The following is a 139,545-nucleotide window of genomic DNA, read 5'->3' on the forward strand; positions in this document are numbered from 1 at the left end:
ATGTCAAGGTTGTGGCGGTGCAGGAAACCATACTGAACGACCACACCTCAGTACGTTGTGATGGTTACAACGTAATAAGGAAGGATCGCACCAGATGTGGAGGTGGGGGATTAGCTTTCCGTTTGCACCAGTCTGTTCAATACAGACCTATCTCGCTTGAGCCTGCCTCTAATGACCCGTACATGGAATGTATGAAAGTAGCAGTCAGATGTGGAACTGCCGAGATAGAGTTGCTGAACGTATACATCCCGCCGAGAAATAGCTGTATCTCAGATTATAAGCCTGACATTAGCCCGCTTTTGGAAGGTCATAATCGTCTGGTCCTGGGGGACTTTAATGCGCATCATAAGATGTGGCATTCGGACCTCGGAAACGACCAGAGAGGTACAGCGCTGTCTGAGCAGATTGACAGCTCTACGTTTTGCTCGGTCAATGAGGACGCCCCTACCAGAATTAGAGGAGCGTGTCACAGTTCACCAGACATAACCATCGTGTCACCTGGTCTGACAAATGACGTCACTTGGCAACCCGTCATTTCCCTTGGATCAGACCATCTCCCCCCCATAATTGTCTCCATCAGCAGACCACCCGATTTCATCACCTCTGAACGCCACACATTCGTCAATCATGGGAAAGCTGATTGGCCGAGTTTCAGAGAGTTCACAGTTCGCCAGACATAACCATCGTGTCAGCTGGTCTGACAAATGACGTCACCTGGCAACCCGTCATTTCCCTTGGATCAGACCATCTCCCCATAATTGTCTCCATCAGCAGACCACCCGATTTCATCACCTCTGAACGCCACACATTCGTCAATCATGGGAAAGCTGATTGACCGAGTTTCAGAGAGTTCACCAATCACCGCTTCAGAGAATTGCCCAATCCTTCTAAGGTTGGGGTAGCGGAAAGGACGTTCCGAGACATCATCAATGCTGCAGCCGCTCGCCATATACCTGCTGGTCGAATACCCGAAGTAAGACCAAATTTCCCAGCAGAGGCGACGGGATTAGCAAATGAGCGTGATGAGCTTCGTCGAACCAACCCCGACGACCCCAGAGTCAGGGAGCTGACACTGGAAGTTAACAGGCAGGTCGGCGAGCATAAGCGGAACAAGTGGTTAAATCATCTGAAGAGTTGCATCATTGGAGCCGGTATAGGTGAATTGTGGGCAACGGTTAAGTCACTCTCGAACCCTGGAAGAAGGGAAGATAGGACCTCAGTCACGTTTGACGACGTTACGATGACTGATCCGAAGAGGTGCGCAAGTTATTTCAATCGACAGTTTGTTGAGCACCCCGAGAGTGACAGGGCGAAGAGAAGAGTATTACGTCGCATCAGATCTCTTCCTGCCGAGGAAGAACCACCACAGTTTACAATGGATGATGTTGCCAATGCCATCAGGAACGCTAAATTATCCAAAGCGTTGGGCCCTGATGAAATCTCCATGGTAATGCTGAAGCAGCTGGATGAGCCGGGAGTGGAGTATCTCACTAAAGTTCTCAACTTGTCGCTATCCACACTCATTGTTCCCGAAGTCTGGAAAATGGACAGGGTGGTCCCACTACGGAAGCCCGGCAAGGATGCCAGCAAAAGTGAATCGTACAGGCCGATTTGGCTTTTGTCGCCCGTAGCAAAGACCCTTGAGGCCTTTGTCCTCCCCAGTATCAGAAATAGCTATCAAGTTGCCGATCATCAGCATGGATTTCGTAATCAGCACAGCACGACAACTGCGCTGCACGCCATTACCACACATATTTGTCAAGGACTCAACCAGAGACGGCCGTGCGATAGAACAGTGATGGTGGCGCTTGACTTATCAAAAGCGTTTGTTACAGTCAGGCTCTCCACGCTGTTTGAGGACATTGAGCAGACAACCCTCCGGCCAAGCTTGAAACGTTGGATAGTCAATTATATGTGTGGACGCCAGTCGTACGTGGAATTCAGTAACAAGAAATCCAAGCCCCGTAGAGTGAAACAGGGAGTTACCCAAGGTGAGGTGATATCTCTGTTTAACCTCTACCTCTCCTGTATACCGCCCCCTCAAGACGGCATCGAGATCGTACGTATGCGGATGATTGCACGATCCTGGCGTCGGGTACCTATCCTGATGACATCTGTGAGAGACTGAAAAACTATTTAACCGATCTTACCACCTTTGACACGCAGTGGGATAAGATTCAAATTTGTCAGAACGCCGCCCTGAGAACAGCAACAGGGTACCTCCTCAAAGCTACAGTGGACCCTCTACACGAGGAGGCAAAGATTCTTCCAGTACGACAACATAATGAGATGCTATCGTTGCAGTACTTGCTCGGGTGTTGCCGTGACAGCCATCCCAATCACCATCTGCTGGCCACCGATACACCCAGGCATATCAAGAAGGATATTCATGCTCTAGAGACAATATAGTAGAGAACCCCTAGATCAACTGGCATATCATGCAGGTTTGAACAGCATTCACACGGACACAGTTGCTAAGACCATAAGCAATTATTGTGGGAATGCAGTCATCGCAGCACATCCCCCATCTATCGCAGCTGATGGCAAAGTCCAGGAATTGTCTTGGTCCCCGTGGTGTCACCCGTTAAAGGTAGTGAGCTAAAATGTGCCGCGCGTTCACCCATAAAAACGTTAAAAACTTGGGTTTGGGCGCAGGGTTAGTAACCCTACCCTAGAAAAAGCAGCCTACTATGAAAAAACAAAAGAAAAGAAAAACAAATCCCTCTAAAATTGACGACCCCCGTAAACGTTTTAAGGACCATGATCTGCGAATCTGCACATGGAATGCTCGTACTCTTTATAGAGAAGGTGCAGTTTACGCATTGGCAGATGTACTGGAAAAGTACAAGGCCGACATTACTGCCATACAGGAAATACGATGGGATGGGAAAGGCGTCACAACAACACCTAAAGGTGACGCAGTGTATTATAGCTGCCATGACATAAAGCATGAGTTTGGTTGCAGATTTGTAGTTGGTCGGAGGTTAAAACACCTGGTCTCCAGCTTCACACCATTGAATGAAAGACTTGCTACAATTCGAATAAAAGCAAAATTCCTCAACATCAGCTTTATTTGCGCTCATTCACCCACTGAAGACAAGGACAAGCTGGCCAAATATATATTTTATGAGCGCTTAGAAGAAACATATGACCGTTGTCCTGCCCATGACATTAAAATTATTCTAGGCGATTTTAATGCCAAAATTGGAAAGGAAAATATCTTTGGCCCAACAGTCGGGAAATTCGGTCTCCACAGTGAAACATCTGACAATGGTATGAGGCTGATAGACTTCGCAGCGGCAAAAAACATGGTAGTTAGCAGCACCAGATTTAAACATCTCGACATCCATAAGGGCACCTGGCTGTCTCCAGATCAGAAAACAAGAAATCAAATTGATCACGTTGTGATAGATGGAAGACATTCATCGAGCGTGTTGGATGTGCGCTCGTTCCGAGGAGCAAACATAGACTCGAACGACTACCTTGTTGCAGCAAAGGTACGCACCCGCTTAAACGTAGCAAACAAAGTACGAACAGACACAACACGAAAGTTAAGCTACAATCACAACAAATATCCACAGCATATTCCACTCAACTAGCCCAATTGCTTTATCAAAGCACTCCTCATCCCGATAACATATCAGCGCAATGACAAAGTATTGCCCACCCCATGCAAACAGCCGAAAAATCAATTTTTGGGTACCAGAGACCTCCACCAAGGAATCCCTGGTATGACCATGAGTGTCGTGCTGCTACCGAAGAGAAAAATGCGGCATATAGGGCTACTTTACAATCCGTAGCAGGATATCGGGAGAAAAGGAGAGAGGAGAAATAAATGTCTTTTCCGCAGGAAAAAGAGAGAGATGGAAAAGCGGGAGTGTGAAAAAAATCGAGATGTACAGGAGACATAATGAAGTCCGAAAATTCTACCAAAGAGTCAAGCATTTGGTACAGGCACATCCTCCTGTGGAGACCAGCAAGGTAATTTGGTAACTGATACACATAGTGTGCTCAGGATATGGAAAGAACATTTTTCAAAACTGTTGGTATCCAATAGCAGCGAAGACGACGAAGATACCACAGACCCAATCCCAGAAGATGGTATTGAATGTATACCGCCCAGCCAAGATGAGGTAAAGACAGCAATAAATCGGCTGAAGAATAATAAGGCAGCAGGAGGCTTACTAGCCGAGCTGTTCAAAACCGGAGGCGACACGCTGATAAGGTGTATTCATCAGCTAGTTAGCACCATCAGGCAGGAAGAACGAGTACCCGACGATTGGAACCTGAGTATCCTGTGCGCAGTCCAAGAAGGGCGATAAGACTGTATGCTCTAACTATGGGGGCATAAGTCTACTCCCTATTGCCTACAAGATAGTGTCAGGGATATTGTGTGAACGACTAAAGCCTATGATCAACGAGATAATTGGACCATAACAATGCGGCTTTAGACCTGGCAAGTCCACCATTGACCAGATATTTACCCTGCGGTAAATCCTGGAGAAGAGCCAAGAGATGCAGATCGACACCTATAACCTTTTTGTCGATTATAAAGCAGCCTTCGACAGCCCGCTGCGTTCAAAGGTATTCCAAGCCATGTCTGAATTTGGTATCCCCGCAAAGATCATCCGGCTTTGTAAAATGACTTTAACTGACACGAGGTCCTCTGTTAAAATAGGAAAGAACCTCTCCGAAGAGTTTTGTACCAAAAGAGGTTTCCGACAAGGAGACAGCCTTTCGTGCGATCTCCTCAACATCCTGCTGGAAAAGGTTATACGAGAGGCAAACGTCAAAATAAGTGGCACAATCTACACCAATAGCCACATGTTACTTGTTTATGCTGATGATATAGACATCATGGGAGATCAATAAAAGGAGTAACTGATACCTTTATGAAGGTCGAAGGAGAATCTGCTAAAGTGGGTCTGGCGGTAAACGACGAGAAGACCAAGTTGATGGCGTCGACGCGTAATGCGTCCATTGAGATCGGACCAACTGTTGAATTTGGTTCCTATAATTTTGAGGTAGTACAAGACTTCGTATACCTAGGCACCGCCGTAAACACAACAAACGACATCAGAATTGTATTGGCCAACAGATGCTCTTTTGGCACATCAAAAACAAAGCCACAACTCGTCAAACAAAAATAACGCTTTAAAACACTGATACTACCCGTGCTGATGTTTGGCTCCGAAGCCTGGGTACTTGCGCAAGCAGACATGGCAGTGATTGGCGTGTTTGAGAGACAAATTCTTCGTTGACAGTGAATATCGACGTCGCATGAACCACGAGCTGTATCTGCTATACAACGACATCAATATAGTTAAACGTATCGAGATGCAGCGATTGCGTTGGCTGGGCCATATAAAAAGAATGAGCAAAGATGAACCCGCCAAAAAGGCGTATAAATACGGACCGCTTGGCGGTGCACGCAGAATTGGCAGGCCAAGGAATAGATGGCGCAAACAAGTGGATGAAGAGATGAAAAGGCGCGGTATTCTAGAGTGCGAAGCAACAAATAGTGAGAAATGGAGATCTTTTCTTAGTTCGGCCTATGGAACAAATGTTCTGTAAAGGGCCAGCTTAATAAGTAAGTAGGCAAATATGGATTATGTTGGTAATTCCTTCAGGTACCTACTTTGCTAGGGGAAGCCAATACTATCTGAGATATGGGCCCCGAAATATCCCAATATTTAGGGTCACTCCTTAATAAACTTCTTGTACATAAGCAATGTTTACCCGAATTTTCAAATTTCAAATCATACAATAAAATTGTTCTTATTTTTTCGTTAATCTTGGTCACAAAAATATTTTGTCCTAAATTCCTTCGCACATTCCTCTTAAAAGGTCACGCTTTTTTTATCTGTTGGGGCTTTCTAAAATGTTTCATCAAAATTCAAAAGATTCACGCTACTTAGGCCTAATGGCCCACAAAATATTATTAAAAATCACAAATATATTCTTTAAAATACAATTGTATGGTCCTTTAAAAATATTTCTAAAAATCCACGTCTGTTTAGTCTTATAGTCCCTCGAAATATATCCTTAAAAAGTCACTCTTAAAATATATTCTTAAAATGTTACGCTGCTGCAAACAAACCCGATGGTACAAGGGAGACTTTCTCATAGCAATGACTACACCCCGATTTATATTAGTTTAATGTGATGAGACATCTTTTGATAGCTGCGTCCAAAAGACGTACTTAACGACGTAGAATAGTAGAAATGTTTTACACGACTGAAATAGGCAGAAAAGTTCGCCTAGATTACGCTAAGAAAATGTGATGTTGTCTGATCTGAGAATTGCACCGCGGTGCAATTATTCACCACAATAATGAAGAAATAAACAAGTAAATAAAAAACTCGACCCCCACTACTGGTTGGGGAATGTTAATTTTCGTCTTAAGTAATAAATAACAATCTTGTAGGTCGTGTATCTAATAATCGCACCTTAACCTACATAGTGTTATGCTCATTATGTACTCTAATTTTTTTATGTAAATGACCCTTCCTAATCTAGCATGCATGGTCCAAGATTATTTACAGTATGCAAAGTTCATATTCGTACACCCATAAAAAATTAATAAAATCGTTATTAATTCCATATTTTATGTGCAAATATGAAATAATTGATAGGAATTACCATAACGAATAAAGATTTTATAATAACAAAACAAATTTTTAATTTATTCCGTCATTTAGGTATAGATGGCGCCTGTGTGGGTGGCAAAGTTCGTATTCGTACACCTATAAGCATAAAATGATAAAATGATAAAATAAAATGATTTTCGAAACCCTATTCTAAAACTTCAAAACATTTAATGTCAAATATAAAACGAAACTTGCGATTTTCACCAAGTAAAAACCAAAAGTGTGTTTACTTTACCTAAGCCCGGATTACGTTTCTTTGCATTTCCAAACGCTGACAACATTTATTTTCATATTAGACCTCGAATATTATTACAGAAGGACTGCTATTAGCTATTTTCGTCCAAAATTCTAGAATAAATTGCAATAGTTACTCATATCTAGCACATTTTTCTTAAGTATTTCAAATATTCGTCCGACTTTTTATTCATGCAAAATTTTTAATAAAATTGCCGTTATTTTTACATATTTTTATAGCAGAGGCATTCCAAAAGAAGAAAAGAACAAAAAATTGCGAAATTTTGCTTTGAAAATCCTTAAAAACTCCAAATATATAGTGCTTATAGGTGTACGAATACGAACTTTGCCACCCACACAGGCGCCATCTATACCTAAATGACGGAATAAATTAAAAATTTGTTTTGTTATTCTTAAATCTTTCTTCGTTTTGGTAATTCCTATCAATTATTTCATATTTGCACATAAAATATGGAATTAATAACGATTTTATTAATTTTTTAGGTGTGTACGAATATGAACTTTGCATACTGTATTTTAAAAACACCCAGTTTTTACACCATTCTCATTAAAAAATGACAAAGCAACATTAATTACATTCTTCGTTGAAGAGGTTCATTAAGGATCATATGTGTCATAAAACCCACCTGCATGAAAATTTATATGACTACATTTTAGGTGTAATTAACTGCTAGGGATAGGTGACAGTGCATTGTAAATTCACCCACCAAAAAATAACCATCCAAAAATTTCACGAATTGACCTCACGCAACAGTTTGGTAGTCATTTTCCCTTAGTCACGTCACGCCAACACCAGACCACTATTTTTCGTTTAGAGGGCGTTGAAACATCACACATCGCCATGACTTCATGACACAGCAGAAAATTTATTATATTTTGACATTGATGCCAGTATTTTTAATTATGGCACAGACATAGATTAAGTAGAATAAATGTTTCTCTTTTTTTGTGGCTTCTAAGATAATAATTTAGAATAGTTGTGTCACCGCGACACTAGCCCAAAATTTACATGATTCAGAGTAGTATTTTTAATTGGTGTGTACAAATAAATTATAATTAAAATAGATGATTATATAAGTTATAGAAGGAACATTTAGTGGAAGGGTATTCATTATGTAAAGGATGAAATTATAATTATTTACCGAGACATATAATTTTGTATGCTTATCCATCAATTATGGCAGAGAATTCGTACCTGAAAAAAAATAATTTGTAATTAAAATCAAAATAAAAAACAAGTAAGAAAGTATCAGTCAGCCGTGCTGGCGAAGATATATCCACTGATCAAAAGAAAACAACAACAAAACCAAACCAAACACAATAATTATGCCGTATATAAAATATATATATATATGGCAAGTTAAGTCGAAGAAGTTGATATTTGTATGTGGTGCCTTAAAAACGAAAAAAAGATCCGCAAAGCATTCGTAGTTTATGAGTAAAATTATAAAAAAAGAACAAGTGAAGCCAATGTGAAGTAAAACTTTCATGTACGGGAAGATCGAATGTATTTAGGGTCTCTTCAGAATTTTGTGGCACTTTTTGAACATTTGAACTTGCCGACAAAAATGTTAAACTTTTGTGGGGGAGGTACCCCAGAAGTTGGAAGTTAAACTAAATTTTGACAAAATATTAGGAGAACCAAAGTTTGGACCAAATTGGTTGACCAATTCAAGTGGTATCGTCCTAGCATTTTAGTGACATTTTATTGAAGGAGAAGTACCGGAAGTTGTGGTCCGGTATTGCCCAATGAAACTATGTTTGGATAAAATATAACGAAGACCATATGTTGGGCCAAATCGGTTGAACAGTTCCAGAGTTATCGTGGCATAGGGTTTTTACACCTTTCGGGCTGTTTTCCCAAGAAATATGGCCTTGCCCCTGAAATTACTTTTACCGTCGTAATGGATGTAGCGAATGCGAATCGCTTGAACAAAAATCAAAGTGATTCAAGAGCAGGTCTTAAAGTGAACTTATCCGAAATTTTGTGTGGGAGGTACCAGAAGGAGTAGACAAATATATTCCATATTTGAACCTGATCTATGTTTGGTAGATAAAATAGGATGTGCAGAGTATGGATTACGTCGGTCACTTCCTTCAAGAGTTATCGTGCGCAAAATTTTTCCGAGCATTTTTGAATTTTTGTGAGGGAGGTACCTGAAGGAGTGGACCGATATAACCCATCTTTGAACTTAAACTAAGTTTGGGCAAAATATTACGAAAACCAAATTTTGGACGGAATCGGTTGATCCATTTGAGAGTTAACGTGCGCACCAGACAGACAGACAGACGGACGGACATTGCTAAATCAACTCCAAATTGGCTGAAACACATTTATATGGGAGCACGTTTATATGGGAGCTATACCGAAACGTGGACCTATATTGAACATTCTTTGGAAGGAGGTATATTGTTCCCTCAGAACTTAAAATGCAAAATTACAGTCCAATCGGTTGGAAAATTTGGCTAAAATCGTCAAAATACCGAATATCGGGAGATACGTTTATTTGAGAGCAATACCTAATCTTGGGTCTATAATGAACATTTTTTGCACGCGCGTATGATCTTCCCTCCGAAGTCAAAATACAAAATTACAGCCAACTCGGTTAGAAAATGTGGCTAAAATCGTCAAAATATCGAATATAGGGAGGTACGTTTATATGGGAGCTATACCTAAACGTACACCCATATTGAACATTTCTTGCAAGGTGGTATGTTGTTCCCTCGGAAGACAAAATGCAAAATTACAGCCAAATCGACTGGAAAATTTGGCTAAAATCGTCAAAATATAAAAAATTGGGGGGTACCTTTATATGGGGGCTACACCCAAATGTAGACCTACATCCATTAAATTTGTTTTCTCCCTTTTGGGCTCGTTATAAAACTATGTTTAATTTCGAGGCGTTAACTCGATTAGAACTATTTTTGGCACTCCTTTCCATACAAGTGGGACCACTGTGCGGTAGAACAACCTACTGAAAAAAGAATCAAAACGATGCGAGAGGAGCTCTTAAACTTCACTTTTTCCGAATTTTGTGTGGGAGGTACCCGAAGGAGTGGACCGATATAGTCCATATTCCAACCTGACACATGACTGGATGAAATAATACGATGTGCAAAGTCTGTAAAAATCGGAAACTCACTGCGAGAATTATCTTGCGGATTTGCCATTTTGGTTGGTGCCATAAGGGTTTCTTGGAGCTTTTAGGCCAATATCTCAGGACGTATGGGCTTGCGCAAGAAAAAGATTGTACCGTCGTAAAGGGAGCCGAAAGGACATCCTACTGAAACAAATGTCAAAACGATCCGAGAAGAGCTCTTAAACTTCACCTTATTCGAATTTTGTGTGGGATGTATCCGAAGGAGTGGACCAATATAATTCATATTCGAACCAGATCTATATATGGAAGAAATAATACAATGTGCAAAATTCGGACCAAATTGATTGCTACCTTCGAGGGTTATCGTTCACACCATTTTAATTTTTAACTTTTGTGGGGGAGTTCCGCGAAGGACCGAAGGACCGATATGGCCCATCTTCGAACTTAAACTAAGTTTGAACAAAACATTCAAGAGTTATCGTGCGCACCATCCAGGCAAACAGACAGACGGACGGACATGGTTTAATCGACTCCAAATTGTCAGAAACGAAGTTCGTCCAAACATACCGTTATTTCGATGAGGCACATTTTTGGTCGTATCAAAGTGTATAACCTTTATAGCGTGATGGCTGAGGGTATAATTAAAATTAAAATATTGAATAAATATTTTATATTCTATATTTTATATTTCCTAGTTTCTATTTTATATCTTATATTTTAGTTTTTATATTTTATATTCTATATTTAAAATTGTATGTTTTATATTTTATATTGAAGCAATCAATATTTTATTAGTTACAGTTTAACGCCATCTACATTTCAATAGTAACACTTTTAAGCGTTTGTACTTTTTCTTTGTGATTTTTACCTCTTCATAGTTCTTTAAATTTTTAAAGTTAACAGCTAAAAATACACCTCTGTAAATGTACTTTAAGCAACTAAGTACTACTAAATTTTATCATCCATGACTAGACGACTTTGTCGCTTCTCAAAAGTGAAGCTAAGTAGAATAAAATTCAATAAATTCGTTTATTCCTCTTGAGCAACTTGAACTCTGTACATCAACCTCAGTGCTTCGTTAAGTAGTTGAAACTGATAGCAGATCATCATCCGCAATACAGAGAGTGAATCAACCAAACAATCTACGAAAATCGTGTTTTCTTTATTGGCGCCCAACTCAGTGGCCATGTAACATGACCACTTTCTACCATGCCGAGGACTACAACAACAAAAGGCTCGTAATTTGTGAAAGCACAGAGTCTTCGCAATCGTCTTGTTTCACAGAAGACCTATACAGATGGCCATATAAGACGACGGGTTATTCCTGTAGAACAATTTGAATACTAAATATCAACTTGAATGCTTCCAGAAGTACATGAAACCGATAATAGTGCATCATCACGAAATTTGAACACTGTACATCAACCTCAATACTTCCTTATGTACAAGAAACTGATGAACTGAGGAGTGTATCATCACGCAAATTGGACACAACACATCAACTTCAATGCTTCTGAAGTACATGAAACCGATAATAGTGCATCATCAGTACCTACAGAGTGTGGATAAACATAATTTCTGGATCCACCAAATCATGCCGTTCACTTCAACAGCAATGCAGTTTTACTCCAGGGGGTGGTTCCGTAGAAAGTCTATGGTTTCAGCATCCACTAAGACTAGTTCAACACAATCTTTCTACCATCATTACAGTTTTAGCAGATTCAACAAACTGTTACCTCAGCAAAATTCAAGAACCCATTATCCGGATACAGTTTACTTAGCAGATCTAACAATCAATTAGCCCACATGCAGTTTATGTAACAGATTCAACAATCCAATTCCAGATACAGTTTGCCATAGCAGTTCCCAAAATCATTTATTTCTGATGCTTCATCGGGACGTTTTCAGCATCAGAGGGGGAGACTGAAGCAATCAATATTTTATTAGTTACAGTTAACGCCATCTACATTTCAATAGTAACACTTTTAAGCTTTTGTACTTTTTCATTGTGATTTTTACCTCTTCATATTTCCTATTGTGATTGATCTTTAAATTTTTAAAGTTAACAGCTAAAAATACACCTCTGCAATTATATTTAATACTAATACTTTAAGCAACTATGTACTACTAAATTTTATCATACATGACTAAACGACTTTGTCGCTTCTCAAAAGTGAAGCTAAGTAGAATAAAATTTAATAAATTCGTTCATTCCTCTTGAGCAACTTGAACTCTGTACATCAACCTCAGTGCTTCCTTAAGTAGTTGAAACTGATAGCAGAGCATCGTCCGCAATACAGAGAGTGAATCAACCAAACAATCTACGAAAATCTTGTTTTCTTTATTGGCGCCCAACTCAGTGGCCATGTAACACGACCACTTTCTACCATCAACAGCCGAGGACTACAACAACTAAAGGCTGGTAATTTTTGAAAGCACAGAGTCTTCGCAATCGTCTTGTTTCACAGAAGACCTATACAGATGACCATATAAGACGACGGGTTATTCCTGTAGAACAATTTGAATACTACATATCAACTTGAATGCTTCCAGAATTACATGAAACCGATAATTGTGCATCATTACGCAATTTGAACACTGTACATCAACCTCAATGCTTCCTTAAGTACATGAAACTGATTAACTGAGCAGTGTATCATCACGCAAATTGGACACAACACATCAACTTCAATGCTTCTGAAGTACATGAAACCGATAATAGTGCATCATCAGTACCTACAGAGTGTGGATAAACATAATTTCTGGATCCACCAAATCATGCCGTTCACTTCAACAACAATGCAGTTTTACTCCAGGGAGAGGTTCCGTAGAAAGTCTATGGTTTCAGCATCCACCAAGACTAGTTCAACACAATCTTTCTACCATCATTACAGTTTTAGCAGATTCAACAAACTGATACCTCAGCAAAATTCAAGAACTCATTATCCTAATACAGTTTACTTAGCAGATCTAACAATCAATTAGCCCGCATGCAGTTTATTGTAACAGATTCAACAATCCAATTCATGGTATAGTTTGCCATAGCAGATCCCACAATCATTTATTCCTGATGCTTCATCGGGACGCTTTCAGCATCAGAGGGGGAGACTGAAGCAATCAATATTTTAATAATTACAGTTTAACGCCATCTACATTTCATTAGTAACACTTTTAAGCTTTTGTACTTTTTCATTGTAATTTTTACCTCTTCATATTTCCTATTGTGATTGATCTTTAAATTTTTAAAGTTAACAGCTAAAAATACACCTCTGTAAATATATTTAATACTACTACTTTAAGCAACTATGTACTACTACATTTTATCATACATGACTAAACGGCTTTGTCGCTTCTCAAAAGTGAAGCTATGTAGAATAAAATTCAATAAATTCGTTCATTCCTCTTGAGCAACTTGAACTCTGTACATCAACCTCAGTGCTTCCTTAGGTAGTTGAAACTGATAGCAGAGCATCATCCGCAATACAGAGAGTGAATCAACCAAACAATCTACGAAAATCGTGTTTTCTTTAATATCTTATATTTTATACTTTATATTTTCTATTTCCTTTTTCCATTTTCTACTATCTATTTTCTGTTTTATATAATATATTTAAAATTTTATATTTTATGTTTTATAGTTCATATTTTATATTTCACATTTTATACTAGCAGACCCTGGTCATCGTTGCTGGCCCGTCGTAATGAGTTTTAATGAAAATTTTTTATGGACTTTATGCTTGACAATTTGGTATGTTCTACCTCACTTTTTAGCTCCATTGTCAAACCCTGGAGGATTTTAAATGTATCTACAGATTTTGTATGTAAACTTTCTATTCTCATACGGACTTTGTCGAATTTTTTCGCCCATTTATGTTGTTTAGGATTTATTATCGTCTATGTCCCCCGTCATTTTACTAAAGCGATCTAATCATAAAAGTTAAAAAAAATGGTTAAGTCGAATTCTCCCACTTATGGAGACTTATATGTTTTAGTTTTTCATGGCTGATGGACCGTTGAACCTCATCATTTAAGGACATTTAAAAATATATCGTTTTTCTTGATCGGAGGCGCAACCACCGTTGTCTCGAAAATTAATTTGCAAGCCGATGAACTCATAAGTTTAGCCAATATAGCGATTATAAAACAATAGGCTCCCGAAATTCGTCTACAAATATATAGCATTTTGGACAACGGGACATTCCTGAACATTTTCTGAAAATTGCATGAAATTAGGTTTGGTAGTTTGGGAAAAATAATGTATTGAAAAGGGTGAGCGTTGCCATCAGTTTTCAAGATATAACATATTTAAAACAAGTAAAAAAGTATCAGTCGGCTTTGTCGACAGAGATATACCCTCAGCCTGCGTGGACTGAAATACTTTTTTTCCAAAAAAAAAAAAAACAAGTAAAAAAGTATCAGTCGGCTTTGCCGACAGAAATATACCCTCAGCCTGTATATATTGAAACAACTTTTTTTTCAAAAAAAGTATGTATTTAGGGGTTTTTATAAATTTTGGGAATTTGAACCGACAAAAATTTTCATTAGGATTATGGATCAAAAGTTTTGCGGAGTAGATACTAAAAGGAATGGATCTCACGGTGTGCCTTAACAAATTTAAATGGAAGGTGCTTACACCTCGGAAGTTTTTGCTGATTCTGAAACTACAATGCTCATAGATGAGAAATATCAAGAAACAAAAAAAAAATCGCCGGAGGGATTTTAAAATAAATCGCGATTTAAGTTCACATTTTTAGGGGTTCTTTAGGTTTTCACGATTTAGCTTGGAAACCGCGAGTTCTATGTAAATGGGTCTAAAGAAAATGTTGTAGCAGAGAAAATTCTCCACAAAATTGACCTTTATGATATTTTCGTAGGTTTTACCGTTTTTGAGATATAGAATTTCAAATTGAGACAATGCACTGACTGTATCGCCTCCTTATAAAACAATGTCATTACTGCAATTTCCCAAATTACACTTATATATCTTGAAAATGATACAACCTAGAACAAAATAAATCATCCAATCTTGTAGAGAATTTTCACAGCTTCACTATTTTCTTTAGTCCCATTTTGATATGACTTACGGTTTCCAAGCAAAATCTTGAAGACTTAAGATAAAAACCTAAAGATTTGAACTGAACCTCTATATCTCAAAAATTGTAAAACCTACGAAAAAACCTAAAGGCCAGTCTTATAGAGAATTTTCACAGCTACAACATTTTCTTCAGACTTGCGGTTTCCAAGCAAAATCGTGAAAACCTAAAAAATCCCTAAAATTGTGAATTTTGATCGCGTTTTTTTCAGTATTTTTTATTTTTTCTATCTATGAACATTGCTTTTTCAGAATCCGAAAAAAACATCCCATGTGTAAGCGGTTTCCATTAAAAGTTAGTTAAGGGGTACTGCGCATAATATTGTTTTATAAGGGGACGATACAGTCAGTGCATTGTCCCAATTTGAACTTCCATATCTCAAAAACGGTAAAACCTACAAAAATATCATACAAGCCAATCTTGTGGAGAATTTTCTCTGCTACAACATTTTCTTTAGACTCATTTACATAGAGCTCGCGGTTTCCAAGCTAAATCGTGAAAACCTAAAGAATCCCTAAAAATGTGAACTTAAATCGCGATTTATTTTAAAATCCCTCCGGCGTTTTTTTTTTGTTTCTTGATATTTCTCATCTATGAGCATTGTAGTTTCAGAATCAGCAATAACTTCCGAGGTGTAAGCACCTTCCATTTAAATTTGTTAAGGCACACCGTGATCTACATTGTCCATTATGGAAGTGGATCTTCAGCCACTACATATGGTGTCATATGGGGGATTTACACACTTCGGGATGTTTACTCAAGAAGTATGGACTTGCCCCTGAAAAAACGTTTATCATCGTAATTGAAAAAGCGAATGCAAGTTGCTTCAACAAAAATCAAAGTGATTCGATAGCAGGTCTTAAAGTGAACTTATCCGAAATTTTGTGTGGGAGGTACCGGATGGATTGGACAAATATAGTCCATATTTGAACCTGATCTATATCTAGTAGATATATTAGAATGTGTAAAGTATGGACCAATTCGGCCACTCCCTTTAAAAGTTGCCGTATGAACAAATTTTCCGAAAATTTTTGAACTTTTGTGGGGGAGGTACATGAGGGAGTGGACCGATATGGCTTATCTTCAAATTTAGACTATGTTTGGACAAAATATTGGGAAGGCCAAATTTTGGACCGAATCGGCAGATCTATTCTAGAGTTATCCTGCGCTCCAACCACCTCACACGGTGTCATAGGGGTTTTTTACAACTTTCAGGCTATTTTCTCAGGAAGTATGGACTTGCCCCTAATGAAACTTGTACCGTCGTATGGAGGGCAGTGAATACAAGTTGCTAAAACAAAAATCACAGTGATTCGAAAGACGGCACTAAACTGAACTTTTCCGAGATTTTGTGTGGGAGGTACTCGAAGGAGTGGGCCGATTGAGACCATATTGGAACCTCATCTTCCTCTTGTAGAATGTTTACGATATGCAAAGTATGGACCAAATCGGTTACTCCCTTCAAGAGTTATTGTGCGGACAATTTTTCCGAACATTTTTGAACTTCTGTGGGGGAGGTACCTGAAGGAGTGGACCTATATGGCCCATCTTCGAACTTAAAATATTTCGATACCCAAAATTTGAATCGAATCGATTGATCCGTTCGAGATTTATCGTGCGCACCAGCCAGACAGACAGACGGTCGGACATTGCTAGATCTACTCAAAATTGTCTGAAACGGATATCGTACAAACATACTTGGGGTCTAAAACCATTATTTCGATGAGGCACATTTTTGGTCGTATCAAAGTGTAAATACCCTCTTTAGCCTAAAGGCTGAGGGTATAAAAATAACTGTTCGTGGTGCACATGTGCACTGCACATTTAAGTTCTTAAGCAACCCTTAATATTCGTGTGCGTGGCACAGTGTGTCTTTGGCTAGCAATCAGAGGGTTCGTGGGTTCAATTCGGTCAGACAGCGAAATAAAATAAAGTCAAATAAAATAAGAAGTGTGATGAAATTAAAAACAAATTCTCTACATCAACTATTCTAAAAATAGAATTTTGTTTACCTTACTTTTCAACTTCTAGTGTCCACAGAATAACTAGTGGTCATAAAATAACTAGAAACTGAGTGCGACATGCCCTTGTAAAAATAATGGGGAAGAAAGGGGGTTTGTGAGTAGTTACGGCTGCCAAAAAACCCTTACAAAACCCATGATTGTTGTTGTTGTAACAGTGTTTGTTATTATGTTTGTATGTTCGTTCTTTTGTTCAATCTGGCTCTGGGTCTATCTCCAGTTCCAGGAAAGTAGCTGCTTCGATGGGATGTAACCACAGATCCACTGGAGTTAGATGTGTAGGGTTGGCTGGGCAGTTGACAAGGTGTTTTGTGTCGTGCGGGCCCATGCCACATACTGGGCAGATGTCTTGCACGGCGCGGTCAATTTCCGCCCAATAAGAATTTAGGCGACTGCAATATCCCGAGCGCAGTTGAGCCAAAACTACTCTAGTTTGTCGTGGCAGCGGACGCTCCTCAGCTGCAATAGATGGGGGATGTATTTCGAGGACTTTATTCACACTATAACTGCTTAAGGCCTTCGCAACTGCATCCGTGTGAATACTATTAAAACCTGATTGATACGCTTGTTGATCTAGGGGTTCTCTCCTGTATCGTTGGACCTCTCCCTCTAGAGCATGGAAATCCTTCCTGATCTGCCTGTATGTGCCGGGCCTACCCACAAGATGGTGATTGGGATGGCTCACACGGTAACATCCAAGCAGGTACTGCAACGAAAGCATCTCATTGTGTTGCTTTACTGGAAGAATCTTTGCCTCCTCATGTAGATGGTCCACTGAAGATTTGAGGAGGCACGCTGTTGCTGTTCTCAGGGCGGCATTCTGGCAAGTTTGAATCTTTTTCCAATTCGTATCACATAATCTCGGGGACCAGACTGGCGCCGCATAGCTTACCACAGACCGACCCAACGCGTTATATGTGGTCAACAAGGTTTCTTTATCTGCACCCCAAGTGCTGCCGGCTAGGGACTTGAGGACCTTGTTCCTACTTTTCAGTTTGTCGCAAATAGCTGTGGCGTGCGCACACGAATTGAAAGTAGTGTCGAATGTGACCCCTAAAATGTTGGGCCAGTTTGTGGTCGGAATTCTGCTACCGTAGCAATCCCACGGCAGCGGGTTCTTTTGTACCGGATTGACCCGGAACAACACAAAATCATCGTTCCGGCCAGCGGCTGCCACCTCAGTGTACACGTGTTTGTATTTGTTACGTTTTTCTGTGTTGGGAGCAGCATATCCCGGAATGCCTGCTCCGAATTCTTTTGGTCCGTGCCGGGACGGAGAAAAACCCAGGACCAATATATCTGTGCTCAGTTTGTCGCATCCGCATCTTCACCCACATCCCATGATTGTGGGAGAACTTTTTTTGCTGGGCAATGCTATAAAATCTGTTATAAGTTAATTCTATTATAAAATGACTAATATTAATTTAATTTATTACTTTTAAATTTGTATATTCTCCCTCCAAAACAAATTTTCCGCGTCTCGTTTTTTTTTTAATTTTCCCCTTTTGGCCCAAATTATTGTTTTATTTATGGCCATCATTTGATTTTCACATGTTGCTTTCTGGCTGCTAATATAACCAAAGTTAATGGTTTGTTAGAATAGCTAAAATAAATAAATAATAAACATACATATATACAACCATACCCACACTTTATACATTTTGCATCATCATAAAAACAACAAAAGCGCATCGTTTACGAACCAAAATTTCGTGTTACAAAAACAAAGCACACACACTTGTTGTGTTAGAATATCTAAAATAAATATGTTTTGAATAAATAATCGGCTAGCCAACAAATTCAATCATACTCGGTTTGGGACTTTGTGTAGACTTCGTCGTCATCATCGGCATCGGCATCACCACCAAATCACATAGCCAATAATATAGGCCATACATAAATAATGGCCTAAAAACGTAGTAGAAGAAGTATTTGGAAACACAACATTCCTCCTCCTCCATTCCCCACTCCTTCACATCTATTAAAAAGTGAAGCTAAAAACATAACAAAAACACATGGTGCGTGAAGGCTAACGCAAAAAATGTTGAGAATACCACAATTAAAGAATGAATGAACAACAACAACAAAAACAACAACAGTCATCATATAAACAATACTTTAAAGATGTATAACGTCAAAAAAAAAAAAAACACTCGAGAAGAAACGAGTACAAATTGTAATAAGTTCAGCCGAGCGATGATTTCATGGGAGAGACTTGAGGGATTTAGGACCGATATCATGATCACGAGCCATTTTATTTGGCCTCCGTAGGATTTGACAGAAAATTGTTTTGTCATTACAGAAGTTTTCATAATCTTCTAAGTGTTTTAATGAATATTTCTTGTTTCAATCGGATTTGATTTTTTCTCATTAGAATGTGAGTGGGTGCATTTTTCCAAACAGGCCGCCGTACTTTTGCTTCACCGAATTAAACCCAAATAGGCAAATGATTTTTATTTTATCGAATTTCACATCAGGCTTACGTCATACCATATGAAATTGTGGCTGGCATTTGTGAAGTATATTAAGTGTTTCTCTCAAATAATATTTTCTATATGGTATGGATGATCATTAGAAAGAATGTTATAAGCTTAAGTGCCACTGGAAATATGAACATGTGGTCAGTCGTTCACATACGAGTATCATGATTTTGATGATGTTATGCGTAGTCTCCACAGATTTCCAAAAAAAAAAAAAAATAAATAAAAATATTTTGCCATGTCCTTTTTTTTAATTTCAATCAATGCAATGTTGAAACTGTTTTTACTGTAACAATCTCTCGCTTTCATTCTTTGTCTTTCATTGTCGGCAATTGGTGTCCTTGATATTTATTATGGCTATAATGTACTTCAGTTACTGCTACTGCATTACTGGTGACAAAAGACAGATCCGCCACACGTAAGGACACTATGAATGACAAGGAAACCATAAATACTGACTGGCGTCTTTTTAGATTGCAGCAACAAAGAATTGAAACGGCCACAAAAACAGGGTATTTTTGATTGACACAGATACTGTAGTGGTAGTAAAGCATACTTTTAGGTAGGTCTCTTTACAAAAACTCTTTGTTTTTGCGGTAGAAAATGCGGATGTGTCTTCTTTTCATCTTTTTTCGACATTGAATAGAAAGTAAAGCAACCTGGGGGAAACATTTATTTTGTAAATTGTCAGTTGTTTTTTCAATGCAGCTGTGTGACAGACAAACCGCAAAAAATCAATTTCCTAAAAGTAGGCAATGTTTAATTTCAATGGTCGGTCACTTGAATGGTCTTGAAATTGATGCCTAGTTAAAAGTTTTTCTTTTTTTTCTTCTTTTTATTTTTAGAGCAATTTTCCAAAGTATTAAAACACCGAGCAAATTGCAGAGGAGGAGGAGCACCAGCAGTTGGCAAAATAATTGAATGCCATTAAAAGTACTCAGGCATAACGTGAGAACAAGAAAACAATTGTGCAGAAAATAAAAAAAGAATCAGTGGAGTGTATAAAGTTTCCATAAAGAAAAATAATATAATGCCAATTATTGGCGAGGAGGGAAAAATACATAAAATGTAAAGTGTTGTTTTATTGTTGTTGCAAAATTTTAATGTAAAGAATTAAGAATTGTGAAGAAGCATAACCAATAAGTTGTTGATTTTTTATGGCATACATTTAGGCGATGTAATACAATGTAGACTTGGGCAAACTTATTTGCAAAAAAAAATCACATAAATTGAAATAAAAAATAAAGATTGAGGAGACATCTTCTCAAAATAATTAATTTTGCAATTTATGAAAAAAATTAGTAAGGCAGCCCAAAAAACCAACAATTTTTTTTTTTTTTTTTTTTTTTTTTTTTGAACCAACACAACATTCCTCCTCCTCCATTCCCCACTCCTTCACATCTATTAAAAAGTGAAGCTAAAAACATAACAAAAACACATGGTGCGTGAAGGCTAACGCAAAAAATGTTGAGAATACCACAATTAAAGAATGAATGAACAACAACAACAAAAACAACAACAGTCATCATATAAACAATACTTTAAAGATGTATAACGTCAAAAAAAAAAAAAAAACACTCGAGAAGAAACGAGTACAAATTGTAATAAGTTCAGCCGAGCGATGATTTCATGGGAGAGACTTGAGGGATTTAGGACCGATATCATGATCACGAGCCATTTTATTTGGCCTCCGTAGGATTTGACAGAAAATTGTTTTGTCATTACAGAAGTTTTCATAATCTTCTAAGTGTTTTAATGAATATTTCTTGTTTCAATCGGATTTGATTTTTTCTCATTAGAATGTGAGTGGGTGCATTTTTCCAAACAGGCCGCCGTACTTTTGCTTCACCGAATTAAACCCAAATAGGCAAATGATTTTTATTTTATCGAATTTCACATCAGGCTTACGTCATACCATATGAAATTGTGGCTGGCATTTGTGAAGTATATTAAGTGTTTCTCTCAAATAATATTTTCTATATGGTATGGATGATCATTAGAAAGAATGTTATAAGCTTAAGTGCCACTGGAAATATGAACATGTGGTCAGTCGTTCACATACGAGTATCATGATTTTGATGATGTTATGCGTAGTCTCCACAGATTTCCAAAAAAAAAAAAAAATAAATAAAAATATTTTGCCATGTCCTTTTTTTTAATTTCAATCAATGCAATGTTGAAACTGTTTTTACTGTAACAATCTCTCGCTTTCATTCTTTGTCTTTCATTGTCGGCAATTGGTGTCCTTGATATTTATTATGGCTATAATGTACTTCAGTTACTGCTACTGCATTACTGGTGACAAAAGACAGATCCGCCACACGTAAGGACACTATGAATGACAAGGAAACCATAAATACTGACTGGCGTCTTTTTAGATTGCAGCAACAAAGAATTGAAACGGCCACAAAAACAGGGTATTTTTGATTGACACAGATACTGTAGTGGTAGTAAAGCATACTTTTAGGTAGGTCTCTTTACAAAAACTCTTTGTTTTTGCGGTAGAAAATGCGGATGTGTCTTCTTTTCATCTTTTTTCGACATTGAATAGAAAGTAAAGCAACCTGGGGGAAACATTTATTTTGTAAATTGTCAGTTGTTTTTTCAATGCAGCTGTGTGACAGACAAACCGCAAAAAATCAATTTCCTAAAAGTAGGCAATGTTTAATTTCAATGGTCGGTCACTTGAATGGTCTTGAAATTGATGCCTAGTTAAAAGTTTTTCTTTTTTTTCTTCTTTTTATTTTTAGAGCAATTTTCCAAAGTATTAAAACACCGAGCAAATTGCAGAGGAGGAGGAGCACCAGCAGTTGGCAAAATAATTGAATGCCATTAAAAGTACTCAGGCATAACGTGAGAACAAGAAAACAATTGTGCAGAAAATAAAAAAAGAATCAGTGGAGTGTATAAAGTTTCCATAAAGAAAAATAATATAATGCCAATTATTGGCGAGGAGGGAAAAATACATAAAATGTAAAGTGTTGTTTTATTGTTGTTGCAAAATTTTAATGTAAAGAATTAAGAATTGTGAAGAAGCATAACCAATAAGTTGTTGATTTTTTATGGCATACATTTAGGCGATGTAATACAATGTAGACTTGGGCAAACTTATTTGCAAAAAAAAATCACATAAATTGAAATAAAAAATAAAGATTGAGGAGACATCTTCTCAAAATAATTAATTTTGCAATTTATGAAAAAAATTAGTAAGGCAGCCCAAAAAACCAACAATTTTTTTTTTTTTTTTTTTTTTTTTTTTGAACCAAAAACCCTATATATGAAACTTCATGGCGTTCGGTTAATGTTAACCCGTGCCACCGGAGGGACCTTTGTTTCCATAGTAATTTGTATGGAAACGAAGTTGCATTTTCACGAAAATTCTCTAAAATCCACATTTATGGTTCAATCGATAAAAATTGTGGAAATCGGATTTTGATTACATAAAAAATTAAAAATAAAACATTTTGTTCTATCAAAACGTATTTTTGTCAACATCCGTTGCTTTTGGTTCATTGAAAATCATTATGCAGTTGCGGCGAAATGTTTCACAGCTTAGTCACTTCAACAGAAGCTTGAATTGATAAGCGTGCTTTTTTGTTTCTATTTCTAGACCATGAACAAATGACGTAATATTTTGTTTTTAATTTAAAGCAACGATTACCAGCAAAAGATAAACTCGTATAATTTACATAAATCTAAATAGAAAACAAGTTTTTTGAAATGGGTTAAGTTATTCACGTCTAAAGTTCAACAAACTGTGTAAGATAATGACCCGGTGCGGACAACTATAGTTTAAACACATATATATTTATTAAAAATATACAACAACAACTTATCAAGAATACAATACAAAACAAAAGGAATACATTTATTATTATTGTCACACTTTTAGAATGAAATAAGAGTAAACCTAGCTTTGGTGTATATTGTTAACATATTTTACAAAAACAGTTTGACATTTTTACAAACGGTATCTTAAAGTATTCATAACTTTGTAACTGTTTTTTTTTTAATTTGCATTTGGACCCCAATTATGGTTAAACGAAATCCTTTCCGAACATTTTTAGTCAATTTAGCCCTGTCTATCCGTCTGCCTAGCTGGTAGGTGCACACGAACGGATCAATCGATTTGATTTAAACATTGTTTTTCGTAATACTTACTTAGCTGACCCATTACAGAACATTTGTTCCATAGACCGAACTAAGAAAAGATCTCCAACTCTCTCAGTTTACTGCTTCGCTTTCTGGAATACCGCGCCTTATCTCTTCATCCACTTGTTTGCGCCATCTATTCTTTGGCCTGCCAATTCTGCGTGCACCGCCATGCGGCTCGAATTTATACGCCTTTTTAGCGGGTTCATCATCGCTCATTCTTATGATATGGCCTAGCCAACGCAATCGCTGCATCTTGATACGTTTATCTATACTGATGTCGTTGTATAGCAGATACAGATCGTGGTTCATGCGACGCACAGTGTTGCCGTTTCCATACAAAAGTGGACAAAAATAGGACTTGACCTAGGTTGATGAATTTTTGCACAAGTACTTGTAAGGGCATAGGAATGAAAAATTTCAACTTTGGTCCATATCGGTTCAGATTTGGATATAGCCCCCAAATATATCTTTCTCCGATTTTGCTATAACTCGGTCAATTTTGATCGAATAACCTTCAAATTTAATATGTAATATTTTCTTAGGCCCCTGAGTAGCTCTATCGATTTTCACAAAAATCGGTTCAGATTTGGATATAGCCCCCGTATATATCTTTCCCCGATTTTGCTATAACTCGGTAAATTGACGGAGTTAAGCAAAATCGGGGAAAGATATATATGGGGGCTATTGTTAAACGTATCGAGATGCAGCGATTGCGTTGGCTAGGCCATATCATAAGAATGAGCGATGATGACCCCGCTAAAAAGGTGTATAAACACGGACCGCTTGGCGGTGCACGCAGAATTGGCAGGCCAAGGAATAGATGGCGCAAACAAGTGGCTGATGAGATGAAAAGGCGCGGTATTCCAGAAAGCGAAGCAACAAATAGAGTGAATTGGAGATCTTTTCTTAGTTCGGCCTATAGAACAAATGTTCTGTAATGGGCCAGCTAAGTAAGTAGTATATGGGGGCTATATAAAATCTGAACCGATATATCTCAGAAGGTTGCAAGGATGGGCAGAATGTTTTTACACATTTTGATTTGGAAGATATGTCCAATTAACGGTAAACAGGAGCCAAGGTGGCAATAGGTGGCAATCAAAAGATCTGCTCTAATAAATAATAAGAATTTTGAATATTTTTATCAAATTTAAATTTTGATTTCTTGATAACGGTACATTACCCATGTGGAGTTAATGTCAACTTTTTGTACTAAAACGTTATATTTATAGCCCACTCATCAAATCCCCATCCAAAACTTTTAGTATTATCAACAAATTTTTCAGAAAATGTTATTTTAAATGTCGGCTTATTTTCATATGATTATCGCCTTAGATTACCTGGGAAATATTTTTCATATTTAAAGAGCTATAACTTCATTATGGATGCACATATCGACAAAATTCTTTCAGATACCTTGTATCGGATGTGTTTACTGTAAGAAAAAAACATAAACATATGTAAAAGTTAACATCACATTTTTTGATTTTTGTCCACGCGGCAACACTGTGCGACGTCGATATTCACCGTCAACGCAGATTGGTCCATAGATCTTTCGAAGAATTTTATTCTCAAACACATCAAGCACTGCCTTGTCTGCTTGCGCAAGTAGCCAAGCTTCTGAACCATACATCAGCACGGGTAGTATCAGTGTTTTGTAAAGCGTTATTTTTGTTTGACGAGTTGTGACTTTGTTTTTAAACTTCTTACTTAAGCCAAAGTAGCATCTGTTTGCCAATACAATTCTTCTTTTTTTCACAACTAATGTCGTTAGTTGTGTTTACGGCAGTGCCGAGGTATACGAAGTCTTTTACTACCTCAAAATTATAGGAACCAACTTCAACAATTGGTCCGATCTCAATGGACGCATTGCGCGTCGACACCATCAACTTGGTGTTCTCGCCGTTTACCGCCAGACCCACTTTAGCACATTCTCCTTCGATCTTCACAAAGGTATCGGTTACTTCTTTTGCTGATCGTCCTATGACGTCTATATCATCAGCATAAGCAACTAACTTGTGGCTATTGGTGTAGATTGTGCCATTTCTTTTGACGTTTGCATCTCGTATTACCTTTTCCAGCAAAATGTTGAATAGGTCACACGAAGGCTGTCTCCTTGTCTGAAACCTCTTTTGGTACAAAATTCTTCGGAGAGGTTCTTTCCAATTTTAACTGAGGACCTAGTATCAGTTAAAGTCATCTTACAAAGCCGAATGAGCTTTGCGGGAATACCAAATTCAGACATGCCTTGGCATACCTTTGAACGTAGCGGGCTGTCGAAGGCTGCTTTATAATCGACAAAAAGGTGGTAGGTGTCGATCTGCATCTCTTGGGTCTTCTCCAGGATTTACCGCAGGGTAAATATCTGGTCAATGGTGAAATTGCCAGGTCTAAAGCCGCATTGGTATGGTCCAATTATTTCGTTGACCATGGGCTTTAGTCGTTCGCAACATATCCCTGACACTATCTTGTAGGCGACAGGGAGAAGACTTATGCCCCTATAGTTGGAGCATAAAGTCTTATCTCCTTTGTTATGGACGGGACACAGGATGCTCCGGTTCCAATCGTCGGGTACGCGTTCTTCCTGCCAGATGGAGCTGACTAGCTGATGCATACACCTTATCGGCGTTTCGCCTCCGGTTTTAAACAGCTCGGCTGGTAGGCCATCAGCTCCTGCTGCCTTATTATTCTTCAGCCGGTTTATTGTTGTCTTTACCTCATCTTGAATGTATACCATTCAATACCATCTTCTTGGATTGGATCTGTGGTATCTTCGTCGACTTCGCTACTATTGGATACCAACAGTTTGGAAAAATGTTCTTTCCATATATTAGCACACTATCTGTATCAGCTATCAAATTACCTTGCTGGTCTCTACAGGAGGATGTGCCAGTGCCAAAGCCATCAGTTTGATGTTTCACTCTTTGGTAGACTTTTCGGACTTCATTTTGTCTCCTGTACATATCGATTTATTCACACTCCCGCTTTTCCATCTCTCGCTTTTTCCTGCGGAAAAGACGTTTCTCCTCTCTCCTTTTCTCCTGATTGATTGTAAAGTAGCTCCATATGCCACATTTTTCTCTTCAGTTGCAGCACGACACACCTGGTCATACCAAGTACTGATTTTGCGGCTGTTTGCATGGAGTGGGTAATGCTGTGCCATTGTCGGGACGAGGAGTGCTTTGATTAAGCAATTGGGCCAGTTGAGTGGAATATGCTGTGGATATCTGTTATGATTGTAGCTTATCGATGTCCAACTTCCCTGTTGTGTCTGTTCGCACTTTGTTTGCTACGTTTAATCTGGTACGTGCCTTTGCTTCAACAAGGTAGTGGTCCGAGTCTATGTTTGCACCGCGGAACGATCGTACATCCAACACGCTTGATGCACGTCTTCCATCTATCACAACGTGATCAATTTGATTTCTTGTTCTTTGATCTGGCGACAGCCAGGTGCCCTTATGAATATCGAGATGCTTAAATCTGGTACTGCTAACTACCATGTTTCTTGCAGCTGCAAAGTCTATCAGCCTCATACCATTGCCAGATGTTTCACTGCGGAGACTGAATTTCCCGACTGTTGGGTCAAAGATATTCTCCTTTCCAATTTTTGCATTAAAATCGCCTAGTATAATTTTAATGTCATGGGCAGGGCAACGGTCATAAGTTTCTTCTAGGCGCTCGTAAAATATATCTTTGGTCTGTTCGTCCTTGTCTGCAGTGGGAGCATGAGCGCAAATAAAGCTGATGTTGAAGAATTTAGCTTTTAATCGAATTGCAGCAAGTCTTTTATTCACTGGGGCGAAGCTGGAGACCAAATGTTTATACCTCCGACCAACTACAAATCCGCAACCAAACTCATGTTTTGTGTCATGGCAGCTATAATACAGAGCGTAACCTTTAGGTGTTGTTGTGACGCCTTTCCCAATCCATCGTGTTTCCTGTATGGCAGTAATGTCGGCCTTGTATTTTCCCAGTACGTCTGCCAATGCGTAAACTGCACCTTCTCTATAAAGAGTGCGAATATTCCAGGTGCAGATTCGCAGATCATGGTCCTTAGAACGTTTGCGGGGTTCGATAACTTTTCTTTTCTTCCGTTTTTTTCATAGTAGGCTGTTTCTTGGGGGGGTTAATAACCCGACGCCCAAACTCAAGTTTTTAAGGTTCTGATGGGAGAACGCGCGGCACATGTTAGCTTACTACCTTTAACGGGTGTTAAAGGCAGTACCTCAGGTGACACCTCGGGGAGGTCAGTGTCCACTTGAGATGAAAGAGGGACCAAGATAAACCCTGGGCTTTGCAATGTTAAAGCCGGTCGAACCGTTCCTTGGTATCTTCCATCCCCTACGTCACCCCATCAGGTTACTGAGGGCAGTTTTTTTCTATAGAAATAAAGTCCTCAAGTTACTAAGGACAGTTTTTTTCTACTGAAAAAAAATTCAGGTTACTAAGGACAGTGTTTTTAATAAAAAATTTTCTCAAGTTACTGATGACAGTTTTTTCCAAAGAAAAAATTCCTCAGGGGACAGAGGACATTTTTTTTCTATAGAAAAAAAATCCTCAGGTCACAGAGGACAGGTTACTGAGGAATGTTTTTTCTATAGAATAAATCCGCAGCCTACTGAGGACAGTTTTTCCTATTGAAAAAATCCTAAGTTCATTGAGGACATTTTTTTTCTATAAAAAATCCACAGGTTGCTAAAAAAATCTATAATTCTATATACTAAAAAAATCTATAGAAACAAAATGTTCAGGTTACTGGTGGACCCTATAACTATTGAAATGTATGACTTACATTTTGTAATCTGTGCACAGCGTAATATTGGTTGGTAATTATGGTTTATGATTGATTACATCGGACAACTCTTTCTAAAAGGTCATTAGGTTACTGAGGACAGTTTATTGTATAGAAAAAATCCTCAGGTTATGAGAACAGTGTTTTCTAAAGAAAAAAAAAATCCTCAGGTCACAGAGGATAGTTTTTTCTAAAGAAAAAATCCTCAGGTTACTGAGGACAGTTTTTTTCTACAGAAAAAAATCCTCAGTTCACTGAAGACAGTTTTTTTCTTAAAGAAAAATATTCCTCAGTTTACTGAGGACAGTTTTTTCCATAAAAAATGCTCATTTCACTGAGGATAGTTTTTTCTATAAAAATCCTCAGGTTACTGAAAAACAATTTCTATAGAAAAAATACTTAGGTTACTGTGTACCAGGTTTTTGGTGGACCCTATAACTATTGAAATGTGTGACTGACATTTTGCAATCTGCGTAACATTTCTCATAAACTCAAATTAAATTTTAGGATTTACTACATCGAACAACTCTTTCTGATACCACCCGCACAAAAGTTCAATATTTTCCCTTAAAAGTCATGTCCCGAATCTTTTTCAAATTTATTAGAGTAGGTTGTCTTTGCAAAATACGAATTGAGTATGTCCATATTTATATTAGGCAACTTTCCTTGCGGCAATTGTCTGTTTGAAGAAAAGAGAGGTTAGGCACAAGGTAACCCGTTTCCCCTCAACACCCTCTCTCACCGACAAACTGACAATTGCCGCAAGGAAAATTGCCTAATTTAAATACGGACTATCTTACTTGGACGAAACTTTGCACGTCCTAAAATTTCTTCCGAACATAAATCACTTTTCAAGGAGATAAGGAGTACCACAAAAGTTCGACATTTTCGCTTATATGACTGTGTCGTTTGGTTCCTTCATGAACCTTCTCCGCAAAAGATCAACACTTTTGCTCTTCAATACAATTTTAAGATCACTTCTCATATCTTGTTGGAATTTTAATAGCGGGTAGTTATTCTGACCATGGCAACAACATTATTCCATGACAACAAGATATTCGCCAGGAAATATTTAGGGCCACAACTTCATGCAACAACTGTCTGTAATTAATTATATTTAGTTAGACTCACGTCATCTGGTCATAGGGAATAATTTTAAGGACGGCAAAATGCTTCTGTACAGCGGTAGTGATTTAGAGTATCTTATAATTTGCTCCGCCGCGACTATAGCTTTCTCTTATGTTTTCTGGTTTCTAAACTCACCTTTTTCTCATTCACTCCCTTTGCTTCTTCGGTTAACACGAACAAATTGCACTCTCTGAAAATGAAAAGAAAGAAAAGACCATTAAAATGGTGTTTCATACTTTTAGGTGTATGAATATATAATATTGATTTAATGCCTATATTTAGGAAAGAGGGAGTCAATAATAAAATCTGTACTAAATTGTTGCATATCCTTAAGGGCATTTGTGCAACTCAACACAAGTTGAGTTGAGTCTTGGGTTTAGTAAGCAATCCTTTGTGAAACTCAATGGATCAATCACAATTAAAAATGAGAATAGTTGCAAATTCACAATAACAAATTCAGAAAATATTTATAACTTTAAATCAGTTACTACTGAAATATGGAGAGCTTGAACGTGTAATTACTAAATTATGGATTGTTTCAGTCTCCCCTCTAATGTTGAAAACGTCCCGATGAAGCATTAGAAATTAGGGGTTGTTGTCGTAAACTGCACCAAGAATATTGAATGGATTGTTGAATCTGCTAAGAGTGGACTGCACCAGGAACAATTGGTTGTTGAATCTGCTAATGTTCCAATAAGACTGAAATGAATGAAGATGGCGTTAAAGTAGTCGTGTTAGGTGTCCAAAAATTTAGAAGGCTTTCTTAAGAGTAAAGCTGGATCGTGCATTGCTGGTGATTCGTCAAGCTTCCTATTCTCAACATGGTTCATTTTGCAGGTATTTTTTACTAGTCATCTTCTTTGGATACGAAAGCGGCAACTGGTTGTTCCCAGAATTACGCGGTCCTCGGCTATTACTATTGAAATTAAGCTTTTATTCATGCTCGGGCTAATCTTCTAAGATGGTTACAGTGTAACGTGTTACAATGTAATCTGCTGGGTTAGCAAATCGATTCACTGTGATCTTATCTGGTGATTATGTAACATGTTAGAATGTACATAAACGACTAAGCTAGTTTATTCTTTGTGATATTATCAGATGGGTTATTGGGCTCAAGTGAGTATCTGTTTACGTAAGAACAGTTTTTTTTTTTGTATAAAGATAGTGAATGTCTTGGTAAGGGTCGAAAGATATATTTTAGCTAAGCTGGGATCTAGTTTTAATACTGTCCACTTCAAAAAAATAAACATGTGGTAACCAGACCACCTTATCGCAGGTGGTCACTAGAATAAAATGAGATTAGAATTTCCAGTACTCTATGCCATTTGTAGCGTGTTTGCTTGCCACATGCGAGATAACGAAGTGTTTTATGACCTCTTGCGAATGTAGAGGAAAGAGATATTTTATTTAAGCAAGGACCTATTTTTAATACAGTCTACTTGAAAAAGATAAAAACGTGGTAAGCAGACCACCTCATCGTAGGAGGTCGTTAGAATAAAATGAGATTAGAATTCCCATTGCCACATATGGTATGTCTAAGTCATATTGCTGCTATAGACCGATAGCCATATGTAGCGTATTTGCTGGCCACATGCGAGATAACGAAGTGTTTTTATACCCTCAGCCTTTAGGCTAAGGAGGGTATATACACTTTGATACAATGAAAATGTGCCTCATTGAAATAATGGTTTTAGACCCCAAGTATGTTTGGACGAAATGTGTTTCAGACAACTTGGAGTCGATCTAGCCATGTCCGTCCGTCTGTCTGTCTGTCTGTCCTGCTGGCTGGAGCGCACGATAACTCTCGAACGGATGAACCGATTCGGTTAAAATTTTGGCTTTCGTAATATTTTGCCCAAACTTAGTTTAAGTTCGAAGATGAGCTACATCGGTCCACTCCTTCCGGTACCTCCCCCACAAAAGTTCGAAATATATCTACCAGGTATAGATCAGGTTCGAAAATGTACTATATTTGTCCACTCCGTCTGGTACCTCCCACACAAAATTTTGGATAAGACCTGCAATCGAAGCACTTTGATTTTTGTTGAAGCAACTTGCATACGCTGCCTCAATTACGATGGTAAAAGTGCATACTTCTTGAGCACACAGCCCGAAGAGTGTAAAACCCCCTATGGCACCATATATTGTGGCTGGAGATCCACTTCCATAACGGTCAATGTCGATCCATTCCTTTCAGTATCTCCTCCGCAAAAATTTTGATCTTTAATCCTAATCAACATTTTTGTCTGTTTAAACGCCCTTAATACATACGTATTTTGGGAAAAAAAATTGTTTCAATATACACAGGCTGAGGGTATATCTCTGTCGGCAAAGCCGACTGATACTTTTTTACTTGTTGAATTCTCAAATGACATGAAATGTTTCGAATTTCAAATGCAATAATCAAATTACAAGTGAAATTCTTCGAATTACATGTGAAAATGGTGTAGTCTAAGTTAGGTTCAGTCATATTTTACTACTTGTTAAGATATTTTTTTTTTTATTTTAATAAAATTGTGCATAGAAAACACTTAACAAGGAAAGACGTGTATTCTTCCTGAAACTAGACCCTGGTTTAACATTGGTCCTTGTAGCCGGATCAGTGGCCGAACCAAAAAGAAGCTGAGAAGCTGATAATTTGCTTCAGAAGGTAGTCAAATGGATCAGCTATGTAAAAACAGTTAGTGTACCACATAAGCATTCGCTGTGAAAAGGCGTTGAATCTTTTCGTTGAAAATTAAATCCGGTTTATCATTGGTCCTTCGAGCTGGATCGCGGCCGACACCAAAGAAACTGAATAGCTGACAATTTGTCTGAAAGGGAGGAAATTGGTCCAGCAAAAGAGGAGTGGTGAAATCTTAATATCCAAGTGTCAATATTGTCCTGAAGGGAAGGGACATTCACCATGTTGCGTCAAATGGAGACGGCGGCAAAAGTTAAAGATGAGCTTTTGAAGAGGTCTATGAAACCCAGACTGAGGATAACAATAATGCCATTTGCATATACATACGTGGATCGAATCTGGCAGCAAAACATGGAACGGTAAACGAAAAAATCATTCAATTGTTTACCAAAATAGCGGAAGTGGAACAAGTAATACAAATGATCCAGGACAAATATCCCAGCAAAATGTTCGATACCAAAGATGCCATTCAATCATAGGTGCAAGTGATCTGGCATGCCATCTTTTTAGCATCTTCATCGATGAATTTTATATGAGCGTGGACCCAAAAAGATGTTATTCATTTTTGGATCCAAAGCATGTCATTTACACCAATGCTTTGACATGTCATTTCACCAATGTTTTGGCATGTCGTTTCCACCAATGCTTTGGCATGTAATTTTCACCAACCCTTTGCAATGACATTATCATTACGACGAGAGTTTTAACAACGTTGGTTGCGATTTCGAGTCTCCGACAACATCAAGCCTATTGTAAATAATTTATCTTATATATTTAGATAAATGCGTATAAATAAAAACACAAAATTCATCTCTATTTGATCGATGGAATGGGTTCAAATTCTGATGAAAAGATCGGATATTTCACGACATCCTTTGCATTGGTTCAAATGCTGATGAAAAGATCGGATCTTTTACGACTTCCTTTGTATTGGTTCAAATGCTAATGAAAAGATCGGATCTTTCACGACTTCGTTTGAACCAATGCAAAAGATGCCATGATGCCTTCAAATTTTGCTTGGATATTATGCCCCTGTCATGGGAGAAAAAATAGAACACCTGCGCTTGGAGTGCCAATTATCGGAGGGTATAATGGGGAAATTATGAGTCATAAACATGATTTTTAAATTGAAGAAGAAGCTAACACAAGCCCTGAAGCCAGAGTGAGCGCTCGGTGTAAGGTTATAAGGAACGTACACACTAGAAGTGAAGAGGCCAAGATTGAGGCCCGTGGCCTGAAGGAACACGCAGGGAGGAGATATTGTAGGAGCAATCATATTCTAAGAGCAAAATAGTGTATTTTAAAAGTTTGAAAATATATATTGTTGTTTCAACCATATATTTTGTGTCAGGAAACATAATGTTGCACAAACAATATATATTTTAGATTTTTAAAATACACTATTTTGCTCTTTGAATATAATTGCTCCTACAATATCTCTTCTCTGCGTGAAGAATTGGACAACGAACGGCTGCATCGCAACGCCGCTGTAGATGCTATGAAGATGATGAAAATTGAGATCATGGCAATGAAGATGCAGTCAAGCTAGCCAAGATTCTGCACGAGCAAGCCCAGAATGCTCTGCGTGAGGCCGAGGAAAGCAAGGTAGCCAAGGAAGAATTGTTAGCGGCTAACCTAGAAGCAGAACTCGAGCTCAATACTTTGAAGGCAGAGGCACTGAAATTAAATGAAGAACTGGCTAGCTCAAAGAGAGCACGACATATTGCCGAATGAGATGGCGGCACGTCTACCGGCAAAATATGAAACTGATTGTGAACTGGTGGTCGAAAAATTTATGGAGGCTGCAAATCTTTGCCAAACTATGCAAGTAAGGGACGCAGTGTATGAAGTGAAAAAGCAATCAATCAAATCCCTAGAGAGCTGAGTCAAAAGGAGACAGCTGCAAGGAAAATTGTGGTGACGGCGAGAAACAATATCCATAAGATTGTATGGCAGATGCGTTCGTACACACTAGTCTAAGTTAGGTTAAGTCTAGAGTTGAGCAACCTAGTTCCTGGAGCTGATCGATCGTTCTAGTTCCTTTTGCAAAATGGAACTAGTTCATTAATATAGTTCCAAATAGTTTCGAGAGCGATATAGTTCAAGAAATCTTTCTCTTTCATCGTTCTTTCTATTTCCTTCGTTCCAAATAGTTCAGAGAGTAAAGTACTTTAACGAATATTTCTCTTTCTTTTCGTTTTCATCTTTTGGTGGATGAATTGATATAAAAGTAAATAAATTGCAGCGATGTAACGCTGTTTTGATTTACGTTTATTGAACAATGTTGCTGCATCTGAATGATAAAGGAACGTGAAAGATCGAAGCAAGTGTGGAATTAAATAAAGTTCGTGCCGGAACTACACAACTCTAGTTAAGTCATATTTCACTACTTAGTTGTTAAGAATATTTTTTACTTTAATAAAACAGTGAATATAAATCATTCGAAACAGAAAGACATCTTGTTCTTTCTAGGAATACGGATACCGGTAGCAAACTTTTGCTCCACTTTCAAAATAAAAAAACCCTAGTATTATATTTTAATTCTCAATCCTGTTTATAAATCATGTCATTTGTGATACGCATTCAATACTAAATAATATAAAATCAAAATGCTCTGCATATTTTACCTCATTAATTACAAATCAAATTTAAGCATACTTTTAGTATGGATTTTTTTACGAAATATGATTTAATGTTTATTCATTCAAATGAAATTTCTACACAACAATAAACATTTGGAAATAATTACAATTCCATTGCATACTCTAAGGGATCAACTCTTATCTACATTTCCCCCAGAGCATACTTTACTGCTGGTATTAATTTAATATGAAATTTAATTTAAGCCCATTAAAGCCACAATCAAATAAACAAAATCGAAATTCCGATAAAACAAAGAAAAAAATGTCAATACAAAAACCATATGTGAAATGTTTCGAATCATCATTATCAGCCAATGAAAAATCATTTGCCGTACGGGATGTATTATTATTACATCAGATAATGAATTTGAAAATATGGTAAATTACACATATGGATGTGTTGGGATGTCCGCGGTGTTGAAAACAGTGGGTGTGAAAAAAAAGTATCAACAAAATTATTACAATAATATTGTAATGAGAATAAAATTCGAAATAAATCACAAAAACGACAGAGAAAAATAAACACCTCAATGAATTTTTGGCACAAGGCCGCTGATGGCGGTGGTTGGTGTTTATTCATTCATACGATTTGTTCATTATTACATATTTTTTTAATTTTTTCTAAAGAATAAATGATTGGGAGTAAAACTCAGTGCTTATTGTTTTAACAAATTAATTGAAATTACAATAAAATACTGCAGCAATCAAAAGAACAATGTGTGGCCCATCACATTGCATGCATGATGTGAAATTATAATGAGAAAAAATATAAATAAATATATATTTTTTAAAAAATTTCTCGTTGGAGTCGAGCTTAATGACCGATGATTTTTTGTAAGTGAAAAAGGAAAGCCGAAGATACGCCCACACAACCACCACTATGATTCTAGCTTCGCCGTTGGTAGCAATGGACAAATATCCAACTCTAAAAAGAAATTACATTTGATAAAAGAAAAGTTCGATAACCGAGAAGCCACTCTACAGCTCATATGTCTGATGAGCTGCTACCAACAGCGAAACATGTCACATAATGGTGGATGTGTGGGTTCGAATCTTCAGCTTTCCATTTTCACTTGCAAAAAATCGTCGGTCATTAAGCTCGACTCAAACGAGAGATCAATTAAAATTAATATTAAAAATGATCTTCGCCTTAATAGGCAAAATTTTCAAATAAATAAATAATAACTAAATATATATTTTTAACGATTGGTGGTTTAAAAGTCTTAGGTTAAATCCATTCACAACATTTTAATTACGAAAATTTATTCTATAATTTATTTTAAAGCTTTTCAACAACATCTCTATAGAGATGGAGATAAAATCAAAGTTATAAATTGTTTTTCCAAAAATTGTGTCTGTATGCGATTGCCATTAGAGAAAGAATCACTTTCGACTCATTTTCGCATTTACACAAATGCACATACAAATCTCCATACAAACCAAATCTAGCCGCATACAAGTTTTTGGCCACTGAATCATCTACAGGAAATCGCATTTGATTTATAGAAAATGTTTTTGTCGCCGAACTAAACAAAAACCAGTTGCCATAAAATACCAAAATTGGATGGGGGGGAATGGATGAATGAATAGTCGTCTTATTTGTTTCCAAAATTGCAAATATCAGACAATGTGAAGGACGACATTTGTTTAGCAGTGACAATGAAAAGTTCAAATTGCAAAAAAAAAAAAGTTTTAAATGTTGCATTAATGTTTATTACTTTGTTAGTCTGAAAGCAAATCTATAATGATGAGCTCACCAAATGTACAAAATATTAAAGGATAACCAGCTATAGCTCAGATCGTATAAAATATGGTAAATTTCATCCTATTGGGTTGGTAAACCATTAAAAATATAAACCAGACATGAATTTGACATGAAATTGACGTTATTGTGGTCAGTGTTGAACTTTTGCAGGTACCTCACCTGATGAATTTGACCGACACAGTAAAATTTTGAACTCCATCCATAAGCTCATCAGTCCATCATCGAACTTGATTAAAGTCTGAGAGAAAAATTATGATGTGCAAAGATTGAAAAAAATATCAGTCACCCCCTTCAATAGTTATGGGGTCCGCCAGCCAAATTTAGTTGGGCCCGAGGTAATTTCTTAGAGATTCCGTGCAATTTCGTCAAGGAACATGGACTTATCAACGAAAAAATTATATCACTCTGATCAAAATCACAAAGAATACTTCGATAACAATTTTAAAACGATCTTCCAAAAGCCCTAATACCGCGCTTATACAAACATATTGAAACTTTTGTAAGAAAAATGCAGGAAGAAGTTATCTATCCAATTTTTCTACAGAAAAAAAACAATCCTCAGTAATATAAGTATTTATATATAGAAAAAAAAACGTAATCAGCAACCTGAAGAATTTTTTCTATAGAAAACACTGTCCTCAGAAACCTTACTAGGCGTTTACACCAGACAGTTTGTCTTCATATACAACTCTGATTTACTAACACATACATACTTTTGTCGGCTATCTTCGAGCTTTCCATCATTTTTTCACAGACAGTCGGTTTAACAAATTTTTGACATTTTTGTACAAACAAATGAGATGATAATTGAAATGTGTTGAAAACAAATAAACATGAACAAAAACAAAATATGTGAATGGGAAAACAAAAAGAAATCGATGATTTTTTATTCATAATTTTACAACTGTTCTTGCAGTTGTCGGGACGCCTACGTCACACAGGCAAGTTTTGGAGGTTTGACAATTAATACATGCACTCAACTGTCCTGTCATGTGTAAACGCAGGGTTAGGAGAGTTTTCTATAGCAAAAACTGTCCTAGGATTTTTCTATAAAAATAAAATGCCATACCTAAGGATTTTTTATAGAAAAAAATGTCCCCAGCAACCTGAAATTTTTGTCTATAGAAAAAACTATCCTCAGTAACATGAGGATTTTTCTGTAGAAAAAACTGTCCTCAGAAATCTGAGGATTTTTTCTATAGAAAAAAAGGTCCTCAGAAACCTGAGAACTTTTTTCCTTTGAAAAAGGTGTCTTCAGTAGCTTGAAAACCTTGAAAAATCTGTCCTCAGTACCCATAGGAATTTTTTCTATAGAAAAAAAATTGTTCTCAATAGCCTGAGGAATTTCTTTCTATAAAAAACTGTCCTTCGTAACGTGAGGAATTTTTCTATAGAAAAACCTCTCCACATTATCCTGAGGATTTTTTTTAGAAAAGACTGCCCTCAGCAACTTGAAGATTTTATTCTATAGAAAAAAATTCTGAGAGGTACAGGAAGAAGTACTCGAACGGATTTTTCTATAGAAAAACTGTCCTCAGTAATATGAATATTTTTTTATATAAAAACTGTCCTCAGTAACCTAAGGCATTTTTTCTATAGGAAAAACAGTCCTCAGTATCTTGAGAATTTTAGAAGAACCCGTCTTCCGTAGTCTGAGGATTTTAGATTTGTATCTATAACTGACCTCAGAAAAAAAAACTGCCCCTGTAACCTCAGCAATTGCTTTCCAAAGAAAAAAACTGCCCTCAGTAACCTGAAGAATTTTTTTCTATATACATTTCTTCTATATAGAAGAAATATACCTCAGGAATATGTTTCTATATAAAAAACTTACCTCAGTAACCTTAGGAATTTTTTCTATAAAAAACTATTTCTATACAAAAAAAATCCTCAGGTTACTGAGGCATTTTTTTTATAAAAACTACTCATGCTACTGAGTACAGCTTATTTTATAAAAAAAAAAAAAAACAATTTCTTTAGGTTTCTGAGGACAGCTATTTTATAAATCCTCAGGTTTCTGAGGACACTTTTTTCTATAGAAAAAATTCTTAGGTTACTGAGGATAGTTTTTTTATAGAAAAAAATTCTCCGTACACTTTTTTCTATTGAAAAAAGTTACTCTGGTTAGTGAGGACACTTCTTTCTATAAAAAAATTTCTCCGTTGAGGACACTTTTTCTATAGAAAAAAAATTACTCTGGTTGCTGAGGACACTTTTTCTATAGAAGAAAATGCCTAAGGTTACTGAGGACACTTTTTTCTATAGAGAAAAATTTCTCCGTTGAGGACACTTTTTCCACAGAAGAAAATTCCTAAGGTTACTGAGGACACTTTTTTCTATAGAAAAAAATTCTTCAGATTACTGAGGACAGTTTTTTCTATAGAAAAAAAAATTCCTCAGGTTTATGAGGACACTTTTTTTCTATAGAAAAAAATTCCTCAGGTCAATGAGAACAGTTTTTCTATAGAAAAAATTCCTCAGGTTACTGAGGACACTTTTTCTATAGAAAAAATTCCACAGGTTACTGAGGACACTTTTCTATAAAAAAAGTTTTCAAGTTACTGAGGACACTTTTTTCTATAGACAAAAAAACCTCAGGTTACTGAGGACACTTTTTTCTATAGAAAAATTCCATAGTTTACTGAGGACACTTCTTTCCAATAGAAAAAATCCTTAGTTTACTGAGGAGACTTTTTTCTATAGAAAAAATTCCTCATGTTACTGAAGACATTTTTTTCTATAAAAAAACAATCCTCAGGTTACTGAGGACACTTTTTCTGTAGAAAAAAAATCCTCAGGTTACAGAGGACAGTTTTTTCTATAGAAAAAAATCCTCAGGTTGCTGACTTTTTTCTATAGAAAAAATTCCTCATGTTACTGAAGACACTTTTTTCTATAGAAAAACAATCCTCAGGTTACTGAGGACACTTTTTTCTATACAAACAAAATTCCTCAGGTTACGCAGGACAGCTTTTTGTATAGAAAAAATTCCTCAGGTTACTGAGGACAGTTTTTTTCTATAGAAAAAATCCTCAGGTTACAAGGGACAGATTTTTTTAATAGAAAAAATCCTCAGGTTACTGAGGACACTTTTCTCTATAGAAAAAAATCCTAAGGACACTTTGCTCGATTACTTTTTTTCCTATAGAAAAAAATCCTCAGGTTACTGAGAATACTTTTTTTCTACACAAAAAGTTCCTCAGGTTACTGAGGACACTTTTTTCCTACAGAAAAAAATTCCTCCAGTAACTGAGGACACTTTTCTCCATAGAAAAAAAAATCCTAAGGACACTTTGTCTCTATTACTGAAGACACTTTTTTCTATAGAAAAAATCCTCAGGTTACTGAGAACACTTTTTTCTATACAAAAAGTTCCTCAAGGTACTGCGGGCACTTTTTTCTATAGAAAAAATCCTCAGGTTACTGAGAACACTTTTTGCTATATAAAAAGTTCCTCAGCTTACTGAGGACACTTTTTTTCTATAGAAAAAATTGCTCCAGTAACTGAGGACACTTTTTTCTATAGAAAAAGTCCTCAGGTTACTGAGGGCACTTTTTTCCATAGGAAAAAATCCTCAGAATACTGAGGTCAGTTTTTTTTTTCTATAGGAAAAAAAATCCTCAGATTACTGACGACACTTTTTGCTATAGAAAAAAATCTTAGGTTACTAAGGACACTTTTTTCTATAGAAAAAAATCCTCAGTTTACTTAGGATACTTTTTTCGTTAGAAAAAAACTTTTTTCTACAGAAAAATTCCTCAGGTTACTGACGACACATTTTTTATAGAAAAAATTCCTTAGGATAGTTTTGTCTATATAAAAAATCCTCAGGTTACTGAGTATACTTTTTTCTATAGAAAAAAATCCTCAGGTTACTTAGAAAAATTTTTCTATAGAAACAAATTTCTCAGGTTACTGGGGATACTTCTTTTATAGAAAAACTTCCTGAGGTTACGGAGGATACTTTTTTGTATAGAAAAAAATTTCTCAGGTTACTTAGAAAAATTTTTCTATAGAAAAAAATTTCTCAGGTTACTGAGGATACTTCTTTTATAGAAAAACTTCCTGAGGTTACGGAGGATACTTTTTTGTACAGAAAAAAATTTTTCAGGTTACTTAGAAAAATTTTTCTATAGAAAAAAATTTCTCAGGTTACTGAGGATACTTCTTTTATAGAAAAAATTCCTCAGGCTACTGAGGATACTTTTTTCTATAGAAAAAATTCCTCAGGTTACTGAGGACACTTTATTCTATAGACAAAAAATCCTCAGGTTACTGAGGACACTTTTTTTCTGTAGAAAAAGTCCTCAGGTTACTGAGGGCACTTTTTTCTATAGGAAAAAATTCTCAGGTTACGGAGGTCAGTTTTTTTTATAGAAAAAATTCCACAGGTTACAGAGGACAGCTTTTTGTATAGGAAAAGTTCCTCAGGTTACTGTGGACAATTTTTTTCTATAGAAAAAAATCCTCAGGTTACAGGGGACAGCTTTTTCTATAGAAAAAAAATCCTCAGGCAACTGAGGACACTTTTTCTATAGAGAAAAAATTCCTCAGTTTACTGAAGCCACTTTTTTCTATAAGAAAATTCTTCTTCTATAGAGAAAACAAGTCTCCGTTTACTGAAAACACTTTTTTTCTACAGAAAAAATCTTCGGGTTACTAAGGATACTTTTTTCTATTGAAAAACTTCCTCAGGTCACTGAGGGCACTTTTTTTTATAGAAAAAATTCCACAGGTTTTTCTATAGAAAAAATGCCTCAGGTTACTGAGGCCAGCGTTTTTGTTTATATAAAAAATCGTCAAAGTTACTGAGTACACTTTTTTCTATAGCAAAAAATTCCTCATGTTACTTAGAAAATGTTTATATAGGAAAAAATTTCTCAGGTTACTGAGGATACCTTTTTATAGAAAAAAGTCCTCAGGTTACTGAGGAAATTTTTTTTATAGAAAAAATACCTCAGGTTACAGAGGACAGTTTTTTTATAAAAACAATTCCTCAGGTTACCGAGGACAATTTTTCTATAGAAAAAAATTCCTCAGGTTACCGAGGACAGTTTTTTCTATAGAAAAAATCCTCAGTTTACAGAGGACAGTATTTTTCTATAGAAAAAAATTCTCAGTTTACAGAGGACAGTTTTTTGTATAGAAAAAATTACTCAGGTTACTGAGGACAGTTTTTTTCTATAGAAAAAAATCTCAGGTTACAGGTGACAGCTTTTTCTATAGAAAAAAATTATCTGGCTAATGAGGAACTTTTCTTCCTTAAAAAAATTCTTCGGGTTACTAAGAAAAAATACTCAGTTTACTGCAGAAACTTTTTTCTATGGAGAAAAAATTCTCCGTTTACTGAAGGCAATTTTTCTACAGAAAAAATCTTCTTAAAATTCCACAGTTCGTTTTATAGAAAAAAATCCTGAGGTTACTGAGGACACTTTTCAATAGAAAAAAATCACTTTTCTATGGACTGTTTTTTCCATAGAAAAAAATCTCAAGTTACTGAGGCCAGCGTTTTCTATAGAAAAGAAAATGCTTAGGTAACTGAAGACAGTTTCTCTACAGAAGAAAAATCCTCAGGTCACTGACCATAGTTTTTCTATAGAAGAAAAATTCTCAGTATACTGAGAACACTTTTTTCTATAGAAAAAATCTCAGGTTACTGATGACAGTTTTTTTCCATAAGAAATCCTCAGGTTATTGAGGACAGTTTTTTTTTGGTAGAAAAAATATTCATGCTACTAAATAAAATTTTTTTCATTAAAAATTTTGTTTATTTTTCTGAGGACTGTTTCCTATAGAAAAAAGTGCCTCAGGTTATAGAGGATGGACTGTCTTCAGAGAACTGACTATTTTATTTTTAGCAGCCCCAATATCTACTTGGCCCAGTAAAGAACTATTCATCTGACTGCCATGACTATGTGAAGCACGGGTACAACAACATCAATTAGGAAGCTGAAATGATCCGGTCAAAAGCCTTTCCTTACATAAAAATTTTTTTTTTAATTTTTTATTTATAATGAAATTAAGGAAAATTCAGTATTTCATTTTCATTTATAAACAAAACATTAACTTGTATAACAATTGCAGTCATAAACATTTTGTTGTTCGGAAATTTCTTCAAGAGTAAATTTATGAATGGCCATAATCGGAATACCAAAGAAATTAAAAGACTTTTAAAATTTATCGGAAGCTGTAAAATAAACAAATCATCTCTTAGATGTTGCAAGATCATTCAAAACTTCAAAGAAAGGAAGTGTCCGAAATAAAAATTAATTACATCAGTGTTCTCGGAATGTTGAATTGACCAACCTATGAATTTTTCATATTGATCAAAAAATTGAAAAGTACTTTCAACAGCACCACATTGCAATACAGTACAATAGTGAAGAAACCCCCTCTTGCACCACCTTCCCGTTTCGGTCATTCGAAATCTATTTTCATTTCACCCATTTAACCCCAAATAGTGCGGGAGGTGCATGTGTGCAATGAAAATTACAAAATTATTGAATCATTTTCAGAATGAAAATATTGTTATTACATCATTGATAGAATTTAATAGCCACACACATACATACATAAACACATATGTATATTTTCCCCACATTTGCAAATCACAGATTTAACCGATACCAATGATCTGAAGTGAATTGAAACGTACACATATGAATTACAATTTCATTTTGAATACGAACGCATACAGACAACAAATTCCATTTCCAGCCCATTTACCATCAATTCAATGGTCGTTCAGCTTCATAACATATCCGAAAAGCAAATCATAACGGCAGTCAGTCGCTTTTGCAAACAAAACAAGTGTTTCATTTCATACGCCCCACCCCGATGAAACATTGCCCATCTATAGCACCAGCAACATGATTATTATCATCATCATCATCATCACTGTAAGCATCATCAGTATCATGAACGTCTGCTGTCCAAACATGGTCATTACATTGATAATATCCGATTAAATAATATCAGAAGCTGTGGCAGCGACGCCCAGAGGCAAATGGCAACAGAAAGCAAAATCCAATCTTTCTGCCCATAAAAACGGGTCGTTGCAATTGCATGTGGGAGCGGGGGTGTGATGCTGGGGCAATCCCCCAACATGTATTGCAGTGATTATTTCATTGCATTTCCAGATTTATGATATGAGATATGCTCGGACACATGTCATATTTATGAATATAGAATTCTTCTGGTATTTTGTCGGTGGTCTGCTGTTCGTTCTGCTCTAAATAAATAAATGATGCCATTTTTACACATTCACTTGGGAAATTAATACAAAATTATTACAAGTGTTTATTTTCGGATAATGTGTTCGGCTAGTTTTTCGTGTGTTTAGTAATAAGTGATGGGACAAAATAAACGGACATTTTTAAAGAATTTTTTCGTCCTGCAACAGACCAGAAGAAATTAACGGGAACAAAAAAATTTTAAAAATATACCGGCTCGAAAAATATTCGTTAAAAAATCCAGGGGTACGAAAAACATTCTTTAAGAAATTAACGGGCACAAAAAATATTCTTTAAAAAATACACGAGCTCGAAAAACATTCTTTAAAAAATCCAGGGCACAGGCACGAAAAATATTCTTAAAAAATCCATGGGCACAACAAATGTTCTTTAAAAAATCCAGGGCACAGGCACGAAAAATATTCTTTAAAAAATACACGGACGCGAAGAATATTCTTTAAAAAATTCACAAGTTTGAAAATTTTTCTTTAAAAAATCCACGGGACTGAAAAATATTCTTTAAAAAATCCACGGGAAAAAAAATCATCATTTCAAAAACTGAAAAGCCAATTGATAATTCCCTTCGCCGGGATGAAATCATGATATTGGTAGCGATCAGTTAATTTTGCAAGCTGTCAGTGCGTTTTGTAAACATTTTTCTCTGCAAAGAGGAAAGTGATGAAGTTAAGCCAATGGGGGAAACTCCAGACTTAGACAATCATATGATTGAATCTTCAACTAAAACAAAACAAACAAAAAACAGCGAAGGCTCGCACAAAACGGAATTTTGTAAATAAAATTCCAACGACATACTCACAGGTAACTGTGTTGATGTTATTTCAACTTAACAGAAATCGATGATTTCTTAGTTGAATCGTGCTGTCAGCTTGCAAATATTTTGTTCTGGTGTTTTTTGGGAAAGCCGAAAAGTGAGCATCATTCTCATTAACATGAGAATACTCGATGCTTAAAGAGTTCAGGTTTTCACTAAAAAAAATCATCATTTCAAAAACTGAAAAGCCAATTGATAATTCCCTTCGCCGGGATGAAATCATGATATTGGTAGCGATCAGTAAATTTTGCAAGCTGTCAGTGCGTTTTGTAAACATTTTTCTCTGCAAAGAGGAAAGTGATGAAGTTAAAGCCAATGGGGGAAACTCCAGACTTAGGGAAAAATAATCTTTAAAAAATTCACGGGCTAGAAAAATATTCTTTAAAAAATCCACGGGAAAAATAATCTTTAAAAAATTCACGGGCTTGAAAAATATTCTTTAAAAAATCCACGGGCTTGCAAAATATTCTTTAAAAAATCCACGGGAAAAATAATCTTTAAAAAATCCACGGGCTCGAAAAATATTCTTTAAAAAATCCACGGGCACGAAAAATATTCTTTACAAAATCCATGGGCTCCAAAAATATTCTTTGTATAAACCAAGGACTCGATAAAATATTCTATAAAAAATCCACGAAAAAAAAGTATTCTTTAAAAAATCCACGAACACGAAAATTATTCCTTAAAAAATCCAAGGGCACAAAAAATTATTCTTTAAAAAATCCACGTGCTCGAAACATATTCTTTATAAATTCCAGGAGCTCGAAAAAAATTCTTTAAAAATCCAAGGGCTCGAAAAAAATTCATTAAAAATCCAGGGGCTCGAAAAAAATTCTTTAAAAACTCCAAGGGCTCGAAAAATATTCTTTAAAAAATCCACGGACACGAAAAATATTCTTTAACAAATCCACGGGCACGAAAATATTTTTTAAAAAATCCACGGGCACGAAAAATATTTTTTAACAAATCCACGGGCACGAAAAATATTCTTTAAAAAATCCACGGGCACGAAAAATATTCTTTAAAAAATCCACGGGTAGGACAAATATTCTTTAAAAAATCCACGGACACGACAAATATTTTTTAAAAAATCCACGGGTAGGACAAATATTCTTTAAAAAATCCACGGGCACGAAAAATGTTCTTTAAGAAATAAACGGGCACAAAAAACAATTTAAAAAATCCACGGACTCGAAAATTTTTCTTCAAAAAAGCCGCGGGCACGAAAATTATTCTTTAAAAAATCCACGGGCACGAAAAATATTCTTTAAACAAATTCGCGGGCTTGAAAAACATTCTTTAAAAAATCCACGGGCTTCAAAAACATTCCTTAAAAAATCCTCGGCCTCGAAATTTTTTCTTTAAAAAATCCAGAGGTTTGAAAAATATTCTTTAAAAATCCACGGGCTTGAAAAATATTCTTTAAAAATCCACGGGCTCAAAAAATATTCTTTAAAAATCCACGGGCTTAAAAAATATTCTTTAAAAATCCACGGGCTCGAAAAATATTCTTTAAAAATCCAGGGGCTCGAAAGAACTTCTTTAAAAAATCCACGGGCTCGAAAAATATTCTTTAAAAATCCACGGGCTCGAAGGAACTTCTTTAAAAAATCCACGTGCTCGAAAGAACTTCTTTAAAAAATCCAAGAGCTCGAAAAATATTCCTAAAAAAATCCACGGGCACGAAAAATGTTCTTTAAAATATCTACATGCTGGAAAAATATTCTTTAAAAATCCAGGGGCCTAAAAAAATTCTTCAAAAAATCCATGGGTTTGAAAAATATTCTTAAAAAATCCCACGATTTCAAAAAATATTCTTTAAAAAAATCCACGGGCTCTAAAAAATATTCTTTAAAAATTAACGGGCTCGAAAAATATTTTTTAAAAATTAACGGGCTCGAAAAATATTTTTTAAAAAATCCACGGGCACAAAAAATATTCTTTAACAAATCCACGGGCACAAAAAATATTCTTTAAAAAATCAACGGGTACGAAAAATATTCTTTAAAAAATCCACGGGCACGAAAAATATTTTTTAAAAAATCCACGGGCACGAAAAATATTTTTTAACAAATCCACGGGCACGAAAAATATTCTTTAAAAAATCCACGTGCTTGAAAATTATTCTTTAAAAAATCCACGTGCTTGAAAATTATTCTTTAAAATATCCACGGGCACGAAAAATATTCTTTAAAAAATCCACGTGCTTTAAAAATATTCTTTAAAAAATCCACGTGCTTGAAAAATATTCTTTAAAAAATCCACGTGCTTGAAAAATATTCTTTAAAAAATCCACGTGCTTGAAAATTATTCTTTAAAATATCCACGGGCACGAAAAATATTTTTTAAAAAATCCACGTGCTTGAAAATTATTCTTTAAAAAATCCACGGGCACGAAAAATATTTTTTAAAAAATCCACGTGCTTTAAAAATATTATTTAAAAAATCCAAGTGCTTTAAAAATATTCTTTAAAAAATCCACGTGCTTGAAAAATATTCTTTAAAAAATCCAGGTGCTTGAAAAATATTCTTTAAAAAATCCACGTGCTCTAAAAATATTCTTTAAAAACTCCACGAAAAATATTCTTTAAAAAATCCACAGTCTTGAAAAATATTCTTTAAAAAATCCACGGGCTTGAAAAATATTCTCTAAAAAATCCATGGGCTCGAAAAATATTCTTTAAAAAATCCATGGGCTCGAAAAATATTCTTTAAAAAATCCACGGGTTCGAAAAATATTCTTTAAAAAATTCAAGGGCTTGAAAAATATTCTTTAAAAAATCCACGGCTTGAAAAATATTCTTTAAAAAATCCACGTGCTTGAAAAATATTCTTTAAAAAATTCAAGGGCTTGAAAAATATTCTTTAAAAAATCCACGTGCTTGAAAAATATTCTTTAAAAAATCCACGTGCTTGAAAAATATTCTTTCAAAAATCCACGTGCTTGAAAAATATTCTTTAAAAAATTCACATTCACAAAAATATTCTTTAAAAAATCCACGTGCTTGAAAAATATTCTTTCAAAAATCCACGTGCTTGAAAAATATTCTTTAAAAATCCACGTGCTTGAAAAATATTCTTTAAAAAATCCACGTGCTTGAAAATATTCTTTAAAAAATCCACGTGCTTGAAAAATATTCTTTAAAAAATCCACAGGCTTGAAAAATATTCTTTAAAAAATCCACGGGCTTGAAAAATATTCTCTAAAAAATCCATGGGCTCGAAAAATATTCTTTAAAAAATCCACGGGTTCGAAAAATATTCTTTAAAAAATTCAAGGGCTTGAAAAATATTCTTTAAAAAATCCACGGCTTGAAAAATATTCTTTAAAAAATCCACGGCTTGAAAAATATTCTTTAAAAAATCCACGGGCTTGAAAAATATTCTTTAAAAAATTCAAGGGCTTGAAAAATATTCTTTAAAAAATTCACAGGCACAAAAATATTCTTTAAAAAATCCACGTGCTTGAAAAATATTCTTTCAAAAATCCACGTGCTTGAAAAATATTCTTTAAAAAATCCACGTGCTTGAAAAATATTCTTTCAAAAATCCACGTGCTTGAAAAATATTCTTTAAAAATCCACGTGCTTGAAAAATATTCTTTAAAAAATCCACGTGCTTGAAAATATTCTTTAAAAAATCCACGTGCTTGAAAAATATTCTTTAAAAAATCCACGTGCTTGAAAAATATTCTTTCAAAAATCCACGTGCTTGAAAAATATTCTTTAAAAAATCCACGTGCTTGAAAAATATTCTTTCAAAAATCCACGTGCTTGAAAAATATTCTTTAAAAATCCACGTGCTTGAAAAATATTCTTTAAAAAATCCACGTGCTTGAAAATATTCTTTAAAAAATCCACGTGCTTGAAAAATATTCTTTAAAAAATCCACGTGCTTGAAAAATATTCTTTCAAAAATCCACGTGCTTGAAAAATATTCTTTAAAAAATCCACGTGCTTGAAAAATATTCTTTCAAAAATCCACGTGCTTGAAAAATATTCTTTAAAAATCCACGTGCTTGAAAAATATTCTTTAAAAAATCCACGTGCTTGAAAATATTCTTTAAAAAATCCACGTGCTTGAAAAATATTCTTTCAAAAATCCACGTGCTTGAAAAATATTCTTTCAAAAATCCACGTGCTTGAAAAATATTCTTTAAAAAATCCACGTGCTTGAAAAATATTCTTTCAAAAATCCACGTGCTTGAAAAATATTCTTTAAAAATCCACGTGCTTGAAAAATATTCTTTAAAAAATCCACGTGCTTGAAAATATTCTTTAAAAAATCCACGTGCTTGAAAAATATTCTTTAAAAAATCCACGTGCTTGAAAAATATTCTTTCAAAAATCCACGTGCTTGAAAAATATTCTTTAAAAAATCCACGTGCTTGAAAAATATTCTTTCAAAAATCCACGTGCTTGAAAAATATTCTTTAAAAATCCACGTGCTTGAAAAATATTCTTTAAAAAATCCACGTGCTTGAAAATATTCTTTAAAAAATCCACGTGCTTGAAAAATATTCTTTAAAAAATCCACGTGCTTGAAAAATATTCTTTCAAAAATCCACGTGCTTGAAAAATATTCTTTAAAAAATCCACGTGCTTGAAAAATATTCTTTCAAAAATCCACGTGCTTGAAAAATATTCTTTAAAAATCCACGTGCTTGAAAAATATTCTTTAAAAAATCCACGTGCTTGAAAATATTCTTTAAAAAATCCACGTGCTTGAAAAATATTCTTTAAAAAATCCACGTGCTTGAAAAATATTCTTTAAAAAATCCACGTGCTTAAAAAATATTCTTTAAAAAATCCACGTGCTTGAAAAATATTCTTTAAAATATCCACGTGCTTGAAAAATATTCTTTAAAAAATCCAAGTGCTTGAAAAATATTCTTTAAAAAAATCCAAGGGATTGCAAAATATTCTTTAAAAAATCCACGGGTTCGAACAATATTCTCTAAAAAATCCATGGGCTCGAAAAATATTCTTTAAAAAATCCACGTGCTGGAAAAATATTCCTTACAAAATTCATGGGCTCGAAAAATATTCTTTAAAAAATTCACGGTTTCGAGACAGTGGATTTTTTACAGAATATTATTCGTAGATTTTTTTAAGAATATTTTTCAAGCACGTGGAATTTTTAAAGGATATTTTCAAGCAGCTAGATTTTTTAAAGAATATTTTTTTTAAGCACGTAGAATTTTTAAAGTATATTTTTCAAGCACCTGGATTTTTTTAAAGAATATTTTTCAAACACGTGGAATTTTTAAAGATTTTTTTCGTGTCCGTGAATTTTTTAAAAAATCGTCCGAGCTTATATAAAGGCGTCTTCTATATATAAGAGTGGATCTTATATATAGAAGTCCTCATTGAGTCATCTTACATAAAGATGGCCTTACAAAGGGTTTGTCTATAGATCTCCTAATGTGTATAGATAGAGAGTTTGTAGATAAAAGTTCTCTTAATAGGTTTTTCGTAGATAGAATTTCGTTCAGTAGGTCTTTCACATTGAAATGTATTTTGAACCTAGACCACATTGTGGATCTTTGTTAAATGCATTGTTCCTCCTATTTGTGTGATCGATTGATGTCACTAATAAAATTGATACTATTTTCACTGTCAAACCACCATTGTCTGCTTTTGTTGTATTTGTTATTTTTATCTCTTTAATTTGTATTATATTCTATCATGGTTATCAGTCATTGCTGTGGTTGGATTTTTACCGCACACATATATTCTTCCGAAGCGCAATTCGGTCGGGGTAGATAGGCCATAAAAAGAAACAATATTGAATTGTATTTGTCATACAATCGTATTCTAATTGATGTTGTCAATTTCTAAACCAATAAATTAGATTACAATCATATTGTATATTGATGATGACGATGATGATGGTGACTGATGACTGACGACCGGTAAGCGAGCAAACTAAGCAACAGAAACAAATCAAAAATATTAAATTGATTGTTCATTTTTTATTGGCAGATTGGTAGGGCTAACAGTCGTTAAAGCTGTTATGCTTTTTGTGGTGAGAGCAAAGTAAGGATTGCGGAAGTGATTTCAGATAAAAATGATTTATCCTTCATTTGCCAATGTGAGGCAGAGACAGCAGGGAAAACTTCGTTATTTGCATATTATTGAGGAGTTGTATTTTTCACGAAAGGTCTCTCGAAACACATTCTGTCCAACCACAGGTTTGAGAAGAAAACCATTTCACATACCTATGTATATTGGACCCATATCGAAAAATTCTCATCTAGAACATAATCTTCAAAGCTCTTCTTCATATACATATCTACATTATTTATGTGGCTGTCCATCGTGTAGCTGAGAGTTTTTAAATCACCACCCTTATACTTTAGGCAAAATCTCTTAGTTTTCCCCCCTTAGGAATAGCCTTGACATCAGAAATAAATTTCCCTGCACTTAAAATGAAATTTAAATTTTGTGATTATCTTCACACACACACACGAGAGGAATTCCATTACACTTGTCACATAATTTCAGGCTTAATGTTCTGCTTAACAAATATGTTGCCTACTTTAGGGAGTTAAATTAAAGAGAAAGAAAAACTTACATTTAAATGAAATTAACATTGCAGAATGGCGACAGCCTAACCATGACCATCATGGTCTGTGAAGTGAAAAGTTTTGCAAAACTTTAAACATTCATTTTGGAAAGTTCGCACCTTTTTTCCTGTCGAAGTGTCCGACCCCCTTTTATCTTATGGGCGAAAAACTTTGCACTGTTTAAAGTTTTTTTTAAATGTCATTTTGGTGTATTTCCCTAAAGTCTAATTAATTTGTAAAATAAATTAAGACTAATGAGAGAGGGATACAGGGAGAGGGAAAGCAACAAATTGCCATGCAAAATGTACAATTTGCACTCCCCTCTCAAGAGATTAAGAAGAAATTCCATTGGCCACCAGGGGAAACATGTTCTTCTTCGGTCTGTCTGTCTGTATTTCTGTGTGTTTCTGTGTTTTGAGGTTAGTTATTATCTTAACAACTTAATTGGTAATCTGTCTAAGGATTTAAGTGTTTGCGACAATTTAAAAATGAAAATAGATTATTAGTGGAATATTGAAGATATTTCAAATCATGAGAGATTGTTGCATATAGAATAACAAGGAGGTGAGAAATATTTAATGTCCGGGTGTTTACGGTAGGATTTAGCATGAGACTTGGCATTCGTATTGGCATTTTCGTATTGATTTTCAATTTAAATATTCAGCCTAAAAGTATGCCCATCAATTTCACATTGTCCTATAACTAACTTATATAAAATCTTTGATATTGAGATATAGACGCCGCACACCTTCAATTCGAATTTTCAAATTGTGCAATTAAAAATAGACTAAATGGGTCGTCTATTTTTAATTGCACAATTTGAAAATTCGAGGATCCTTTCAGAAAGTCTTTTAATCGGTTGGATATATAATAGGGGGAGTTCTGCTTACGGGAGACTCTTTTTAGATATACAAGATCCCTTCTGTCAAAATAAGACCTCTTTATAGGTTCTACGACGACCTGTCAACAGGTTCTGGAAAACGTTTTTGCATGTGAATTTTTAAAGAACTTTTTTTAATCCAGTGATTTTTTAAAGAATATTTTTCAAGCCCGTTGACTTTTTTAAAGAAATATTATCGATCCCATGGATTTTTTTAAGAATTTTTTTTTCTAGCCCGTGGGTTTTTTTTAAGCATTTTTAGGGCGCGTAGATTTTCTAAAACAATTTTGTTGAAGCCCTTGGATTTTTTTTTTTTGGATTTTTTTTGAGCCCGTGGATTTTTAAAAGAATTTTTTTCGAGCCCTTGGATTTTGTGGAAGATATTTTTTGAGGCCCTCGATTATTTCATAAGATTTTTTAAGGAACTTTTTCGAGCCCGTGGAATTTTTTAAAGATTGTTTCTCGTGCACTTGGATTATATAGGTATATTTTTCGAGTCCTTGGATTTTTTTTTTAAAAAATATTTTTTAAGTTCCCGGATATTTTAAAGATTTTTTTTCGAGCCCGTGGATATTTTACAGGATATTTTTCGAGCCTGTGGATTTTTAAAGAATATTTTTTGAGTCCGTAGATGCTTTAAAGAATATTTTTCGAGTCCGTGAATTTTTAAAAGAATTTTTTCGAGACCTTGGATTTTTAAGGCGTATTTTTCCGAGCATGTGGATTTTTTTAAAGAATATTTTCCTAGACCGTGGATTTTTAAAGAATATTTTTCGAGCCCGTGGATTGTTTAAAGAATATTTTTCGAGTCTGTGGATTTTTTAAAGTATATTTTTCGTGCCCGTGGCTTTTTTAAAGAATATTATTTGTGCCCGTTGATTTTTTAAATTTAAAAAATATTCTTTATCGTGCCGGTGGATTTTTAAATTTATAAAATATAATTTTTCGTGCCGGTGGATTTTTTAAATTTAAAAAATATTCTTTTTCGTGCCGGTGGATTTTTTAAAGAAATTTTTGGAGCCCGCTGATGTTTTAAATATTATTTTTGGTTTTTTTAAGAATATTTTTAGAGCCCGTGGATTTTTTAAAAAATAGTTTTCGCATCCGTGGTTTTTAAAGAATATTTTTCGAGCCCGTGGAATTTTTAAAGGATATTTTTCGAGCACGTGGATTTTTTTAAGAATATTTTTTTGAGCCTGTAGAATTTTTAAAGATCGTTGTTTGACCCATGGATTTTTTTAAAGAATATTTTTTTGAGGCTGTAGAATTTTTAAAGAACATAGTTTGACCCTTGGATTTTTTAAAGAATATTTTTCAAGCACGTGGATTATTTAAAGAGTATTTTTTAAGAACGTGGAGGTTCTAAAGAACATTTTTTGAGCCCGTGGATTTTCTGAGAAATCCAGGTGCCTAAAAAAATTCTATAAAAATTTTATGTGATTGAAAAACATTCTTTAAAAAATCCACGAGCTCGAAAAATATTCTTTAGAAAGTCCACGTGCCTAAAAAAAAATTGTACGTGCTTGAAAAACATTCCTTAAAAAATCCACGGAAAAACATTCTTTAAAAAATCCACGAAAAATATTCTATAAAAATGTATGTGCTTGAAAAACATTATTTAAAAAATCCAGGGGCTCGAAAAATATTCTATAAAGAATTCACAGGCTCGACAAATATTCTTTAAAAAATCCACGTGCTCAAAAAATATTCCATAAAGAATTCACAAGCTCGACAAATATTCTTTAAAAAATCCAAGGGCTCGAAAAATATTCTTTAATAAATCCACGGGCTCAAAAAATATTCTTTAAAAAATCCACCGGTTCGAAAATATTCTTTAAAAAATCCACGGGCTCGAAAAATATTCTTTAAACATATTTTAAATATTTAAACAATATTTTTCAAGCACGTGGATTTTTTAAAGAATATTTTTCGAGCCCGTGGATTTTTTAAAGAATATTTTTTGAGCCATTGGATTTATTAAAGAATATTTTTCGAGCCCTTGGATTTTTTAAAGAATATTTGTCGAGCTTGTGAATTCTTTAAACTATATTTTTAAACTATATTTTTTAAAGAAGATTTTTCCAGCCTTTGGATTTTTAGTCCATGGATTTTTTTAAAATATTTTTCGTGCCCATGGATATTTTAACGAATATTTTTGTAGATCGGGACGTTTCAAAGAATATTTTTGGAACCCGTGGCTGGTTTAAAGAATATTTTGCGAGTCCGTGGATTTTTTAAAAAATATTATTCCGGCAACTTGATTTTTCAAAGAATATTTTCAAAGGCCTTGAATTTTTCAACAAATATTTTCGGGCACGTGGTTTTTATAAAGAATATTTTTTGAGCCCATGTATTTTTTAAAAAAATATTTTCCACTCCGTGGATCTTTTAAAAAATATTTCCAGCGAATGTGATTTTTTTTAAAAAAATTTAGATTTTTACCTGAATTTTTCAAAGAATATTTTGCGAGCCCGTGGATTCTTTAAACAATATTTTTCGATTGTTTAAAGAATATTTTTCGAGCCCGTGGATTTTTTAAAGAATATTTTTCGAGCACGTGGATTTTTTTAAGAATATTTTTTTTGAGCCTGTAGAATTTTTAAAGAACATTGTATGACCCATGGATTTTTTTAAGAATATTTTTCAAGCACCTGGATTCTTTAAAGAATTTTTTTTTGCCTGTAGAATTTTTAAGAAACATAGTATTGGATTTTTTTAAAGAATATTTTTCAAGCACGTGGATTATTTAAAGAGTATTTTTAAGGCACGTGGAAGTTCTAAAGAATGTTTTTCAGGCATGTGGGTTATTTAAAGAGTGTTTTTTAAGCACGTGGATTATTTAAAGAGTGTTTTTTAAGCACGTGGAGGTTCTAAAGAACATTTTTGGAGCCCGTGGATTTTTTGAGAAATCCAGGTACTTAAAAAAATTCTATAAAATTTTTATGTGATTGAAAAACATTCTTTAAAAAATCCACGAGCGCGATAAATATTCTCTAAAAAGTGCACGTGCCTAAAAAAAAATTATAAAAATGTTACGTGCTTGAAAAACATTCCTTAAAAAATCCACGGGCTCGAAAAATATTCTTTAAAAATCCTTGGGCTCGAAAAATATTGTTTAAAGAATCCACGGGCTCGAAAAATATTCTATAAAAAATTTACGTGCTTGAAAAACTTTCTTTAAAAATATTCTTTAAAAAACCAAGTGCTTTAAAAATATTCTTTAAAAAATCCACGTGCTTGAAAAATATTTTTTAAAAAATCCACGTGCTTGAAAGATATTCTTTAAAAAATCCACGTGCTTGAAAAATATTGTTTAAAAAATCCACGTGCTTGAAAAATATTCTTTAAAAAATCCACGTGCTTGAAAAATATTCTTTAAAAAATCCACGTGCTTGAAAAATATTCTTTAAAAAATCCACGTGCTTGAAAAATATTCTTTAAAAAATCCACTTGCTTGAAAAATATTCTTTAAAAAATCCACGTGCTTGAAAAATATTCTTTAAAAAATCCACGTGCTAGAAAAATATTCTTTAAAAAATCCACGTGCTTGAAAAATATTCTTTAAAAAATCCACGTGCTTGAAAAATATTCTTTAAAAAATCCACGTGCTTGAAAAATATTCTTTAAAAAATCCACGTGCTTGAAAAATATTCTTTAAAAAATCCACGTGCTTGAAAAATATTCTTTAAAAAATCCACGTGCTTGAAAAATATTCTTTAAAAAATCCACGTGCTTGAAAAATATTCTTTAAAAAATCCACGTGCTTGAAAAATATTCTTCAAAAAATCCACGTGCTTGAAAAATATTATTTAAAAAAATCCACATGCATGAAAGAAATTGTTAAAAAATCCACGAGCTTGAAACATAATCTTTAAAAAAAATTCACGTGCACGGAATATATTCTTAAAAAATCCACGGATAAACCTAACGAGGCCTCTTGTGTACAGTCCCTATAAATTTTATTAAAGCTCAATAAAATTGTTCTCATTGATTCCAATTAAAAATATGACATTGTATTCAAACTGACATCCAATTACTTAAAGTTTCTGAGACTCACCTTTTTCTCCTTCACTCTCCGTGTTTTTTTCGGTTAACACGAACAAATTGCCCCCTCTGTAAATGAAAAGAAGAAGAAAAAACACCATTAAATTGTGTTGCATACTTTTAGATGTGTGCTAATATATGACATTGATTTAATGCCTACATTTTGGGAAAGAGGTCAATATTAAATTGTGTACAAAATTGTTGCATATCCTAAAGGGCCCTTGGAAAATATTTGTTATCCTTTAAGTAACACAAAAAATATGATATTGTTTACAACAACAAAAATTGTATTTTTGTATTTACGAAAATAAAATGAAAAGCAATAAAATACCAACAGCCTGTCCGGCAATAAATGGCAAATAATGCATTTCAAGGTTATAACAACAACAGTATAATGGAAAGGACTCCGAAGTTAAGGCAACAATACCAGCCAATGGCAACAACTTTAGTTACATCGTTTCGTTTGGTGATGTTTTTTATTGTTAGTGGAATTTTTTAAAAATAAAATAAAAGTGTTTTTAGTTGTCATGGAAGACTATGGGCAGGCACTACAAAACTCTGTCATTAAGTTCAGTTGTAACCACGGCGAAAAATGTGTTGATCTTTTGTAGGGGCTTCCAGTGCTCAATTTTCTGCGTGGAAATCGTCATGTCAACACTTACTCTACATTGGCCCTCATAATATCCTCTACATATTGCAATGTAGGGTAACCATAAGAATTTATGTCCTTTAAGCAGTTATGCCGAAATTGTTGTGGAGAAAAGGGCATTTGCTTGAATTTTTTAAGGTTCACTTCGTTTGCTGTTTTGTTAACAAACAAAAGCTTTTCCACATACATAAACAATTTGTTTTGTAAACTTGCACTGCTCGAATGCCTGCCTGCCAGCCCGGCAGCCTCAGCTCGACTTGGTTTTCTTTCTTGGCATTCGGACAAAAAATGCATTTAATATATTACTTTTTCTACATGGCCGCTCACTTCTTGTTGTTACCCTTGTTGTTGTTGGAGTATGCTCGGCCTGTTGGGGAATTTTTTTATAAATTTGTTTGTTCGGTGGAGAAATGGAGAAGTGTAGAGAACACACAAAAACTTTTAATGTGTTTATTTTATTTTTTTCACATTATTTATTTTGTTGCGAAATTATTGAAGATATTTTAAGACTACCGAATAGTTGGCACGGCCAATTATGGAGGCTTAGGAAATTGAGAGGATAACTACGTCAATGGGAGGAATTGTTGACATGGATACAATTTGCAACCAAGCACATGAATTTCTTAAAGAATATTTCCGAGCCATGGATTTTTTAAAGAGTATTTTTCAAGCACATGGAATTTTTAAAGAATATTTTTCAAGCACATGGAATTTTTAAAGAATATTTTTCAAGCACGTGGATTTTTTAAAGAATATTTTTCAAGCACGTGGATTTTTTAAAGAATATTTTTCAAGCACGTGGATTTTTTAAAGAATATTTTTCAAGTACGTGGATTTTTTAAAGAATATTTTTCAAGCACGTGGATTTTTTAAAGAATATTTTTCAAGCACGTGGATTTTTTAAAGAATATTTTTCAAGCACGTGGATTTTTTAAAGAATATTTTTCAAGCACGTGGATTTTTTAAAGAATATTTTTCAAGCAAGTGGATTTTTTAAAGAAAATTTTTCAAGCACTTGGATTTTTTAAAGAATATTTTTCAAGCACGTGGATTTTTTAAAGAATATTTTTCAAGCACGTGGATTTTTTAAAGAATATTTTTCAAGCACGTGGATTTTTTAAAGAATATTTTTCAAGCACGTGGATTTTTTAAAGAATATTTTTCAAGCACGTGGATTTTTTAAAGAATATTTTTCAAGCACGTGGATTTTTTAAAGAATATTTTTCAAGCACGTGGATTTTTTAAAGAATATTTTTCAAGCATGTGGATTTTTTAAAGAATATTTTTCAAGAACGTGGATTTTTTAAAGAATATTTTTCAAGCACGTGTATTTTTTAAAGAATATTTTTCAAGCACGTAGATTTTTTAAAGAATATTTTTCAAGCACGTGGATTTTTTAAAGAATATTTTTCAAGCACGTGGATTTTTTAAAGAATATTTTTCAAGCACGTGGATTTTTTAAAGAATATTTTTTCAAGCACGTGGATTTTTTGAAGAATATTTTTCAAGAACGTGGACTTTTTAAAGAATATTTTCAAGCACGTGGACTTTTTAAAGAATATTTTTCAAGCCCGTGGACTTTTTAAAGAATATTTTTCAAGCACGTGGATTTTTTAAAGAATATTTTTCAAGCACGTGGATTTTTTAAAGAATATTTTTCAAGCACGTGGATTTTTTAAAGAATATTTTTCAAGCACGTGGATTTTTTAAAGAACAATTTTTAAGCACGTGGATTTTTTAAAGAATATTTTTCAAGCACGTGGACTTTTTAAAGAATATTTTTCAAGCACGTGGATTTTTTAAAGAATATTTTTCAAGCACGTAGATTTTTTAAAGAATATTTTTCAAGCACGTGGACTTTTTAAAGAATATTTTTCAAACACGTGTTTTTTTTAAAGAATATTTTTCAAGCACGTGGATTTTTTAAAGAATATTTTTCAAGCACGTGTGTTTTTTAAAGAATATTTTTCAAGCACGTGGATTTTTTAAAGAATATTTTTCAAGCACGTGTGTTTTTTAAAGAATATTTTTCAAGCACGTGGATTTTTTAAAGAATATTTTTCAAACACGTGGACTTTTTAAAGAATATTTTTCAAGCACGTGAATTTTTTAAAGAATTTTTTTCAAGCACGTGGATTTTTTAAAGAATATTTTTCAAGCACGTGCATTTTTTAAAGAATATTTTTCAAGCACGTGGATTTTTTAAAGAATATTTTTCAAGCACGTGAATTTTTTAAAGAATATTTTTCAAGCACGTGAATTTTTTAAAGAATATTTTTCAAGCACGTGAATTTTTTAAAGAATATTTTTCAAGCTCGTGGATTTTATAAAGAACATTTTTCAAGCACGTGGATTTTATAAAAAACATTTTTCAAGCACGTGGGTTTTTAAAGGATATTTTTCAAGCACGTGGATTTTTTAAAGAACATTTTTCAAGCACGTGGATTTTTTAAAGAATATTTTTCAAGCACGTGGATTTTTTAAAGAATATTTTTCAAGCACGTGGATTTTTTAAAGAATACTTTACAAGCACGTGGATTCTTTAAAGAATGTTTTTCAAGCACGTGAATTTTTTAAAGAATATTTTTCAAGCACGTGGATTTTTTAAAGAATATTTTTCAAGCACGTGGATTTTTTAAAGAATATTTTTTAAGCACGTGGATTTTTTAAAAAATATTTTTCAAGCACGTGGATTTTTTGAAGAATATTTTTCAAGCACGTGGACTTATTAAAGAATATTTTTCAAGCCCGTGGACTTTTTAAAGAAAATTTTTCGAGCCCGTGGACTTATTAAAGAATATTTTTCAAGCCCGTGGACTTTTTAAAGAATATTTTTCGAGCCCATGGACTTATTAAAGAATATTTTTCAAGCCCGTGGATTTTTTAAAGAATATTTTTTGAGCCCGTGGACTTATTAAAGAATATTTTTCAAGCCCGTGGACTTATTAAAGAATATTTTTTAAGCCCGTGGACTTATTAAAGAATATTTTTCGAGCCAGTGGACTTATTAAACAATATTTTTCGACCCCGTGGAATTTTTAAAGAATATTTTTCAAGCCCGTGGACTTATTAAAGAATATTTTTCGAGCCCGTGGACTTATTAAAGAATATTTTTCGAGCCCGTGGACTTATTAAAGAATATTTTTCAAGCCCGTGGACTTTTTAAAGAATATTTTTCGAGCCCGTGGACTTATTAAAGAATATTTTTCAAGCCCGTGGACTTTTTAAAGAATATTTTTCGAGCTCGTGGACTTATTAAAGAATATTTTTCAAGCCCGTGAACTTTTTAAAGAATATTTTTCGAGCCCGTGGACTTATAAAGAATATTTTTCAAGCCCGTGGACTTTTTAAAGAATATTTTTCGAGCCCGTGGACTTATTAAAGAAAATTTTTAAAGCCCGTGGACTTTTTAAAGAATATTTTTCGAGCCCGTGGACTTATTAAAGAATATTTTTCAAGCCCGTGGACTTTTTAAAGAATATTTTTCAAGCCCGTGAACTTTTTAAATAATATTTTTCGAGCCAGTGGATTTTTAAAGAATATTTTTAGATTCCCATCTGACCAATCAAAATCTTCTCTAAATTTCCTCTAAAAATCTAAATATAGTTGGAAGTGAATGCATTGTATCGATTAGATTAGACTTTGAACTGGGTAAAACCACCTCTTCTTCTTATTTTATTTTGTAACTGCAACAATGCAATAGAACAGCCCCGTTGTTGTTGTTACGACTATTGTCGTAATTTATTTTAAATTCTTTTATTTGTGATTGTTTTTTTACATTTTTGTGTAATTTTTTCTGTGTCTTGATTCATTATCAGAGACATTTGCAGCAAAATGGACAATGTTTTTGGCACATAACAAATTGCGTTGAGCATCGGTCGAATATTGGTTTGTGTGTCGCGGTGCTGTGTTGGGTTTTATTGAATAAAATGGCGCCGCTTCTTTTGTCACCCGTATATGCCACCGCCACTGCAAGTGTCCACAATGTATTTTAGATTTCATTTAATTTTTTGTAGAAAGCAAAAAAAAACAGTAGCATTTTTTCGTATTCTCGTGCAGTCTAAAAATAGTAAAACGTCACATACCAACGACCAGTGGCAGCGGCAGTGGCAGCAACAACCTCTAAGCAATCAACCACCCACCCAACTTAGGGGCGAACGACATGCAATAAAAATTACCCCATTGTCGCATTGGATTTTATAACCAAGTTGACGCTACACGCTTCATGTTGCTATTGTTAGCATTTGTTGTTGTTGTTGTTGTTGTCACAACGTTGCTGTTATCATCATCATCGACATCGACATAGTCCATTCAACTAAGCGCTTTTTAAATGTTTACTTTTTTCTGTTTATAGTTTTGCAAATACAAATTTACACTAAACTACAAATTCTATGATCGTAAAATCACTTCAATGGAAACGTAGGAGAGTCAGGTTTGTTCATGACTTAGTAGGTCTTCTATCACTAATATTCTTTAAAAATCCACGGGCTTGAAAAATATTCTTTAAAAAATACAAGGGGTTAAAAAATATTTTTCAAAAAATCCAAGTGTTTAACAATTATTCTTTGAAAAAAATCCACGGTCTGGAAAAAAAGTTCCGTAAAAGACGGGCTCGGAAAATATTCTTTAAAAAATCCAATGGCTTGAAAAACACTCTTTAAAAAATCCACGGACTCGAAAAATATTTGTTAAAAATATAAAGTTTTCAAAAATATTCTTTAAAAAATCCACGGACTCGAAAAATATTTGTTAAAAAAAAAAATATAAAGTTTTCAAAAATATTTTTTTAAAAAATCCACGCTTTCGAAGGAATATTTTTCAAGCCCTTGGTTTTTTAAGGAATATTTTTCGAGCCCTTGGATTTTTAAAAAATATTTTTCGAGCCCGTGGAATTTTTAAGGAATATTTTTCGAGCCCGTGGATTTTTTAAAGAATATTTTTCCAGCCCGTGGTGTTTTTAAAGAATATTTTCAAGCCGTGGATTTTTTTGAAGAATATTTTTCGAGCCCCTGGATTTTGTATAGAATATTCTTCGAGCTTCTGGATTTTGTAAAGAATACTTTTCGTGCTTGTGGATTTTCTAAGGAATATTTTTCAAGCCCGTTGATTTTTTATAGCATGCTTATCAAGCCCGTGGATTGTTTAAATAATATTTTAAAAGCCCGTGGATTTTAAAAATATTATTTTAAAAGCCCGCGGATTTTTAAAGGAATATTTTTCGCGTGCGTGGATTTTTTTAAATAATATTTTAAAAGCCCGTTCTTTTTACAGTGTTTTTAATAAAAAATATTTTTCAATTTCGATAATTTGTAAAGAATGTTTTTAAAGTTGTTGGATTTTTTAAACAATATTTTAAAAGCCCCTGGATTTTGTAAAGAATATTTTTCGAGCGTGTGTTTTAAAGAATGTTTTCCAAGCCCGTGGATTCTTAAAATAATATTTTAAAAGCCCATGGATTTTGTTAATACTATTTTAAAAAAACGTAGTTTTTAAACATTATTTTAAAAGCCCGGGGGTTTTTAAAGAGATATTTTGATATGCGAAGTTTAATATATAATGTGATATAATATGATAAATTCTTGGGAGAGTCGTCAAAATTATGATCTTTTCAGTACAAAGTGGTCATTTTAAACAATATCGTATCCAAAAAATCCACTGGTCTGATTCATAGGACCGGCCCTCCACTCCTTGCTACAAAGGGCAGTAAGAACTATTGCTACTAAAATAAATAACTTACATTTCCACTGTCTAAACTTTCCCCATTTCTAATGGCAGAAATAATGACAATCTATTTCATTCTCTTAATAAAAATTTCGTTATTTTCCCATTTTTTATTATATTAAGACAGATGCATTTCATGCATCGTAGCATGATATTAACCCGTATAACACAAACACAACAAGCGTTGCCATGTCAATGCCATAAAAGTGACCACTTTGAAGGAAAACTCCCCTTGTCTAAAAAGGCAAACACAAGTAACTACCACTTAACCCCTGCTAAAAGAACAAATGACCTCCATCTTAATGCGTTGTTGCACTATGCTGCAGTCACACCACCACCAAACAAAGACAAAAAAAAAAACCGCCACATAAAAAGAAAATACGCATATGCTTCACTTCACTTGCTTGTCCTCTGCATGGAAACGCTTTGACATGACGCTCTCTCTCTCTCCCTGACAGGCAATGGCTTAGTGAATAATGAAAAATAACTATCAACTAACAATCCTTAATTGAACGATATGGACAAATGATGGCAATTAACAATAATTAATACAGCTTAACACGAGGTTAATGAACTCTTAAAAAAAGTTGACATCGAGGGAAGTTTTTTACAGAAGATATTTTTTTAAAAAAAAGTAAAAAGGGTCTACGATGAGTGCGGAATGTACAGACGTAGTCTGTATTGTTAACAAAATCTACGGGCTTGAAGAATATACTTTAAAAAATCAACGGGGTCGAAAAATATTCTTTAAAAAATCCAGGGGCTCAACAAATATTCTTTCAAAAATTCACGGGCTCGAAAAATATACTTTAACAAATCCATCGGCTGGAATAATATACTTTAAAAAATCCAAAGGCTCGAAACATATACTTTGAAAAATCCACTGGTTCGAAAAATATACAAATCCACGGGCTCAAAAAATATGCATTAAAAAAAATCCAAGGGCTCGAAAAATATACATTAAAACATCTACGGGCTCGAAATATACTTTAAAAAATCCACGCGATCGGAAAATATTCTTTAAAAAATGCACGGGCTCGAAATATACTTTAAAAAATCCGCGGGCTCGAAATATACTTTAAAAAACCGCGGGCTCGAAAAATATTCTTTAAAAAATCCACGGGCTCGAAAACTATTCAAAAAATTCAAGGGCTCCAAAAATATTTTTTAAAAAATCCACGGGGTCGAAAACTATTCTTTAAAAAATCCATGGGATCGAAAATTGTTCTTTAAAAAATCCACGGGCACGACAAATATTCTTTAAAAATCCACGGGCACGACAAATATTCTTTAAAAAAACCACGGGCACGACAAATATTCTTTAAAAAATCCACGGGCACGACAAATATTCTTTAAAAATCCACGGGCACTACAAATATTCTTCAAAAAATCCACGGGCACGACAAATATTCTTCAAAAAATCCACGGGCACGACAAATATTCTTTAAAAAATCGAAAAATATTCCTTAAAAATCCACGGGCTAAAAAATATTCTTTAAAAATCCACGGGCTAGAAAAATATTCTTTAAAAATCCGCGGGCTCCAAAAATATTCCTTAAAAAATCCACGTGCTCGAGAAATATTCTTTAAAAAATCCACGTGCTCGAGAAATATTCTTTAAAACTCCACGGGCTTGAAAAATATTCTTTAAAACTCCACGGGCTTGAAAAATATTCTTTAAAAATCCACGGGCTCGAAAAATATTTTTCCAAAAATGGACGGGCTCCACAAATATTCTTTAAAAAATCCACTGGCTCGGAAAATGTTCTTTAAAAAATCCGCGGGCTTGAAAAATATTCTTTAAAAAATCCACGGGCTTTGAAAATATTGTTTAAAAAATCCAACGACTTTAAAAACATTCTTTAACAAATCAACGGTATTGAAAATTATATTATTTAAAAAATTCAGGGTCTCGAAAAATACTCCTTTAAAAATCCGCGGCTTTTAAAATATTATTTAAAAAATTCACGTGCTTGAAAAACTTTCTATAAAAAATTAACGTGCTTGATAATATTATTTAAAAAAAAATATTATTCAAAAAGTCCACGGGCTTGAAAAATATTCTTTAATAAAATCCCCGGGCTTGAAAAATATTCTTTAAAAAAGTCCACGGGCTTGAAAAATATTCTTTAATAAAATCCCCGGGCTTGAAAAATATTCTTTAAAAAATCCGCGTGCTTGAAAAATATTCTTTAAAAAGTCCACGGGCTTGAAAAATTTTCTTTAATAAAATCCAAGGGCTTGAAAAATATTCTTTAAAAAATCCGCGTGCTTGAAAAATATTCTTTAAAAAGTCCACGGGCTTGAAAAATATTCTTTAATAAAATCCACGGGCTTGAAAAATATTCTTTAAAAAATCCACGTGCTTGAGAAATATTCTTTAATAAAATCCACGTCCTCGAAAAATATTCTTTAACAAATCCATGGCCTCGTAAAATATTTTTTTCAAACTCCATGGGCTCGAAAAATATTCTTTAAAGAATCTACGGACTCGAAAAATATTCTTTAAAAAATCCAGTGGCTCGAAAAATATTCTTTAAAAAAGCCACGGATACGACAAATATTCTTTAAAAAATCCACGTGCTTGAAAAATATTCTTTAAAAAATCCACGTGCTTGAAAAATATTCTTTAAAAAATCCACGTGCTTGAAAAATATTCTTTAAAAAATCCACGTGCTTGAAAAATATTCTTTAAAAAATCCACGTGCTTGAAAAATATTCTTTAAAAAATCCACGTGCTTGAAAAATATTCTTTAAAAAATCCACGTGCTTGAAAAATATTCTTTAAAAAATCCACGTGCTTGAAAAATATTCTTTAAAAAATCCACGTGCTTGAAAAATATTCTTTAAAAAATCCACGTGCTTGAAAAATATTCTTTAAAAAATCCACGTGCTTGAAAAATATTCTTTAAAAAATCCACGTGCTTGAAAAATATTCTTTAAAAAATCCACGTGCTTGAAAAATATTCTTTAAAAAATCCACGTGCTTGAAAAATATTCTTTAAAAAATCCACGTGCTTGAAAAATATTCTTTAAAAAATCCACGTGCTTGAAAAATATTCTTTAAAAAATCCACGTGCTTGAAAAATATTCTTTAAAAAATCCACGTGCTTGAAAAATATTCTTTAAAAAATCCACGTGCTTGAAAAATATTCTTTAAAAAATCCACGTGCTTGAAAAATATTCTTTAAAAAATCCACGTGCTTGAAAAATATTCTTTAAAAAATCCACGTGCTTGAAAAATATTCTTTAAAAAATCCACGTGCTTGAAAAATATTCTTTAAAAAATCCACGTGCTTGAAAAATATTCTTTAAAAAATCCACGTGCTTGAAAAATATTCTTTAAAAAATCCACGTGCTTGAAAAATATTCTTTAAAAAATCCACGTGCTTGAAAAATATTCTTTAAAAAATCCACGTGCTTGAAAAATATTCTTTAAAAAATCCACGTGCTTGAAAAATATTCTTTAAAAAATCCACGTGCTTGAAAAATATTCTTTAAAAAATCCACGTGCTTGAAAAATATTCTTTAAAAAATCCACGTGCTTGAAAAATATTCTTTAAAAAATCCACGTGCTTGAAAAATATTCTTTAAAAAATCCACGTGCTTGAAAAATATTCTTTAAAAAATCCACGTGCTTGAAAAATATTCTTTAAAAAATCCACGTGCTTGAAAAATATTCTTTAAAAAATCCACGTGCTTGAAAAATATTCTTTAAAAAATCCACGTGCTTGAAAAATATTCTTTAAAAAATCCACGTGCTTGAAAAATATTCTTTAAAAAATCCACGTGCTTGAAAAATATTCTTTAAAAAATCCACGTGCTTGAAAAATATTCTTTAAAAAATCCACGTGCTTGAAAAATATTCTTTAAAAAATCCACGTGCTTGAAAAATATTCTTTAAAAAATGCATGGCCTCGTAAAATATTTTTTTCAAACTCCATGGGCTCGAAAAATATTCTTTAAAGAATCTACGGACTCGAAAAATATTCTTTAAAGAATCTACGGACTCGAAAAATATTCTTTAAAGAATCTACGGACTCGAAAAATATTCTTTAAAAAATCCAGTGGCTCGAAAAATAGTCTTTAAAAAATCCAGTGGCTCGAAAAATATTCTTTAAAAAAGCCACGGATACGACAAATATTTTTTAAAAAATCCACGTGCTCGAAAAATATTCCTTTAAAAATCCGCGGCTTTTAAAATATTATTTAAAAAATTCACGTGCTTGAAAAACTTTCTATAAAAAAAATTAACGTGCTTGAAAAATATTATTTAAAACATCCACGGCTTTAAAATATTGTTTAAAAAATCCACTGCTTAAAAAATGTTTTTTAAAAAATTCACGGGCTTGAAAAATATTCTTAGAAAAATCAACGTGCTCGAAAAATATTCTTTAAAAACACCAAGGGCTTGAAAAATATTCTTTAAAAATCCACGGACTTGAAAAATATTCTTTAAAAATATCCACGGGCTCGAAAAATATTATTTAAAAAAAAACCAAGGGCTCGAAAAATATTCTTTAAAAATCGACGGACTTGAAAAATATTCTTTAAAAAATCTAATGGCATGAAAAATGTTCTTTAAAAAATCCACGTGCTTGAAAAATATTCTTCAAAAAATCCACTTGCTTGAAAAATATTATTTAAAAAATCCACGTGCTTGAAAAATATTCTTTAAAAAATCCACGTGCTTGAAAAATATTCTTTAAAAAATCCACTTGCTTGAAAAATATTCTTTAAAAATCTTAGGGCTCGAAAAATATTCTTAAAAAATCCACGAGCAGGAAAAATATTCTTTAAAAAATCCACGTGCTTGAAAAATATTCTTTAAAAAATCCACGTGCTTAAAAAATATTCTTTGAAAAATCCACGTGCTTGAAAAATATTCTTTAAAAAATCCACGTGCTTGAAAAATATTCTTTAAAAAATCCACGTGCTTGAAAAATATTCTTTAAAAAATCCACGTGCTTGAAAAATATTCTTTAAAAAATCCACGTGCTTGAAAAATATTCTTTAAAAATCCACGTGCTTGAAAAATATTCTTTAAAAAATCCTTGAAAAATATTCTTTAAAAAATCCACGTTCTTGAAAAATATTCTTTAAAAAATCCACGTGCTTGAAAAATATTCTTTAAAAAATCCACGTGCTTTAAAAATATTCTTTAAAAAATCCACGTGCTTGAAAAATATTCTTTAAAAAATCCACGTGCTTGAAAAATGTTCTTTAAAAAATCCACGTGCTTGAAAAATATTCTTTAAAAAATCCACGTGCTTGAAAAATATTCTTTAAAAAATCTATGGGCTTGAAAAATATTCTTTAAAAAATCTATGGGCTTGAAAAATATTATTTAAAAATCCACGAGCAGGGAAAATATTCTTTAAAAAATCCACGTGCTTGAAAAATATTCTTTAAAAAATCCACGTGCTTGAAAAATATTCTTTAAAAAATCAACGTGCTTGAAAAATATTCTTTAAGAAATCCGCGGTCTTCATGTATTCGAAACCCCTTTCGGTCTAGGCGATATGAAGGATAGAATTCTCTTTGATATCAGGAGAAGGTGAGAACCTTTTCTTTTCATGCATTTTTTGCCAATTTTGGTCCATAATAAGCGATGAATGCTCCACATCTGGTCGTAGAGGACACAAATTATAAAAATTAAACCAAAAACGTTTCTTCCTAATATTAAGTAATTATTTCTCCTTTTAATAAAAAATATGTTAAACGAAAAAAAACACGCCTATTATTTTTAAATGTAAATAATTACCATCATATTGATAACCTTCAAAATGTTAGACGTTTTATTTACTTAACAACAACAACAATAAACATTTATTACACACAAGTTTCGCTAACCGAATCAATGAAGAACAAAGGTTTAATTTATTTTTGTTGTTGTTGCTGTTTTTACTTTTTCAAAGAAATAAAGGTGAGAATCCACCTGAGGTGTACTGTGCGCCGGTATCGACTCAATATTTACTCGAGTAAACAAAAAAAGGTTTAATTTCAACTCTTAACTACAGTAGTAGCGATGTAATTGAGTAGCATAGAAAATAAATAAATGGCGTGTTGAGAAGTGGTGGTAATTATGATGTGATATTTCAAAATTGTGTTTCAGCAGGAAATGGTAACACATAGAATATTTTGAAGCACCCACAAATTGATAAAAAATAAATAAAGCAAATCTTACGAACATCAGCAGATCAATAAATAATATTTTTATATTATATAATATTAATATAATATTTAAATAATATTTTTTCGTATACCTATCTCCAGTTGGATGTTGAATAAGTCACACGATAGGCTTTCGTTTTCTTGTCGGAAAACCAGTTACGTACTGAACTGTTCGTAGAAGTTCTTTCCTATTTTAACTGAGGACACAGAGAAGGAATATTGTTGAAGCAAACATATTCTGAAAACAAAAATGGAGTATTGTAAATATCTAAAAATATATTTTATTGTAGCATCTATATATTTTTTGTCAGTATGGTGTTTGACACAAAATATATGGTTGCTGTAACAATATTTATTTTTAGACATTTATAAAACAATATTTTGCTCTCAGAATATGCTAGCTACAAGGAATCTTCTTGAACCAAACATATTGTGAGAGCAATATAGGGTATTGTAAATATGTAAAAATTGTATTTGACACAAAATATATAGTTGTTCCAGAAGTATATTTTTTAAACATTATATATATATATAATTGTTCCACAACATCCCATAGGGACAAGGGAGACTTCTCTCATATCAATGAGTGCACCCCGATTCATATTAACTCAATGATATGGGACCTACAGTTTATCGCCGAGTCCGAACGGCGTGTCTAAGACACCACTTTTGTAGAGAAGTTGTACATGGCTGAAATACTCAGGAAATGTCGCCAACATTACTGAGGGGTATTTTGCCACCGTTGAAAAGTGTTTTGATGTTGCCTGGCCGGGGAATCGAACCCACGACCTTATGTGTGCAAGGCGGGTGTGCATACCATTGCACCACGGTGGCACCCGTGGTTTTTAAACATTTACAATACCTTATTTTGCTATCTGACGTAGGGGATGGAAGATACCAAGGAACGGTCCTGACCGGTTGTAACATGGCAAAGCTCAGGATTTATCTTGGTCCCTCTCTTTCATCTCAAGTGAACACTGACCTCCCCGTGGTGTCACCTGGGGAACTGCCTTTAACACCCCTTTAAGGTAGTGAGCTAACATGTGCCGCGCGTTCACTTATAAGAACGTTAAAAACTTGGGTTTGGGCGTCGGATTAGTAACCCTCCCCTAGAAAAAACAGCATACTTTGAAAACACGAAAGAAAAGAAAAACAAATACCTCTAAATTTGACGAACCCCGCAAACGTTTTATGGACCATGATCTGCGAATCTGCACCTGGAATGTTCGCCCTCTTTATAGAGAAGGTGCAGTTTACGCATTGGCAGATGTACTTGAAAAGTAGAAGGCCGATATTACTGACATACACACGCAGAGAAAAAAGTATGATTGATCCAACAATATTCGAAGAGCAAAATATGTATTGTAAAGATATTGTTAAATTCCAAATGTAGTATTGTGATTCCAACAATTGCGTTTTGTTAAATCCAAAAATAGTTTTTTGTCAACTGGACAATAGTTCTCTCTTTTCTTCGACAATTTTTTCTCTTCTCTCGCTATTCGATGCCGTGTTGAAAAAAAACAATTATGGTGAGTTTTGTTTGTATGACATGATGACTTTATCTTTGTGTGTATGTATACCAACAATGAGACTCTTGTTTTTATTTGTTTCTGTTTTGTTTCATTCTTGTATCTTCATTGTGCTTTAAGGTTTGGTGTTATACCGGAGTTCGTTATGGTGTTTAATTATTCCTCATGTTGTGGTGGGTGTTTGTGGCTTTTTGTTTGTCTTTGTTGTCAGCCAATGCAGCAAACCATGTATTGTGTTCATCAGTGATTGCAATATTATACGTGACATTTATATACAAGTTATGTGAAAAGTGTATATGAGAAGTATATACACTCAAATCCAAAATGTCTGGTTTTCTGGGTTGACAATACTTTTTGTAAACAAAATTAGATTATGATTGTTCCTACAATCGGTATTGTTAACGATTTTTACAATATTGCGGAAATTCGAAAGTTGTTTTTGTTTTCTATGTTTGGAACAAAAGATGGTATTTTTGGATTTGGATTACAATGTTTGAACAAAACAAATACATTTTTGGAACCAAAACAGATATTTTTGTTCCAACAAAAGCGAAAAATATTTTTTCTCTGCGTGCAGGAAATACGATGGATTGGGAAAGGCGTCACAACAACACCTAAAGGTGACGCACTGTATTATAGCTGCCATGACATAAAGCATGAGTTTGGTTGCGGATTTGTAGTTGGTCGGAGGTTAAAACACCTGGTCTCCAGCTTCACACCAGTGAATGAAAGACTTGCTGCAATTCGAATAAAAGCTAAATTCTTCAACATCAGCTTTATTTGCGCTCATGCTCCAACATTCATCGAGCGTGTTGGATGTACGATCGTTCCGAGGTGCAAACATTGATTCGGACCACTACCTTGTTGCAGCAAAGGTACGCACCCGCTTAAACGTAGCAAACAAAGTACGAACAGACACAACACGAAAGTTAGACATCGGTAAGTTGCAATCAAAACAGATAGCCACAGCATATTCCACTCAACTAGCCCAATTGCTTAATCAAAGCACTCCTCATCCCGATAACATATCAGCGCAATGGCAAAGTATTGCTCACTGAAAATACGCATATGTTTCCCTTCATTTGTTTGTCCTCTGCATGGAAACGCTTTGACATGACGCTCTCTCTCTGACAGACAATGGCATAGTGAATAATGAAAAATGACTATCAACTAACAATCCTTAATTGAACGATATGGACAAATGATGGCAATTAACAATAATTAATACAGCTTAACACGAGGTTAATGAACTCTTAAAAAAGAAGTTGACAGGGAGCTAAGACTCTTTACAGAAGATATTTAAAAAAAAAAAGGAAAAAAGGGTCTACGATGAGGGCGGAATGTATAGACGTAGTTTGTAAAAAATCCACGAGCTCGCAAAATATACTTTAAAAAATTCACGGGCTCGAAAAATATACTTTAAAAAATCCACGGTTTGAAAAATATTCTTTAAAAAATACACGGTTGGAAAAAATATTCTTTAAAAAATTCACGGGCTCGAAAAATATTCTTTAAAAAATTCACGAGCTCGAAAAAATCCAAGGGCTCGAAACATATACTTCAGCAAATCCACGGGCTCGAAAAATATACATTAAAAAATCCACGGGCTGGAAATATACTTTAAAAAATCCACGGGTTCGAAAAATATACTTTAACAAGTCCGCGGGCTCGAAATATACTTTAAAAAATCCGCGAGCTCGAAATATACTTTAAAAAATCCGCGGGCTCGGAAAATATTGTTTAAAAAATCCACGGGCTCGTAAACTATTCTTCAAAAAATTCAAGGGCTCGAAAAATATTCTTAAAAAAATCCAAGGGCTCGAAAAATATTCTTTAAAAAATCCACGGAGTCGAAAAATATTCTTTAAAAAATTCATGGGATCGAAATTGTTCTTTAAAAAATTCACGGGCACGACAAATATTCTTTAAAAAATTCACGGGCACGACAAATATTCTTTAAAAAATTCACGGGCACGACAAATATTCTTTAAAAAATCTACGGGCACGACAAATATTCTTTAAAAAAGCCACGGGCTCGAAAAATATTCCTTAAGAATCCACGGACTAGAAAAATTTTCTTAAAAAAATTCACGGGCTAGAAAAATATTCTTTAAAAAATCCACGGGCTCGATAAACATTCTTTAACAATTCAATGAGGTAGAAAAATGTTCTTTAAAAAATCCACGGGCTCAAAAAAATTTATTTAGAAAATCCACGGGCTCAAAAAAATTTATTTAGAAAATCCACGGGCTCGAAAAATATTCTTTAAAAAATCGACGGGCTCGAAAAATATTCTTTAAAAAAATCCGCGGGCTCGAAAAATATTCCTTAAAAAATCCAAGGGCTCGAATAATATTCTTTAAAAAAAATCCACGTGCTTGATAAATATTCTTTAAAACTCCACGGGCTTGGAAAATATTCTTTAAAACTCCACGGGATTGACAAATATTCTTTAAAACTCCAAGGGCTTGAAAAATATTCTTTAAAAATCCACGGGCTTGAAAAATATTCTTTAAAAAACCAGGGGCTTGAAAATTATTTTTAAAAAAATGCACGGGCTCCACAAATATTCTTTAAAAAATCCACGTGCTTGAAAAATATTCTTTAAAAAATCCACGTGCTTGAAAAATATTCTTTAAAAAATCCACGTGCTTGCAAAATATTCTTTAAAAAATTCACGTGCTTGAAAAATATTCTTTAAAAAATCCACGTGCTTGAAAAATATTCTTTAAAAAATCCACGTTCTTGAAAAATATTCTTTAAAAAATCCACGTGCTTGAAAAATATTCTTTAAAAAATCCACGTTCTTGAAAAATATTCTTTAAAAAATCCACGTGCTTGAAAAATATTCTTTAAAAAATCCACGGGCTTGAAAAATATTCTTTAAAAAACCCACGTGCTTGAAAAATATTCTTTAAAAAATCCACGGGCTTGAAAAATATTCTTTAAAAAATCCACGTGCTTGAAAAATATTCTTAAAAAAATCCACGTGCTCGAAAAATATTCTTTAAAAAATCCACGTGCTCGAAAAATATTCTTTAAAAAATCCACGTGCTTGAAAAATATTCTTTAAAAAATCCACGTGCTTGAAAAATATTCTTTAAACAATCCACGTGCTTGAAAAATATTCTTTAAAAAATCCACGTGCTTGAAAAATATTCTTTAAAAAATCCACGTGCTTGAAAAATATTCTTTAAAAAATCCACGTGCTTGAAAAATATTCTTTAAAAAATCCACGTGCTTGAAAAATATTCTTTAAACAATCCACGTGCTTGAAAAATATTCTTTAAAAAATCCACGTGCTTGAAAAATATTCTTTAAAAAATCCACGTGCTTGAAAAATATTCTTTAAAAAATCCACGTGCTTGAAAAATATTTTTTGAAAAATCCACGTGCTTGAAAAATATTGTTTAAAAAATTAAACCTAAAAATTGTCTTCCTAATACCGAGTAAATATGTCTCCTTAATCAAAAAAAAAAAACACGCCTATTATTTTTAAATGTAAATAATTACCATCATATTGATAACCTTCAAAATGTTAGACGTTTTATTTACTTAACAACAACAACAATAAACATTTATTACACACAAGTTTCGCTAACCGAATCAATGAAGAACAAAGGTTTAATTTATTTTTGTTGTTGTTGCTGTTTTTACTTTTTCAAAGAAATAAAGGTGAGAATCCACCTGAGGTGTACTGTGCGCCGGTATCGACTCAATATTTACTCGAGTAAACAAAAAAAGGTTTAATTTCAACTCTTAACTACAGTAGTAGCGATGTAATTGAGTAGCATAGAAAATAAATAAATGGCGTGTTGAGAAGTGGTGGTAATTATGATGTGATATTTCAAAATTGTGTTTCAGCAGGAAATGGTAACACATAGAATATTTTGAAGCACCCACAAATTGATAAAAAATAAATAAAGCAAATCTTACGAACATCAGCAGATCAATAAATAATATTTTTATATTATATAATATTAATATAATATTTAAATAATATTTTTTCGTATACCTATCTCCAGTTGGATGTTGAATAAGTCACACGATAGGCTTTCGTTTTCTTGTCGGAAAACCAGTTACGTACTGAACTGTTCGTAGAAGTTCTTTCCTATTTTAACTGAGGACACAGAGAAGGAATATTGTTGAAGCAAACATATTCTGAAAACAAAAATGGAGTATTGTAAATATCTAAAAATATATTTTATTGTAGCATCTATATATTTTTTGTCAGTATGGTGTTTGACACAAAATATATGGTTGCTGTAACAATATTTATTTTTAGACATTTATAAAACAATATTTTGCTCTCAGAATATGCTAGCTACAAGGAATCTTCTTGAACCAAACATATTGTGAGAGCAATATAGGGTATTGTAAATATGTAAAAATTGTATTTGACACAAAATATATAGTTGTTCCAGAAGTATATTTTTTAAACATTATATATATATATAATTGTTCCACAACATCCCATAGGGACAAGGGAGACTTCTCTCATATCAATGAGTGCACCCCGATTCATATTAACTCAATGATATGGGACCTACAGTTTATCGCCGAGTCCGAACGGCGTGTCTAAGACACCACTTTTGTAGAGAAGTTGTACATGGCTGAAATACTCAGGAAATGTCGCCAACATTACTGAGGGGTATTTTGCCACCGTTGAAAAGTGTTTTGATGTTGCCTGGCCGGGGAATCGAACCCACGACCTTATGTGTGCAAGGCGGGTGTGCATACCATTGCACCACGGTGGCACCCGTGGTTTTTAAACATTTACAATACCTTATTTTGCTATCTGACGTAGGGGATGGAAGATACCAAGGAACGGTCCTGACCGGTTGTAACATGGCAAAGCTCAGGATTTATCTTGGTCCCTCTCTTTCATCTCAAGTGAACACTGACCTCCCCGTGGTGTCACCTGGGGAACTGCCTTTAACACCCCTTTAAGGTAGTGAGCTAACATGTGCCGCGCGTTCACTTATAAGAACGTTAAAAACTTGGGTTTGGGCGTCGGATTAGTAACCCTCCCCTAGAAAAAACAGCATACTTTGAAAACACGAAAGAAAAGAAAAACAAATACCTCTAAATTTGACGAACCCCGCAAACGTTTTATGGACCATGATCTGCGAATCTGCACCTGGAATGTTCGCCCTCTTTATAGAGAAGGTGCAGTTTACGCATTGGCAGATGTACTTGAAAAGTAGAAGGCCGATATTACTGACATACACACGCAGAGAAAAAAGTATGATTGATCCAACAATATTCGAAGAGCAAAATATGTATTGTAAAGATATTGTTAAATTCCAAATGTAGTATTGTGATTCCAACAATTGCGTTTTGTTAAATCCAAAAATAGTTTTTTGTCAACTGGACAATAGTTCTCTCTTTTCTTCGACAATTTTTTCTCTTCTCTCGCTATTCGATGCCGTGTTGAAAAAAAACAATTATGGTGAGTTTTGTTTGTATGACATGATGACTTTATCTTTGTGTGTATGTATACCAACAATGAGACTCTTGTTTTTATTTGTTTCTGTTTTGTTTCATTCTTGTATCTTCATTGTGCTTTAAGGTTTGGTGTTATACCGGAGTTCGTTATGGTGTTTAATTATTCCTCATGTTGTGGTGGGTGTTTGTGGCTTTTTGTTTGTCTTTGTTGTCAGCCAATGCAGCAAACCATGTATTGTGTTCATCAGTGATTGCAATATTATACGTGACATTTATATACAAGTTATGTGAAAAGTGTATATGAGAAGTATATACACTCAAATCCAAAATGTCTGGTTTTCTGGGTTGACAATACTTTTTGTAAACAAAATTAGATTATGATTGTTCCTACAATCGGTATTGTTAACGATTTTTACAATATTGCGGAAATTCGAAAGTTGTTTTTGTTTTCTATGTTTGGAACAAAAGATGGTATTTTTGGATTTGGATTACAATGTTTGAACAAAACAAATACATTTTTGGAACCAAAACAGATATTTTTGTTCCAACAAAAGCGAAAAATATTTTTTCTCTGCGTGCAGGAAATACGATGGATTGGGAAAGGCGTCACAACAACACCTAAAGGTGACGCACTGTATTATAGCTGCCATGACATAAAGCATGAGTTTGGTTGCGGATTTGTAGTTGGTCGGAGGTTAAAACACCTGGTCTCCAGCTTCACACCAGTGAATGAAAGACTTGCTGCAATTCGAATAAAAGCTAAATTCTTCAACATCAGCTTTATTTGCGCTCATGCTCCAACATTCATCGAGCGTGTTGGATGTACGATCGTTCCGAGGTGCAAACATTGATTCGGACCACTACCTTGTTGCAGCAAAGGTACGCACCCGCTTAAACGTAGCAAACAAAGTACGAACAGACACAACACGAAAGTTAGACATCGGTAAGTTGCAATCAAAACAGATAGCCACAGCATATTCCACTCAACTAGCCCAATTGCTTAATCAAAGCACTCCTCATCCCGATAACATATCAGCGCAATGGCAAAGTATTGCTCACTGCATGCAAACAGCCGCAAAATCCATACTTGGATACCACAGACCTCCACCAAGGAATCCATGGTATGATCAGGAGTGTCGTGCTGCCACCGAAAAGAAAAATGCGGCATATAGGGCTACTTTACAATCCGTAGCAACGCGTAGTGCACGAGAGAGATATCGGGGAAAAGGAGAGAGGAGAAACGTCTTTTCGGCAGGAAAAAGAGAGAGATGGAAAAGCGGGAGTGTGAAAAAATCGAGATGTACAGGAGCCAGAATGAAGTGCGAAAATTCTACCAAAGAGTGAAGCATCAAACTGATGGCTTTGGTACAGGCACATCCTCCTGTAGAGACCAGCAAGGTAATTTGGTAACTGATACAGATAGTGTACTCAGGATATGGAAAGAACATTTTTCAAAACTCTTGGTATCCAAGAGCAGCGAAGACGACGAAGATACCACAGACCCAATCCCAGAAGATGGTATTAAATGTATACCGCCCAGCCAAGATGAGGTAAAGATAACAATAAATTGGCTGAAGAATAATAAGGCAGCAGGAGCCGATGGCTTACCAGCCGAGCTGTTCAAAACCGGAGGCGACACGCTGATAAGGTGTATTCATCAGCTAGTTAGCACCATCTGGCAGGAAGAACGAGTACCCGACGATTGGAACCTGCGTATTCTGTGCCCCGTCCACAAGAAGGGAGATAAGTGTGTATGCGGCATAAGTCTACTCCCTATTGTCTATAAGATCGTGTCAGGGTGTGCAAACGACTAAAGCCTATGGTCAACGAGATAATTAGACCATACCAATGCGGCTTTAGACCTGGCAAAGTCCACCATTGACCAGATATTTACCCTGCGGCAAATCGTGGAGAAGACCCAAGATATGCAGATCGACACCTACCACCTTTTAGTCGATTATATAGCAGCCTTCGACAGCCCGCTGCGTTCAAAGGTATTCAAAGCCATGTCTGAGTTTGGTATCCCCGCAAAGCTCATCCGGCTTTGTAAAATGACTTTAACTGACACGAGATCCTCAGTTAAAATAGGAAAGAACCTCTCCAAAGAGTTTTGTACCAAAAGTGGTTTCAGACAAGGAGACAGCCTTTCGTGTGATCTCTTCAACATCCTGCTGGAAAAGGTTATATGAGAGGCAAACGTCAAAAGAAGTGGCACAATCTACACCAATAGCCACATGTTACTTGCTTATGCTGATGATATAGACATCATGGGACGATCAGTAAAAGAAGTAACTGATACCTTTATAAAGGTCGAAGGAGAATCTCTTAAAGTGGGTCTGGCTGTAAACGGTGAGAAGACCAAGTTGATGGTGTCGACGCGCAATGCGTCCATTGAGCTCGGACCAACTGTGGAAGTCGGTTCCTATAATTTTAAGGTAGTAAAAGACTTCGTCTACCTCGGCACCTCCGTAAACACAACAAACGACATCAGTTGTGAAATAAAACAAGTAAAAAAGTGTCAGTCGGCTTTGCCGACAGATAGATACCCTCAGCCAATGTGAAGCGAATCTTTCACCTCCGGACAGATCGAATGTATTTAAGGTCTCTCCAGTATTTTGTGGCACTTTTTGGACATTTGAACTTGCCGACAAAAATTTGGATTAGGGATTAACTGCACTAAGACACAAATGTTGAACTTTTGTAGGGCAGGTACCCTTAGTGAGGACCGATATGGGCCATTTTAGAAGTTAAACTAAAATATTAGGGAATCCAAAGTTTGGACCAAATTGGTTGCCCCTTTCAAGTGATACCGTCCTACCATTTTAGTGACATTTTTTTAAATATTGGGGAGAAGTACCGAAAGTTGTGGACCGGTATGGCCCATGAAACTAAGTTTGGATATAATATGATGAAGACCAAATGTTGGACCAAATCGGTTGAACAGTTCGAGAGTTATCGTGCTCTCCGACCACCACATATGGTGACATAGGGTTTTTGTACACCTTTCGGGCTGTTTTCGCAAGAAATATGGACTTGCCCCTGAAGAAACTTTTACCGTCGTAATGGAGGTAGCGAAAGTGATTCGAGAGCAGGTCTTAAAGTGAACTTATCCGAAATTTTGTGTGAGAGGTACCAGAAGGAGTAGATAAATATAGTCCATATTCGAACCTGATCTATATCTGGTAGATATATTAGGATGTGCAAAGTCAAAGTTCACTCCCTTCAAGAGTTATGGTGCGCAAAATTTTTCCGAACATTTTTGAAGTTTTGTGGGGGAGGTAGCTGAAGGAGTGGACCGATATAGCCCATCTTCGAATTTAAACTATGTTTTGATAAAATATTACGAAGACCATATTTTGGACCGAATCGACAGATCCGTTGGAGGATAATCTTGCGCTCCAACCACTACACAGGGTGTCATAGGGGCTTTTTGCACCTTTCCGCCCATTTTCTCAGGAAGTATGGACTTGCACCTGATGAAACTTGTACCCTCGTATGGGGGGAAGTGAATACAAGTTGTTGCAATAAAAGCGATTCGAGAGCAAGTCCTAAACTGAACTTATCCGAAATTTTGTGTGGGAGGTACCCGAAGCAGTGGGCCGATTAAGTCCATATTGGAACCTCATCTAAGTCTGGTAGAAATTTCACGATGTGCAAAGTATGGACCAAATCGGTTACTTCCTTCAAGAGTTATCGTGCCCACAATTTTTCCTAACATTTTGGAACTTTTGTGGGGGAGGTACCTACATGGCCCATCTTCGAACTTAAATCAAATCTGGACAAAATATTTCGATACCAAAAATTTTAACCGAATCGATTGATCCGTTCGAGAGTTATCGTGCGCACCAGCCAGCCAGACAAACAGACAGACAGACGGACGGACATTGCTAGATCTACTCAAAATTGTCTGAAACGGATATCGTACAAACATACTTGGGGTCTAAAACCATTATTTCGATGAGGCACATTTTTGGTCGTATCAAAGTGTAAATACCCTCTTTAGCCTAAAGGCTGAGGGTATAAAGATGAATTGTATTGGCCAACAGATGCTACTTTGGTTTAAGTAAGCAGTTTAAAAACAAAGCCACATCTCCTCAAACAAAAATAACGCTCTACAAAACACTGATACTACCCGTGCTGATGTATGGCTCCGAAGCCTGGGTACTTGCGCAAGCAGACATGGCAGTGCTTGGTGTGTTTGAGAGAAAAATTCTTCGAAAGATCTACGGACCAATCTGCGTTGATGGTGAATATCGACGTCGCATGAACCACGAGCTGTATCTGCTATACAACGACATCAATATACATAGTTACACGTATCGAGATGCAGCGATTGCGTTGGCTAGGCCATATCATAAGAATGAGCGATGATGAACCCGCTATATATACGGACCGCTTGGCGATGCACGCAGAATTGGCAGGCCAAGGAATTGATGGCGCACACAAGTGGATGATGAGATGAAAAGGCGCGGTATTCCAAAGTGCGAAGCAACAAATAGAGAGAAATTGAGATCTTTTCTTAGTTCGGCCTATGGAACAAATGTTCTGTAATGGGCCAGCTAAGTAAGTAAGTCCGCCACGATTGAATTCATTGAACCAGTTTTTCAAAGTCCTAAAGGATGGTCCTTTATCGACATACCAAGATTTAGTTTGATCGATGCAATCTTGCCATGATTATCCTCGGTAAAGTTATGAAAAATTATCGAAAGAAAATGTTGACAAATAAATTCCATTTTTTGGCAAAGTGATTTTTTCAAGTCACTGTTAGCAACCCAACACATGGTCATATGTCAAACTGACCTGAGTATGCTTAGGCTAAAAACTACCAAACTTTCCAAAAAAAGTCAAATGAAATCTGGTGACACTGCAAGTTGCCTAGGCCAGAAGGTTTTCGAGTTACCCTCGTATCCTCAGCATACAAGTACTTATGTGGAGTACTTATAAACGGACAAGGGGATCACTTTGCTTCCTCTTGACTTTTGGTGCAAAATTTCAATGGGTATCTCACTTCCCTTATCAAATAAGTCGTAGTCTACGGACTTTTTATTGACTGTTTTGAATACTAATCGCATTCGTAGTATTATTATTGTTGTTGTTGTTTATCACCATTAACACACATTTTTTTTTTGTTCTTAAATATTTTATGACTTTGATTGACTCTTGTTTACATTCAATTTTATTTGTTATCGCAGTTTCAATATCACAAGTGACCGGCATTTATGTTTTGCTTTTTTACTGCAAAAAAAAACATTTTAAATACAGAGTATGAATCACTTTAGTATTCCTTCTTTTTTCGTGTTTTTTTAAAAATAGAGTAAATATTGATTTATTCCAACCGGATGTTTGGAATGTTCTCATGGCAATGAAATTTTGCCAAGAAATTTTAATATGTGTATGATTGAAAGCCAAAATATGTCAAACTTTTATAGTAATTCCAACGAATTTAATTTTTTATCTGAACTTCCAATATTCTGTTTTTAATATGTGTGTGATTGAAAGCCAAAATATGTCAAACTTTTATAGTAATTCCAATGAATTTAATTTTTTATCTGAAATTCCAATATTCTGTTTTAGAGTCTTATATTATAACACCTTAAACCCTTGGGAAGTGATGTCTTCATTACAATGAGCACCAAATAATCCGAATTGCTAACACGACTTATTTTCATTTCGAATTTAGTTATTGATTTTTCTTCTTCCCCAACAACAACAACAACGTTTTGTTTATTGTCATTCTTGTGGTTTATTTATCTATCAACACGGTGGCTGGTGGTGGTGCCACCGTATTTACGTATTTGCCCAGCCAAAACCCCTCCCAATGTAAACAAACTAGAATTTCAGAGGTGGTTTGTGTCTGGTGATGGTGACGGTGTTTTAAAGCAAATTTTTTGTTTATTTACTTTCCGCGTTTAAATAAAAGCTACATCGATTTTATTCAATGTTATAATAGCTTAACACAAATGATACCAACTTTTTATGGGCACACTAAGAGGTGAATTTTTAAAGATTTTCAAGGGAACCCAAATATATTAACAAACTTGGATTTTTTAAAGATATTTGTTCAAGAGTGGGGTCTTTAAACATATTTTTTGAAGAACCAAGAAGCGTGGATTTTTTTAAATATTTTTCATGACCTAAATTTTTGTAAAATATATTTTCAAGACCCAACAAACATGGACTAATTTTAAAAATATTTTTGGAAGACCCAAGAAACGTGGATTTTAAAAAAAAATATTATTTCAAGATCCAACAAACGTGGATTTTTTTTAAAAAATATTATTTCTAGATCCAACAAACGTGGATTCTTTAAAAAATATTATTTCTAGATCCAACAAACGTGGATTCTTCAAAAATATATTTTTTCAATAACCATCAACCATGGTTTTTATTTAAAAAAATGTTTTGGAGACCCAGCATACGTTGATTTTTAAAAAAAATATTTTTTTCAAGACCCAACAAACGTGGATTTTTAAAAAATATATTTTTAAGAACATCAACCATGGATTTTTTAAAAAAGTGTTTTGGAGACCCAGCAAACGATGATTTTTAAAAAAATATTTTTCAAAACCCAACAAGCGTGTATTTAAAAAATATTTTTTCAAGACCCAACAAACGTGTATTTTTTTAAAAAAAAAAGTTTTTTTACCACCCAACAAATTGGATTTTTAAAAAAATATTTTTCAAGACCATACAAACTTGAATTTTCTTAAATAAAATATTTTTTTCAATACGTCTTTTTTTTAAATATTTTTTCAATACATAGATTTTTTTAAAAAAATATATTTTTATTTTTCAAAATAGTCTGGCTTAATCCCATTGTTGTTGTTTTATTATTTTAAAACAACTAATTTATTAGTGGATTTTTTTAAAAAATATTTTTTACGACTCGTCGTTCTTTTTAATAATCTTTTATAAGACCTCGTGGTTTTAAAAAATAATTTTTAATGACGATTGGATTTTTAAAAAAAATATGTTTTTATGACCCGTGGGTTAAAAAAATGTGACCCGTGGATTTTTGAAAAAATATTATGACTTTTGGATTTTTTTAAAAAATATTTTTTATGACCCGTGGGTTTACAAAAATATAAGGCCCGTAGATTTAAAAAAAAATATTACTTTTGGATTTTTTTAACAAATATTTTTTATGACCCGTAGTTTTTTTAAAAAATATATTTGATGATCCATAAAACGTGAATTTTTGTAAAAAATAATTTTTCAGGACCGAACAAACGTGGATTTTTTAAAAAATATTTTTTCATGAACCATCAAAATTGTTTTTTTTTTTAATATTTTTTTATGAACCATCAAATGTAGATTTTGTAAAAAATATTTTTTCATATACCATCAAACGTGGATTTTTTAAAAAATATTTTTCAAGCCCCAACGTACGTGGATTTTTAAAAAAAATATTTTTCAAGACCCAACGTACGTGGATTTTTTAAAACAATTTTTTCAAGACCTAACGTACGTGAATTTTTTAAAACAATTTTTTCAAGACCGAACGTACGTGGATTTTTTTAAACAATTTTTTTCAAGACCCAACGTACGTGGATTTTTTAAAACATTTTTTCAAGACCCAACGTACGTGGATTTTTTAAAACATTTTTTTCAAGACCCAACGTAGGTAGATTTTTTAAAACATTTTTTTTCAAGACCCAACGTGGATTTTTTAAAACAGGTTTTCAAGACCCAACGTACGTGGATTTTTTAAAACATTTTTTTCAAGACCCAACGTAGGTAGATTTTTTAAAACATTTTTTTTTTTCAAGACCCAACGTAGGTAGATTTTTTAAAACATTTTTTTTTCAAGATCCAACGTGGATTTTTTAAAACATTTTTTTTTTCAAGACCCAACGTGGATTTTTTAAAACATTTTTTTTCAAGACCCAACGTGGATTTTTTAAAACATTTTTTTTTCAAGACCCAACGTGGATTTTTTGAAACAAAATATTTTTTCATGTAAAAATTTTTTTTCTGGACCGAACAAACGTGGATTTTTCAAGACCCAACATACGTTTTTTTAAAACATATTTTTTTCAAAACCCAATAAACAAGTATTTTTTAAAAAATATTTCTTCTAGACCCAAAAGAACGTGGATTTAAAAAAATTCATGACCCAACAAACGTGGATTTTTTTCACTTTTTCATGACCCAATTTTTCTCAAGACCCATCAAACGTGGATTTTAAATAAAAAAATATCTTTTCATGACACATGAAACTTAAATTTATTAAAGAAAGTATTTTTTCAAGACCAAACAAACGTGATTTTTTAAATTATTTTCCAAACTGAATTTTTCTTTAAAAATATTTTTTCAGCGTGGATTTTTCAAAAATATTTTTCAACGTGGATTTTTTTTTAAATATTTCGTCAGCGTGGGGTTTCTTTTTTTTAAATTTCTTTAACGTGGATTTTTTAATAATATTTTTTCAATTTGGATTTTTTTTATTATTTTTCAACGTGGTTTTTTTAAATTTTTCAAGACCCAACAAACCTCTATTTTTTAAAACATATTTTAATTTTTTTTCCTTTTTTCATGACCCAATTTTTTTCATGACCCATTAAACGTAGATTAAAAAAAAGATCCATCAAAAGTGGATATTCTAAAAAAATATATTTTCAATACCCAACTAAAGTAGATTTTTTTAATATTTTTTCAAGACCCAACGAATGTGGATATTTTAATTTTTTTAATATTTTTTTATATATAAACTATTTTTTCAAAACCGAACAAACGTGGATAAAAAAAAATATTTTTTCAACACCCAACAAACCTGATTTTTTTAAATTATTTTTTCAACCTGGTTTTTTTAAATATTTTTTCAACATGGATTTTTTTAAAACTATTTTTTCAACGTGTTTTTTTTAAATATTTTCTCAACGTTGATTTTCTTCTTTTTAAGTTTCTTCAACGTGGATTTTTTAAAAAATATTTTTTCGTGACCCACCAAACGTGGTTTTTTTAAAAAATGTATTTTTCGTGACCCACCAAACGTGGATTTTTTACAAAATATTTTTTCGTGACCCACCAAACGTTAATTTAAAAAAAATTCATGATAAAAAAACATTTTTTCATAACCCATCAAACGTGAATTTATTAAAAAAAATATGTTTTCAAGACCCAACTAAAGTGGATTTTGTTTAATATTTTTTCAAGACCCAACGAATGTGGATTTTTTTAATATTTTTATTTTTTTTAATATATAAAATATTTTTTCAAAACCCAACAATCGTGGATTAAAAAAAAATATTTTTTCAAGACCCAACAAACGTGATTTTTTCAACCTGGGTTTTTTTTAAATATTTTTTCAACATGGATTTTTTTTAATATTTTTTCAACGTGTTTTTTTAATATTTTGCCAACGTTGATTTTCTTTTTTTAGTTTCTTCAACGTGAATTTTTTGAAAAATATTTTTTCATGACCCATCATTCATTCGTGGATTTTTTAAAAATATTTTTTCATTACCCATCAAACGTGGATTTTTTAAAAAATATTTTTTCGTGACCCACTAAACGTTAATTTAAAAACAATATTTTTTCATGACCCATCAAACGTGGACTTTTTAAAAAACATTTTTTCATAACCCATCAAACTTGAATTTATTACAAAAAAATTTTCAAGACCCAACCAAAGTGATTTTTTTTAAATATTTTTTCAAGATCCAACTCATTTGGATTTTTTTAATATTTTTTGTTAGTATTTTTATTTTTTTAATATATAAAATATTTTTTCAAAACCCAAACATACGTGGAATAAAAAAAAATACCCAACAAACGTGATTTATTTTTAGATTATTTTTTCAACCTGGTTTTTTTTAAATATTTTTAACATGGATTTTTTTAAAAATATTTTTTCAATGTGGATTTTTTAAAATATTTTGCCAACCTTGATTTTCTTTTTTAATTTCTTCAACGTGGATTTCTTAAAAAAAAATTTCAAATTGGATTTTTTTAATTACTTTTTTTTAGATTATTTTTCCAACCTGGTTTTTTAAAATATTTTTTCAACATAGATTTTTTTAAATATTTTGCCAACCTTGATTTTCTTTTTTTTAATTTCTTCAACGTGGATTTCTTAAAAAAATTTTTCAAATTGGATTTTTTTAAAAATATTTTTCAACGTAGTTTTTTTTAATTTTTTTTTTTTTTTAAATATTGGTTCTCCACAAAATTGTTAAAACAAATTTAATTTATAGTTTATATGTTTTTTAAAATATTTCAACGTGGATTTTTTTTTAAATATTTTGTCGGCGTATATTTTTTAAAAAGTTTTTTCATCGAGGATTTTTTTAAAATATTTTTCAATTTGGATTTTTTTATGTATGATTTTTAAGACTTCGTCTTATCGGGCTATTAGGTCTACGTTTATCAATGAAAAATAAAGACTATTTATTCCATTTTTCTACCCGACGTTTTTTAATTTTTTTTTTTTCAACTTAGATTTTTTTAGAAATATTTTTTCAACTTGGACTTTTATAATAATATTTTTCAACGTGTTTTTTAATATTTTTTAAGTAAATTTCTTAAAAATATTGTTTCTCTACAAAATAGTTAATACAAATTTAATTTATTGTTAGCCAAGGGTCATCCGGAAAAATTTGTAAACCCTTCAAATATACTTAAAAAATCAAATTTTGACCAAGTGTCTTACAAAAATACTTCGGCTAATTATTTTTTATTTTTTTTTTTTTCTGTAGTTTCCACCCAAATTATGTGAAACTTGAAAACAGAACGTAAAGTTTTATATTTTCGTCATGTGGCTAATTAATGTTGAAAATTATTAGCAATTCTTGGTCGTCCAAAGTATACATAAGAGGCGAGGAAGAGGAACTACTCTTTGCGTTCTTCTTTTTTGGTAATAACAAATATTAAACATAAATAAAATTATTTTTCCATTAACTTTTTTTTCTTAGTACATATTCGAGTGTGGGGTGGCAGGCGAATCTACAATGTTGATGGTTTTTTTGTGTGCTCGTCACTCAAACACTAATTCATAAATATGTACAAATATATGTACACATTCATTCATATCAAACAATGTGTATACTAAATAATTATAATTTGTATCACGATTCACATAGGAATGCCCATTTGCTACTTTGTTGGTGTTGTTCTGGCCATTCGATATCAAGCCGATGATGATGTTAATTAACCGGAATTTCGATATACATATGTGTATGTGATTTGAAGTGTTCTTTTTCGATTTGGAAATAATCTGTTGTTAGTTGTTGTTTCCATTTTTGCGGAATCATAATGATGTTTTAGGGGATGTTAGGAACAGAAGTTTTTGGAAAGAGTTTTTTTATAAATTCCTGATGCGTATATGAATTAATAATATTTTTTACAATTTGTGATTCTTCAAATGGAAAATAAGTACAAAAAACTGTTGGGGTTGTAGAACTCTGGTCAAGTGGCCCTCAAGGCTGTGACATTTGAACTTTATTTCTTTTGGAAATATTAAAAAAAAATTAAATAAAAAAGATCATCTTACCTATTTCAAAGGTCCTTATTTTATTCCAAAAAAAAAATGCATACATTTATATCCCTGATTGCATACCTAAAATATAAAAATTAAATTAATTAAAACATGTTTAGAAGGTATTCTGCTTGATATAACAATCTTAGTTTCCTATTAAACAACAATGCCATCAAACAAATTACATTTTTTAACAACTTAAGTTGTAAATTTAAATTAAAATATATTCTGCTCATTCAATTTTCAAATAACCACATCCTTTGGGTTTGTGTTAAATGTATATAACAAAAACAACACAGAGAAAGAAAATGTAACTGTCAGTTTTAAAAACCTACAACATAAAACCATGTTGGCCCATTTCCACATGACCTTACACACACACACTCGCACACACACACCGAAAACTTCAAAACATTCCAACACATAATAACCCATAGTGATTTTCATAGAATTTCATTTGGAAAATGTAACCTGGGGTATATCTGCATTGTAAAGCGAGCACACACTCAAACTCAGTCGAATTTGCCAATTTCAGAATGAACTCTTTCCCAGAAACTGAAATAGTTGACTTTCATATTATATGCAATGGCTGGCCTTTGTCCACACCACACAAAACAATTTGCTCTGCCTGCATGACTTTAGTTACAAACTGAAGTCATCTGAAAGTATTTCTTCATTCATTCATTGTCCAATGCGGTAAAATATGCAATGCAATAAGAATTTAATAAATGTCCTAAAAGTATGCAATAGACATTTTTTGGTATTACATACTGGCAATCAGTAAATAGACAAACAGAGGAAGGAAGCATTAGTGGGGTGGGAACAACAAGTACGGATTCAACATTCTTTGACCAAAAAATCTTTAAAAAAATCCACGTTTATTGTTGAAGAAGGATACTCCAGAAAATCTTTAAAAAATCCACGTTTATTGTTGAAGAAGGATACTCCAGAAAATCTTTAAAAAATCCACGTTTATTGTTGAAGAAGGATACTCCAGAAAATCTTTAAAAAATCCACGTTTATTGTGGAAGAAAGATACTCCAGAAAATCTTTAAAAAATCCACATTTATTGTTGAAGAAGAATCCTCCAGAAAATCTTTAACAAATCCACGTTTATTGTTGAAGAAGGATACTCCATAAAATCTTTAAAAAATCCACGTTTATTGCTGAAGAAGGATCGTTCAAAAAATCTTTAAAAAATCCACGTTTATTGTTGAAGAAGAATCCTCCAGAAAATCTTTAAAAAATCCACGTTTATTGTTGAAGAAGGGTCCTCCAGTAAATGTTTAAAAAATCCACGTTTACTGTTGAAGAAGGATCCTCCAGAAAATCTTTAAAAAATCCACGTTTATTGTTGAAGAAGGATCCTCCAGAAAATCTTTAAAAAATCCACGTTTATTGTTGAAGAAGTGTGTTGCAAAAAATCTTTAAAAAATCCACGTTTATTGTTGAAGAAGGATCCTCCAGAAAATCTTTAAAAAATCCACGTTTATTGTTGAAGAAGGATCCTCCAGAAAATCTTTAAAAAATCCACGTTTATTGTTGAAGAAGGATACTCCAGAAAATCTTTAAAAATAAACCACGTTTATTGTTGAAGAAGAATCCACCAGAAAATCTTAAAAAAATCCACGTTTATTGTTGAAGAAGGATACTCCAGAAAATCTTTAAAAAATCCACGTTTATTGTTGAAGAAGGATACTCCAGAAAAGCTTTAAAAAATCCACGTTTATTGTTGAAGAAGGATCCTCCAGAAAATATTTAAAAAATCCACGTTTATTGTTGAAGAAGAATCCTCCAGAAAATCTTTAAAAAATCCACGTTTATTGTTGAAGAAGGATACTCCAGAAAATCTTTAAAAAATCCACGTTTATTGTTGAAGAATAATCCTCCAGAAAATCTTTAAAAAATCCACGTTCATTGTTGTCCAAGGGAGTTTTGAAAAATCTTTAAAAAATCCACGTTTACTGTTGTCCAAGGGTGTTTTGAAAAATCTTTAAAAAATCCACGTTTATTGTTGTCCAAGGGTGTTACAAAAAATCGTTAAAAAAAATCCACGTTTATTGTGTTCCAAGGGTGTTGGGAAAAATCTTTAAAAAATCCACGTTTATTGTGTTCCAAGGGTGTTCGATAAAATCTTTAAAAAATCCACGTTTATTGTGTTCCAAGGGTGTTCGATAAAATCTTTAAAAAATCCACGTTTATTGTGTTCCAAGGGTGTTCGAAAAAATCTTTAAAAAATCCACGTTTATTGTGTTCCAAGGGTGTTCGATAAAATCTTTAAAAAATCCACGTTTATTGTGTTCCAAGGGTGTTCGAAAAAATCTTTAAAAAATCCACGATTATTTTGGCCCAAGGGTGTTCGAAAAAATCTTTAAAAAATCCACGATTATTTTGGCCCAAGGGTGTTCGAAAAAATCTTAAAAAAATCCACGTTTATTGTGTTCCAAAGGGTGTTCGAAAAAATCTTTAAAAAATCCACGTTTATTGTGTTCCAAGGGTGTTTGAAAAAATCTTTAAAAAATCCACGTTTATTGTGTTCCAAGGGGGTTCGAAAAAATCTTTAAAAAATCCACGTTTATTGTGTTCCAAGGGTGTTGGGAAAAATCTTTAAAAAATCCACGTTTATTGTGTTCCAAGGGTGTTCAATAAAATCTTTAAAAAATCCACGTTTATTGTGTTCCAAGGGTGTTCGATAAAATCTTTAAAAAATCCACGTTTATTGTGTTCCAAGGGTGTTCGAAAAAATCTTTAAAAAATCCACGTTTATTGTGTTCGATAAAATCTTTAAAAAATCCACGTTTATTGTGTTCGATAAAATCTTTAAAAAATCCACGTTTATTGTGTTCCAAGGGTGTTCGAAAAAATCTTTAAAAATCCACGATTATTTTGGCCCAAGGGTGTTCGAAAAAATCTTAAAAAAATCCACGTTTATTGTGTTCCAAAGGGTGTTCGAAAAAATCTTTAAAAAATCCACGTTTATTGTGTTCCAAGGGTGTTGAAAAAATCTTTAAAAAATCCACGTTTATTGTGTTCCAAGGGTGTTCGAAAAAATCTTTAAAAAATCCACGTTTATTGTGTTCCAAGGGTGTTGGGAAAAATCTTTAAAAAATCCACATTTATTGTGTTCCAAGGGTGTTGGAAAAAATCTTTAAAAAATCCAAGTTTATTGTGTTCCGAGGGTGTTGGAAAAAATCTTTAAAAAATCCACGTTTATTGTGTTCCAAGGGTGTTCGAAAAAATCTTTAAAAAATCCACGTTTATTGTGTTCCAAGGGTGTTCGAAAAAATCTTTAAAAAATCCACATTTATTGTGTTCCAAGGGTGTTGGAAAAAATCTTTAAAAAATCCACGTTTATTGTGTTCCAAGGGTGTTCGAAAAAATCTTTAAAAATCCACGTTTATTGTGTTCCAAGGGTGTTCGAAAAAATCTTTAAAAAATCCACATTTATTGTGTTCCAAGGATGTTGGAAAAAATCTTTAAAAAATCCACGTTTATTGTGTTCCAAGGGTGTTCGAAAAAATCTTTAAAAAAATCCACGTTTATTGTGTTCCAAGGATGTTGGAAAAATCTTTAAAAAATCCACGTTTATTGTGTTCCAAGGGTGTTCGAAAAAATCTTTAAAAAATCCACATTTATTGTGTTCCAAGGGTGTTGGAAAAAATCTTTAAAAAATCCACGTTTATTGTGTTCCAAGGGTGTTCGAAAAAATCTTTAAAAAATCCACGTTTATTGTGTTCCAAGGGTGTTCGAAAAAATCTTTAAAAAATCCACATTTATTGTGTTCCAAGGATGTTGGAAAAAATCTTTAAAAAATCCACGTTTATTGTGTTCCAAGGGTGTTGGAAAAAATCTTTAAAAAAATCCACGTTTATTGTGTTCCAAGGATGTTGGAAAAATCTTTAAAAAATCCACGTTTATTGTGTTCCAAGGGTGTTCGAAAAAATCTTTAAAAAATCCACGTTTATTGTTGTCCAAGTGTGTTTTGAAAAATCTTAAAAAAAAATCCAAGTTTATTGTTGTCCAACGGTGTTTTGAAAAATCTTAAAAAAATCCAGGTTTATTGTTGTTACAAAAAATCGTTAAAAAAAAATCATGTTTATTATGGATGAAGAATGGTCCAAAATTTTTTAGAAACCCCACTTTTATTGTTGGTAAAGAGCCCTCCATAGAAATATTTTAAAAATCCATCTACATAGAATTCTATAAAATATTTCGGCCTTTTTTAAAAAATTCAAAACACAAAACAAAATTATTTGAATATCATTTCATTTGCCTAATCACATACACTTTGCGCACTACCGTTTCCTCCCAAAAGAAAAGTCAACAGATTTACGAAAAGAATCAACAAAAAATGAGCCCATTCAAAGTGTACTTTGGTTCACAAATCTCTGTGTAAACAGAAGATGACTGAAAGGGAAAAATAAAAAACGCAAGAATGATATCAGCCGTTAGGCAGTCAAGACCCCAGGCACATCAAATAACAAACAGCCCCATCAACATCATCATCAGCTAGCGATTATCATCACCCAGCCAGAAGCAGGCAGTAGTGGTAACGTCATCTTCATTCACCGCCAACGCCACCGCACAATAATGAGCCAGTGGCAGACAGGCGACCCACATACCCCCTTACACAAATTCGTTCGTCTAAACATGCCATGCATTATTTCCTGCTCTTTGGTGGTGTTGTTCTCAATAAATTTATCATCACAAATGAAACTGAAAAAAAGAATTGGTTCAGTGTCGAACCTGAACCCCTTACAAAATAAAACACATGAAATGCAATGCATATGAGGAGGAAGCAGCCAAAAAAAACACAAAAGTGTGTAGACTTTCTTTTCTTATATTATCCCCTTATTTTTTTCTTTATCAAAATCGTCATAATGATGTTTGTTGTTCTAAAAGTCCACTTTTACATTTTGTTTCGTTTTTGTTTTTATCACCCGGTTCTTTCCCCACACAACAACACACCCAACCATGCTAGTCATTCATTGTTCGGGTTTCATTTTTTTTTTTTGTTTAAAAAAAATGTTAATGAAGGTAAAGTACAGGGTGAAGACTTCAATCCATCCATGTTAGTACAGTGGATCATAAAAGGCTTTACACAAACAACAAAAAATGAATTTAGTTTAGTTCCATAGGATGCCAAAATATCTAATGTGATTTTATCCCCTTGACCCTTCAGGAATATTGGTGGAAATTTATTTTTGTGTGAAAATATCCGAGACCCACTGTACTTTGTTGTAATATGTGTTATTGTATTGGGCCAGCCACTTGTCTCGTCATGGACCTAATACAATATTAATATAATGTCAACTAAAATAACATTGCGACGCACAAAATAGCTCTCACGAGTTATTTGTCTGCTTTTTTGTTCTTTCTTTTGAAGGGAAGAGATGCCCATGAAAATAAAAATAATAACAATGTGGGTGTATCTTGTTTTTGAGACAGAATATTTAACCAATTACTTACATTGTATCTGTTATGATGGGATGTTGATTAAAGGAATCTCAATATGTTTAAATGTCTGTCTGTCAGAGGCAGAGATGGGAACTTTTTAAGGATATTATTTTCTTGGATTTTTAAAGATTTTTCTAACACCCTTGGACCACAATAAACGTGGATTCTTTTTAAAGATTTTTTCGAACACCTTTGGAACACAATAAACGTGATTTTTTTAAAGATTTTTTCGAACACCCTTGGAACACAATAAATGTTAATTTTTTAAAGATTTTTTCGAACACCCTTGGAACACAATAAACGTGGATTTTTTAAAGATTTTTTCGAACACCCTTGGAACACAATAAGCGTGGATTTTTTAAAGATTTTTTCGAACACCCTTGGAACACAATAAACGTGATTTTTTTAAAGATTTTTTCGAACACCCTTGGAACACAATAAACGTGAATTTTTTAAAGATTTTTTCGAACACCCTTGGAACACAATAAACGTGGATTTTTTAAAGATTTTTTCGAACACCCTTGGAACACAATAAACGTGGATTTTTTAAAGATTTTTTCGAACACCCTTGGAACACAATAAACGTGGATTTTTTAAAGATTTTTTTGAATCACCCTTGGACTACCATAAACGTGGACTTTTTAAAGATTTTTTCCAACACCCTTGGAACACAATAAACGTGGATTTTTTAAAGATTTTTTTGAATCACCCTTGGAACACAATAAACGTGAATTTTTTAAAGATTTTTTTGAATCACCCTTGGACTACCATAAACGTGGACTTTTTAAAGATTTTTTCGAACACCCTTGGAACACAATAAACGTGGATTTTTTAAAGATTTTTTTGAATCACCCTTGGACTACCATAAACGTGGATTTTTTAAAGATTTTTTCGAACACCCTTGGAACACAATAAACGTGGATTTTTTAAAGATTTTTTTGAATCACCCTTGGACTACCATAAACGTGGATTTTTTAAAGATTTTTTCGAACACCCTTGGAATACAATAGACGTTGATTTTTTTTAAGATTTTTTCGAACACCCTTGGAACACAATAAACGTGGATTTTTTAAAGATTTTTTCGAACACCCTTGGAACACAATAAGCGTGGATTTTTTAAAGATTTTTTCGAACACCCTTGGAACACAATAAGCGTGGATTTTTTAAAGATTTTTTCGAACACCCTTGGAACACAATAAACGTGGATTTTTTAAAGATTTTTTCCAACACCCTTGGAACACAATAAACGTGGATTTTTTAAAGATTTTTTTGAATCACCCTTGGACTACCATAAACGTGGACTTTTTAAAGATTTTTTCGAACACCCTTGGAACACAATAAACGTGGACTTTTTAAAGATTTTTTCGAACACCCTTGGAACACAATAAACGTGGATTTTTTAAAGATTTTTTCGAACACCCTTGGAACACAATAAACGTGGATTTTTTAAAGATTTTTTTGAATCACCCTTGGACTACCATAAACGTGGACTTTTTAAAGATTTTTTCCAACACCCTTGGAACACAATAAACGTGGATTTTTTAAAGATTTTTTCGAACACCCTTGGAACACAATAAACGTGGATTTTTTAAAGATTTTTTTGAATCACCCTTGGACTACCATAAACGTGGACTTTTTAAAGATTTTTTCGAACACCCTTGGAACACAATAAACGTGGATTTTTTAAAGATTTTTTTGAATCACCCTTGGACTACCATAAACGTGGATTTTTTAAAGATTTTTTCGAACACCCTTGGAATACAATAGACGTTGATTTTTTTTAAGATTTTTTCGAACACCCTTGGAACACAATAAACGTGGATTTTTTAAAGATTTTTTCGAACACCCTTGGAACACAATAAGCGTGGATTTTTTAAAGATTTTTTCGAACACCCTTGGAACACAAAAAGCGTGGATTTTTTAAAGATTTTTTCGAACACCCTTGGAACACAATAAACGTGGATTTTTTAAAGATTTTTTCCAACACCCTTGGAACACAATAAACGTGGATTTTTTAAAGATTTTTTCGAACACCCTTGGAACACAATAAACGTGGATTTTTTAAAGATTTTTTTGAATCACCCTTGGACTACCATAAACGTGGACTTTTTAAAGATTTTTTCCAACACCCTTGGAACACAATAAACGTGGATTTTTTAAAGATTTTTTCGAACACCCTTGGAACACAATAAACGTGGATTTTTTAAAGATTTTTTTGAATCACCCTTGGACTACCATAAACGTGGATTTTTTAAAGATTTTTTCGAACACCCTTGGAATACAATAGACGTTGATTTTTTTTAAGATTTTTTCGAACACCCTTGGAACACAATAAACGTGGATTTTTTAAAGATTTTTTCGAACACCCTTGGAACACAATAAGCGTGGATTTTTTAAAGATTTTTTCGAGCACCCTTGGAACACAATAACCGTGGATTTATTAAAGATTTTTTCGAACACCCTTGGAACACAATAAACGTGATTTTTTTAAAGATTTTTTCGAACACCCTTGGAACACAATAAACGTGGATTTTTTAAAAGATTTTTTCCAACACCCTTGGAACACAATAAACGTGGATTTTTTAAAGATTTTTTCGAACACCCTTGGAACACAATAAACGTGGATTTTTTAAAGATTTTTTTGAATCACCCTTGGACTACCATAAACGTGGATTTTTTAAAGATTTTTTCGAACACCCTTGGAACACAATAAACGTGGATTTTTTAAAGATTTTTTGCAACATCCTTGGACCACAATAAACGTGGATTTTTTTTAAAGATTTTTTGCAACATCCTTCGACCACAATAAACGTGGATTTTTTAAAGATTTTTTGCAACATCCTTGGACCACAATAAACGTGAATTTTGTTTAAAGATTTTTTTGCAACATCCTTCGACCACAATAAACGTGGATTTTTTAAAGATTTTTTGCAACATCCTTCGACCACAATAAACGTGGATTTTTTAAAGATTTTTTGCAACATCCTTGAACCACAATAAACGTGGATTTTTTAAAGATTTTTTGCAACATCCTTGGACCACAATAAACGTGGATTTTTTAAAGATTTTTTCGAACACCCTTAAAACACAATAAACGTGAATTTTTTAAAGATTTTTTTCGAACACCCTTAAAACACAATAAACGTGGATTTTTTAAAGATTTTTTCGAACACCCTTGGAACACAATAAACGTGGATTTTTTAAAGATTTTTTCGAACACCCTTGGAACACAATAAACGTGGATTTTTTAAAGATTTTTGGAGGATCCTTCTTCAAAAATAAACGTAAATTTTTTAAAGATTTTTTAGAGGATCCTTCTTCAAAAATAAACGTGGATTTCTTAAAGATTTTTGGAGGATCCTACTCCAAAAACAAACGTGGATTTTTAAAGATTTTTTGGAGGATCCTTCTTCAAAAATAAACGTGGATGTTTTAAAGTTTTTTTGGAGGATCCTTCTTCAAAAATAAACGTGGATTTTTTAAAGATTTTTTGAAGAATCCTTCTTCAAAAATAAACGCGGATTTTTTAAAGATTTTTTGGAGGATCCTTCTTCAAAAATAAACGTGTATTTTTTAACGATTTTTGGAGGATCCTTCTTTAAAAATAAACGTGGATTTTTTAAAGATTTTTTGGAGGATCCTTCTTCAAAAATAAACGTGGATTTTTTAAAGATTTTTCGGAGGATCCTTCTTCAAAAATAAACGTGGATTTTTTAAAGATTTTTCGGAGGATCCTTCTTCAAAAATAAACGTGGATTTTTTAAATATTTTTCGGAGGATCCTTCTTCAAAAATAAACGTGGATTTTTTAAAGATTTTTCGGAGGATCCTTCTTCAAAAATAAACGTGGATTTTTTAAAGATTTTTCGGAGGATCCTTCTTCAAAAATAAACGTGGATTTTTTAAAGATTTTTCGGAGGATCCTTCTTCAAAAATAAACGTGGATTTTTTAAAGATTTTTCGGAGGATCCTTCTTCAAAAATAAACGTGGATTTTTATACCCTACACCACTATGTGGGGAGGGTATTATAAGTTGGTTTTGCCCAAAAAGTTTGTAACGCATCGAAATAATGGTCGTAGACCCATACTTATATATACCAAAATGAATGTCTCGACAAGCTGAGTCGATCTGGCTATGTGTGTCCGTCCGTCAGTCCGTCCGTTTGTCTGTCCGTCTGTCCATCTAAACCTTGTAATCACGCTACAGGTCGCAATTTTGATCGGATCGTCACGAAATTTTGGGTGTTGATGAGGGTCCCGGAGGGGAAGTAGCCTACTGATTTTGGTGATGGTCGGATAATGTTCAGGGGTCGCAATGGACAAAAAACGCATGTGGATAAAAGGACAACGTTTTTTTTTCCAAAGCGTATATCTCAGCTTCTATATGGGGTATACCAAAAGCAAGACCTGTCAATAAAAGTAGAAAATATCACCTTTCTAATGATAAAAAGTAAGTTCTCGTAGGTGATCAAATAACGGAGATATTACAATAGTGGCAGATAAAACCCAAATTTTCATACTTGCGTTTTTAATTATAATGACGAATATCACAGCTTTGGTTAGGGACTTTTCAAAAGCAAAGCCTGACTATGAAAGTAGAAGATCCCGTCTTTACAATGATGCAAACTAGGTCGGCGTAGGTGACCAAATAACGGGGATATTGCAATAGTCGGTAATACATCCCATTTTTCCACTTTTTTGGAAATCACGCTCCAGGTCGCAATTTTGATCGGATCGTCACGAAATTTTGGGTGTTGATGGGGTCCCGGAGGGGAAGAATCCTATTGATTTTGGTGATGGTCGGATAATAATTAGGGGTCGGAATGAGCAAAAAAGTTATTTGAAGAAAAAGTCTACATTTTATTCCAAAGCAAATATCTCAGCGTCTAAAAGAGGAATATAAAAAGCAAAACTTGGCAATGAAAGTAGAAAATATCGCCTTTGAAACGATGTAACGTAGGTTGTCGTAGGCTGTCACACAACGAAGATATCGCAATAGTCGCTAATACAACCCAACTTTTCATTTTTCGATTTTAGTTATAATGACGCATATCACAGCTTTGGTTGGGGACTATCTAAAAGCAAAGCCCGACTAAGAAAGTAGAAAATCCCATCTTTAAAAGTATGCAAAGTAGGTTGGCGTAGGTGATCAAATAATAGAGATATTGCAATAGTCGGTAATACATCCCTTTTTTCCACTTTTTCTGCAATCACACTACAGGTCGGAATTTTGATCGGATCATCACGAAATTTTCTCACAGAGATAGAAGAATATTGATGTTGGTGATGTCGATAGTAGTCCAATATAAAATTAAATATTAATTATTTTGGTTCAGTTCGCCTTAAGTCATTTGGTATAAAAGCCAGATAGGTGAAAACTTTCGTATCTCCCTAAAAGAAATGTTTTCGAGTGAAAAGATTATGCACAGAGGTAGTGGTGTAGGGTATCACATAGTCGGCCCAGTACCGACTATAGCCTTTTCTCACTTGTTTAAAGATTTTTTGGAGGATCCTTAAACGTGGATTTTTTAAAGATTTTTAGAGAATCCTTCTTCAATAATAAACGTGGATTTCTTAAAGATTTTTTGGAGGACCCTTCTTCAATAATAAACGTCGATTTCTTAAAGATTTTTTGGAACACCCTTGAACCACAATTAACGTGGATTTTTCAACGATTTTTTGCACCACCCTTGAACCACAATTAACGTGGATTTTTTACAGATTTTTGCACCACCCTTGAACGACAATTAACGAGGATTTTTTAACGATTTTTTAAATTGGTTTTTTTTATGGTGTCCACTAGGGCTATAACCAAAAAAATACCACCACATAGCCGTATAGAGCATGGAAAACTATTGCGAAATACGGTGTCAATTTTTCTCTATCGCGAAAAAAGTTTCCGCACCAAATGCATGGAAGTTCAGAAATGCATTTTTTAATTTTATCTATTATAACAACATATTTGCTTTTCATTAAAATTTTTATTTTTTTGTAATCTAATTTAAAATCATTATCAAAGCGTTCTGGACCAATTTGATCTCAAATCGCGCCATTTCGGAGCATATTAAGAATTTTTGACACTATTGCAATTTTTGGTTTTTCTTTATAAACTCGCGAATTTTATGTTTATATTTTTTGTACCTACCGGACAAGAGAATTTGGGGTCATTTGCAACGAATTCGCGAAAGTTACAGGCTGTTTTTGTTGACCTTGCCTGTGAGAATTGTATTTGTTTTCTACAAAAATACAACACCAGTACCATGTGGGGAATTTTGTCCTAATAATGAAAACGCGTTTCTAAGATCGATTCGATGAAAAAAGTTTCAGCACCGACCGCAATTATTAAAACCCTTTTGGTATTTTTTCTACGTATAATTTTAAATTTGCTTTGTTTGAATAAATATTTATAGACAAAAATACATTTCTCACAGGCAAAGTCATTAAAAACGGTCTGTAACTTTCGCGAATTTGTTGCAAATGACACCATATTCTCTTGTCCGATAGGTACAAAAAATATAAACATAAAATTCGCGAGTTTATAAAGAAAAACCAAAAATTGCAATAGCGTCAAAAATTCTTAATATGCTCCGAAATGGCGCGATTTGAGATCAAATTGGTCCAGAACGCTTTGATAATGATTTTAAATTAGATTACAAAAAAATAAAAATTTTAATGAAAAACAAATATGTTGTTATAACAGATAAAATTAAAAAATGCATTTCTGAACTTCCATGCATTTGGTGCGGAAACTTTTTTCGCGATAGAGAAAAATTGACACCGTATTTCACAATAGTTTTCCATGCTCTACACGGCTATGTGGTGGTATTTTCGATGTCTGCAAAAAAGTGCAAAAAGTTATATCCCTAGTGTCCACTATGTAAAATTGAAAGAGACTCTAAGGCATATCAAATACATTCATCAGTGATTTATGGAATAAATCCCTAAAGCCACCCCTCCCCCTCCCTTACCCAATATTGATTAACTCCAACAGTACAGAATTAAAAAGTTCATTTATGACGTTGTGTTCCAATGCTAAAGAAATTTGAGCTTCAATAAAGATTTCAAAGGTTTCTTTATTGCCACATAACCCCAAAATGTTGGTTGGCCATAATCAAAATGAATACCCTCTTTTATGTATTACTTTTCAAAAGTGTTCCAAAGCATTTTAGCTACTATTTTCATTTCAAGTAACACCAAACTTGAAACACAACTTCTTCTCCATTGTCTGTAGCTTTGTTTTAGGCCTTCACAAATGAAAACCACAAGAAAAGATGTTTACAATCTTAACCATATTTCGTTGTATTTTTCTTTTATGGAAACAGGTAAACAAAAATAAACATTTCTTTAAGGGCTCTGCAAGAAATGTTGGAAACTTGTTTTCGGGTTTCATTATTTCATCATAACCTCTTTCTAATTCGTTTCTGTTTCGGTTGGATAGAAGAGTTGTATCAGTTTTCAAAATCCATGCTGCATGTTTTATTATGGGAGAAGAAGAAGACAAAACACTGGGAACTGCTTTTTGGTGATGATGATCTAAGTGTTTTGCTAAGAAACTGGCTGCGTCATCTATTTCTTTTCATTCGAACTTGTTGATATTTTTATTGCACAACGACGAAAGCAACAGCAGCACCATAGCCAAGACAACCAACCCATCAATTTTTACGAGCAAATGTATAAAAATTTTTAAAATTGTAATAAAAATTAGAAAATGTTTTATTATAATTATAAAATAGTTGGAAAAATAATAAGTTCTTTATATTTATTTCATTTAGTTGGCAGCAGAACTCTGTGATATTTAGAAAGCAAGTTTCCCAAGCTTATTACGTCCTACCTCCTTCTACCAAATGCACCCATAAAATATTTGTTGTCAATTATTCAGGTCCATGTTGGGCCTTGAACCATGCTACTCGCTGCATGTTACAGCATCTGTTGCCAATGTTTGGTTGTCGTTCGCCCTATTTAATTCAAATGTTTAGTTTCTTTTACTTTGATTTTCATTCCTATTTTTCACTTTTATGCTTGGTTTGCTTGTTCAAACAAATGTGAGAGAAAAAACTGTTGTGGGTTAAGATATCCTTTGTTTGGCCACTGAAAAAAATTCTGCTTGTTTAATCTGTTCAGTTCTTTTAGTTTTGTTCAAAAAAAATGTGTTTGTTCTACTTTTTGTTGTAATATTTGCATTAAAGTTTATAGAAAACAAAAGTCTTGTACATATTCTATTTCAACGTGGCTTTGTGTTTGTTGGCCAAGCTTAGTTCGGCTTGGTTTGATTTTTGTATATTTTGCAAAATTTTTAAAAAATAAGGTCCAATTTTTTTGCATCGTTTTTTATTGGCGCTGCAGCACCATATGCTTGTCGATGTATGTCGAGTGTAGAGGAAAAAATGGAAATTGATTACAAGGTCGAAAGTGCATCATTTTCACATTGCATGTGAACGGACAAAATACAATCCAGATTTAGAGATGTGTTGGTTAATAGAAAATATTACTTTAAAAATCTGAATTTAGGCCCAAGGGTGGTACAAAAAATTTTAAAAAGCCCACGATTATTGTGGTAAAAAAATCTTTAAAAAAATCCGTGATTTTGTGGTCCAAAAAATCTTTAAAAAATCCACGATTATTGAGGTCCAAAAAAAATTTTTAAAAAATCCATGATTTTTGTGGTCCACAAAAAATTTTTAAAAATCGACGAATATTGTGGTCCAAAAAATCTTTAAAAAATCAACGTTTATTGTGGTCCAAAAAATCCCTACAAATTTCACGATTATTGTAGTCCAAAAAATCTTTAAAAAATCCACGTTTATTGTTGTCTTTGGGTGGTCTAAAAAATCTTTAAAAAATCCACGTTTATTGTTGTCTTTGGGTGGTCTAAAAAATCTTTAAAAAATCCACGTTTATTGTTGTCTTTGGGTGGTCTAAAAAATCTTTAAAAAATCCACGTTTATTGTTGTCTTTGGGTGGTCTAAAAAATCTTTAAAAAATCCACGTTTATTGTTGTCTTTGGGTGGTCTAAAAAATCTTTAAAAAATCCACGTTTATTGTTGTCTTTGGGTGGTCTAAAAAATCTTTAAAAAATCCACGTTTATTGTTGTCTTTGGGTGGTCTAAAAAATCTTTAAAAAATCCACGTTTATTGTTGTCTTTGGGTGGTCTAAAAAATCTTTAAAAAATCCACGTTTATTGTTGTCTTTGGGTGGTCTAAAAAATCTTTAAAAAATCCACGTTTATTGTTGTCTTTGGGTGGTCTAAAAAATCTTTAAAAAATCCACGTTTATTGTTGTCTTTGGGTGGTCCAAAAAATCTTTAAAAAATCCACGTTTATTGTTGTCTTTGGGTGGTCTAAAAATCTTTAAAAAATCCACGTTTATTGTTGTCTTTGGGTGTTTCAAAAAATCTTTAAAAAATCCACGTTTATTGTTGTCTTTGGGTGTTTCAAAAAATCTTTAAAAAATCCACGTTTATTGTTGTCTTTGGGTGGTCTAAAAAATCTTTAAAAAATCCACGTTTATTGTTGTCTTTGGGTGGTCTAAAAAATCTTTAAAAAATCCACGTTTATTGTTGTCTTTGGGTGGTCTAAAAAATCTTTAAAAAATCCACGTTTATTGTTGTCTTTGGGTGGTCTAAAAAATCTTTAAAAAATCCACGTTTATTGTTGTCTTTGGGTGGTCTAAAAAATCTTTAAAAAATCCACGTTTATTGTTGTCTTTGGGTGGTCTAAAAAATCTTTAAAAAATCAAATTGTTGTCTTTGGGTGGTCTAAAAAATCTTTAAAAAATCCACGTTTATTGTTGTCTTTGGGTGGTCTAAAAAATCTTTAAAAAATCCACGTTTATTGTTGTCTTTGGGTGGTCTAAAAAATCTTTAAAAAATCCACGTTTATTGTTGTCTTTGGGTGGTCTAAAAAATCTTTAAAAAATCCACGTTTATTGTTGTCTTTGGGTGGTCTAAAAAATCTTTAAAAAATCCACGTTTATTGTTGTCTTTGGGTGGTCTAAAAAATCTTTAAAAAATCCACGTTTATTGTTGTCTTTGGGTGGTCTAAAAAATCTTTAAAAAATCCACGTTTATTGTTGTCTTTGGGTGGTCTAAAAAATCTTTAAAAAATCCACGTTTATTGTTGTCTTTGGGTGGTCTAAAAAATCTTTAAAAATCCACGTTTATTGTTGTCTTTGGGTGGTCTAAAAAATCTTTAAAAAATCCACGTTTATTGTTGTCTTTGGGTGGTCTAAAAAATCTTTAAAAAATCCACGTTTATTGTTGTCTTTGGGTGGTCTAAAAAATCTTTGTTGTCTTTGGGTGGTCTAAAAAATCTTTAAAAAATCCACGTTTATTGTTGTCTTTGGGTGGTCTAAAAAATCTTTAAAAAATCCACGTTTATTGTTGTCTTTGGGTGGTCTAAAAAATCTTTAAAAAATCCACGTTTATTGTTGTCTTTGGGTGGTCTAAAAAATCTTTAAAAAATCCACGTTTATTGTTGTCTTTGGGTGGTCTAAAAAATCTTTAAAAAATCCACGTTTATTGTTGTCTTTGGGTGGTCTAAAAAATCTTTAAAAAATCCACGTTTATTGTTGTCTTTGGGTGGTCTAAAAAATCTTTAAAAAATCCACGTTTATTGTTGTCTTTGGGTGGTCTAAAAAATCTTTAAAAAATCCACGTTTATTGCTGTCTTTGGGTGTTCTAAAAAATCTTTAAAAAATCCACGTTTATTTTTGTCTTTGGGTGGTCTAAAAAATCTTTAAAAAATCCAAGTTTATTGTTGTCTTTGGGTGGTCTAAAAAATCTTTAAAAAATCCAAGTTTATTGTTGTCTTTGTTTGGGTGGTCTAAAAAATCTTTAAAAAATCCAAGTTTATTGTTGTCTTTGGGTGGTCTAAAAATTTTTAAAAAATCCACGTTTATTGTTGTCTTTGGGTGGTCTAAAAAATCTTTAAAAAATCCACGTTTATTGTTGTCTTTGGGTGGTCTAAAAAATCTTTAAAAAATCCACGTTTATTGTTGTCTTTGGGTGGTCTAAAAAATCTTTAAAAAATCCACGTTTATTGTTGTCTTTGGGTGGTCTAAAAAATCTTTAAAAAATCCACGTTTATTGTTGTCTTTGGGTGGTCTAAAAAATCTTTAAAAAATCCACGTTTATTGTTGTCTTTGGGTGGTCTAAAAAATCTTTAAAAAATCCACGTTTATTGTTGTCTTTGGGTGGTCTAAAAAATCTTTAACAAATCCACGTTTATTGTTGTCTTTGGGTGGTCTAAAAATCTTTAAAAAATCCACGTTTATTGTTGTCTTTGGGTGGTCTAAAAAAATCTTTAAAAAATCCACGTATATTGTTGTCCAAGGATGTTGCAAAAAATCTTTAAAAAATCCACCTATATTGTTGTCCAAGGATGTTACAAAAAATCTTTAAAAAATCCACGTTTATTGTGGTCCAAGGTTGGTCCAAAAAACCTTAAAAAAATCCACGAGTATCGCTGTCCAATGATGATCCTAAAAATCTTTAAAAAATCCACGTTTATTGTGGTCCAAGTTAGGTCCAAAAAATCTTTAAAAAATCCACGTTTATTGTGGTCCAAGTTTGGTCCAAAAAATCTTTAAAAAATCCATGTTTATTTGTTGTAACAGGATGATCCAAAAAATCTTTAGAATCCACGTTCATTGTTGTCCAAAGTTGGTCTAAAAAATCTTTAAAAATTTACGTTTATTGTTGTCCAATTCTTATGGAAAATGAGGGGAAGTTTCCATTATGCGGGAGTCATATCGAAACGTGGTCCGATTGGGCCAATTCGAATTTATTGAATTTCCGAAAATTTTTGAATTTTTGTGTGACTCAGCCCATACTTGAGCCTGATCGACGTCTGCTGAGGGCATACAAAAAACAAAATAGAAGTCGTCAACCCACAAAAGAAAAAAGGCTATCCCATATTTAATAATAATTTTATAAATAAAAAAATACAATATTTATTATAAAATAATTTAAAAAAACGCTGTAAAAAACAATTGTTTTAAAATGTTTAAAAGAAGGAAATAATACTAACCTTTTTTATTAATTCCACTTTTTCCGCTTCTAAACCCTTCTGAATCCCAAAATTCCTCAGATTCGCAATTTTCCTTCACAAGGAAGGATTTTGCAAACTATTTTTTTTTTTTTTTTTTTTTTTTTTGTTATTGCACTTTAGAGACTATTTATCACTTTTGTTTGCTGGTGTTGTTATTCATTTAAATTATAATTATGGAGGTGAACGGTGACGTCCTCTTCTTCTTGCTTCACAGGGTTTAAGAGGAGTCAATTTCAAAATTATAGAAAAAAACTCAAACGTAAAAAATAAAAGACCGAAACCAAAATTCGTATAAAAATCGAAAATGTAAACACACGCGGATTTGGGTGGGCGGATTTTTGTTTTGTTTTTTTTTTATTATTTGAAAATGTATATCGCGACGTTGATGGATGATGGTTTTAACGTCGTCCGTCAATCAACAGATGCAGCAGCAATGCGAATGCTGCTGCTGCATGCATATGTGAGACTTTAAAAGTTCTCTGCTGTACTCCTTTCAGCGATTTTGTTTAGGAACTGGAAGTAGAAAATGAAATTGATTTTTTGTTTAGTATATTTGTTGTCGTTGTTAGCGGCAATTCTTATTTATTGGTTTTAATTAATATTCTGAACAAAAAGTAGGTCATATCTTTAAATATGGATCGTTCTAGTCAGTTCTAGTCAGTCTCTGGCGGTGCCCTGTCCATTGCCCTGTATCTTGAACATTGATGATTGAAAATTTCAAAACAATCCTCAAACAGGCAATAAACTGCAGTTAAATTTTGTGAGGGAGGTACTGATAGGGGTTGTCCCATACATTCCATCTTCAAACATGTTTTAAGTTTGAGAGAAATATTACGAAATATGGGTGCCACTGTTGTGTAGTGGTATTCACACCCGCCTTGCACGTTGAAAGTCCTGCGTTCGATTACCCGACCAGTCAACATCAAATTTTCCTTGGTGGCAATATACCCCTCAGTAATGTTGGCGACACTTCCTGAGTATTTCAGCCATGTAAAACTTCTCTTCTTAAGACACGCCTTTCGGACTCGGCGATAAACATTACGTCCCATATCACTGAGCTAATATAAATCGGAGTGCACTCATTGATATGAGAGATGTAAAGGTGGGACCAATGTCAGCAGTCAATCCTTTCGGTGGTTATAGTGCTACTCATGCATTTTAGCCGGCCATCGTATGATTTTTTTAGAGCTTCTTTGTCATTATGTCATGAAAGCATGGACTTCCCCGCGAAAACATAGCATCGAAAAACAAGCTCAAACTTAAAAAAATCCCAAACAACAATTAAATCGCACTTAAATGGAAATTTCCAGCATTTGTGGGGAAGTTATCCGAAGGTTTTGTCCCATATAGACCTTCTTGGAACTTTGTATACGCCAGTGTAAAGACCTCAGATACATTATCCAAGTTGTCTTAAGACCTCAAGGAATTCATCCAGGTCATTTGAAGACCACATTTACGTTATCCAAGTTGTCTATAGATCTTAGATAATTTATCCACGTTATGGGAAGATCACAGATACCAAATCCGCGATGCCTAAAGACCTTAGATTCATCACCTAAGTACCCGATGGTGTTATCTTATATAGACCTTCTTGGAACTTTATGAACGCCTGTGTAAAGACCTCAGATACATTATCCAAACTGTCTTAAGACAGTTGTTTTAAGACCTTATAGACTTTATCCACGTCGTCCAAAGTCCACAACATCCATATTGTCTATAGACCTCAGATTATTTATACGCGTTGTCAAAACCACAGATACAATTTTAGCGTTGTCTAAAAAACTTAGATCCATTACAGAATTTGTCCAAAAATCAAAGGGACTTTATCCACCTAGCCCAAAGACCACAGATACAATATCCATGTTGTCTTAAGACCACAGCTACAATATTCGCGTTGTCCAAAGACCTAAAATAATTTATCCACGATATCTAAAGACCTTAGATACATTATCCACGTTGTCTACAAATCTCAGATAATTTATCTATGTTTTCAAAAGACCACAGATACAATATCCATGTTATGTAAAGACCACAGATACAATATCCACGTCATCGCTATCCACGTTTTTCATACCACAGATACATTAATCACGTTGTCCTTAGACCAATGAGACTTTATCCACGTCGTCCAAAACTCACAGACAAATTTTCCGAGTTGCCCTAAGACCATAGGGACTTTATCAACTTCATCTTACAGCCGCAAATATTATATTCACGTTGTCTACAGATATCAGATAATGTATCTATGTTTTCAAAAGATCACAGACACATTATCCACGTCGTCCAACGACCGTAGACACAAAATCCACATTATCTAAAGACCACAGATACACTATCCACGTCGTCCCTAGACCATAGATACAATATCCACGTTGTCTAAATACCTTGGATTCATTATCCAAGTTGTCTTAAGGCCTCAGGGGCTTTAACCATGTCGCACAAAAACCTCAGGGACTTTATTCATGTCGCACAAAGACCTCAGGGACTTTATCCACGTCGCTTAAAGACCGCAGATACAAAATCCACGTTTCCGAAAAGATCACAGATATACAATATCCGATTCCAACATATCCGGATTTTTATTTCATTGTCAGTAGAACAAGAACTATCCGAGGAACTAATTTCGTAGCAATCTGTGTGGAGCTTTTTTGGACTTGTTTCAATTTTAAAGAAACAAAACATATTCAATATTATTCATCTTTGGGCATAAGATTATGGTAGTAGCTGGATTTAGAAAATTGTAAAATCCGATGGTATTTACAGGAATGCTGGAATGCTGATTAACCCAAGCCAAAATATAAATAAAGTTAAAAAAACCAATTATTTGATTTCTGGCAAAAGTAAAATTATTTTGGAAAAGAAAATCCGAGTTTTTTTGCATTTATCTATTACAGACAGTGTTTTATCCCGGCGGAAGAACGGCAATTTTGAAAGGAAATTTAATTTTTGGAAACTTTCTGTGGATAAAATTTCAAGTCCCGCCGCTATACTCATCTTGCTCCCATTTTTCTGATTAATAATGACAGCGCGGAAGCAAAATATGTGTTCGATAATGGGTACATATTGAAAAATATCGTGTCGTCAGGAACCTCCATTATCTCGGAAAACTATATATCGTTGTGACGAGGATAGCAAGTTCTACCTGTGTTGAAAATTTCAACTCCATCGGAGAGAAGTCCTAAAGTACACCTGTTCCAAGAATTTCCTACATACTCAAAACTTTTCGTCTACTTTGTAAAATACAAGATTATCCTATCTTTAATTAATAAAAGTAGTCACAGTAAAATGTCCGCAGCTGTTTGAATTAAAATAAGGAAAAACCAACAAGAATGAAAATTGTTTGTGGGCTTATTCAGAAAATACAAATAAAAACAACAATAAATAATGAATGCATCATCTTCAACAGCCACAACAACAACACAACAAATATGTAAGTCAAGTGTTATCACAAAACAACAACAACAAAACGGCAGTCACAGCAGATGACAGTTGTAGGCATTTTATGTTTTTGTTTTGTACATATTTTCACAAATTTATCATCATCTTGCACACATTCTTTAGTAAAAGGCGTGGAAGTCGTCGTTCGGGTGTGGGTGGACAAGAAGGACATGGTAACTAAGCCCCATTATAGAATTGTAATACTTTAATTGTTTTGATTGAAGGGATACAACATTTTGAACACTTTATATATTTTACTTTCTTAAATTATTTAAATTATTTTTTCGATATTTATTATCTTTATAAAACACTTTGATTCCTAAAATGTTACACATTCATATTTTTCTTGGGTTTGTTTCTTTTTTTTTTTTCTTTCCTGCAAATTGTTTTTGTTTTGATATTCCTTCACAGAAAAAGCACAAACACCACCACACTGAGCCAACAACAGATACTTTTATTGAATTTTTCCACTAATTTCGCCCTTAAATTTCTTTATTTGAGTATATTTTGCTTAAATTTGATAAAATTACTTATATTTCTTTATTTCTTACAATTTCATTAATTTGTATTCATTTTAATTATTCTTTATTTCTCTTGTAAAAATATATAATTTATTTTTCACTTTTGAGATACAGCAAATTGTAATAATAATTTTTTCACAATTCACTAATTCGGACGACACGCCGAGATACAACCACCCGCTTTGAAATTTTCTAAAACTCTGAAATAATTTTTTGTCAGAAAACGTCAGTTGGTTTTTTTCGTGTGTGTTCTCTTCATATTTTTCTCTCATATCTCGGTTTTTGTTTTGATTCCTCATTCGCAAGAGCAACAATTTTTATGTTGACTATCCCAAAACAGGGTGTCTAAGATATTGCAATTTAATTGTTGACGGCGTTAAAATATTCGTACAGCGACATTGGTGTCATCTAATACAATGTTGGCGTTTGGGAGTCGGCGTTTCGTCATTTGAAGACAATAGACATGTTGGATAACTTCGCAAGTAAAAAGTATTTGCAAGTACTACTCAGTTTTCTTTTACTGAACAAGTTTATTATCGGACAGCATTTTGTAAAAGTTTGTAAAATTTTTGGGTTCTCGTACAGCATGGTACAAATACACAGGTAGCCGCATCGGCAATTGTTGGCAACATAAGATGTCTAAATTTGACATCAATTCTATGCAATTGACATATTAAGTGTGTTCCTTTACTTACCTGAGGTTACCATTTTAACCATTTGTTACCATTTTTAACCTGCAAAGCGTTCCTTAACTCCGAAAAGTGGCAAAACTGGAAGCAATTTTTAAGAGAGTGAGAGGGGAGAGAGAGCGAAAATGGCTTTCTCTTCTACCACAGACTACCAGCAAAATTTATGCAGGTAGAAAATGGCAGAACTGATTTTTCGACTTTTGTATGACGATTATTTCACAAAATGGACGAAAAACCGAAGAAAAAGTCGAACACTGACAACACTAAATTAAAAACTGCGAAATAAAAGACGAAAATTGATTTTTTTATGTTTTTTTCTGACATTGCTGCCGGATCTACCATTTTTCCGTTCCTTTACTTTTCTGGTAAAAATGTTCATGAGAGAGCAATTTCGAACAATTTTGACACTTTTCTCTTTTACCACTCTTACCATTAAAAAAGTAAAGGAACAAAGCTATTATGTTACCATCAGCTGGCATGATAATGCTACCTGTATTATTGTACCATGTCGTACAGGCCTATTCTCTCTCAATTTGCTCTCTTTTACTTTGCAAGTTAGTCCCGGTCCACACTAGCGAGAATTTCATTAATAAATTTCACAAAATTATGCGTTTCTAGATCGAGTTCCACAGTAGAGTAAAATCATGAAATTGCTGTAGTGGGGAATTCGATCGAAGTCCCGATCCACATTTCATGAAACTTAGATAGCGTTTCCCACTACATAAATTTCATGATTTTACTCGTGCAACTTTTTCAATGAAATTACTCTAGTGTGGGCCGAGGCTAAGAACGACTAATTTCATGAAATTTTTAATGAAATTCACGCTAGTGTAGATCGGGATTTTTCCGGACCATTTTCGAACAACATTTTGTAAAAATTTTGCGAAATCATGAATGAAAATCACCAATTTTACCACATGAATTCAAAATTACACACCTCGGTAAATGGGTAGTGCCCTTACTCCCGGTCCATACTAGCGTGAATTTCATTAAAAAATTTCATGAAATTAGGTGTTCTTAAATCGAATTCCCCACCACAGCAATTTTATGATTTTACTCTACAATGGACGTCGATTTAGAGACGCATGATTTCATATCAAAATTTCAATGAAATTACGGTAGTGTGGCCCAGGACATAATTTCTACGCGTAGTTATCTATGAGTTCATAGATATCTCCCGTGTTCGCTAAATTTAATAATTTCAACTCACCATAGGTAGCGTTATCGGGCCAAAAACGGCCGTGTTACTTAAGTGGGGTACACACGATCAGTGTTGACTGGTAGTTTTGCTCAAATAATCGGTCGCTTGCCAGTGTGGCCGTTCACTTTTGTCAGTCAGTTTTGTGGTTGCTGGACGGTTGGATAGTTATCGATAATTCCGAAAAATCGACAGTCAAAACTGATCGTGTGTATTCCGCTTTACACCATCCCTGTTCTTCGGTATTGTTGAGGTTACGAAGTTTTTCGGAAAATCATACACACAGGACCCGAACGCCAAGAGCGGACAGAGAGAGCAAATGTTTTGATTTGTTGTTGTTTTGTAGCTTGCGTGCATGCAAACTTAAGGCCTGGGTATATAAGCTACCTCGCCTGATTGCCCAGCTTGCTTCTGATAAAAGAATAAAAAAAAGGGTAACCCAGTTCGAAATTTGTTCGGCCTTCTTTATTCTTTTATTTTAATTATGTATGTCAGAAATGAAGCATGAAAGCAAGGCAATCAAGGCCTGCGTACATAAGCTGCCTCGCCTGCTTACCTTGCTTACTTCTGATAAAAAAATAAAAAAGAAAAGGGCAACCCAGTTCGAAATTTGCTCGGCCTTCTTTATTTGTGGGTTACGTCTTCGGGCATTTATGGTGACGATTTGCAAGTTCTAAGTTCTACTCAGGGGCCTAATTACGACATTCGATTCGATCGAGAAATTGCTCGTGAATGAAAAAATCGAACTATGAACACCTAAGTGTTGTCCAAAGAAGATTAAGAAAGTAGATGGTAAAAAAAAATTGTTTATTTTAAAGCAAAAACTAGAAAACAAAATTATTAACGAAAAAATGTAAATATTTGCTGAAATCGTTGAATAATACTTTGGGTAATAATTTCGGAATGAAGTTGTGCTAGAAAACTATACGAAATTATTTATTTTTATAAAACTTTTTTACTTTGTTGCATGGTAGAACAAGAAAAGGTAGCAGCAATACCCAGCTTACTGAACTGGGCTGTAGTGTTAGTGTCAAATTTCACATGACATTTTATACATTTATTTCTATTTCGATGTACATTAGGGACATATATTTTTTGAGAAAAAAATATATCATTCGGAAAAAAACATTTCCCAGAAAGACTTCTTCATATCAATGATATGTAACCTCCTCCAAGTTCGAACGATAAGCCGCGCAGTAAATCACCGCTTGTAGAGGCGATACAACGTTTGATAATATGTGAGGTATTTTGTTAAAATTTAAAACAATAAAGCCCTAATAAACATGTGCTTGTTCGATTTCTAAAACAAAACATTGAAACAGCTTCTCCTTTTCCTATGAATTTCCAGCGACCCCAAACTTTTCTGCAAGAATTCTACTCTCTGCGAGAATTTATGCATTTAGTGGAATGATGTGGAACCATAAAAATTGAAAATGCAACGAATTTTGATTCATGTTTTCCAAAATATTCAACCAAATGTGAAAAATTATTAGTTTTTTAAATTCCAATAATTTATAGACATTTGCTTGTTTTGTTTACAAATACAACACAAATTCCTTTGTGGTTGTTGTTCGAGTTGTATTTGTTGTAGTATTAACTTTACCTTATATTTGTTCTACCATGACTTTGTTGTAACAAATTGCTAATGCATATACCTTAGTAAATGTACAGATGGTGGCGCGAATAGGTTTTTATAGTTTAATTTTTTCATTCTCGAGCAAATACTCGATCGAATCGAATGTCGTAATTAGGCCCCTGTTCTCTTTTATAGCCCATTTAGATATGTCACCATTAGCCGGATTTAGCACATTATCAGGTTTTATTTGCTAAATCCAGCCAAAATCTACCATATTTCCCATACAAAAATAAATCCTCCTATTGAGTGGATTTGTTTCAAATCTGGCATAAATCCTCGTATACAACTCTGTTTTTAGCAACATGTTGCTAGAAAATACAAAAAGTTGCAAGCTGGCACAAGAAACAAGGTAGATGCATCGGTGAATTGTTACATTAAAAATAATTTAAAATGTAAAAATTTGTAAACAAAGCGGAAAAATTAAATTTGTTTTGATGTACAAAGTTGATTTTAATCAACCAAGACTAATATTTATGATGTCTAAACGATAAAATAATTCGTTTATTTATTTTAGATGGGCAAACTGTTAACGTTAAAATAATAATTTATTTGCTCTTTAGTTAGCATTAGTAGCATAATGTGCTAACATTTTCAGTATTAAACAATAAATTTGTAATTTGAAGTATGTTTTTTGGGACGAATTCAATTTACAAAAAATTCTTTTAACGTTTCAAATTCGATCAGATTGGCTGATGCATCTACCTTGGTAATTGTGCTATGAACACAAATCAGCTGACTGCCATTTAAATCCTCCAAAATGTATATCTAAATGCAATGAGATTTGTACTGGATTTATTAAATCCAGTCGAGGATTTATGGCTAGTCTAAATGAGCTATTACTGAACAAGTTTGTTATGTCCCAATTTACATTAGGCGGGTTTACTTGCGGCAATTGTCAGTTTGTAGGTGAAGCCCTCGGCACATACGGCGAGTTGAGCGTTGCGTTACAACAACCACATGAAAACTGCAAGAACAAACTTGGCATCACTTACACATTTTACGTGTGGTTGTTGTTTTCAACGCGCAACGTGTCACAAAACGGACCGTATGTGCCGGGGCCATGAGAGAGGGGGCAGAGAGGCAAAGGGTTACCATATGCCTCACCTCTCTCTCCATCAAACTGACAATTGCCGCAAGTAAACTCGCCTAATGTAAATTGGGACTATCGAACAACATTTTGTAAAAGTTTGTACAAACTTTGGGATATTGGAGAGACCTAATAGGTGTGTTCGTTTACTCAAAAATTTGTACAAGTCCAGTAACTTCTTGTAAACGACTAAGATATTTTTTTACTATAAAATAAACAAACAACATCCAGTAACAATTTGTACAAATTTTGAGTAAACAAACACACATAATATTGTTACGGAATTAGATTTAACTAATGTCCGTGTAGACGTTGTTTTATTCCCCGATACGATTTGTACCAAATAAAACAGGGTTCGTTTTAGATTACGTTTCTACAATGCTTTATTTACTTTATTACACTTCTTCGTAACCGACTTTAATTACTAAGCACGCAGCTTGTCTCTAGTTAGCACGCAGCTATTCTTTTACCGATCTGTTCAGTTCAACGCTTAAAACACGACTACTCCCCATTGCCATTTCCCCGGTAATTTATATCCCAAAGTCTCCCTGTTCGAGAAATATCTAGAGCATATGGCAACACCTCGAATCTGTGCAGCGAACAGACAGACACACATTCGCACTAAGCGAACAACCATACTCACATACATACATGGGGAAATACAATTGGGCGACAAGCACAGTAATGACGTAACAACAACAAACAAGTGCAAAGAAATAAAGAGGTGACAAACTAAACAATAATTACATGACTATGGCAAAGCAAACAAAAGAACAATAACAAAAGGTAATGTAACGACTAGAATGATGAAGAGAGTTCTACATGGTAGTTGTTGTTGCTTAAATAAAGTAACTGCGTAATAAAAACTTTACGTTACAATTCAAATTTTTAAATTAACGGAAATTAAACTAAACTAACTTAAACCTATCAGTTACATTCGTAACATTGCCTCCCGCTTAAGCCTGTTCGTCCCGAATAGGCACAGTTCCCTCTCTGTGGTATGGGCATTGGTAACACTGCCTCCCGCTTAAGCCTGTTCCTCCAGACTAGACGCAGTTCTCGTTCCGTAGTGGTGGCAACTGATTTAGATGTACCCTCTACTGCGTCAGCTTTGGACTCTTGCTCTTCTGGACGACGTTGCTTTCTCTCCAGGAATCGCGATGCTATACCTTCTTTCTTCGTGGTCACCTTCCTAAGTGCCACCTGGTCGTCATCGGACTTGTCCTCCCTTGTTGTACGGCCGCTTTCCGATGGACCTTTCCTCGACGCACATCTTCGCTTTCTCGTCCTCGTTGCTAGATTTTTCCGCTTTCCTACGGGCCAACTGTCGGCGGCTTCCACCTTCAGCGTACGGACATCGACAGCGATCTCGCCGGATTCTGCCTTTGGGCGATGTTTGCTTTTCTCGTTGTAGCCCACATTTATCGGTATTTCCACATTGGACCAAGTCATCACACGGCGCTTTATGTCCAGATTGATATCGAAGGCAATCATGAAGTCTACACCAAGTATAACTTCGTCCATAATATCGGCCACTACAAAATCGAAATTTACAGATTTTCTACCCATGCTCAGCCTTTGGTAGGCCTTTCCATGCACCGTTCTAGTCTCGCCTGTGGCCGTCCGCAATTTGACTCCATTTAACGGCAATACCTTCCCTTTTACCAAACCCGGTCTAATAATGGACTTTGTTGCACCGGTGTCCAATGTCAAGGTACGCAATACACCATTGACGAAGCCTTTAACCGTCAAGTTGTGATTCTTCTGCTGGACTATGGCTATAGAAATTGTGGGACCATCGTTTTCATCCTCTGCCACCGGCGCCTCGTGATTAGGTAGAACTTGCTGTATCTGATTCACCTGATGTCTCTCTTTGCAGATTCTTGGCCACCGGTTGGTCGTTGCTTTTTGAAGGCGGTGAGGTGGATCTGGGCCTTGCTTGTCTCGCTCTGCATTCTCGGGCCAAGTGTCCAGTTTTCCGACAGTTATAACAAGTCTTTTTCGTTCTAGGAGCCCCTCGTTTCACATGCATTAGTGCATCTTTCAGCAGGTCGACAACGGTCTGGGAATTGTTGTCCTCAACTTCCAGCCTCCGCACGTTGTAAGCTTTAGGTTTCACCAGCATCTTCGCGGTTTCTTGGCCCAGGGCAAATGACACGGTTTCTGCAAATGTTCCTATCGGTGCCGCATACGTCGCAAATTTTATCTCTGGATCACGAATACCACTTGCAAATGTCTCAATCTTTATGCGGTCCACCAACGGATGTGTCTCTCCTGGATATGCCAGCTGCGCCAATCGCTCTATATCAGCCGCAAAGTCTTGTAAGGTCTCATTTGGCTTCTGGACTCTTCCCCTCAGTTCCATTCGGTAGATCTCTTGCTTGTGTTCACTACCGTACCTACGTTCAAGAGCAGCCATTATATCTCCATAGTTATTCCTAGAAGCGGCGGGAATACTCTGCAATACGTCAGCAGCATCACCCTTCAATGCCATCAGGAGTGATACCGCTTTGTCGTTTTCGTCCCAAGAATCTCTAGCAGCCATTGTCTCGAACTGTAATTTGAACACATTGAAAGAGGTAGAGCCGTCGAACACTGGAGGCTTAATTTTTAACGCGTTATGGATAGCTCTCACTGGGCCGCCTTTGATTTCCAGTTCCGACATTTTCTTTTCAAGGTTCACAAATTTCTCATCATGGGCCAGAACTTTCTCGTCAACAGACAAAATCTTTTTATCCAACTCTTTCATTTGTTCTTCCACGTTTTCTACTCTCTTTTCAATCACTAACGTGATGTTCTCGAGTTTCTCGTTAATATTTCTAGAGTCCTCTTCTAACTTTTCCTCCAATTTCCTGGAATATTCTTCACTCTTTCTGGAATTTTCTTCGCTCATTCGACAATTTTCTGCTTTCATTTCCATCATAAGTCTAGAAGTTTCTTCATTCTTTCTAGACATCTCTTCTAACATTTTACTGGAATTTTCTTCAACCATTCTACAATTTTCTGCTTTCATTTCCATCACAAGTCTGGAAGTTTCTTCATTCTTTCTAGACATCTCTTCTAACATCTTACAGTTGTCAGATTTCATTTCCAGCATAAGTCTGAAAGCTTCTTCATTTTTCTTATTCATTTCCATGGAGCTACCTTCTATTTTCTTAATTTCCAGCATCATCATAGCCAGCATTGATTTCAAATCGTCTCCACTGGCAGCTACCGATGAAACTTCCTCAACGGAGGATTCGCCCTTTGCCGATAACTCGACTTCCTCCTTACTGTCGAACTCATATTCATCGATGTTCATTCCACGGCGCTCGAACTCTTCCAACAAGCGTTTTTGTAGTTCGGCCTTGTTGCCCGTAGAACACAACTCCAACTTACTTAGCTCCTTCTTCAAGTCTTCCACACGTAGATCCTTAAACTTCATTGTAGGATGATCGTAATCTCACTGCTGACACCAATTGTTACGGAATTAGATTTAACTAATGTCCGTGTAGACGTTGTTTTATTCCCCGATACGATTTGTACCAAATAAAACAGGGTTCGTTTTAGATTACGTTTCTACAATGCTTTATTTACTTTATTACACTTCTTCGTAACCGACTTTAATTACTAAGCACGCAGCTTGTCTCTAGTTAGCACGCAGCTATTCTTTTACCGATCTGTTCAGTTCAACGCTTAAAACACGACTACTCCCCATTGCCATTTCCCCGGTAATTTATATCCCAAAGTCTCCCTGTTCGAGAAATATCTAGAGCATATGGCAACACCTCGAATCTGTGCAGCGAACAGACAGACACACATTCGCACTAAGCGAACAACCATACTCACATACATACATGGGGAAATACAATTGGGCGACAAGCACAGTAATGACGTAACAACAACAAACAAGTGCAAAGAAATAAAGAGGTGACAAACTAAACAATAATTACATGACTATGGCAAAGCAAACAAAAGAACAATAACAAAAGGTAATGTAACGACTAGAATGATGAAGAGAGTTCTACATGGTAGTTGTTGTTGCTTAAATAAAGTAACTGCGTAATAAAAACTTTACGTTACAATTCAAATTTTTAAATTAACGGAAATTAAACTAAACTAACTTAAACCTATCAGTTACATTCGTAACAATATGCTCGCACCAAAAAATGTGTACAAATGATTTGTGCCAGAACCTGCAAGAAGCTACTACTTTCTACTACGATAACAATTTTTCCTTTATGTTATCGAAAAAAATAGTAAAAACTAGTAGATTCTTGCAGTTCTGGAAAAAATTTGAACAAACTTTTACAAATGCTCTGTTCCAGAACCTGCAAGAATCTACTATTTTTTACTACGACACCATTTTTTCCTTTATGTTATCGAAAAAAAATATGTTATCGTAAAAATTAGTAGATTCCTGCAGTACAGGAACAGACCAAAAGTGTTGTTCGATCCACACTAGCGTGAATTTCATGAAATTAGTCGTTCTTAGCCCCGGTCCACACTAGAGTAATTTCATTGAAAAAATTGCACAAGTAAAATTATGAAATGTATGTTGTGGGAAACTCGACTTAAGAATACCTAATTTATGCATTTTTTTCAATGAAATCGCTAGTGTGGATCGTGAAATTGGTCGTAAATGACTTTCAGAAGATAGAAAATATGACTTGACTTGAGCGTCAATTTGGGTCTGTTGACCCTGAAAATTCAAACAAATTGCAATATGCAATGACTGTCTCTGAAAATGATGCAACCTGAAAAAAATGTAAACGTGATAACTTTAAAACAAGTTAAGTTTTTTAATTATTTAAAAAAAAAACAATTTTGTAGGCTGATGCTCATTTTAAAAATGCCAATTTTTTGTTGTCCGGCAAAATTTTAGTATAACGGTACTGTAAATGGAATATTTTTGCATGACATCTTAAAGACAACTTTTCAGTCTAGAAATTGTTTTTTGAATTGTTAAAAAATCTTAACTAGTTACCAAGTTATCAACGATTACATTTTTTATTACAGGTTCATGGCACAATTACCCAGGTAGTGGCATCGTAAAATTTTAAATATGTTATGTAAAAACTTTCTTTATGTTGTTGTGGAAATTACAACAAAAGTAATTTTTGTATAAAGGGATTTGACTTTTCATATTCGATCAGCTGGTGTGATACCACTACCTGGTAGTTGTGCCATGTTCAGGTTGCATCATTTTCAGTGACAGTCAATTTAAGTACTACCAAGACAACGGCCCTAAGCATAAATCAGATTTATGTAGGACTTGGTTGTTATACAACTACTCCAAAGTTATTGACACCCCAGTCCAAAGTCTAGATATTGTTACGAATGTAACTGATAGGTTTATGTTAGCTTAGTTTAATTTCCGTTAATTTAAAAAATTTGAATTATAACGTAAAGTTTGTATTACGCAGTTACTTTAGGTGTGTTCGTTTACTCAACAATTTGTACAAATTTGTACAAGTTCAGTAACTTCTTGTAATCGTCTAAGGTCTTTTGCATTGTACTGTAGAGTAAACGAACAACATCCAGTAACAATTTGCACAAATTTTGAGTAAACGAACACACATTTTATTTAAGCAACAACAACTACCATGTAGAACTCTCTTCATCATTCTAGTCGTTACATTACCTTTTATTAATGTGCTTTTGTTTGTTTTGCCATAATCATGTAATTACCCAGCTAACATTTTTTTTCCGAATTCGTTTCGAATTCGGACAGAATTTCTGAAAAAATATCCGATTCTGATGCCGAATTCGTATCGAATTCGGTACGAAAGTTGTATGGACGTGGTCACCGAATTCGGAAAGAATTTTCTAAGGAAAATCTTAACAAATATTAGAGTTTCGCGACGAATTCCGTCCGTATTCGGAAGTAAATTCTTGGAAAATTCGGAGAAAAATTTTGATTTTCTGACAGAATTCGATCCGAATTCGGAAGAAAATTCTGGAAAATTCGATGAAAAATTTAGATTTTCTTAAGAAAATCCGTCCGAATTCGGAAAGAAATTCTGGAAAAATTCGGAGAAAAGTTCAGATTTTCTGAAAAAATCGGAAACAATTCTGATGCTGACGCCACGTGTGGTACTGTACAGAACAAACCCCACTCAGAGGCAATTTTCTTTCAATGTGCTATTTATGGAAGATTCTAATTTCAAACTTTCTAATGATTTTGCCTGTTGTTATCATTTTATGATTAACAGTAGAACAAGTATACTTCTACATATTTGTTGAAGCTATCAACACTAGCTTGAATAATTATGTGTAGCATTTATATTAAAAAAAATTTAAAATTGTATATGCGAATTTTATGACCAGCCATTCTGTTCTTCGACATCAAACGAAAAAAATTGACTTAGGAATTCCATTAAAAATCGGAACGAATTCGGAATGACGATTCTTAAGATTCTTTAGAAAATGTGCAGAGATTCTAAAAATAAACTTATAGAAAATCGGTCAAATTTCTAGGAAAATATTAGAGAAATCGGCCACAATTCTAAAAAATATTCAGAAAATCTCAGAAAAAGTCTGATATCAGAGCCCTCGGAAAAAATTGTTAGCTGGGTATCGTTTAGTTCCTACTTCTTGTATTTCGTGTATTTGTTTGTTGTTGTAATTACGTCATTACTGCGCTTGTCTACTTGTATGTATGTGAGTATGGTTGTTCGCTTAGGCCGCCATCATACCATCTGCTTTTTCACATGTATGGGATCAGCTGTTCTGTATATTAGTATACCCAATGTGACTACATACATGTGAAAAAGCAGATGGTCTGATGGCGGCCTTAGTGCGAATGTGCGTCTGTGTGTTCGCTGCACAGATTCGAGATGTTGCCAGATTTTGTGGATAATTCTAGACCAAGGAGATTTTGGGTATAAATAGCGGTAGGAAAGGCAAAATTGAGTTAGTCGTGTTTTAAGCGTTGAACTGAACAGATCGGTAAAAGAATAGCTGCGTGCTAACTAGAGACAAGCTGCGTGCTTAGTAATTAAAGTCGGTTCCGAATAAGTGTAATAAAGTACATAAAGCATTGTAGAAACGTAATCTAAAACGAACCTGTTTTATTTGGTACAAATCGTACTGGGGAATAAAACAACGTCTACACGGAGATTAGTTAAATCTAATTCCGTAACAATATATTTTTGGTCTGTTCGTCCTTTTCTTCAGTGGGAGTAAAGCTGATGTTGAAGAATTTAGCGCAAATAAAGCTGATGTTGAAGAATTTAGCTTTTATTCGAATTGCAGCAAGTCTTTCATTCACTAGAGTGAAGCTGGATACCAGATGTTTTAGTCTCCGACTAACTACAAATCCGCAACCAAAATCATGCTTTATGCTACGTTTATATTTACGAAATCCACTCTATTTCAACTGTCAAATCCATTGCTTAAACGTCAAATGAAATCCAATTGAATTCAGATGAGTTTTCATTTGACGTATACGCAATGGAATTGACAGTTGAAATCGAGTGGATTTCGTAAATGTAAACAAAGCATTACGTCATGACAGCTATAATACAGTGCGTCACATTTAAGTGTTGTTGTGACGCCTTTCCCAATCCAACGTATTTCCTGTATGGCAGTAATATCGGCCTTGTACTTTTCAAGTACGTCTGCCAATGCGAAGACTGCACCTTCTCTATAAAGAGTGCGAACATTCCAGGTGCAGATTCGCAGATCATGGTCCTTAAAACGTTTGCGGGGTTCGTCAACTTTAGAGGGGGTTTTTTTTCTTTTCTTTCGTTTTTTCATAGTATGCTGTTTTTTCTGGGGGAGGGTTACAGCCCGACGCCCAAACCCAATTTTTTAACGTTCTTATGGGAGAACGCGCTCCACATGTTAGCTCACTACCTTTAACGGGTGTTAAAGGCAGTTCCCCAGGTGACACCACCGGGGTGGTCAGTGTCCACTTGAGATGAAAGAGGGACCAAGATAAATCCTGGGCTTTGCCATGTTAAAACCGGTCAGGACCGTTGCTTGGTATCTTCCATCCCCTACGTCACCCCTAAATCAGATGCGCTTGGATTAAATCGAGAACGGAGGAAGTAAGCTCAAATGCAGAGTACGTAAAAATACTTTAAATAAAATTTCCAATCGTTTCGTATTTTCCATAGGAACAATACAAAACGAAATATAACCCTCGTTGGCCGAGCTCGCTGTTTAGTTTCGTTTTGTTTACATTCGTGAGTACGAACAAAACGAAAAGCGAAAAGTACTCAACTCCACAACAACAGATAGAAAACTAAATAGTACTTAACACATGTGAATAAATCAAAAACGTTTGGTGGTTGATAAAATTCACTGTGGTATGCTGATGCTAACTTATAGGGTTGTTAAGCAATCACATGTGTGTGTCTGAGTGTGTCATTGACCATAACGCACGGCAAACGTTTCGCAAAAATACTTGTCATTTCGGTGCTGAATGAAACAACTCGGCAAAGCATAGCCGAAGTTACATTTCACCAATCGTACGGTTTCCATCTTTTTACATTGAAAAGTTTGTGTTTTTGTTTTGGTTGTGAGAATGAAACGATTCAGAGAAGCTGAAAAGTTTGTGGCTTTGTGTGATTGGTACGGGAATCATTTTGTTTCTTTCCGTTCATTGCTCAAATGTGATTGGATTTAATAGAAACTTTTTTTAATTTGTGTTTATATAATAAAGTTCTTTGTGTTCTTGTTTTACACAAATAATAAATGCGTTTTATTTATTCTGGGATATTTCGCAATGACTTCCATTTTTATTGCATCTTTAGACTGACTTAAAATGCAATCCGAAGAGTGCCTTTAAATTCAATCCAAAACACTACATCAAAGGCTGTGATTTGGATCGAAAATGGAGTGCACCCTAGATGTGTGCTATGGAAGCAAAATGGAGTACATACTAGCTGCGCGCTCTCTTGTAAAATTCTAAGTGAATTCATAGGAAAAGATGTATTCCAACGGCAAATGTACCGTACACTTGTAGTGATTCAACTGCATGCAAATTTTTTGCTGGGATAGGCCATAATAAGAAAATAAAATGGTAATCAGCGGTAATAATTCTACCATGGTAATATTAGTCCCAATTTACATTGGGCGAGTTTACTTGCGGCAATTGTCATTTTGTAGGAGAGAGAGGTGAGGCATATGGTAACCCTTTGCCTCTCAGCACCCTCTCTTAGTCCCAATTTACATTAGGCGAGTTTACTTGCGGCAATTGTCAGTTTGTAGGTGAGAGAGGGTGCTGAGAGGCAAAGGGTTACCATATGCCTCACCTCTCTCTCCCACAAAATGACAATTGCCGCAAGTAAACTCGCCCAATGTAAATTGGGACTTACCTACAAACTGACAATTGCCGCAAGTAAACTCGCCTAATGTAAATTGGGACTTTTTGCGTAACTAAAAACAACACTAGTTACGTCTCACTAATTCCACCACAATTGTCATTATGTATTAGATCTGGCAACTCTACACCGCCAGGGAAGTGAACAGAAAACGCCAAAACACAAGCCAAAGAAGAAGAGGAACGAAGCAAATTCTATAAATTCGATGGGACAAAACATTTAATGTTTGATAATAAAAAATACAAAATATTATATTGTGTACAAAATGAACAATAGCAAAGAATCGGATTTGGAATTTGTAAAATTGGTTGAAAGTTATCCCATACTCTATGCCAAGGAGCATACACGAGGTAACAAGAATTCATCACTGAAAAATGACGTTTGGCGAGAAATTGCTCAGCGTGTAAAGAAATCTGAGGTAGCCTGCATTACTCGATGGAAGTCAATACGAGACCGATTTGGCAAAGAATTTAGGCGCCAACAACAAAATCCCCAGGATGTAACTAATTGGGAATTGTTTCCCCACTTGTGGTTTTTAAAGGATCACTATAAGCAGGGGTAAGCATTATAATGATTGACAATTATTCGAGGGTTTTTTTCATGCCGATTTTTTTTTTGTTTTCTCCCAACCACCCCCCTGTGGGCTAGAAGTGCGTGCAACAATGACATTGAATGCATAAAGTATGAACCCCGTGTAAAGAAACGTAAACTAAACAGATCAGAAGAGGATGAAGATTCTGGAGAGAATAGTGATGCAAAAATATCGCCCGAAGAGTTGGCTTTGAATCAAAACATCATAGCTTTGGTAAAGGAACATGATGTTCTGTATGATCGCAAACGGGTGAGAGACTCGAAAAATTTGACAGCCAAAAATGAGGCTTGGACAAATATTGCAAATGCTTTGGGTATATCGGGTAAGTAGGTGGGTTTCATTAACAAAACATATGGTCAATAAATCGTTGCATCGTTACAGAGGAAATATGTTACAACAAATGGAAGAAGTTGAGAGACAGATTTTCAAGAGAATATCGACAAGTACAGCTGAATCCCGATAAGCCAATAACGTGGATATATTTCAATGATTTGCGATTTCTGGAGAGTCACTATAGGAAAGGGTTGGTTTGAAATTAAATATCAAATATTATTAATCGTCATACTTAATACTTATGTTAATTTTCTTACAGTATTCCCTTACCAATTGAAGAAATAAAACGCAAAGAAAGAATGTCTGCTGCAGCAAAAGCCGCCAATCAATCAGCAAATTCTTCCGCCGCAGAAAATCCATGGGGAGATGATTTTAGTCATTCCTATTATTCGGAAAATGAAGATCACGTAGAGCATGAACTAATTGCCGAAGAAACCGATATACAAGAATTGCAGGAACAAACATTTGATGAGTTTTTACTGTTACCCAACAAAAAAGACGATGATGATAATGGCAAACCCGGCACACCCACCCATATGCAACACGTTACCTACCATGTGGCCCAGGATGTAACACCAACAAGCACAACCTATGTAACAACAAATATTCAACACACATCAGAAAACAGCCCGCACATAGATGCCGAAGACAAACTCCATAATGTCATATCAAATATGGAAAATGTTCTGCGACAATCACAGGATTGTCTGAAAGCTATACAAAACCAAAAGGCCCAATTTCGTTTTGAATTGGAACAACAACAGCAACATCTCAATTTACAAACCGATATGCTACAGAAAGTCCATATATTATTGGATGGTCTCCATCCGGAACAAAAAACAAAAGCCGAACGTAAAATTTTACAATTTTTATGTGAATGTCAAATTAAGATATTGAATAATGAGGAGATTGCTGATGTTGCTCCGGTAAATATATATTGACGATAAATTGCTTAGGTTTTATTTAAACGAAGAACGAAGAGGTTATGTAACTTGTACGTATGTATGCTTTTATAATTATATATTATATTCTCTATATAATTTTTAAATATAACTATTAATAATAATAATGTTAATTTTTGAAGAAAAACATATTACGTATAAGGAAAATTAATTCTATAGGGAATAAAAAAACATGAAAAGAAAAAAGTGATATGTAAACAATTTCTTTGGGAAGTAGGGATCATGTAGAGTTAGAACAATTTGGGCATAAGTCAAGTTTAATGGGCCGATTCCGTACAGCGAGGCGAGTCGTGTCGCGTTGCCAGTTGCAATTTTTCCATTACGTATGGCAAGTCGCACGACGACGTCAAATTTTGTCGCCGTAATGTTCATTTTTCGGCGACAATAAATTAGCTGTCGCCGTTCATTTTTACTAACGAATAAAAATAACTTGTTATCGACGATTATTTTCTATCGCTGTACGTAGTGCATTTTTTAAATTTTGTCGCAGAGACGATAGACGACGCGACATGACTCGCCTCGCTGTACGGAATCGGCCCATAAGACTTGGATCAGGTCGATATATATACCACAGATAGCCCTTGGGGTCCACCTGAGTATAACGATATACATTTTGTCTTGCACAAGACCATACTTCTCAAGATAAGGACCATATCTGTAAATACCTATGATATTTCTTATATCTTTACAGCCGACCAAGACAACATGGGCATCATTGTAAAGCTCTGGAAATCTTTATTGCAACTGCGGGTGTTGGACAAACTTTTCATTTTTAAAGGGAAAAATGTTAAACATACATTTGAAAGGTAGATTGTTGTCTGTTCTGTTCAATATAGTGTATATTACCCTAAAAAGTGGAAACAAGAATTGAGAAAAAATGAAGCGTGTTACTATGAATGACGAACGGTGTCGTGGAAACGGGTTAATTCGTGTACGTCGTTCGATAGGCGAACAACGTAATACAAACGCCCGTGGATGCATGCTATTATATGCTGTGTTTCAGAACCTGTAAGAAGCTACAATTTTTACTACGATAATCCCCCTTATTACGGATGGCGTAGTCCTATGCGTTCAAATGTCGTAGGCGTAGTCGTAGTTTGCATTTTTTTATGATGAAAAATTATATCCTACGAACATTTTTTTATTTTACATCATCATAGATCCATAAAATATCGAAAGAAACACATTCATCATTTCCTGGACGGATTTCTTGGGCTATAAATAACATTTATTTTTTTGATACGACAAATCGGTATCACGTATGGCGTTGAAATGCGAGGAAAGAGTCGTGACAGAATTTGTTGACGACTGCATATAAAAATAAAAACAAATCAATTTCAAAAGAATTTTTTGGCAATGATTAATGAAATATATTGGAAAATAACTAAAATAAATAAAAAATTTACTTCTTTAATTCATTTTCGTATGACAACTTTCGTGTTTTTATCAGATGACAAACTTTCTATTGAAAATATGTTAGAGTCCTCGTATAAAGATTCAAGCAATGCAAATTTCTTAGTTCTTGTTCAAAAGATGATTTCGAACGAATTATTTTACAATAAAAAAAAATATTTTTTAATTTTGTATGAGAAAAAAATTGTCGTTGTCGTAAATTTTTCGTGATACCATAAAATAACCCTACGACAACGACTACGCCAATGATTACAAAAACGTCTACGCAGAAAAATTATTTTGATTGTAAAAACTGTAGGGTTGTTTTTTCTTCTGGATTAAAAGCTTAAACATGATCTACTAACAATTCTATCAATTTTTTCACCAAAAGAATTCTTTAAAATGTGATATTTTAGCTTTTAAGGACGAATATATTCATAATACCAATCAGTCGTTTCGACACGTCAACTTGCAATTTTGGATACGACTACGCCAACCGTAATAAGGCTGAATATCTTTTCCTTTATATTATCGGAAAAAATAGTAAAAATTAGTAGATTCTAGCAGTACTGGAACAGACCAATTGAAAAAAGAAAAAGATGAATGAAAAGTAATGAACTAAACCTTTAAAATAAGCTCTGTTCCTCTACGAGCAAGAATCTTCAAGTTGTAGCACTTTTTACTCGAAAATCGTTCCATTACTTCAGACACCATACCATGGCACAATTACCCAGGTAGTGGCATCGTAAAATTTTGAATATGTTATGTCAAAATTGTCGTTGTGTTTTTGGGGAAATTACAACAAAAATAATTTTTTTATAAAGGGATTTGACTTTTCATATTCGAACAGCTGGTGTGATACCACTACCTTGGTAATTGTTCCATGCACCATACAATTCATATGGAACAGAAGACATATATGCAAGAATCTACTAATTTTTACTATTTTTTTTCGATAACATAAAGGAAAATTTGTTATCGTAGTAAAAAGTAGTAGCTTCTTGCAGGTTCTGGAACAGAGCAATAACGTTTTATAATTGTCATTTGAATGCCTGTTCCAGACCTGCACGAACCTACACATTTTTACTACGATAAAAATTTTTCCTTTATGTTATCGAAAAAAGTAACAATGATTAGATTCTTGTGGTTCTGGACCAGACCATTATTCTTTATTTTTGGCCTGTTCCAGTACTGCAAGAATCTACTCATTTTACCTGCGTGAAGTTAGCGACGTCGCCAACTTTCGATAACACAGAGTTATCGAAATTCACAGGGTGACACAGAACGTCAAAAATTCACATTTAGTACTATTTTTGCAACCCTGCTGACGAAAAAAGTTAGCGACGAATATTATAATTAATTAATTTTATAAAATTATGAATGAAAAACTCTAAAAACAATCCATCTTATTATAAATAATAAAATTTAAGTAATTTTCAAGAGTTAAATGTACGTCAATGTTACCAAACCATATCAAATAACGCATTGTTTTGAACCTAAAATTGACCGGTGGTCAGGACAGAGAATCACCTCTGGTATCTTTCCTATACAAACCTCGTCCAAACTGAATGCATGGAATGAAAGAAAGAGTCCCAGAGAACATTTCCTCATACTAGGAATATTCAATTTCAGTTTTTTGTAGAACAAAGTTGTCCATTTTCCGTTTTCCAACTGGTGGTCAGGACATAGAATCGCCTCTGGAATCTCCCCTATACAAACTTCGTCCAAACTGAATGCATGGAATGAAAGAAAGAGTCCCAGAGAACATTTCCTCATACTAGGAATATTCAATTTCAGTTTTTTGTAGAACAAAGTTGTCGATTTTCCGTTTTCCAACTGGTGGTCAGGACATAGAATCGCCTCTGGAATCTCCCCTATACAAACTTCGTCCAAACTGAATGCATGGAATGAAAGAAAGAGTCCCAGAGAACATTTCCTCATACTAGGAATATTCAATTTCAGTTTTTTGTAGAACAAAGTTGTCCATTTTCCGTTTTCCAACTGGTGGTCAGGACATAGAATCGCCTCTGGAATCTCCCCTATACAAACTTCGTCCAAACTGAATGCATGGAATGAAAGAAAGAGTCCCAGAGAACATTTCCTCATACTAGGAATATTCAATTTCAGTTTTTTGTAGAACAAAGTTGTCGATTTTCCGTTTTCCAACTGGTGGTCAGGACATAGAATCGCCTCTGGAATCTCCCCTATACAAACTTCGTCCAAACTGAATGCATGGAATGAAAGAAAGAGTCCCAGAGAACATTTCCTCATACTAGGAATATTCAATTTCAGTTTTTTGTAGAACAAAGTTGTCGATTTTCCGTTTTCCAACTGGTGGTCAGGACATAGAATCGCCTCTGGAATCTCCCCTATACAAACTTCGTCCAAACTGAATGCATGGAATGAAAGAAAGAGTCCCAGAGAACATTTCCTCATACTAGGAATATTCAATTTCAGTTTTTTGTAGAACAAAGTTGTCGATTTTCCGTTTTCCAACTGGTGGTCAGGACATAGAATCGCCTCTGGAATCTCCCCTATACAAACTTCGTCCAAACTGAATGCATGGAATGAAAGAAAGAGTCCCAGAGAACATTTCCTCATACTAGGAATATTCAATTTCAGTTTTTTGTAGAACAAAGTTGTCCATTTTCCGTTTTCCAACTGGTGGTCAGGACATAGAATCGCCTCTGGAATCTCCCCTATACAAACTTCGTCCAAACTGAATGCATGGAATGAAAGAAAGAGTCCCAGAGAACATTTCCTCATACTAGGAATATTCAATTTCAGTTTTTTGTAGAACAAAGTTGTCGATTTTCCGTTTTCCAACTGGTGGTCAGGACATAGAATCGCCTCTGGAATCTCCCCTATACAAACTTCGTCCAAACTGAATGCATGGAATGAAAGAAAGAGTCCCAGAGAACATTTCCTCATACTAGGAATATTCAATTTCAGTTTTTTGTAGAACAAAGTTGTCCATTTTCCGTTTTCCAACTGGTGGTCAGGACATAGAATCGCCTCTGGAATCTCCCCTATACAAACTTCGTCCAAACTGAATGCATGGAATGAAAGAAAGAGTCCCAGAGAACATTTCCTCATACTAGGAATATTCAATTTCAGTTTTTTGTAGAACAAAGTTGTCCATTTTCCGTTTTCCAACTGGTGGTCAGGACATAGAATCGCCTCTGGAATCTCCCCTATACAAACTTCGTCCAAACTGAATGCATGGAATGAAAGAAAGAGTCCCAGAGAACATTTCCTCATACTAGGAATATTCAATTTCAGTTTTTTGTAGAACAAAGTTGTCGATTTTCCGTTTTCCAACTGGTGGTCAGGACATAGAATCGCCTCTGGAATCTCCCCTATACAAACTTCGTCCAAACTGAATGCATGGAATGAAAGAAAGAGTCCCAGAGAACATTTCCTCATACTAGGAATATTCAATTTCAGTTTTTTGTAGAACAAAGTTGTCCATTTTCCGTTTTCCAACTGGTGGTCAGGACATAGAATCGCCTCTGGAATCTCCCCTATACAAACTTCGTCCAAACTGAATGCATGGAATGAAAGAAAGAGTCCCAGAGAACATTTCCTCATACTAGGAATATTCAATTTCAGTTTTTTGTAGAACAAAGTTGTCCATTTTCCGTTTTCCAACTGGTGGTCAGGACATAGAATCGCCTCTGGAATCTCCCCTATACAAACTTCGTCCAAACTGAATGCATGGAATGAAAGAAAGAGTCCCAGAGAACATTTCCTCATACTAGGAATATTCAATTTCAGTTTTTTGTAGAACAAAGTTGTCCATTTTCCGTTTTCCAACTGGTGGTCAGGACATAGAATCGCCTCTGGAATCTCCCCTATACAAACTTCGTCCAAACTGAATGCATGGAATGAAAGAAAGAGTCCCAGAGAACATTTCCTCATACTAGGAATATTCAATTTCAGTTTTTTGTAGAACAAAGTTGTCGATTTTCCGTTTTCCAACTGGTGGTCAGGACATAGAATCGCCTCTGGAATCTCCCCTATACAAACTTCGTCCAAACTGAATGCATGGAATGAAAGAAAGAGTCCCAGAGAACATTTCCTCATACTAGGAATATTCAATTTCAGTTTTTTGTAGAACAAAGTTGTCCATTTTCCGTTTTCCAACTGGTGGTCAGGACATAGAATCGCCTCTGGAATCTCCCCTATACAAACTTCGTCCAAACTGAATGCATGGAATGAAAGAAAGAGTCCCAGAGAACATTTCCTCATACTAGGAATATTCAATTTCAGTTTTTTGTAGAACAAAGTTGTCGATTTTCCGTTTTCCAACTGGTGGTCAGGACATAGAATCGCCTCTGGAATCTCCCCTATACAAACTTCGTCCAAACTGAATGCATGGAATGAAAGAAAGAGTCCCAGAGAACATTTCCTCATACTAGGAATATTCAATTTCAGTTTTTTGTAGAACAAAGTTGTCCATTTTCCGTTTTCCAACTGGTGGTCAGGACATAGAATCGCCTCTGGAATCTCCCCTATACAAACTTCGTCCAAACTGAATGCATGGAATGAAAGAAAGAGTCCCAGAGAACATTTCCTCATACTAGGAATATTCAATTTCAGTTTTTTGTAGAACAAAGTTGTCCATTTTCCGTTTTCCAACTGGTGGTCAGGACATAGAATCGCCTCTGGAATCTCCCCTATACAAACTTCGTCCAAACTGAATGCATGGAATGAAAGAAAGAGTCCCAGAGAACATTTCCTCATACTAGGAATATTCAATTTCAGTTTTTTGTAGAACAAAGTTGTCCATTTTCCGTTTTCCAACTGGTGGTCAGGACATAGAATCGCCTCTGGAATCTCCCCTATACAAACTTCGTCCAAACTGAATGCATGGAATGAAAGAAAGAGTCCCAGAGAACATTTCCTCATACTAGGAATATTCAATTTCAGTTTTTTGTAGAACAAAGTTGTCCATTTTCCGTTTTCCAACTGGTGGTCAGGACATAGAATCGCCTCTGGAATCTCCCCTATACAAACTTCGTCCAAACTGAATGCATGGAATGAAAGAAAGAGTCCCAGAGAACATTTCCTCATACTAGGAATATTCAATTTCAGTTTTTTGTAGAACAAAGTTGTCCATTTTCCGTTTTCCAACTGGTGGTCAGGACATAGAATCGCCTCTGGAATCTCCCCTATACAAACTTCGTCCAAACTGAATGCATGGAATGAAAGAAAGAGTCCCAGAGAACATTTCCTCATACTAGGAATATTCAATTTCAGTTTTTTGTAGAACAAAGTTGTCGATTTTCCGTTTTCCAACTGGTGGTCAGGACATAGAATCGCCTCTGGAATCTCCCCTATACAAACTTCGTCCAAACTGAATGCATGGAATGAAAGAAAGAGTCCCAGAGAACATTTCCTCATACTAGGAATATTCAATTTCAGTTTTTTGTAGAACAAAGTTGTCCATTTTCCGTTTTCCAACTGGTGGTCAGGACATAGAATCGCCTCTGGAATCTCCCCTATACAAACTTCGTCCAAACTGAATGCATGGAATGAAAGAAAGAGTCCCAGAGAACATTTCCTCATACTAGGAATATTCAATTTCAGTTTTTTGTAGAACAAAGTTGTCGATTTTCCGTTTTCCAACTGGTGGTCAGGACATAGAATCGCCTCTGGAATCTCCCCTATACAAACTTCGTCCAAACTGAATGCATGGAATGAAAGAAAGAGTCCCAGAGAACATTTCCTCATACTAGGAATATTCAATTTCAGTTTTTTGTAGAACAAAGTTGTCCATTTTCCGTTTTCCAACTGGTGGTCAGGACATAGAATCGCCTCTGGAATCTCCCCTATACAAACTTCGTCCAAACTGAATGCATGGAATGAAAGAAAGAGTCCCAGAGAACATTTCCTCATACTAGGAATATTCAATTTCAGTTTTTTGTAGAACAAAGTTGTCGATTTTCCGTTTTCCAACTGGTGGTCAGGACATAGAATCGCCTCTGGAATCTCCCCTATACAAACTTCGTCCAAACTGAATGCATGGAATGAAAGAAAGAGTCCCAGAGAACATTTCCTCATACTAGGAATATTCAATTTCAGTTTTTTGTAGAACAAAGTTGTCGATTTTCCGTTTTCCAACTGGTGGTCAGGACAGAGAATCGCCTCTGGAATCTTCAATATACAAACCTCGTCCAAACTGAATGCATGGAATGAAAGATAGAGTCCCAGAGAACATTTCCTCATACTAGGAATGTTTTATTTCTAGAACAATGTTTCCAATTATCTGGTTTCCAAGTGATGGTCAACATTTGCGCCAAAGTCTTCTTGTTTACCATTTACTGCGCGTTGTTAACATTTTCTTACTTATAATAGGTGTGTTCGTTTACTCAACAATTTGTACCAGTTCAGTAATTTCTTGCAATCTTCTAAGGTCTTTTGCATTGTACTATAGTAAACGAACAACACCCAGTAATAATTTGTACAAATTTTATGTTTACGACAAATTAATGCATATCTTCTATACACAGTTTTATGCTATGTTCACATATACGAAATCCACTCGATTTCAAATGTCATATCCATAGGATAAACGTCAAATGAAATCGAGATGTGATTTACTCAACAATTTGTACAAGTTCAGTAATTTCTTGCAATCTTCAAATGTCTTTTGCATTGTACTATAGTAAACGAACAACATCCAGTAATAATTTGTACAAATTTTATGTTTACGAACACACATAATGCCTCATTTAGACTATACTGGATTTAGCAAATTTAGTGGATTTAAGTTGTCATTTTCATATAGCATATGCCAAATAAAACCAGATAATTGCTAAAGGGTGATATATTTAAATCTTATGACTGACGACAAATTAATCCATTTTATAAAAATAATGGCATTCATCTATATCTGTAAAAGAGAAGAATGTTTGTACGTTTGTTTGTAATTTATGGACTCGAAAATCACTATACAAATAATGACATACATACATATTTTTATAAAATGGAAATAATAACGCGTTTTCATTTATACAGATTTAATAAACCTACTGTGCTATGTGCTATGTTTACATTTACGAAATCCATTCGATTTCATCTGTCAATTCCTTTTCGTATACGTCAAATGAAAACTCAGCCGAAACCGATTGGATTTCATTTGACGTTGAGCAATGGAATTGATAGTTGAAATCGAGTGGTTGTAAATGTAAACATAGCACATGAACACATTATTTCATGAATTATTTTCAATGAAAACACTCTAGAGTGGACTGGAACTTATAGCTGGTTTACATTACGAAATCGAGTCGATTTCAAACTGTCATTTCCTTTGCGTCAAATGAAAATTCAAATGAAATCAATTCGATTACATTTGAAGTTTGGACAAAGGAATTGACAGTTGGAAATAGATTCAATTTCGTAATGTAAAGCAGCTATTATATCGAGATCGACCTAAAACTCCGTACACACTAGAGCTTTTTTGCCGGGTTAACCTTCTTTATGAGAATTTAGTTGACGTATACCTAATGGAATTGACATTTGAAACCCAAACCCACTGCGTTAACCCTGTTATATGTAAACGGGCTATAAAAGCACATACTTTTATGAAAATTTTTCATAGAAATTGTGGACCGGGAATTACCCAGGACGCGGATTCATGTCTTTTAGTACATTTACAGTTACGAAATAAATTCGATTTCAGTTGTCAGTTATAGCTGGTTTACATTCATCAAATAATAATAGGATCTACTCATGAAATTTGAAACCATAAATTACTTCTTCTCATCTAATAAGAATGACCTACGACAGTTCTGAATGCTTTATATTACTTAAATTCTGATTCAAATTTGTTCTATTTTAGAGGATAACAACACTGCTGTTATTGAAAATGTAATGCCGTTCATCATTTTTCTTAGGAAAAACCATGGCACAAATACCAGGTTTTGGTATCACACCAGCTGTTCGAATATGAAGTGTCAAGTCCCTTTACAAAAAATTATTTTTGCTGTAATTTCCCCAACAGCATAAAGAATGTTTTGACATTTTCTGATGCCACTACCTTGGTAATTGTGCCATGGGAAAAACATTATACAATTTATATATTTGTAAAACTGTCGTTAAGCCTGATTTAGACTACGTCGGTTTTAGCAAATCCAGTGGATTTAAATTGCCATTTTCATACAACGAATGTCAAATAAAACCAGATAATTGCAAAATCCAGCGTAGTCTAAATGGACTAAATGGAGTCATTTTTATTACACGTTTAAAAATTTCGAATTTTTAGACCCTATTACATAATGGTTCTTGCCAGTAACAGCTGGTTTACATTTGTGAAATACACTCGATTATAATTATCAATTCCATTGCTGTGAGACGAGTTTTCATTTGACATATACGCAAAGTCCCGGTCCACACTAGAGTGAATTTCAATAAAAAATTTCAAGAAATTAGGCGTTCTTAGGTCTAATTCCCCACTACAGCAATTTTATTATTTTACTCTACTATGGAACTAGAAACGCATAATTTCATGTGAAATTACTCTAGTGTCGCCCGCATGGTAGAACAAGAAAAGGTAGCAGCAATACCCAGCTGACTGAACTGGGTTGTAGTGTTAGTGTCAAATTCCATTCGACATTTTATGTATTTATTTCTATGTTCGATGTATATTAGGGATATATATTTTTGAAGAACAAATTTATTCATCAGAAAAAAAAACTATTTCCCATAAAGACGGCTTCATATCATTGTCATGTAACCTCCTCCAGGTCCGAACGACATGCCGCACACTAAAACATCGCTTATAGAGGCGGTACAATATTTGTTAATATGTGTGGTATTTTGTTAAACTTGAAAAGAATAACGCCCTAATAAACATGTGCTTTTTTGTTTTCAAAAGCAAATGATTGAAACATCTTCTCTTTTTTCAATGAATTACCAGCGACCCGAAACATTTTTGCAAGTATTCTACTTTCTGCGAGAAATTATGCATTTAGTGGAATGATATGGAAACATTCAAATTGAAAATCTAACGAGTTTTCATTCATGTTTTCCACAATATTCAATCAAATGTGAAAAAATATTAGTTTTTTAAATTCCAATAATTTATAGACATTTCCTTGTTTTGTTTACATTTACGTTGACACTAAGGTTAACAAACCAAAACAAATTCCTTTGTGGTTGTTGTTCGAGTTGTATTTGTTGTAGTATTAACTTTACCTTGTATTTGTTCTACCATGTGTCGCCCGGAACAAAGTAATATGCGGTTGAAATCAACTCGATTTCGTAAATGTAAAACAGCTATAAGGGGATCTGAATTCGGTTAACCTGGTACATATTAGGAACATTCGACTGCTTTTGTTTGAACTAGATTCCACATTTCAAGTTTATTTCCACAGGTTCGAACATTTATTTGTCTCATCTTTTTTCATAAAATAAAATTTAAAGATGTAGTTGGTGAGTGATATATATGATGTGTTGTCAGCACGCTTCAAAAATTCGTTAAGCAGAAACAGAACTGATTTCCAATATTGGTGGTACCATCTCTACACATTTATTTTTAATTTTCCATCCGACTTTTTTTGGTTGAATATTCCAGAGTTTGTGTATCCTTAAAAAAATAAAACAAATTAAAAGAAAATTAGCAATTATCTCCGGCAATTTTGTATACTTAGTTCCAATTTACACTGGGCGAATTTACTTGCGGCAATTGTCAGTTTGTTGGTGAGAGAGGGGACTGAGAGGAAAAGGGTTACCATATGCCTCACCTCTCTCTCCTTCAAATTGCTGTAGTGGGGAATTAGACCTAAGAACGCCTAATTTCTTGAAATTTTTTATTGAAATTCACTCTAGTGTGGACCGGGACTTTGCGTATATGTCAAATGAAAACTCGTCTCACAGCAATGGAATTGATAATTATAATCGAGTGTATTTCACAAATGTAAACCAGCTGTTACTGGCAAGAACCATTATGTAATAGGGTCTAAAAATTCGAAATTTTTAAACGTGTAATAAAAATGACTCCATTTAGTCCATTTAGACTACGCTGGATTTTGCAATTATCTGGTTTTATTTGACATTCGTTGTATGAAAATGGCAATTTAAATTCACTGGATTTGCTAAAACCGACGTAGTCTAAATCAGGCTTAACGACAGTTTTACAAATATATAAATTGTATAATGTTTTTCTCATGGCACAATTACCAAGGTAGTGGCATCAGAAAATGTCAAAACATTCTTTATGCTGTTGGGGAAATTACAGCAAAAATAATTTTTTGTAAAGGGACTTGACACTTCATATTCGAACAGCTGGTGTGATACCAAAACCTGGTATTTGTGCCATGGTTTTTCCTAAGAAAAATGATGAACGGCATTACATTTTCAATAACAGCAGTGTTGTTATCCTCTAAAATAGAACAAATTTGAATCAGAATTTAAGTAATATAAAGCATTCAGAACTGTCGTAGGTCATTCTTATTAGATGAGAAGAAGTAATTTATGGTTTCAAATTTCATGAGTAGATCCTATTATTATTTGATGAATGTAAACCAGCTATAACTGACAACTGAAATCGAATTTATTTCGTAACTGTAAATGTACTAAAAGACATGAATCCGCGTCCTGGGTAATTCCCGGTCCACAATTTCTATGAAAAATTTTCATAAAAGTATGTGCTTTTATAGCCCGTTTACATATAACAGGGTTAACGCAGTGGGTTTGGGTTTCAAATGTCAATTCCATTAGGTATACGTCAACTAAATTCTCATAAAGAAGGTTAACCCGGCAAAAAAGCTCTAGTGTGTACGGAGTTTTAGGTCGATCTCGATATAATAGCTGCTTTACATTACGAAATTGAATCTATTTCCAACTGTCAATTCCTTTGTCCAAACTTCAAATGTAATCGAATTGATTTCATTTGAATTTTCATTTGACGCAAAGGAAATGACAGTTTGAAATCGACTCGATTTCGTAATGTAAACCAGCTATAAGTTCCAGTCCACTCTAGAGTGTTTTCATTGAAAATAATTCATGAAATAATGTGTTCATGTGCTATGTTTACATTTACAACCACTCGATTTCAACTATCAATTCCATTGCTCAACGTCAAATGAAATCCAATCGGTTTCGGCTGAGTTTTCATTTGACGTATACGAAAAGGAATTGACAGATGAAATCGAATGGATTTCGTAAATGTAAACATAGCACATAGCACAGTAGGTTTATTAAATCTGTATAAATGAAAACGCGTTATTATTTCCATTTTATAAAAATATGTATGTATGTCATTATTTGTATAGTGATTTTCGAGTCCATAAATTACAAACAAACGTACAAACATTCTTCTCTTTTACAGATATAGATGAATGCCATTATTTTTATAAAATGGATTAATTTGTCGTCAGTCATAAGATTTAAATATATCACCCTTTAGCAATTATCTGGTTTTATTTGGCATATGCTATATGAAAATGACAACTTAAATCCACTAAATTTGCTAAATCCAGTATAGTCTAAATGAGGCATTATGTGTGTTCGTAAACATAAAATTTGTACAAATTATTACTGGATGTTGTTCGTTTACTATAGTACAATGCAAAAGACATTTGAAGATTGCAAGAAATTACTGAACTTGTACAAATTGTTGAGTAAATCACATCTCGATTTCATTTGACGTTTATCCTATGGATATGACATTTGAAATCGAGTGGATTTCGTATATGTGAACATAGCATAAAACTGTGTATAGAAGATATGCATTAATTTGTCGTAAACATAAAATTTGTACAAATTATTACTGGGTGTTGTTCGTTTACTATAGTACAATGCAAAAGACCTTAGAAGATTGCAAGAAATTACTGAACTGGTACAAATTGTTGAGTAAACGAACACACCTATTATAAGTAAGAAAATGTTAACAACGCGCAGTAAATGGTAAACAAGAAGACTTTGGCGCAAATGTTGACCATCACTTGGAAACCAGATAATTGGAAACATTGTTCTAGAAATAAAACATTCCTAGTATGAGGAAATGTTCTCTGGGACTCTATCTTTCATTCCATGTATTCAGTTTGGACGAGGTTTGTATATTGAAGATTCCAGAGGCGATTCTCTGTCCTGACCACCAGTTGGAAAACGGAAAATGGACAACTTTGTTCTACAAAAAACTGAAATTGAATATTCCTAGTATGAGGAAATGTTCTATGGGACTCTATCTTTCATTCCATGCATTCAGTTTGGACGAGGTTTGTATATTGAAGATTCCAGAGGCGATTCTCTGTCCTGACCACCAGTTGGAAAACGGAAAATGGACAACTTTGTTCTACAAAAAACTGAAATTGAATATTCCTAGTATGAGGAAATGTTCTCTGGGACTCTATCATTCCATGATTCAGTTTGGACGAGGTTTGTATATTGAAGATTCCAGAGGCGATTCTCTGTCCTGACCACCAGTTGGAAAACGGAAAATGGACAACTTTGTTCTACAAAAAACTGAAATTGAATATTCCTAGTATGAGGAAATGTTCTCTGGGACTCTTTCTTTCATTCCATGCATTCAGTTTGGACGAGGTTTGTATAGGGGAGATTCCAGAGGCGATTCTATGTCCTGACCACCAGTTGGAAAACGGAAAATGGACAACTTTGTTCTACAAAAAACTGAAATTGAATATTCCTAGTATGAGGAAATGTTCTCTGGGACTCTATCTTTCATTCCATGTATTCAGTTTGGACGAGGTTTGTATATTGAAGATTCCAGAGGCGATTCTCTGTCCTGACCACCAGTTGGAAAACGGAAAATCGACAACTTTGTTCTACAAAAAACTGAAATTGAATATTCCTAGTATGAGGAAATGTTCTCTGGGACTCTTTCTTTCATTCCATGCATTCAGTTTGGACGAGGTTTGTATATTGAAGATTCCAGAGGCGATTCTCTGTCCTGACCACCAGTTGGAAAACGGAAAATCGACAACTTTGTTCTACAAAAAACTGAAATTGAATATTCCTAGTATGAGGAAATGTTCTCTGGGACTCTTTCTTTCATTCCATGCATTCAGTTTGTATAGGGGAGATTCCAGAGGCGATTCTATGTCCTGACCACCAGTTGGAAAACGGAAAATGGACAACTTTGTTCTACAAAAAACTGAAATTGAATATTCCTAGTAGGAGGAAATGTTCTCTGGGACTCTATCTTTCATTCCATGTATTCAGTTTGGACGAGGTTTGTATATTGAAGATTCCAGAGGCGATTCTCTGTCCTGACCACCAGTTGGAAAACGGAAAATGGACAACTTTGTTCTACAAAAAACTGAAATTGAATATTCCTAGTATGAGGAAATGTTCTCTGGGACTCTATCTTTCATTCCATGTATTCAGTTTGGACGAGGTTTGTATATTGAAGATTCCAGAGGCGATTCTCTGTCCTGACCACCAGTTGGAAAACGGAAAATGGACAACTTTGTTCTACAAAAAACTGAAATTGAATATTCCTAGTATGAGGAAATGTTCTCTGGGACTCTTTCTTTCATTCCATGCATTCAGTTTGGACGAGGTTTGTATAGGGGAGATTCCAGAGGCGATTCTATGTC

General features: G+C 34.2%; 1 protein-coding gene and 1 long non-coding RNA gene across 3 annotated transcripts; one reads left to right on the forward strand and one right to left on the reverse strand.

Annotated features, from left to right (window-relative positions):
* Nucleotides 1-7,847: 7,847 nt before the first annotated feature.
* LOC141395330 (uncharacterized) lies at nucleotides 7,848-108,982 on the reverse strand. Its single transcript, XR_012410612.1, has 5 exons — nucleotides 108,811-108,982; nucleotides 104,801-105,334; nucleotides 56,334-56,389; nucleotides 29,809-29,863; nucleotides 7,848-8,101 (listed from the first exon to the last, which is right to left on the reverse strand). It is a non-coding gene; the product is annotated as an uncharacterized lncRNA (long non-coding RNA).
* Nucleotides 108,983-122,843: 13,861 nt separating this feature from the next.
* Nucleotides 122,844-124,774, forward strand: LOC141393355 (uncharacterized). Of its 2 annotated transcripts, none has more exons than XM_073966354.1 (4): nucleotides 122,844-123,259; nucleotides 123,350-123,615; nucleotides 123,675-123,816; nucleotides 123,886-124,774. In XM_073966354.1, exons 1-4 carry the CDS (start codon nucleotides 122,967-122,969, stop codon nucleotides 124,565-124,567), a joined length of 1,383 nt encoding a protein of 460 aa, XP_073822455.1. In that variant the 5' UTR covers nucleotides 122,844-122,966; the 3' UTR covers nucleotides 124,568-124,774. The 2 variants fall into 2 exon arrangements, with proteins under 2 accessions (XP_073822455.1, XP_073822456.1); XM_073966355.1 differs by having other exon boundaries at nucleotides 123,353-123,615.
* Nucleotides 124,775-139,545: the final 14,771 nt, after the last annotated feature.

Source organism: Musca autumnalis, unplaced genomic scaffold (assembly GCF_047663935.1).
Source record: "Musca autumnalis isolate F117 unplaced genomic scaffold, ASM4766393v1 scaffold_2, whole genome shotgun sequence".
NCBI classification, from domain to species: domain Eukaryota; kingdom Metazoa; phylum Arthropoda; class Insecta; order Diptera; family Muscidae; genus Musca; species Musca autumnalis.

Bases quoted from the DNA above. Each gene is read 5' to 3' on its own strand.
- LOC141393355 (XM_073966354.1), top strand. From the start codon at position 122,967: ATGAACAATAGCAAAGAATCGGATTTGGAATTTGTAAAATTGGTTGAA. The intron at 123,616-123,674 runs GTAAGTAGGTGG...GCATCGTTACAG, and splicing joins AAATGCTTTGGGTATATCGG to AGGAAATATGTTACAACAAA. The intron at 123,817-123,885 runs GTTGGTTTGAAA...ATTTTCTTACAG, and splicing joins GAGAGTCACTATAGGAAAGG to TATTCCCTTACCAATTGAAG.